A 144,179-nucleotide genomic window follows, 5' to 3' on the forward strand; every position below is an offset into this window, starting at 1 on the left:
GAACCAACTAGCTCACTGATTCTCTCAACAACCAAATCTGATTGGAGCTTATTGGTTTGACAAGATGACAATCATCTCCCACTAAAATGGAGCCCCAAATCAGCCCTTGGAGATCTCCATAGATCTTCTCTTGATACAAGGGATTTATTCCAATAAGATCTCATCCTATCCTTTTGTTATGAAACAACTTTTCATAGCCAATTCAAATTCGAATTCAAACATTTAAATTCAAACATTTAAATTCAAACGTTCAAACATTTAAATTCTAAATTCAAATTCAAATTTCAAATTCAAATTCAAATTTCAAATTCAAAATTCAAATTTCAAAATTCAAATTCAAAATTCAAATTTCAAATTTCAAAATTCAAATTCAAAATTCAAAATTCAAATTTCAAATTTCAAATTCAAAATTCGAATTTCAAAATTCAAATTCAAAATTCAAATTTCAAAATTCAAATTTCAAATTCAAAATTCAAAATTTAAATATTTGATAATTAATTTAACTAATTAAATTAATTAGTAATGTCTTGGACCATCCAAGCCCATTAACAATACCATGCGCCCTCTCCCTCTTAGGTGGACTTCCAAACTTCATCTTGGGCTAACAATCATTATTAGGCCCAATACCTTTAATGCTATATCATCATGACATTAAGGTGTTAGTGTGTGATCCATTAGGTCCAACATAGCCACTGACATAAATGGGCTCAGGCCCAACAAGCGCACAACCCATTTAATGACAACACAGAGCACTAGCAATGCTTTGTTGCCCCAAAGCTAGTTAGATTAATGACTTGATCATCCTATTACACATATTTGGTTGCCGTATATATTCCTTTTCTTCTCGGTTACCTTCCCATAAAACCTAGGGTAAGGAAGCGTATCAACCCTTGCGGTTTAGGGTAAGCTTTATTCGAAATAGGGAATCTTCAATTTACTGACTCTAAAGGCAGATCATCTCATGATCTCTTTTACTATGCATAGATTCTCGAGTCCCTGTAAATGTCATCCCGATTTCTCCGGTTTACAAATAACCTAATATCTCACAGATATTTGACGAATTCCTTCAACTTATCACCCTAGCCCTGTGCTCTTTTAGGACAAGCCCAACAGTATACCTATGAGTCTCCATGTTTCAGGCAGACGAGGTATACAGTCAAAACATGCCTTCTAGAACACAGTCTAGGTAATAACTTCTGGTCTAAGGAAAGACATACCCAAATATAAAGAGACTACTCTAATGATACTCTTTGTGAGATTTCCTCATAGAGTCTCTTTTGTGGGTCTGTTCAGTGCGAGCTATACCGTTATAGATCCACCCACGACTGTAGCTAAGACATCTCCATATCTGTAGCTCATGAGGTCTTTACCTTGCATCCGAATACAAGTAGATAAGTCGTGCTAGTCTTACCCGAGATCACTGATCCCCATTCTCAGTGTCTCTAGACTAGGAACATAAAATTAGGAATCGACGTTCAGTATCCTTGAATCCTTATTATCGTGATCTCATAACTGATACTCAAGAGATACCTATTTTTATTCCAAGGGGTTTATCTAGTTACTCATATAAAATATTAACAATAATATTGAGACAAAATATGAAACAGGATAAAGAGTGCTTTTATTTATTTCTGACAATATAAAAAGTCCACATATGTCCTAATCTAATCTAAAGATTGTCTCTAGGACATCCATATACTAACAAAAAAAGCCTTGACCAGCCTCAAGTGGCTTCGATTTGCCACTAGCGAACGAGAGGTAAACATCTCCATGGTGGTTGAGTTCTTGTATCATGCAAGGAGGCTCCCTCAAGAGGATACCACTGATAAGGTTATGGTGAGGGGGAAGAAGGTATCATTCTCCCCCACTGCTATCAAGGAAGTACTCTACCTTCCCACCGTTTCCAAATGTCCATACCAAGAATATATGGACAGTAAGGAAGTTTCCAAATTTCTAGGGGACGTGAAGGAGACAATAGCCACTAGGAACCCCATCTACTCCAAGGGATCCCTCTGCAAGGGAAGCATGAGGGATGAGGGCAGATTTTGGGAACTGTTTGCCAACTCCAACCTCACCCCCTCCACTCATGAGGCCACTGTCAAGTGGGCCCTCCAAGTCCAAATCTACTGCATCATGAGGAACATTCCTTTTGATGCAGTACCTCTTATTTATGACAGTTTGAAAAGGGAGATGAGGAAGACTACTGTCTGCCTTCCTTGCCTAATTACAAAGCTCTGCTTGAGAGTTGGTGTGGAAGCTTATGAGGATGATAAGACGAGGGTGGCATTTGTCATCGATGGCAAGACCTGTAAAGGTCTAAAGAGCACATATATTGAGACAACTGAGCCAGTTCCTGAAGCATTCAGACGCACAGCCACCAGTGATGATGATGAACAGACCCCTGAGGCCCCTCAGAAGAAAACCTCAAAGGCCACCCCTTCTAAATCCACCACTTCTGCCTACACTCACGCAAGAAGAACCGTTCCCCCTCCCACCAAGGTGAAAAAGGATGCCCTTGTTGCTACTGAAAGCAAACAGGGCAAAAAGAAATCACCTGCCAAAGCTCCCCCAAGAAAGGGGGAACGTTCAAGTCAAAGGTTCAAGAGAACCTTCAGCAGCACCAAGAGGCCAGAGGGAGCATCCTCTGAAAAACCCATCACCCTCTCAGATAAAGAGGAGGGTAGTGAAGACAATGAGCCTCTGTCAAAAAGACTGAAAGCTGGGAGAACGTCAAAGTCTACACCAGCTGCTAAGGAGACGTCCCTAAGCATCCCAGCCACTACTTTCTCTGACGTTTCGTCCCACCACCACTTGCTCAATCTTCACCAACACCTATCACACCACAACCCTCTCTCAGGCAACAACAAGGAGAGGAGAGGACAGAAATGAAAGCAGCATCTGCTGCAAAAGCACCAGTGGCTCAGCAAGAAGCTCAGCCACAAAAGAAAACTGGCAAAGGAAAGAGGATTCTTGTTGAATCCCCTAAAAAGAAGAAAAAGCCATCCGTTCCCAAGAAAATCAGCCTAGGAGGTCCCCTCTCTTACCCTGTTATTTGTCCCGATACTTCTGGGGACGAGGCTCTTGCTAGAGCCTTAGCAGAAAAGGAAGGTATGGTTGTTCCTCCACTGATAGAGGAACACACTGAAACAATCCCCTCATCGTCCAAAGCACCAGAGGTTGTCACCAGGCAAGCACTTGAAGAACCTCATGTGGTTGGCAGCAGCCAGTAAGGCAAACAGAAGTCCTCCTCCCCTATTCCAGCAATTCCCCTTCCTGCAAGAAATAAGTCACAAATTGGGATTGCTGAAATTTTTGAAATGATGGGGAAGAAAATAGAAAGGCTGCTGCCTGCAAAACAATCCGTCCCTCAAGTTGACATGACAAGCACTACTGATGAGCTGAAGGCTCTAAGGAACGGATTAGACCAGCTCTCTTCTTCCTTCAACAAACTCCAGTAACAACAGAAGGAAGAGAGAGAACAGCATCTCAGCACCATAAGAGCCACCATCCAAGAAGCCAATGCTGCATCTTATGCATCAACATTACAGGCTGTCAAGAATGAGATCAAAAGAGCATCTGACTCACTGATACTCTCCAACTCCTTGCATAACCATAGAGCTGAACTCCTGCTGAATAAACTCCTCCTCAAACATATTGAGGAACAAAAAGAAACCAAAGAAGCCCTCAGCTGGAAATGAGGTTGTTGGATGTTGAAGGATAGCTTGTCCACATTCGCACTGGTAGGACAATGATGAGATCCACCATCAATTACCTCGTAGCAATAATCAGTGATCTACTAAAGGATGCTGAGAAATGGCTCCCTGAGGCTGAAATAAGAAGACTAAGAGATCAGCTCAGGAGAAGACCACTTACGCAAGAGGAAGTTGATGAGGCTAAAGAAGCTGAGGGTGCTCATAAGGATACCACCTTGGGCAAAAGACGTCCCTTGTGAAAAGGAGAAAACCCTCCCAATTGTTTAAATTTTAGTTTATTTTCAGTACTGTGTATTTATTTTCCTTTCCGTTCCCTTGTAAATATTTTCTTTTTGAAATGAAAAATCTTTTTGTTCAAACTACTTGGTGCATACATTTCAGTTATAGTATTGTGGCTGTACAATTTTGAATAGCCAATGACATAAAACACAAAGTCAATGATTAATCATTCTTATTCTGTCTCTGAATGCTTGAAATAGGAAAAGCGAAGAGAATTTAATCTTCAGATTTTTGAGGGATGCTGATCTGTATGATCTAAAGCTGGTAAGGAACGGAAAAAGGCCAAACACTTACTTATGAGAGCGTTCCTGAGGTGTAACCACAATGAAACATCTAAACTTGCCTTGATGCTATAAGTACTGCTGAAGAACAGATGGACTTCACTAACAAAGATCAACCAACCATACACTCACTTCCATTCCATCTATAATCACCAACACATCACCAGGTCAACCAAAAAGGACAAGAAACAAACCCGAAAATGAACAAAAAGGACAGAAGAAGGCAAACAAAGAAAAAGGGAACAACCATTCAAAAGAATTCAGAAGAAGATACCAGAAAACTTTCCTTCAAAGGAAGAAAAGGAACAAAAAGACAAGGTGTTCCCTCAAACAGAAAAAGTCCAGTTCAAAAGCACAAATGTAAATGTTCCTTGGCCCCACGATTATGACCATCAATCTTCCACACCTCCATAAACCCTCCTCTTAAAAGATCCTTGGAAGCGAAGACATCTGCACTTCATAGGAAACCAGCAGAAAAGCAAGTTCTGAAGAATCACATCCAGGAATGGATAGAGAAAGACCAAGCCTTGAGTGATAGTGAGATAGAAGATACACAACCTTCACTTACCTTGGAATAAATTCTTTCTACTTGTCACCTATGCAAAGTAGTTCATTTTTTGAAAAGATTATGATTGCTCACTGGCTCAAGTTTTTGATGTTCAGCTGTTCTTTGAAATTGAGCAGCCTAAACCATTATTTCTGAGTTGTTTGAGGACAACCAACAGTTTAGTTTTGGGGTGTTTGATGGGACGTAAATTCGTTCCCATCTAAGCCTATTTTGATGGCAAAATACCATCCGTTCTCTCATCTGATGAGCAACTTTAGCATGAAAATCACTTGTTTTACACATTTGTGACAAAAACACAGTGGGGGAACGAATAATGACGTAATCCTTTGAAAACATATTAAAAGGGGAACAGATTGAGAGCATTTAATGCACCTGCCCCACTCATTTAATGCTTCTGTTCACTTTGCAGGAAACGTGGAAACAAAGTCTCCATAAAGCAGAGGCGGTGCATCAACTAAGCACAAAGAAATGTGCACAGCAGGGAATAAAGAGTTCTCATTGGCTAAAAAGAAAGCAAGACATAGGGGATTGCAAGAAAACGGCTAATCATCAACAATAATTGTGACAAAAGCAAGTTGCAAGCTTCCAAACACTGTTGCCACCGCCCCGTCCCTTCAGTCAAGAAACCAACTCCAAAGGATTTTACAAGACTGCCACTCACTCTTCTACTATAAATAGGACATCCCAAACACGAAGACACCATCGAATTCCTTAGGAATCAAATTCCTGAAGAAGAGATCTCCTATTATTATTTAGTAGTTTATATTTTTGTATAGTTGAGTGGCAACACTTCTCCCTTATTCTGTAACATTCACTTGAGACTCCTCACGAGCATCAACCATCTTCTCCATTTTATATTTTGTTGTAATCTTTCTTGTTTCATTTCAATATAAGTGTTTCTTCTTTCATTTCCACTCGTTATCTCTGAACTGAATCTCGGGTCTATGGGACTTCAGTTTAGAATAATTATGTTTAAAGCCATGGGCTGAAGTATCTGTGGAACGGATAAGCTGCAAAACTCTTAAAGAATTATTTTCAAAACTCTTGACTGAAGCTTCTTTTATTTCTCTGGCTAAGTAAGTTATATTCATTGTGTATAAATGGAAATTGAACACATACTGAGAAAGGAACTTCCTTAAGGAATGGATTTCAGACAGCTTAGCCAGTGGGGGAAGGTAGTGTTTTGGCACCGACACTATTGGTCACCTTAGGAATAAGGGGCCACTTCGTCCACTTTAAGGTTCTGTACCAAGTACCTGTTGGAGTCAAGGGAGCAATAGGAATATGGAAACTTGTGAGCCATCTAGTCCATGAGCTGAGGAATCAGAGTTGGCAGTTAAGAAACTGGGACAAAGCCAAAAAATGTTAAGTCTTGAGCAGAGAAAATAACTATTTAAGAATGGAGCAGTAAATCTGTTCCTTGTTGTAAACTGTTTTTAAAACCTTACACTTTGTTGTCTCTTGATTATAGTTATAACTATTTTATTTTTACTTTATTCAATCTTGTATCTGTCGATCTCCAGTGATTATTATCACACCTTCTCTTAAGCAGGAAAGATCACATATATAACGCAGCGAGTAATTGTTTGCCATTAGACTGAACTTACTGTTCCTGAGGAACGTTGTCAAGACAGTAGGGAACGTTTGACCAGACAGTTCAACCACTAACTTTTCTTCTCATTTTCATTCTTTATAAAATAGTTTAAGACATTATTTAGAGTTCTATCCTCGTGGGAACGATAATCTGGGCTTTAATACACTCATTATTACTTGATGCGTGCACTTGCGCACTTGGGTTGGAAGCAAGGGAACAAATCTGTTTTCTTTTGCTAATTTAGAACAGAGGAACGTCCCTCATCAGAATATATATTTTTCCACCATCAACAAACCACCCCAACAGACACTAAGGGGTGCTAGAAATGGGAACATACCACCCACTCCTCCTCCTCACACTGCAACGCCTACTCCACATACTCTCCATGAAGAGGGTGGAGCTGGTAACAATGATGGTGAGGCTAGTCACCACACTGATGGAGCTAGTCATCACACCGTGGTTCATACACCGCATGTAGAACATGATGGTGGGCCATATGCGGATGAAAGATGATTAACTTCTTTTCGGAAACACAAACGTCCATCCTTCATTGGAGGCTATGATCCGTTGGTTGCGGCGAAATGGCTCCAAGCGACGGAGAAGATTTTCAGGGTGATGAGATGCCCTAATGCACTAAAGTTGGTATACTCGGTGTACATGCTTGAAGGTGAAGCCGAGGATTGGTGGACTAACACTGTGCAACCGATGGAGGCTGAAGGCCAGGAAATCACTTGGCAGTTATTTGAGACCTTGTTCTTGAATAACTACTTTCCTGGGAAGGCTAGGGAGAGGAAGCAAAATGAATATAATGATTTGAAGCAAGGGTCGATGACCATTGACCAATATTTTGCCAAGTTCAATGAATTGGTGAAGCATGCTAACTACGGGAGAGCTCTACCTACTTCAGCCGAGATGACCTCCAAATTTCAATAGGGTTTAAATGAGAAGATGTCTAATTGCGATATCCGTGAGTTTAGTAAGTTTATGAACCAATGCCGGAAAGTAGAAGAAGATTATAATGTGACTAAGACCAAGAAGCCTTCTGAGGCACATGCATCAAATGCAAGTAGAGCAATTGGCTCAAATTTTTGAAAGAATAAGAAAATGAAGGGTAAGAAGCTGAGTGTGAATAATCCACTCGATATATTCAAAAATCTCGGAAACTAAAAGAGTTATGTTGATAGAGGACCTCCTCTAAAGTGTAGAGGATACAGAAAAGAGCATCGAGGTCTGTGTGCTACGGGTGAAATTATTTGCTATAAGTGTGGAAGATTCGACCATTACTCTAGGCAGTGCCCTCAAAATGAAGTGAGGACCATGACAGTTCAAGCTGTTGTTGTTCCTGTTTCGGTTGTTCCACCTATGATAGAGTCTCAGACTGTTGGTAGAGTGTACACCATGGACCGTTAGCAATCAGAAAAGGCTCCAAACCTCGTGAAAGCTACAATTTATATCAATAATATGGATATTGAAATCTTGTTTGACTCAGGAGCTACACACTCCTGTATGTCTGATTTTATGGCCTTTCGGCTAAATTTATATATGTACGAAATTTCTCCTCCAATGAAAGTGGTGATTGCTACTGGAGAGAAGTGTTATACATCAGTTTTATGCAAGGATGTTGAATTTAGATATGAAGGCCGAGACTATGTGCTGGATTTTATTTGTTTGCCTATGATTAGTCTTCAAGTTATCTTGGGAATGTATTGATTATCGAAGAATTGTGCTATAATAGACTGATGTGGAAAAAGAATTGTGCTTTTTACTGATGACTCTGCTAATAGTTCTTCCCCACATCTATTTGTGTTGCAGGTTATAAAGGCTTTGAGGGCCGGGGCATTGGGATATGTCTTTGTGGGGGGTTTAGTGAGTGGAAGTCATGAGGAGATCGACATTATTCCCATGGTGAAGGAATTTGTGGATGTGTTTTCGGATGAGATTTCGCAACTTCCACCTCCTAGAGAGATTGAGTTCACGATTAATTTATTTCCTGGTGTGGGCCTATTTCTTTAGCTCCATATCGGATGTCACCACCGGAATTAGCCGAGTTAAAGAAGCATATTGAGGAGCTTTCGGCTAAGCAGTTTATCAGGCCAAGTGTGTCCCCGTGAAGAGCACCAGTTATATTTGTCAAGAAGAAGAACGGTAGCATGAGATTATGCACTGATTACCGTCAGATGAATAAGGTTACTATTAAGAACAAGTATCATCTCCCTCGCATAGATGATTTGCTTGATCAGTTGAAGGGTGCTTGTGTCTTTTCAAAAATTGATTTGAGGTCCGGTTATCATCAGATCTGAATTAAGCAAGAAGATATTCTGAAGACTGCTTTCCAATCTAGATACGGACATTATGAGTACCAGGTAATTCCATTTGGAATCACTAATGCTCCAGCGGTGTTTATGGATTACCTGAATTGTATTTTTAAGCCATTTCTGGATCGATTTGTGATCGTGTTTATTGATGATATCTTGATATATTCCAAGAGTAAGGAAGAGCATGCGGATCACTTGAGAACTGTGTTGCAAATTCTCAAAGAGAAACAGTTGTATGCAAAGCCTTCAAAATGTGAATTTTGGCTTTCTCAAGTGCAATTCTTGGGTCACGTTATCTCTGCTGATGGAGTGGCAATTGATCCTAGCAAGATAGAGGCAATTATTGATTGGGAGAGACCCAAGACTGTAACTGAAGCAAGAAGTTTTCTGGGATTGGCCGGTTATTACCGAAGATTTATCAAAGAGTTTTCTGCAATGGTTTTTCCATTAACCCGTTTGACTCGGAAGGATGCTCCATTTATTTGGACGCATGAATGCAAGGAATGTTTCCAGAATCTTAAGAAAAAATTGACGACTGCTTCGGTGTTAGTATTTCCTGATCCGGAAGGTGAATTCGAGTTATACAGCAATGCTTCTAAAAAGGGCTTGGGATGTGTGCTGATGCAAGATAAGCGAGTAATGGCGTATGCATCGACGCAGCTGAAACCGCACAAAGAAAATTATCTGACTCACGACTTGGAGCTTGCTGCAATTGTTTTTGGGTTGAAACAAAGGAGGCATTTCTTGTATGGAATGAAATTTGCCGTGTTTAGTGATCAAAAGAGCTTGAAGTACTTGTTTGATAAAAAAGAATTGAATATGAGACAACGACGGTGGACCGAGTTCCTAAAGGACTACGACTTCGAATTGAAATATCATCCCGGCAAGGCTAATGTTGTAGCTGATGCATTGAGCCGAAAATCTGTGAGCATAGCGAGCATGATGATGAAAGATTATGATGTTATTGAGAGATTCAGATATATGAAGTTATTTGAAGTCTTTCCAGGTAGAATTTGTGATGTCAAAATTACAAGAGTCGAAAATGAAATGCTGACCAGAATTAAGGAAGCTTAACTGCAAAATGAAAGTGCTAAACGACTGAAAGGTCAGAGTGGTGTATCTTGCAATGAGCAGGGTATACTATTATATCAGGGTCGTATTGTTGTACCTAGGCAGTTGGCGGAGGAAGTGATGACAGAGGCCCATAAGGGTCAATTCACTATCCATCCGGGAGCTACAAAGATGTATCAAGACCTAAGGATTAATTTCTGATGGCCTGGTATGAAGAAAGATATTGCTGAATTCGTCTCTAAGTGTCTCGTACGTCAGAAGGTCAAGATTGAGCATCAAAAGCCTTCTGGTATGTTGCAACCTCTGGATGTTCCTGAATGGAAATAGGAGAGTATCTCCATGAATTTCGTAGTGGGTTTACTGCGAACACAGGCTAGTTATGATTCTATATAGGTAATTGTGGATAGATTGACAAAGTTCGCACACTTTTTGCCAGTACGGGTAGATTTCTCTGCTGAGAGATTGGCTAGGCTCTATGTGAAAGAGATTGTGAGGCTTCATGGGGTGCCTGAAAGCATTGTTAGTGATCAGGACCCGAAGTCACTTCTCGCTTCTGGGGAGCATTGTAGGAGGCTCTTGGCATTCAGTTGAGACTGAGCATTGCCTATCATCCACAGACGGATGGTTAGACTGAGAGGACCATTCAGACGTTGGAGGATATGCCGAAGGCTTACACCCTGGAGCAGGGTACTGCATGGGACAAATATCTCCCTCTGGTTGAGTTTTCATATAATAATAGTTTCCATGCTAGTCTGGGTATGACTCCCTACGAGGCCTTGTATGGTCGCATGTGTAGGACACCCACTTGCTGGTCAGAGGTTGGGGACACAGAGCGATTTGGATTAGATTTTGTTCAGGAGACCACTGAGCAGATTAAAATGATTAGGGATCGTCTGAAAAAGGCTCAAGATCGCCAAAAGAGTTATTATGATCTCAAGCATCGGCCTCTAGAGTTTAAGGAGGTAGATCATGTTTTTTTAAAGTTTTCGTCGGTTACAGGTGTTGGACGAGCCCTTGGAGTGAAGAATACTGAGTCCGAGATTTATTGGACCCTACTAGATTCTACGTAGGGTAGGACCGGTTGCCTACCAGCTTGCCTTACCTCCTCAATTATCGAATTTACACGATGTATTCCATGTTTCTCAGCTGAGGAAGTATGTGGCTGATCCTTCTCATGTGGTTCAACTTGATAATGTTGAGATTCGGGAAAATTTGAAAACTCTCGTTGGGCCACTGAAGATACTCGAAATAGATGAGAAGAGGCTGAGGAATAAATCTATTCCGATGGTGGAAGTCCAATGGGAAGGAAGGACGCCTGAAGAGTCCACTTGGGAGCGGGAAGATGAGCTTCTCTGACAATATCCTGAGTTTAAGGACAGGTATGTTCTTGATTTTGCGGACAAAATCGCTAAAAGGTGGTATGACTATAATATCCCTCACCATGAGATTTAATTAATTGCATGTAATTAGGCAATTAATTTTATATTAGTAGGTTGAATTAGGTAAAATATCAAATTAAATAAATTGGGGTCACTTTGAGGTAAAAAGTGCAGTCAGTGAAAATTATGGGGTAAAAATGGGTGTAGACAAAAGTATCCAAAATATAAAAGTAAAAGTAGAAATATTTTTAGAAAAATATTTCAGACCTTTGGGTAAAGTTTGAAAGAGAACGGAGTTAAATAGATAGATGAGCTTATACCCAGTTGAAATAACTAACTTAATTTAAGTGCGAACACAAAGCAAACCACTCATTTCTTCATCTTCTTCGTGGAGCAAGGGAGGGAGAGGAGGAAACCATTTTTGAAGAAGCTCAAAATCCTAACTTCAAATCAACTCATTCCAAAGCCAAAGTCACTTCAAATCTTCTCCTCTTTCTTAACCCTAACTTAGTTTTGAGTGGGGTCCATTGTGGAGTGAGTTATTCTTGGTGGGAAGGGAAAAAATCTTGAAGTTGGAGGATCTAGAGGTGAAGCATCGCCTCCTTGTTGCTTGGTTATCCTTCTTTGAACCCTGTGGTGGTATTGTGGTAAGCATTTTCACCTTTGTTGGTGTTTTGAGGATATGCATATTTAGGGTTCCATTTATGAAAATGTGGTTTAAGATTAGGTTGTTTGAGTTTGATTGAAGCTTATTTCCTTTACAAATATTGTTAGTGATGATAAATAAACGGTAGAAATGAGTTTAGATTGTTATTCAAGTTATGTTCAAAATCTTGGAAAAACACATGCTTGAAGTATTGATTTTCTAGTAGTTGTAACGCGCTACCAGAATGAAAAATGGGTTCTATGAGCGCGTCGTAACGCTCTTGAGAGCGTTAAAACGTGCTACCCGAAATCAGCACAAACATGTTTTAGTAAAAACTGAATAATTTGAGCTACGGTGCTCCAAATTGAGCGCGGTTTGAACCCATGTAAAGATAACGAAGAGATCTATAACATAGTAGGAGATGAAAACTATAAAATAAGTACATAATTTCTAGAGTAATAAAAGAAATGAAGACATTGAGTAATGAATTGAATAAAATGAGTTTTAAGCTTTGTTGGTCCAAAAGGACTACTTGGCACGCTGTAATAGCAAATTATGGTTTAATAAAATAAGAATATGATGTTAAGCTTAATTTTATTGTTAGTATATGGGTGTCCTAGAGATAATCTTTTTGATTAAATAAGGACATAAGATGTGGACCTTTTTGTCGCAAATAAATAATAAGCACTCTTTATCCTGTTTCATATTTTGTCTGGATATTATTGTTAATATATTATGAATAAATTGGATAAACCCCTTTGAATAGAACAAGTATTTCTTGAGTATCTGTGATGAGATCACGATTATGAGGATTCAAGGATACCGCACGTTTATTCCTAATTCTATGTTCCTAGTCTAGAGACACTGAGAATGAGGATCAGTGATCTCGGGTAAGACTAGCACGACTTATCTACTTGTATTTGGATACAAGGTAAAGACCTCATCTGCTACAGATATGGAGATGTCTTAGCTAAAGTCGTGGGTGGACCTATAAGGGTATAGCTCGCAGTAAACAGACCCACAAAGAGACTCTATGAGGAAATCTCACAGAGAGTATCATTAGAGTAGTCTCTTTATATTTAGGTATGTCTTTCCTTAGACCAGAAGTTATTACCTAGACTGTGTTCTAGAAGGCACGCTTTGACTGTATACCTCGTCTGCCTGAAACATGGAGACTCATAGGTACACTGTTGGGCTTGTCCTGAAAGAGTATAGGGCTAGGTGATAAGCTGAAGGAATTCGTCAAATCTCTGTGAGAGATTAGGTTATCTGTAAATCGAAAAAATCAGGATGACATTTACAAGGACTCGGGAATCTATGCATAGTAAAAGAGATCATGAGATGATCTGCCATTAGAGTCAGTAAATTGAAGATTCCCTATTTCGAATAAAGTTTACCCTAAACCGCAAGGGTTGATACGTTTTCTTACCCTAGGTTTAAGGGAAGGTAACCGAGACGAAAGAAAATACATACGGCAACCAAATATGTGTAATAGGATGATTATGTCATTAACCTAACTAGCTCTGGGGTAACAAAGCATTGCTAGTGCTCTGTATTGTCATTAGATGGGTTGTGGGCTTGTTGGGCCCAAGTCCATTTATGTCAGTGGCTATGTTGGGCCTAATGAGTCATACACTAACACCTTATTGTCATGATAATATAGCATTAAAGGTATTGGGCCTAATAATGGTTGTTCGCCCAAGAAGAAGTTTGGAAGCCCACCAAAAGAGAAAAGGGCGCATGGATCATGTAATGGGCTTGGATGGTTCAAGACATTACTAATTAATTTAATCAGTTAAATTAATTATCAAATATTTAAATTTTGAATTTTGAATTTGAAATTTGAATTTTGAAATTTGAATTTTGAATTCGAATTTTGAAATTCGAATTTTGAATTCGAATTTTGAAATTCGAATTTTGAATTTGAAATTTGAATTTTGTATTTGAATTTTGAAATTTGAATTTAGAATTTAGAATTTTAATTTAGAATTTTAATTTTGAATTTAAATGTTTGAACGTTTGAATTTAAATGTTTGAATTTGAATTTGAATTGGCTATGAAAAGTTGTTTCATAACAAAAGGATAAGATAAGATCTTGTTGGAATAAATCTCAAGTATCAACAGGAGATCTTTGGGCATCATCCAAGGCTGATTTGGGGCGCTGATTTTGGGGTCTTGTGATGGTCATAGGATCAACCAAATGAGCTCCAATCAGATTTGGTTTGTTGAGAGAATAAGTGAGTGAGTTGGTTCAAGTTTGAATGCAACTGCTCAACGTATCTGGACTGTTTTGAGGCTAAATGGGGTGCACCATATGGCTGGCCATATGATGGTTGTTAAGTCAGATTTTTGTTCAGATATGCATTTGATATCATGAGGATATGATAGGAGGTTGTTGGCAAGATTTGATTTGCAACAACTCCACTCATTCCTCTCCTAGTGTGCGCTACATAGGGCTGATTTTTGAGTGAAGAAATCAGATTTTTATTCACTCATTCTCTCATCTTATTTGGTCATCCTTTTGTGAGGTTTTTCTTAAGAGAGTTTTGAAAATTACCTAGCACTTTCTAAGTGAATTCCATGCGCCACTTTTGTGTTTTTTCTTGCTGAAAATTCACTCAACTAAACACCTTGAAACCTTGCCTCCTACCTCTCTATTAGGGACGCCTAGCTTGCCTCCCTTGGTGTTCGTTGGTGGCCTTGAAGAAGATTTCTTTCGTCTTGACAAAGGGTGGTGTGGATCAACATTAGAGGGCTTATATCTTCAAGCCTCACCTTGATGATCTTCAAGTTTTGGAAAGCAAACAAGGTAACATCAATGTCCTAAAGCATGTTTCTTGATATGGTATGTGTAATTCCGCTTTGAAAATTTTGTTTTCATCCTCACATGCCTACGGCCTTCAAGGCCATTTTCTTTCATTTATTTATTCAGCAACTTCATTCAGTTATAGTCACGAAATTGGTTATTATAAATTCAATTTTCCAAATGAAGGATAAACATATTTACAAAAGAAAAATTTATCCGAGTTTTTAATTGAACCAATGTGATTGTAATTGCGCTTAATATCATAAAGCAATGTTAATAGTTCTGGGTGTACAACAGGGTGTTACAAAGTGCACTCCTCAGGAGTTATACCTTAAGTTATCTCTAATCAATTACGTTCAATGGTGTTTTAAATTCACTCACGCCATCAAAAGTATATATCTGTGATGTGCTATGCCACAAAGCACACGCTCTCAGCATTTCCTCCATTATTGGAAGGATCCACATAGTTTGACCATCCATTAGAGGATGATATGCAATACTTATTTTCAATTGAGTGACGAAAGCTCTTTGCAATGCACTCTAACACAAGAGGTGAACTTCGGGTACCGATCATTGACAATGCTCTCATATACCCCATGAAGTTCTTATTATCACATCCATTTAACTTGAGCTAACAGCCCTCGAGAAAAGCTTGCCTTTCCCGGACAAAACTTGGGCAGACAAGTTGTCATGTCCACAATAACCAAACAGAGTCGACAGAAGTCTAACTCTTCGATAATCCGAGAATGAAATCTTAGGTCAACACATATGTAAAGATTACTCCCTTGAGGTAATTTCTCCAAATTGTCAAGACAATATGCTCTTTGCTCCGTGCAAGTTCATATACTCGCTAGCACATGCTTCAATACATGCTCAAGACAATACGCTCTTTGCTCCGTGCAAGTTCATATATATATATATATATATATATATATATATATATATATTGACACATTGCATGATTTTACACTGCTTATATTGTTTTACTGTGATTATACCTAAAGTGAACTTGTGGCAGAGTGATCCTTTGAGAACCCCAGTTTATTGAGATTTGTCAAAATCTCATCCAATTTGGGGAATATTTTTCAGGTACTGAGATTATTGATATTCATGCATCTCAAGGCAAAAGGCTAGCGTATAAATTCTAGCATGACATGAGACATGCATTGATGTATTTAATATTCACATAAGACAAGATCATTATTATCAATTTTTGTATTTTTATATTTGATGTGAGCATAAGGAGTGTCTATGCCATATTGTAATGCACTTTGTGTATTGTTGTTGGAGGATATGTTAATCATGTTGGTATTTATTTTGTGAAATGATTTGTATGTGAGATGACCTAATTAAAGGACTACTAGGTGTCACAATTTATGCACGTAGAAATCATTTAAATCCCTTTAGATATGATAACTTAGGTGCCAAGAAAAGTATGAAAAAGCTTAACTAAACCGTATACATGGTCAACACTTATTGTATGTATTAGGTGAGGACAACTAAGTACAAGATGGAGTCATGTGAGGCAAGGGGTTGAATTCTAAACCCTCAGCTCGAAGAGAGATATTCCATTTTGCCACTATCATGGAATATCTGAATATTGGTGATTTAATATCCGTATATCAGGTATCCGAATATGATATCCGGATATGTCCCCGACATATACCGAATATTCTAGGCGAACAGAAACAAAAACAAACATTTAAAAAGAAATTCTTGTAGACCTTATGGAATTAAAATATGGAAGGCTTAAATCCATCTCTACGGAATGTGGTGCCTTAATAAACGTTAAGAAAAATGAGTAGCTAAAATAAATAATTTAGTGGTGATTGAATGTCCTAGTGGGTGTAATTGTTGAGATGATATGTTGGAGAGCATTTCTCTCATAGTACGTAATTCAAGTAATGTGTAATTAAGAATGAATGTAATTAGTAAATGAGATAATTGGGGAACAAGTAATATAGAATGAAATTAACTTGACATGCAAGTAACTAGTATAAATTAATATAGAATGGAAAAAAAAATGTAGTCACATTCTTACACGAGATTAGTTATGAATTAAGATAATTAGCTTCCACATTCATTTGAATAATTAGCTGCGCTTAATACCATTCTGAAGATAATGCACCGGGTGCACACGGGGTGTTACACACATGTTCTCTAACAATGAAGGTTAAACTTCAAGTTCCCTTCCCTATGCTATGTTAGTTCATTGCATCATAAGATTTTAACAAATTGATTATGATAATGAAGTTGCACTAGCAGAATTGCATTCTTTCGTAGAACACTTGCTAGCACGTATACAAATTAAGAATATTGATAATGTGTGGGCTCAAACTCAAGTTCCCTTCCCTATGCTATGTTAGTTCATCGCATCATGAGATTTTAACAAGTTGATTATGATAATGAAGTTGCACAAGCATAACTGCATTCTTTCGGAGAACACTTGCTAGCACAGATACAAATTAAGAATATTGACAATGTGTGGCGATGTACGAATGAGCCTCCTCAAGCAGCAGAAGTTGCACCTCCAGATGACATTCAAGAGGATAATCATCCTCCCCATCATGATACTATTGTAGATCTTAATGTTGCCCATTCTTCCTCCACAGAGCATGATCTAGCTGCCATTATGGATTCACTCACTCAGTTGTGTGCTTCAGTGGAATCCGACTTCACCTTTGTTATTAAGCAGCAATAAAGGATGGAATCAAGGGTGCAACTCGGCATTCCTCATCCTCCTTCTAGCCCTAATGGCATGTAGCTTAGGATTTATCTTTTATGCTTTATGCTTTACATTTGGACTTTTATCTTGATAGATTTGCATTTTGGATATTTTTTCTCTTAACTTATATTTGCATTTTTGATATTTTTTCTCTTAACTTATATTTATGGTGACTTTAGGATTATTAACCTACTTTAGGATTATTAATCTAACTATGCTCTTTAGACTATATTACATATTTTGAATTCCTTGCTCATCTTTATCTACGTGTTGGATCATATTGAACTTATTGACTTGTTATCTTGTTCATCTCTCTATTAATGCTTTTTGATGTTGCCAAAAAGGGAGAAAGATGTGTGCAAATTGAGAAAATCCTACATGACTTACTCATTATGTTTAAAGAGGCACACAATATGGTGAAAATAAGGAGAATGAACTAGAAAGGTAAAAATGAGATAAATAGAACTCCACCTTTTGCATTCTTCATACTATTTATGGATTAAGGGGGAGTCTTAATGCTAATTTTGACAAGATACATGCTATGCTAACATTTTCTCAATTTAAGTTTGTCATCATAAAAAGGGAGGAGAATGTAAACCTAATCTCAAGATGAGGAATATAAAGATGCAAGAGTTTTGATTATAACAAACAATTATGGAAAGAAGACTTCAAAACATTACAACTTGCAAAAATAAAAAAGAAGTCCAAGAGAGAAACTAACCAAGTCAATATACATAATTGACAAAGCTCAAAACAGATCAAGATTCAAGCTATAATGGAAGAACCTAAGTCCAAGAACCCACAAGTAGTATATATTTAGGACTTAGGCTTAAATGTGAAGGTACTTGATAACTTGCATGAAAAAGCTCAAAAGATTTTCAAAACACATGCATTACATCACCGTATGGTATTGAATTCTCACAAAAACTATCAAAGAAAATACTTTGAACATCTCACATTCATGAAAACATGTTTCCAAGTGAATCAAACTTTTGTAAGTAATTGAAATCCATTTGAATCAAGAAACAATGTTTTTAGTCAAATTTCCATCTTATAACAGGGTTGGGAATAGATTCCCTCGAAATAGACTCTCTCATTTTGGAAAGGTTGAGAATCAATTCCCTAAGCCTGAGAATTGATTCACCCTGAACCAGAAAAAAAAAATGACGACTATATTTTCCACTTAACGTATTTATACTCATGAACTATGAAGCACCGACACTTCAAAATTCCTGACGTGTCGTGTTCGACACTTCTCGACACTCCAATACTCTTTGCAAAGACTCAAAATGTTACACCCTCCCTTGTATGCATCCAAGAGAGTTGTTTGCTAAGGGATTAGAGTGCTTTCGTCATATTTAAAATGCTGAAAAATAATCTTGATGTTGCTAATTAAAACTTATAATTGAAATCGGGTTAATTACAAAAAATCAGAGTATACTTTTAAAATTTCTTAACTTGCTGAAAATATTATTTTCCTGGCAGATGTTGCTGTCTTGAAAATTTCGTATAAAATCAAGTTCAAGGATCCACAAAAATATTCTTTGTAATATAGAAAGAGCACGTCTGGGGCTTCGCGTGCATATAAAATAATAACAAATCGGAGTTCTTTTGCCTCTCTTAACATAACTCGTAAAGTGCTCGCAAAACTGTTTATAAATCAGCACTTAGCAAAACATTCAGAAATTATTTTCGCAAAACGTTTTCAGAATTTTTTCCAAAGTACTAGATAATCATTAAAGTCTCACAACAGCAATGAAATCATAGTTCCAACAGTAGTCTAAGGTTCTCAACATAACAACAGTACAGTCATCCAACGTCATCCAATAGACAAAATAACAGCAAGTCCTAACAACAACAATTAACAGTAAATATCCAAATAATCCATGTCCTCATATGCTCTTTCGTCCTCCTGCAACTTTATAAAAATTGCATCCCCAAAGGGGTGAGAAAAATCTCAGTAGTGTGATAGCAAAACCAATAATGCAACAGTATTATATTAGTTACAAAATTATAAAACAATCGCATCAACATTTCATTTTCCTGATAAATCTTAACATTTCATAGTGCGTATGTAACGCCATCATAAAGTACGTCATAGCACCGTCGTGCACGTACAACATACATAGTGGATATTCCATAATGGCTCCCTCAAAGGTGAATTTCAACTGTGGCCTATGCGGACGGAAGCCAAGTGTCCCATACCCTGGTACCGAAGGGATGCCTATATGATGCATGCTCAAAAAAATGCATATTTATATAGATATTATTATTAGCCAATGCAACATGAAATTTATGCACGTATGCCATGCTATGCTTTCACACGCCGACAAAAAAACAGATGCGGTATGATGTAATTGTGCATGACTAAATCATCAGTATCATAACATATTCTTCAAGCTGCCATATAACAGTTTTACCTCATAACAAAATTGCCATCAAGAGATAGGCAGAATGCTTTCATCATAAATGGCAGGATAATCATTAGGCACATGTGAGCAATATTTCACAACTTCATACACTAGTCAATAGTCACATTAGGTAATACCACTTAACACTTACCTCGCTTGTCACACAATGGTTACCAAACAGCAGCGTATCAGCCCAAAGTCTTAAGAATGTTGCGCACCTAATATACAAGTGCAACAAATCAGAATACGTCCCAAGCTATTCCTATAAATTACCAACAAGTTTCCAAGCTTAATGGCTCATGTACCCATTCGGCCATCAAGGTTCTTTCCCCAAAAATATACTGACTTCGAATTAATCGTTACCAACGTTTAACAGCGAGGATTCCTTAAAGTTCCCAACCAAAACAGAATCGGTTTTAGCATAAAAAAAACTCATGACATTATTCAAAATTTTGACTCCACAAGACCAAGGGTGCGTCAAGGAAAACCTATGTTATGCTATACGTTTAATTTACAAAGGACTTAGCGCATAGCAAAGTTTACCAAGACAGAAAGGGATTTATCTAAACAAAACATTAAAAATGATTTAGTCCAAAACTCCACTAATCCAGGTATGGTGCGCTACATGAGGGTCAAGGCATGCTGCCCTAATTATATTGTTTCATAGAAATTTTAGAAGTACACCAAGTCATCACCAAACAGCCCCACCATTTATTTTAAGATAATTTCCAAATTCACTAGGTATGCTTTTAAGCTATGACCCAAAGGATGTAACATGACAGAATCTAAAAGAGTTAAAAATAAATAAAAGAGTTACTTCCTAGTAGGCATGCTTCACGGTTTGAACAGAGGAAAGAAGGAGGGGTTTCGTGCCTACCTCTTACAAGCACGCAAGGAAACCGAACTGCATAAAGAGTGGCACCTTGGCTTCCCACGCTCTAATACAACAGCAAAGTTCAGCCCTTCAAAACAATGACCGTGCGCACTCGAGGGAAGGAAAATAGTGCTAGTGTTCAGACCTACATACAAGAGGACACTTCCATCAATCTATCGAGGTAGGAGAAAGAAAGGAAGAGGAGACTATACTCTACCTCCTAGGATGTAGTTTCGGCTGAGAAAAGATAAAAGGGATGAAGGTTTGATGTTAGTGATGGTTCTTTAGGAGTCCACGGTTTTAAGGTGAAGGAGGAGGGTAGAATAAGGTTTGTGATTTTTTTCTTTGTATCCTCTTAATGTTGTGTACGCTCACGGTGAATTGGTGGAATGTAGATGCAATGTTTTTTTTTTTCTTTCTTCTTGGTGGTCCAACACTCACGGCTAAGGAAGGAAATAGGGGAGAAGAATTTGCTAATTTTTCAGCTTGTTGCCTCACTGATCAGCGCATCAAATAAGGAAGAAGGAAGGAATAAGGCACCTTGTATTTCTCTCTCTCTTAGGCGCACAAGAAGAAGCAATTGGTTGCAGAATTTCTGCCCAGTTAAGATACATGCAATCTGACTTCCCCAAACCCTATTGGTTGCATGCCTTAAAGCTGAATATGTTTTAAAATAAAGCTGAATAGGTTGAAAGGTGCTGCAAGCCATCAGCTCCCTTTTTACACTCTCCATGCGCATGTGATAAGGGAAACAAGAAGGAAGGCTGACACCCAATGGGTGCAGCTCAGTTGGTAATTTGGCGCTGAGTTAGTGGGGTTGGATATGTGTTCGATTCTCGCTGAATGCATTCTTGGGGAGGGGGCTGAACCTTTAGCCATCATTTCCCCGCACTCCGGATTAGTCCCATAGCCGACTCAAAGAGTCGAAGCTCGTGGGGATACCGGAGGAAACCAACTCGTCTCAAAGAGATAATTAGGGTTGGGTAACTCCAAAAAAAAAAGAAAAAGGAAAGCTGACTTATTTTATATTTTATGCAAGCACAGATCAAAATTATTGCCAAGCCCTATGCGCACAATGGAGGGGAAAATAAAGATAGATTTTGCCATGTGAAGATCACTAACTAATTAGAGGCTGACTTGTTGGATCACTTATGATGAGATTAGGGTAAGTTGCAAGGGAATTTGAGCTGACTCATGGATACTTCTCAAAGCCCTAAGGCTTCGGCCAACAAGAAGTTGGGGACCAAAAATGTACAAGCCCATAAGTGATACCAACTTAGACACTAACCCATAAAATTATAAATTCCCAAGTCTTATTAGTATTTTTAATTTTTCTATAAGTTGCTATTAATTAATTCCTACATCTTTTTCTAAGGCTTCACATGCCTAACATAAATTCTCACCTAACATTAGAATTCAAGAAAATTCCTAACTCAATATTAATTCCATACTAGTAACCATATAATTCGAAAACCAAACAAATATTACATGTATTCAATTTTCACACAGGCATTTCTTATGTCTTGTAGTATTTTATGTATTTTCCCTAATTACATGGGATGTTACACAAAAAAAGTTCAAAGATTACGTTGCGTTGCATTTTGAGTTCCAACTATAAGATTCGTTGTATTACGGTTACTATTTTATTGAGTTTAATATAAACATTTGGAATATCTTATGTTTCTTTGCAAATTTGATGGATATTATAAGTTTAGCTTTATTTTTTTGTTAAATTATTGAATATTAAATATAATATAAACTAAATAAATTAAAAATATTATATAATATCAAAACATGTCCTAACGTGTTGAATTTAATATTTTTAGAATTAACATGTCGGAGTGTCGTGTCGCGTCCCGTGTCGGTGCAACATAGCTCATGAATTATGAATTTCAACATATCCAATCATTGTTTCATTAATCAAAAATTCATTATTGATGATTCTCCTTGAATCAAACACATTTATTTCTCATTCCTACCCTCCTTGATTATTATGATACTGTCAACATCTCTAAGCCATCAATTTGTATTATATGTACTTTGAATGTACATAGCCATTGTTAAACACTATCTCATTGTTTTCTTGAGTTCAAAGAATTGTGAGACCCATCATATTTAAGAGATGACCAAATACCTAAATAAATTTGGAATGAAATGTAAAGTGCCCTAGTATCCGTAAACTTGTTTGATTATAGAGATTTGTCAAGCACCCGTGAAGCTTGACCGATAAAAAGACTTGATCAAGCGGCTTCAATTTGACATAAGTCAGAGTAGTGATAAACAAACCAGAATATGTCTAGTTTGCATTTTGTTTAACTCTGAAGTCCTTACTTTAGCTTTGAATGGCTATATCTCAATGTGTTTGTTTGTTCATTAGTTTATATATTGTTCACACTTTTGTATCTTCACATAAAATTAATTGTGCTAAATCAATAGATTGAAGAAACAATTTTTTAAAATATCAAAGGAGATATTTCGCGTATTTTTTTAATAAAACTCAATTCAAAACACACACACCCTCTCCTAAGTTTTGAAATCACTTAAAATAACACAGAGTACTGGCACAATTCAATGCTAAAAAATGGAGAAATATACATTAATATCAACATCACCTTTATTCCAAAGGATCGGCTAAAACATTATATAAGCCCTTGGATTAAATTTAAAATATTTAATAAATACAAAATCTAATTTCGACCTTTGAAAGTGTGACTCCAAAGTATATTAGAATTTCTCGTAAAATTGGCCTAAGAAATCATCACAGTTCCTTGGAGTCTTTGATTCCTACATAGTATTATTTATTAAGACCATGCAAATCCTTCCAAATCTCATTTCCCATCACTATAGAATGAGGTTAGTGAACTCCTCCTATACACATACACATGTTCACCGAAGAGTTGTAGTTTCAAAATCTGTCGAACTTCTAAACTCTATGTACAAAAATCAACCTGCAGGCAAGATAAGCAACAATTATTATTATGTGAATGACCAAAGCAATTTCATATTTTGTCCCTATGTGTGCGTAATGAGACCATAGCAGAGGCCTGAAGCAGCTCTTTTTTTATTTTTGTTATTTATTTATTCTTGTTATTTATTTATTCATTCTTGCCTTATAGCAGCTGGCTTTATTATTTATGTCAGTTTCAATAATAAATTGATTCCACAATCAGATGACAAAAGAAAAGAAGATAACTCAAAAGTCATTGATAACTATATATTGATCATCCGTATTCACTTTCTAAGTCATTATAAATCAAGCCTAATGACATGGTATACAACCTATTACTTTAGGAATTAATGTTTCTCACGTTGCAGGAGATAATTTTATCTCCTACACAAATAAAAATGTGTGAAGTCCGTATTTTTCTTTTTCTCTATTCTCTTCACATGACCCCACATAGGACCCACGCACTTTTATATGTGTAGGAGATCAAATTATCTCCTATAACATAAGAAACATTAATCCCATTATTTTATCGTCCACAATAATATTAGTGTAAGCAAAGCATCACCGGGGAATTATGGAAGGACTCTCTCTCTGTGTCTGCGAAGAGGATTTTTTTTTTTTTTTTTTGGGGGGGGGGGGGGGGGGGGGGTGTGTTGGTTTGTTACCTTGTTCTCCTCTTTCGAGAAAGTTTTCATCGGCAGTAGCCAGGTAGGGACACCTTGGATAGCTCTCCATTATATCTAACAAAAAAAAAAAACTATTACAAGAATATACTTCCATAATTTCATGCACAAAATTAGAAACTAGGCTTTAACAATCAACATGAAGCATAACTTGACCGGCATTTACTCATTGCCATCAGGAAAGAAACTCACTAATGAGAGCAGAAGCAAGCAAGCATACAGATGCAATGATGAGGAGAGAGGACATACCAGAACTAAGAGAAAAATCAGCAGTCAGATCTGAAAGGCTGAGATTTCCAGAAATCTGCCCCAAAACTCCAAATGAAGAAATGTCGGGGTCCAGGAGTGCCCCATTCATAGGATGAGAGTTTGAGTCTACACCATTGCACGATGCAACCGATGCATCACCAATAGTTGGGCATGCCTCCAGGACAGTGCCATCAGAGCCAAAAATGTAAGGAGAACTGCCTGGATATCCAGGTTCTGATTTGATCATTCCCCCATTAATTCCTTGTATCATCAAACCCATGCTTGAGCTTTGAGTTGAAAGCATTGGAGGGCTGTCAATCCTATTGCTATGAGCAGACATCTCAACCACAGCATTCATACTAGAGCGGAGTGATGACCAACCATTATTAAACACATTATGTAGATTGGAATCAACAGTATGTTGCATATTTTCTGGCTTCATAGCTGCTCTGGCAAGCTCAGCAGCATAGCACGATCGATTCTGGGCTACTGTTACATAAAGTGATGAGTGTAGCAAAATTACAAAAATAATTCAATTCAGTCAAACATATAATAACAGCCAGGGCTCTAATCAAAATCCACCTATTATGCTAGCTTATAAAGAGAAAAAGCGAAAAAGAAGTCCACACATTTACTTTCTAAACAATTGCAGCAAAGGGTACGTAAAGGGAAATGATAGAAACTCAATTACGAAGGCCCATAAACATGCTGATTGAAAGAAACCCAATTACGAAGGCCCATGCTGAGTCAGCAAAGAATATTCCATAGTTTGTTATGGGGATCCATAGTTTGTTACGGGGAAATCAGTTGTGGGAAGGGTGTGAATCATCGCAGGGGCCGAAGTAGTTAAATAGGGGAATTAAGGGGCAAGCTGGAATCTTGGATATTGCTTGGACTTGGGACTTGGGAGAGAGTAGAGACTCTCTAATTGCTCTACACTATCTTTCTTTTTACTGTAATTTTCCCTTTTCTGCATTAAAGTTTCACAAGTAATTGTAGGCTCTTTCATCACTGTAACTTTGTTTCTTTCAAGCCTGAACCATATCTTGTAATTTTATGTCATTGAAATACAAGATTCTAACATTTATTTCCCAATTTCTGTTTTATTGTGAGTTGATTTGTTTGGACTTAATTGAAAGAAATATTTGTGTATTATAAAACTGTGTTATCTGTACAAGAGTTCTCTGTTTAAAGAGAATAAAAAAATCTAATGGGCTAAGCCCAAATACTAACTATTACAAAATAATAAAATAATTCTATTATTTACAATACTCCCCCTCAAGCTGAGAAATGGATATTTATCATTCTCAGCTTGTTAGTAAGCTCTTGAAACCTATCATTAGGTAGTCAAGACATCAGCCAACTGACAACTAGACGGAATATATGGAGTAGTGATTAATCCGCTATCTAGTTTCTCCTTGATGAAGTGGCGATCAATCTCAATATGTTTGGTGCGGTCATGTTAGACTGGATTGCGAGCTATACAGATAGTTGACTTGTTATCACAAAGTAACTCCATAGACCCTTTACATCTCACATTTAGATCATCTAGAATGATTTTCAGCCATAATAACTCACAGATACCTTGAGCCATGGCTCGAAATTCTGCTTCTGCACTCGACCTAGCAACCAAATTTTGCTTTTTACTTCTCCATGTTATGAGATTTCCACAGAGAAACATACAATAGCCTGAGGTAGACCGTCGGTCAGTCACGGATCCAGCATAATCTGCGTCTGTATACACTTCTAAGGATAAGTTTCCTCCTCTCTGGAATAATAGTCCTCTGCCAGGTGTGCCTTTTAGATATTGAAGAATCCTATCCACAGCCTGCAAATGTTTTTCCCTCGGATCATGCATGATATGACTAACAATACTAACTGCATAAGCTAGATCAGGTCTAGTGTGAGCCAGGTATATCAATCTCCCCACTATACGTTGGTACTGTCCTTTGTCAACCGGAGGACTCTCATTCTCACTCCCTAGTTTGTGATTATGCTCAATTGGAGTACTGGAAGGTTTACACTCAAGTTTACCTGCTTCCTTAAGGAGATCAAGAACATACTTCCGTTGACAAATAAAGATCCCTTGCTGTGAATGAGCAACTTCTATCCCAAGAAAATATCTCAATTTTCCAAGGTCTTCAACTTCAAATTCAGCAGTCAATCTTTCTTGTAGAGCATGCTTCTCATCTATATCATCCCCTGTTATAATAATGTCATCAACATAAACAAGAAGGATAGTGAGCTTACCTTCTTGAGACTGTTTAAAGAAAAGTGTATGATCTCCTGGACTTTGTCTGTACCCCAATGAAAGCATAACCTTCGTAAATCTTCCAAACCAAGCACACGAGGATTGCTTCAAGCCATACAATGCCTTCTTTAACCTGCAAACTTTGTTTTCTCCATTTGTGGAGTTAAATCCTGGTGGAATCTCCATGTAAACCTCTTCTTCTAATTCGCCATTGAGGAAGGCATTTTTCACATCAAATTGTCTCAAATCCCAATTAGAATGAGCAGCAAGGGACAATAGAACTTTTACAGTGTTCATTTTGGCCATTGGAGCAAATGATTCTTCGTAATCAATGACATAGGTTTGTGTGTATCCCTTGGCAACCAGTCGAGCTTTATACCTTTCAAGAGTCCCATCAGAATTATATTTCAGAGTATACACCCATCTGCATCCTACTGCCTTTTTTCCATTTGGCATGTCAACGACTTCCCATGTATTATTCTTCTCCAATGCATTCATCTCATCATTCATGGCTTGAACCCAATTTTCATCCTTTAATGCTTCATGTACTGATTTCGGGATTGAAATGGAGTCAAGTGCTGTAATAAAGCTTCTATGTTGCATACAGAGATTCTTAGAGGAGACAAAATGAGAAATAGGGTGTTGGGTACAAGACCTTTTCCCTTTTCTTACAGCAATGGATAAGTCAACAGAATTAATATCAGGCTCAGGAACAAAAGAAGTAGTGTTTTCAGTACTTACCAGCGGTTCAGGCGACTGCAGTTGCTGGTGGGGCAGTGTGGGTTGTTTCTTCCTATGGTAAAATAGTTCAGGTGTCCCAGCTTTGCGTACTTTCTGTCGATCAATTGGAGGCATGTCACAAGAGGAATCAGATGAATTTTCAGCCGTATCAACTAAGTCTTCCTTCTCATTGTCATATGGTGTAACCATTGGGGTAAGAGATGATGGAGGTAATGGAAGGGGAGACTCAGACTCAAAGAAAATGGAAGGAGCTTCAATATTGTTCTCCCCCTGAAGCTGAGGAGGTAGAAAGTATGACTCAGATTCATGGAAGCTAACATCCATAGACACAAAGAATTTACGACTCGGAGGATGATAACACTTGTATCCTTTCTTGTTGGGAGCATAACCAAGGAAGACATACTTAAGGGCTCTAGGCTCTAATTTACTCCGATGCTGTTTATGAACATGGACAAAGACAATGCATCCAAAGACACGAGACTGGAGACTCTGCATAATTGGAACAGAAGGAAAAAAAGAGGTCATGAGATCAATCGGACTTACATGGCCAAGGATTCTGGAAGGTAAGCGGTTGATCAAATAGGTTGCAGTTAATACAGCTTCTCCCCAATAAGAGTTGGGCACAGATGCCTGAAACAATAATGCCTCTGGTGACTTCAAGCAAATGTCTATTTTTCCGTTCAGCAACCCCATTTTGTTGAGGGGTATCCACACATGTGAGTTCATGAACCATTCCTTTGTCTTTAATAAACTGAGAAAGATGTTGATTAACATATTCGGTACCATTATCTAATCCCAAGCGTTTGATACGTTTACCAAACTGAGTTTCAATCATATAATAAAACTGGATAAACAACTGTGTTACTTCTGCCTTATCTTTCATCAAGAAGATCCATGTAGTCCGAGTATAATCATCAATAAAAGAACAAACCACTTAGCACCAGAAACATTAGGTACCTTAGAAGGTCCCCAAACATCAGTATGAATAATGGTTGTTGAGATATATAGTCTCACATTGGTTGTATGTGCAACTAATGTGGAGTTTATAAGACCTTGGGCACTCCCACCCTTTGAGCTAGTTTTTGGGGTGGTGTATACCAAGGTTCTTTACATGGTATCAGAGCCTCGCTGCCCCCCACTTTCTCTTGTGGCGTTTCTTAGCATAGGTAGGCTGGGCCTGTTGCATTTTCCACTCTTCAAGCCCAATGGGCTCTCGTGTGAGGGGACGTGTTGAGATATATAGTCCCACATTGGTTGTATCTGCAACTAATGTGGAGTTTATAAGGCCTTGGGCACTCCCACCCTATGAGCTATCTTTTGGGGTGGTGTATCCCAAGGTTCTTTACAATGGTAAAAGGTTCAACACTTTTTATTTCAATAGAAGGAAACGATACATGATGATGTTTTGCAAATTGACAGACATCACAATTAAAAGATTCAACTGACTGCGACACAAACAAGGACGGAAACATAGACTTAAATAAACTAAAAGAAGGATGACCCAAGCGCTTGTGATGAAGCCAAATAAGAGAATCTGAAAGAGGCTGACGAGTCATGAAAGTCTGATCCCTGGTACCTTCTGCAGCAAAATCTGGAACCAGATAATACAACCCATCCTGCTCCTTAGCAACTCCAATCGTCTTCCCCGTGGCGAGATCCTAAAAATCACAATGAGTAGGAAAAAATGTTACAGTGCAATTCAAATCTGTAGTAAGCTTATGAATAGAAAGGAGATTAGTAGATAGGCGAGGAACATGGAGAGCATTCTTGAGACACAAGGAGGGTTGGATTTTAATATTGCCAGAACCTGCAACTGATGTGTGTGATCCATCAGCTACGGCTATAGTACGGGGACCAAAAGTAGGATTATAAGAAAAAGATCATTGCAGCAAGTCATATGATTAGTAGCACCAGAATCCACAATCCATGAAGATTTGAAATCAATACAAGAAGCAATAAAAGAATGAGTGCATGAGTTCTTACCAGTCATGGCCAAAGTGTGGAACCAATGCCTTTACGAAAAGAATATAAAGGTTCAACGATTTCGATGATAACAAACAAGCATGGAAAGAAAGCTTCAAGGTGCAACCATCAAAAAGAAGTTTAAACAAGATCAAGACTCAAGCTTCAAGAGAAGTCTCTAAGTCCAAACTCAGAGTAATATACTGTAGGACTTAGGATTATTTGTAAATTGATTCCTTACAAGAACGAAACTCAAATTATTTTTCAAATACATGCATAAAATCATCGTTTGACATTCAAATATATTCTTAACATGAAAACATAGTTTTCAATGTTCATAAAATGTTTAAACAATATTTGAAAATAATGTGAATCAAGAGAAAACCATTTTAGGGCGAAAACCAACCTTTCAACAGGTTGGTAATCGATTACCCAACAATGGTAATCGATTACCCTTCATGGTAATCGATTACCCACTCACTGGTAATCGATTACCTACTGTACAGAAGACAAAATAACGGCTATAAAACAGCTAGTTTGCGAAAATGAGTAGGAAAAAGGCCATGGGGCCCTCTATAAATAGAGACTATTGTTCCCATTGATGGGACACACTTCTTGATCATTATTACTCATTAATTCTCATCCTATTTGCATTATTCTTGTCTTCTTGATCATAAATTCCATTTGAGCTTTATTCTAGTAAGAGTGTCATATTCCATTGTTCTTCAACTTGTGTTATTTGTACTTTGAGAGTACTTAGCCATTATTAAACACCTTCCTTGATTACTTGAGTAGCTAGGGGAGTGAACCCTACACAGTTGAAAGGTCACTAAATTCCTCAGAAAATTTGGAGTGAAAAAGTGTAAGGCATCAAGAGCCCGAAGTCTTGAAAGGTTGTAGTGGTTTGTCAAGCACCCTCAAACTTGATAGTTAGTGAAAAGAATTGATCGAGCGGCTTCAGTCTGGACATAGGTCACGGTGGTGGTGACCGAACCAGGATACATCTAGTTTGCAATTTCTTTATCCTTAATCTCTTTATTTAAGTATCAAAATTGCATTTTAGATTGTCTTTATATATTCACTTGCTCACTTCGTTGATCACTACACTAAGATTTTTCCTTATTAAATCACTTCATTGAAGAAATAATCTTAAGGAGGTACTTTGCGAAAAGATTTTGTAAAACTCAATTCACCCCCCCCCCCTCTTGAGTATTGCAGCCACTTGTCCAACACAAAGTACCAGTACCAGAAGGTTTATTGAGAGAGTCATATACGGACCTGAGCCGTTCCAATTCCTCACGACGAACAGTAGTAAACTCACCAGGCATCTGTGTCTCATTCACAGGAGGAATGTCTGAAAGGGTCAAGAAGGATTGACCACGTCTCACATCCTCACGTGAGGATGGCTTACCAAGCTTCTCTAAAACCTGCTGCCTCCCATGAAGACGGTAGCAAACATCTTTTGTGTGTCTTGGTCTTTTACAATAATTGCACCAACGCCCCTCTTTGTTGGGCTTAAAGGAAGAAGACCCCTGAGGTGACTTAGCTGAGATCATAGCAGACTCGTCAGAAGTAGTTGAAGTAGTGACTTTAGATGAGATGATGACAGATCCTTTAGACAACTTAGTATCCATCATGACATTCCTACGACTTTCTTCACCTCTGACAGTATGAAAAACTTCAGAAAGAGAAGGTAATTTTTCCTTACTAAGGATTTGAACCCAAATAGGGTCATATTCTGAATTAAGGCCACAAAGAAAGTCAAAGATCCGATGTCGTTCAACAGAGGAAGCCAGAGTGGCTGCATCCTTGCTGCACTCCATCTTCAAACTCTGATACTGATCTAGCTCAGTCCATAAACCATTCAGATTTCCATAATTTTCAGTTACAGATAAAAAGCCCTGCTTGGCAGAAAAAATCTTATTCCTCAGATCATAGCGGGTGGCAGCATCTTGTTTCATTGAATAGGTCCGATGAAGAATATTCCAGATCTCAAGAGCAGTAGGTAAGAACATGTAATGTTGACTAACCTCAGGAGTCATAGAGTTCCATAGCCACGTCATAATAAGAGAGTCTTCATCATCCCAATCAGCAAATTTTGGATCTGTTTTGGCAGTAGCAGGTCCTTCAAGATGAGCAATCTTACGACGCCCTTTGAGAATTGTACGAACCAACTGAGACCACTGCAAATAATTTTTTCCATTGAGACGATAATTCTGATGGAGAGCAATTAGATCATTTGGACTAAGAGAAGCCATAGAGGGTTTAACAGGTGACTGATTGATCAGATTATCTTCAACGTCAGACATAAAATTTGTTTAAAAACTGACTGATCGGAACAATAAAGGTCCAATGTCGCTGGAATAGTAACCAGGAGGTCGGAACAGTAACATAGAAGGCAGAAACAGTAACGAAGAAGGCCTGAGCAGTAACAGAAAAGAAGAAACGTCGTGGGAAGGCTACAACGGAGTCAAAATCCCAAGATAATCACAGATCCACACTCAGAAGGAAGAGGCGAGTTGGTCTGTGCTGGCCGCGCGTGAAGAGGGTGTCCCACGCGCCATTGCAGCTCCGGGAACAACACGTCTATTCCACGCGCGTGAGAGCGCGTCTGATCAGATCTCCAGGTGGGACCTGGACAGAAGAGGTCGCCTCGTCGTGGCGGTCACAACTGTGGGTGGATCGCCGGAGATAGTGGTCAACGGCGGTCTACAGTGGTATTTCAACGATAACAGTGATCGGAGCGTCGACGATGATCCTCTCGGTCCAAAAGGTCCCCGAAAATATTTTCCGATGGCGGCTAATGGCAGCGAGAGGCAAAAAATAAGGATTCCTCCTTTAAAGGTGTAGATGCAGAAGCAGAGCTCTCAGAATCGAGAGCTCTGATACCAAATTGAAAGAAATATTTGTGTATTATAAAACTGTGTTATCTGTACAAGAGTTCTCTATTTAAAGAGAATAAAAAGACTTAATGGGCTAAGCCCAAATACTAACTATTACAAAATAATAAAATAATAAAATAATTCTATTATTTACAATAGACTTGGTAGGGTTCTATCAATTGATATCAAAGCTTTCCAATCCAGGGGGGCTTTGAACCATATCAATCAGAAAAGAAAAGAAAAAGAGAAAAAAAAAATTATAAAATAAAGATTCCTATATTTTTCAGGGAAGAAACTTGGGGATGGTTGATTCAAGTTGAGCAGTACTTTGAGGAAAAGGGAATTCCGGCTACTGAAAAACCATCGAAAGTTAGGAAGGCGTTCACGGGTCAACTCGGAGCTGGTACCGATATTGGATTTGGTATAATCCTCATGCTAGTCGGTGAACCATTTTAAAAGCATTCTTCAAGGAATTCCAACCGGAGGTTTGTTTGGAGGATGACAAGGCCGATTCAGAGCATGAAATTTTGAACTCTGTTGTAGATTCGGAGGTAGAAAGGACGCTACTGAAAGAGAAGGAAGGAAGGGAGAATGAAGCAGAAAAGAAAATTTGCAAAAGAGAAGAGAAAAAAATCGTGGAAGAAATTTTAGTAGGACAAGAAGAGGGGCACGCCATAAAATTGCAAAGAAAGATGGGATTGGGCTCGTGAACGTGAAGGAAGTTCCGGAAAAGGTTGTGGCGTCGCCACAACCGCTAGCGAAGGTGAACCAACCACCACAGTTACAGGAGCAATCAGATGCGAGCTATTATAACGAGGACGGCGGAATTTCGCGGAGCAGTTATGTGCGGATAAGGCAGCAAAAAGCGCAAACAAACTCCAATGAGAAGCACACTAGGTCAGGGAGAAGATTAGAAAAATTGAGCCATGTTGTTAGCAATACTCTCAAAATGCTCTAAACCCAAACCAATGGTAACTCTATTATGTCAGAATAATGGGCTTGCAAATCCATAATTAAGCCCAGACTAAAGGGCAAGTAAATTCTGGTCCCTATCCAGCAGACCACAACACCCCTCTTTCCATCAACGTGATAAGATTGCTCCTTTGCTGCACACAAACCCTGTTCGACCATACTCAAATCAGTGTCTTCTACTTATACAACGATGGAGAGCCTCAAAAAAATGATTTGTTACCTGAATAAGATAAGGAGTGGTTGTTGGAGTTGTTGAAGCAACTCAATGTTTTGGACTACGTGAAAAAAATAGTTGAAGTCGTGAAGGAGTAATGGCACCAATTAATATTCAGAAAAATAACAATCAGTATTTCAGTGAGTAATAGATCGACGAACTATTAAACAACAATTAATCTCTTATATTGGATAATAAGCAACTGAGGATATAATCCTCTTACAACTCCAGCAAGAAACAGTAACAGAATTCTCACTACGCTATTAGGACTCTGTCCTTTACAATAATGCAATACAGAAAAATAACTAACACTCCATGACTGACATACTCATGCTCATCCAAATACAGACTCAATTTCCCACACTGAACCACCAAGTTCAGGTGCTACCACTACTCACAAATTCCTCTCCCCTTTTTCCTTCTCACCGTACCCACTTATTCCCTACTCCCTTGCTCCTTCCCCCACATGGCCCTCTCCATTCACAGCCTGCCACGTATCTTGTTTAATAACCGATTCCTTTTGCTTGTTGTTTGTGTTTCCTGCCTCACAGCTTCTCTTCTCATTTGGGCTTGGCACTTCCACATTACTCTTCTCACCACTTGGTCTGTTGTTGCTATTATTTGGGCTGCTGTCATTTGGGCTGCTGTTACTGTCGTCAACTTCATTTAGCCTTTTGCCATCAGCTTGGATTGCTTTCATACCTCCCTCCACTTGAGTCCTTGTTGTCCTGCGTGTATAATATTTATTAAAACGCCTTAGGGGCCCATCAATACTCCCCCCCTGGAAGAATCACCTTGTCCTCAAGGTGGAATAAAGGAAACTGCTGTTTGAAATGTTCCAGCTCCTCCCAAGTGCAGTCACAGTCAGGAAGTGTTTCCCATTGCACCAACAACTCCACCTTCCCATTCAGCAAACGTCTGGAATTAAGGACAGCCACTGGTTGAACACTCAACTCCAAGGTATCACTCAACGACTTGGGTAATGGCAGGACGGTCACCTCTGATTGAACAGCCCTCTTAAGCTGAGAAACATGGAATACAAGATGAACCTTTGAATATGAAGGGAGCTCTAACCGATAAGCTACTGCTCCAACCCGTTCTAACACCGTAAAAGGTCCATAGAAACGGGGACTTAATTTTTGATTGATCCTTTTAGCCAAGGAACGCATCTTATAAGGTTGTAAATTGGAGCTCTCTGCGTTTCTGATCTGCTTGGAACTTCATGCGTTGCTGAGCACGATTCAAATTCTGCCTGAGATCATCCACCACAGCGTCCCTAGCCATCAGCCATTGATCCAGCGCATCGACCTGAGTTCCACCCTTTTCAAAACGGAATAAAGAAGGAGGATCCTGCCCATACACAGCCTTAAAAGGGGTCATGCCAATGGACCTGTTATAAGATGTGTTGAACCAGAATTCAGCCCACGATACCCACTTGGCCCAACCACGAGGATGCCCATTAATAAAACATCTCAGATATGTCTCAAGCGTCCTGTTTACCACCTCGGATTGCCCGTCAGTCTGAGGATGATAAGAGGAACTGAAACGTAATTTAGTACCTGACAATCTGAATAACTCCTTCCAAAAATGCTCATGAACACCCGATCTCTATCCGATACAATAGATCGTGGGAAACCATGTAAACGGACAATTTCTCTCACAAATAACTCTGCAATATCCTGAGCATGATAGGGGTGACTCAATGTTACAAAATGAGCATATTTTGTCATCCTATCCACCACTACCATAATGGTATCCACTCTCTGAGATTTGGGCAAACCCCCAATAAAGTCCATTGATACATCCTCCCATGCTTTTTCCGGCACTGGTAGTGGTTGCAATAAGCCCGCAGGCAACAGTCCTTCATATTTCTGCTGCTGGCAAGTGCCACACTGCCGTACAAAATCTGCCACTCTCTTACGTATGCCTTTCCAATAGAAGACAGCAGCAATGCGTTTGTAAGTGCGCAGTTCACCCGAGTGTCCCCCTAGAGGAGAAGAATGAAACTCAGATAATATTGCAGGAATTCGGGTTGAATTTTTGGGCAGCACCAGCCTATTCTTGAACCACAAACAACCTCTCAGCACATGGTAACCCATATGAGATTGAGGATTCTGCAAGACCTCGGTTATGATTTTTTTTGTGGCTAAATCATACAACACCTCATCTGCAATGTCATGCAGATCTGGGCTATTAACCAAGGTCAGTTCCTTGCAGGCCATTACCCTGGATAAGGCATCCGCAGCCTTATTTTCCAGTCCCGGCTTAAACTGTATTTCAAAGTCAAACCCCATCAACTTGGCAATCCATTTCTGCTAGCCCTCTGCTATCAATCACTGCTCAGTCAAGTACTTGAGACTACGTTGATCGGTCCTAATGATGAAATGACCTCCCAACAAATAATGCCGCCATTTGTGGACGGCAAACACTATAGCCTTCAACTCTCTCTCATACACAGACAGTTTCTTAGCTTGTTCAGAAAATGCCTGACTCAAAAATGCGATAGGACGCCCTTTTTGCATAAGGACAGCTCCCATGCCAATGCCCGACGCATCAGTTTCCACGACAAATGTCTCCTCAAAGTTGGGTAAAGCCAATGTAGGTAACTTCACCATTTCAGCCTTCCAACAACTCGAAAGCCTTTTGGGCCTCTTCCCCCCACAAAAAACAATCATTCCGCAACAATTGCGTGAGGGGCTTAGCTATATGACCATAGCTTTTCACAAATCTCCTGTAATACCCCGTAAGCCCCCAAAAACCCCTTAGCTCCTTTAAATTACGAGGCACATGCCACAATTGGACAACTTGTAATTTTTGCGGGTCTGTCTTGACTCCTTCCTTGGATACCACATGACCCAAATACTCCAACTCCTCTTGGCCGAAACTACACTTTTTGTAATTTGCAAACAATTTATGTTGCTTCAGTGTATCCAGCACTACCCGGAGATGACAAGCATGTTGCTGCTCATCCTGGCTATAGACCAATATATCATCAAAAAAGACCAAGATGAACTTACGCAAGTGAGGCTTAAAAATGGTATTCATCAACGATTGGAAGGTTGACGGGGCATTCTTTAACCCAAATGGCATTACGAGATACTCAGTTAAATCAAACTATTTTGACTTATCAGTTATCCTTATTAAATTATTTAAGTGGGAAGAGAACCATGGTAGACCCACGGAACCTTGCCAGTCTACCCTGTGACCCGGGAAACCCTTCCAGTCACAAACAAATCACATTGGCCATAATCAATTCACATCTTCCTAGTATGCACACCTCTTCCCAAAGTTGCTACTAATATCCCGGGAAACCCTGTCAGACACCACTTTGGGAAGAACGGATACAATCTTTTTCACATCGGACGCATAAAGCCCAAAAGTTATGTTCATCACCTTGGGAGGTACCGTCCCAAAGCTATCTTCTCACTATTAAATTATTACAATCACATACAACTAGGAAAAATTCAATATTGTCTAAATTACCATAATTGGAATATTTATTCTTTAAGTATTATCATTGTTGAGGGAGAGAATCATAATTTTTCAAATCTCTATAATTTTCCAACATCTATAAAAATTAAGGTCCAAACCATATCAATTATACATCATCATGATTTTCCAACATCTATCATATCGATTATCTCTCATCGTAGTTTTTCTAATTTATTTAAGAATATCATAACTCAAAATCCAACATCTATCACAGAAAGCCCAAATCCACTCATCATATCAATTATCATAATTTTCCAAGGTATCATAATTTTCACAATTATTCAATAGCATCTGTATCACACATAAGTGGCACATAATTAATCTTCCGAAAATACCATAATCATAATTTTCAAAAATTTGAATCATAATTCTTGGGGTTAAAACCCAATAAAATTTCTAATAAAATTCATATGTAATTACCCTACGATCAACTAAAGGTTAGGACTATATATAATAAATTTCATATACAACTAATATATTATTTCCTAAAGGTTAACAAAATATCTTATAAAATTAATTTATTAAACCTAAAGGATTAGGACAAACATACCAAATTTCACATAAAATATAATCTAAAAAAATACTTAGGGATTATGATTACATATAATAAATTTCAAACAAAATTATAACCTAAGAGCACCTAAAGATTAGGATTACATATACCAAAATTCATATCAATATAACCTATGACTCTCTAGGGATTAGGATTACCTGGTCTCCGTTTTCGCTAACTTCTAAAGGGAATAATTTGATGCAGAGAACCGGTTGCTAATCAGAAAAATATAAAAATTGAATATAATTAAAATAAACTTTTTGGAGTGAGAAGAGAGAAAGTAGTAGAGGAGAAATGTTGAAGAGTGAATTGGTTTAGTTAGGCTAGGCCACTATTTATAGTTGAAGTTTTGGGTTCGGATATGGGTTTCGTGCATTTATTTCTTTATTCTTCATTCATGTATCTGGCTCAGATTTTGGCTTTACACACTATTTTATTCTTAATTTCTTTATGACTCAGAATACAACTAACTTATTTGCTAACTCAAGGCTGACTCATGATTGACACATCATATCTAATCAAATTACCAATCAAACATTACTAATCAAACATTAATACATAAATCATCAATCAATTAATAAATCAATTAATCATAATTTATCATCTATATATATATATATATATATATATATATATATATATATATATATAGATAGATATATACAGATATATTAATTTTATTATTAATAACCTAGAGTATTACAAAGTATCAAAATTATTTTCCAATAGCACTCATATCGCACAAAACAATTTTATCAAAGGTAAAATTAACATTATACTTTGTTATCTATCACCATAAAATTTATATATATATATTATTACTACTAATTTATAGTTTATTATTATTATTATTATTATTATTTTATTAAAAAAATATGGGGTATTACAGATACCATGTAAAGAACCAATTCAACCCAAAAGCTTAAGCTGTTGGGTGAGGCTATATTAATGGTTTTATATATCTCAACAGACTACCCGTCTTGAAGAAGAAACCCAATTTGATGGGTACAAGGATCATCTGAAGCTTTGATACCATTTTGATGAAACTCAAACTACTCACAGCAAGAATAACAATTAATAGTAAAATAACACTTCTATTAACAACAATACAGGAGACATAAACCAAAAGAGGGCACAATGACACTACAATGACATTGTAATTGACCAACAGTCTACCTGTCTTGAAGAAGAAAATACTAGAAGATAACCTAGAACTCCAGCTACTAAGCAATGCTTGCAGCAAATTACCAGCAGCTGAGCACCATGCCTAAGAGCTACTATTCTCCCACTTAATCTGTTGAGATATATAGTCCCACATTGGTTGTATGTGCAACTAATGTGGAGTTTATAAGATCTTGGGCACTCCCACCCTTTGAGCTAGCTTTTGGGGTGGTATATCCCAAGGTTCTTTACATGGTATCAAAGCCTCGTCGCCCCCCACTTTCTCTTGTGGCGTTTCTTAGCACAGGTAGGCTGGGCCTGTTGCATTGTCCACGCTTCAAGCTCAAAGGGCTTTCGTGTGAGGGGGCGTGTTGAGATATATAGTCCCACATTGGTTGCATGTGCAACTAATGTGGAGTTTATAAGATCTTGGGCACTCCCACTCTTTGAGCTAGCTTTTGGGGTGATGTATCCCAAGGTTCTTTACATAATCAATACTCAATACCCCCTATCACACTACACACACTCCTTTTATTCTAACTTAGAATATTCTAGAGCTTTCCTTATTAACTAATTATTTCCATTACAGGCCCATGGACCCATCACTCTACACTATCCTTTTACTGTAATTTTCCCTTTCAGCATTACAGTTTCACAAGTAATTGTAGGCTCTTTAATCACTGTAATTCTGTTTTATTTCCCTTTCCTGAACCATACCTTGTAATTTTCTGTCATTGAAATACAAGATTCTAGCATTTATTTCGCAATTTCTGTGTTATTGTGAGTTGACATGTTTGGACTAGGAAGGGTTCTATCAGGAAACTTCACACAAAAATCAACGCAGTTAAAAAAAAAAATGCTCTTCAATGGGTCACTGCAAGAAGATAAGCAATGACGCCTAGTTAGCTACAATTTTTTGAGACACGATAAAATGCAGTCTGTAACCAAGAGACCAATCTTTGGAGTTGCAATATAATGGAATGGAAATACTCAATTTGAGACAAGATAAGCTAGAAAGCTTAAAACTATAAACACTGTAATTTGAGCTTCCACCTCCTCCACTTTTGGGACAGTTCATAAATGGTAAACCCAACCAACTTTCTCCAGTTCAACCAGGATATTATGCAATGTTGAAAGGGAGGGTTGGCTGAATATGAGAAAATGAATTAATGAGCCTGACATGCCCATCAAATGAAAGACTTCAAAAAAGCTGGAAAACAAACAAAAAATTTCACTCAAAAGGGATTGAAACAATGTCAATGGAAGTAATCTGGACTTACATGCAGGAATATGTGAACCATTAGTGTTAGGTAGCGATGCAACTGCAGTTGGGTTTAGCTGACTTAGCTCAGCATGTTCCTTCAGCAACCTGTTGAACTCTGTTATTTGCTCCTTCAACATCAACCTTAAATAATAAGCCTTGAAGAATTCTTGATTTTCTTCTTCAAGTTTCTGCCAAACTGAAACAGATAAAACTAAATCATGGCTGACAAAGTGACTATTAACTTTTGACTAAAATACCTAATTCGCAGCACTAAGGAGAAATTTAAACAGCAGCTAAAGATCAAAACCAAATCTAACGCCAATGACAAAAAACACTCTGCTAGGTGAACATTGGAAACCTAGTTATATGAAAGTTCAGTGCCCATGCATGAAATTTCTAATTTCAGAGCAGCTAACAATTATGACGTGTAGTTACAAATTGAAAAGCACCCAAATTTCTTCTTATTTTATAATAAGTTACTTATCCTTCATATAAGGGAACTGTACTTATTAAGCCATGGTATCTACAAACTAATAATGGCAAGCGCAAATAAGCTGAAAACTTAAAAGACAAGAACAAGAATGTGAGAACACGTAAATATGAATCAAAATTTACAGGGAGGAAGTTAAGGAAAGTTTCTATGCCAAGCATGCATTTTCAGAACTGTTTAATTTCAGAGAGAAAACTTGTCCGTATGTTTTGGTTACATGACAAGAGGGCAAGCCTGCAGGTAAAGCTGCTCCTTATAACTGAAAGGTCGCATGTTTGGATCTCATAAAAGCATATATACAAATACAAAATAGTAAGGTTGTGTACAAGGATTGTCCTCGCCTTACTCTCGCTAGTCAGTGTTTAATGGGAAGTGATTTTTGGTTTTGATTACATGATGGGGTTGTGATTATATTACAAGAGATACAATGAGCTATTGGAAAACCTAGATTTTGATTTTGACACTACCTTAGTACCTTTACACTTTCCTATTTACACAATATTTTACACTATTAGAACACAGTATTGCACTATTTTCAACACTTCCCCTAAAGCTTACTAAGCTTTAAAGCAAGCTAGTTACAAATATGACCCCTTTGAAAATGAAAATTAACCAAATATCATAATATGGGCTCCATGAAACATGGCTAGAAAGGAAAATCTAGAGACATCAGATAGATCAACATTACAAGAAAGGCAATTCAGCAAAATGTTGTGATGATCAATCAGCTCTTTTTGCCGGATTATTGCTGATGTAATCATACAAAGCTAATTTTTCAGGAATTTTAGACCAAGCTTCTGATAAACTTTGATTTTTGGTTAGCTCATCGCCAACTCTCTGATATTTTTCTTGCCAGAAATATCCCTGATCCCATTGATAACTAGTGGGACCAAATAATTCAATCGGGATAGTTGTTGAACCATACCACATTTCCAACAACAAAAGTTGCGAAAAAGACACCTAAAAAGCTGATTGAAATTATGCATCCCAAGTAAGAGAATTCGCGGGAATGACCATCCACAATATGTCCTAGCAAACAATTATACACAAGCTAAACTTCTCCAAGTTCATCAAAAACAACATTTATAAGCTCCAAACCACGAGAAAACTTAGTCAAAAACAACATTTATAAGCTGTAAACCACTAGAAAACTTAGGAGACCTATAAAGGAAAATTGAAATTGAGGTTGGTGTGCATCACGATCAGAATTGCTTGCTTGACTCATAAGTGCGATAGTAGAAATCACCATTGTTACGATTCATAATAGGAGGCTACGAAAAATCACAACAAATTCATTCATCACTCTACGAGGGCAAAGTAGATAGGGCCGACCGCATCTAGCGCAGAAGTTGAAGCCAAAATGTATATCTTGGACATAGATTGAGGCTAGACTGCATATCTAGGACAAAGACTAACAGGACCAGGAAGATGCCCCTCCATGTTATGTTAGAATTGGAAAGGAAACAAATGAATGTATAAATCCAAAAAGAAGACATTAACCCTATTATGTTTCCAAACAATTGCCTAATGTGAAACATTGAAAAAAGAACAAGAATTTCATCTATCCTTGCCTCTCTTCTCGTATGCATCTGATGCTAGCTTTCTACGAAGCTGCATCTTTCTTTGGGGATGGCTTGGAAATAAAGGCTTTCATCCCCAAAGACGTCCTCGACAACGTCCTTCCAGCCTTTGCAGGTATCCTTCGACTTCAGCATTGGTTTTGCAGCTTCCTTAAGCTTTTCAGCCAATGTTGTTACAATGTAGTGTCTACGTAGAAACGGTAGGGGTGAGCAGAAACGATTAACATAAACGAAACGTAAGAGTTTACTACATACCAAAAAAATATATATCCAACATATACAAAACCAAAACACACCAATACATTAAAGTCATCACAAATTTAAGTCCAAACACTAAAGGAAATAAAAATTAAGTTCAATCTTAGTAATCATAATACATATTAAAATCAAAACACCAAGGTAATAAAATTGTAAAAGAGATCAACATCTCTAATTTAAATCATTGGAGTCAAAGTCAATATCATCTTCTTCATCCCTTCCCCCACTAATAAATTCACCAATAAAATTGGGAATTTCCAAATCATTCAAGTTAGCCATCACAAAAACATTATTCATTGTCTCCAGCTTCAAATCATAGTAGTTAAATGCGGATTGCGGGCTGTTGCAGCAACTCCCGGAACACGCTATAGCGCTATAGCGGGTTGCGGTTGCGGAAATAGCGAAATAAGATAAGCTAGATATACCACACATATATGTTAAAAATAAAGATATTAAGAATAATTCATCAATACAAATAACATAACAAATTATCAAGAATTAAAGAAAAAAAACCATAATAAAAAATAAAATAAAAGGAAATTAGATATAAAAACCATAATAAAAAATAAAATAAAAGGAAATTAGATATCAAAGACAGAATAAAACAGAGTTACAAAAATCTTAATAAAAAAAAAACCATCAAAAAAATAATTTAAAGGTTATTTGTGGTTTTTTTTTTTTTAAAAAAAGAGAGTTTAAAACCAAAATAAATACTTACAAACCAAAAACGAGAAAGGAGAGAGTTAAAATACGTTTTGCACTCTCACCAAAAAAAAAAAAAATACGTTTTGCATGAGCAGAGTTTTGTGAAAAAAAAATACACAGGTCAGCTTACAAGAAAAAAGAGAGAGAGAGAAAAGAGTTTAAAAAAAGAAGAGTACAAAGTAGAAAAGAAAAAGAAGAAAACGGAAAGAACTCAAAATAGAGAAAGTCGTCGCCGGTCACCATTCACCGTTTGCCGGAAGTGGAACAGCTGGCCGCTATTGTTCGCTGCTGGTGCAGCTGGTCGCTATTGTTTGCTGCTGTTCGCTGCTGTCTAGTGTTTTTTTTTTTTCATTGTTTGATGTATAAGAGAGAGAGAGAGTGCAGAGTAAGTTAAAAATAAGGGCTAAAAGACAATTTAACCTTTATAAAAAAGACTGGAGGGTCATTATACAAAGGGCAAAAAAACGAAATTTGATTTTTTTTTTTGTAGCGACGCAATTGCACCGCAATTGACCGCAATTTTCCCTCAAAAGCAGACGCTACAGCCGCTTCCATAAACCATTGTGTCGCATGGTGGGTTGTAGCGGATGGTCTCCGCGATCCGCAACAGAAACGCGATTGCGCGCAATAGCACCGCTATTAACTAATGCGCTTCAAATGATTTCTTTTCATTGTGGGGACCTAAATAAATACAAGAAAATAATTTAATACTAGACTAATATCATATTTTTGAAATGAAATGCAATTCATATTACAATTAGATCATCTCAAAAGCACTCCAATTCCGCTTACATCCAAAGGAACTACATGTCAAGCTAAGCACACGAATAGCTAATTTTTGGGGCTCTGGAACTACATCTCAAAAGCACTCTTGGTTTCAACTCCATCCATAGCAAAGGTAGTCCTAAAAAGACCTCTACAATGCTTGAATTCCTCAAGTTGCTCATCAATCTTTTTTTCTACAGTTGTATCCGCCACCATCCTTTTTATACAATCATGTCGTCCAACCTTCATAATCAACTTCAAATGTAGGAGAATAATGTTGTTTTGGGTTAAGGTAATAGCCAGCAACATACAAAGGCCTATGGAGTTGCCTCTCCCATCATGCATCAATGACATCCCAAATAGGTTGATAACTAAAAAAATGAAAAGATAACAATTGAATTAATTTTGAGTTTAAAATGTCTAAAACTTTGAATTAAACAAATTAATTGATAACTTACAATGTAGGTTTTTTTTTTAAATCCTCTTCAATTTTCTTCTTGGCACGATCCATTGCCTTATAAATGGAGCCCATGGCTGCATCATCTAAATCAACCAACTGAAACATTGAAATAAAAGGAAGTGCTCCTATCAAACAAATCTCAACCCTTTTCCAAAAGTGTTTGTCCATCACTACATTTTCAATGAGCTGTCCATCCGTTGACTTTGTATATTTTCTATTCTTGACCAACCTCCTCTTCCACTTCATCAATCATCTTAAAAAATCTTGTCAGCTGTTTTGGTGGTGTGAGATGCATCAATGGACTTAAAAAAAACACAATTCCCGTAGAAGCTATGCACACAAAAATTGATTATTGTTCTTCTTTTATCAGTTTATCCATCAATCATTATTGTGCATCTAGTTTTCTTCCATAGAGCCTTATGTGTTTCAACAACCGCCATTTTCATATCATATTTTTGCTTCAAATATTTTACTCTACACTCATGATAAGATGGTGGCTTGAAACCCGGTCCATGCTTAGCAATTGATTACACATCTTTTTGAAATCATCGCTATTCAGAAATATTGAAAGGAATTCCATTGTTATACATAGCAGTACAAATGTTAAGACATGCCTCCTCCCTCAAGTTCTTCTTCAATATGGTGTTGAGGGATACAGGAGTAGATGTTCTACTTTTCTTGAAAATATTAGAGCCACCACTAACAGCTTTTTCTTCTACTTCTTGTGCATTGTGCTCCAAATTTTTTTTTCAATGGTTTTCCTTGTTGTGCTCTAGTAGGAAGATTCAACATCTCTATTTTTACTTCATCTAGTACCGATATACATGGTTCAACAACTTTAGATGTTCCTGCCAAATGGTGCTTCACACGAAAAACTCCAGCAAACATTACTTTGGGAGAGTACTTGCATTTAAGTTTTTTTATTCCCGGAACTTCAATTGAATGCTTCCATGCAGGATCTAACCTATTTCCAAGAGCATTTCTAGCCCATCTTTCCTCCCCAAGAGTAGTGTTACTTACTGTAGAAAATCAGAATTCAAATTCAAATATTTTTCCGTTTTTATTTATTAGGAATAATTAAGATTAATTAGAATTGATTGTTTTTATTTCCTATTAGTTAGGATTAATTGTAATTAATTAGAATTAATTGTGATTAGGTTTAGTGAGTCATAGCTGAGTCATTCTTAAGATTGTGATTAGGTTTGGCGAGTCATAGCTGAGTTATGCTTAACTATTTTTTCTTGTATAAATACTCCTCATTCCTCATGTAATTATTCAATATCTATATACTGAAAACCTTTTTCAATATGGTATCAGAGCAGGTTGGTGCTGAGAAAACTCAGCCACCACAACCACCTTCAAACCGGCGGCACAACGCCGGAAAACTCAACCTCTAACCATTATTAAGGTTATTTTCCCTTCCTACAAAGTCCCAAGAGCAAAGTAAGGCTACCAATCACTGTAGAAGGAAAAATCCCAGCTTTCCACCGCCGTAAGCCACCGTCAGCAGTCGTCGGAAAATTTTTCCGGCGACATTTCTGACCAAGATCTGCACCATTCGAAACAGAAGGAGCCGATCTACAAGTTTCAAGAAGGACCATCGGATTCTGCTGAGCCACGCGCCCCCACGCGCTAGAGAAAGGACGAAGCGTCAGCCCTACGCGTTACTACACGCAGCCATGTTGATTGAAAGTAAATTTCCATCCAGCAATGTTGCTCAACAAGGTATAGCGTTCCATGTTGATAATAGTAGTCGATGGATTCTTGATTCAGGGGCTTCAGATCATATGACAGGTAATGCAACCTTATTTTGTTCTTATATCCCTTACTATCAACAATCGCGAATAAGAACAGCAGATGGCAGCTTCTCTACAATTGCTGGAAAAGGATCCATTAAACTTTCTGAACACATTACTTTGAACTCAGTCCTTCATGTTCCCTCTCTTACTTGTAACCTTATCTCTATCAGCAAACTTACATCTGAGTTACATTGTGTTGCCAAGTTTTCTGTCAATACTTGTGTTTTCCAGGAACAGGACTCGGGGCTGATGATTGGCAGTGCTAGAGAGGAAGAAGGACTTTATTATTTAGAAAAAGATTCTTGTGAAGGAAAAAATTTTGTGAACCACTCGGTATGTTTGTCTGATGATTGTAATGATGCTTTGTTGTGGCATCGTCGGTTAGGACACCCAAATTTCATTTATCTTCAGAAGTTGTTCCCAAGCTTATTTATCAATAAAAATCCCAGTTCTTTTTCTTGTGATATTTGTCAGCTTGCAAAACATTCTCGTGTCTCTTATCCTCCTAGAGTCCATCATGATTCTTCTCCATTTACCTTGATTCATAGTGATATATGGGGTCCAGCCCGTGAAAAAAATATTTCTGGTGCTCGTTGGTTTATAACTTTCATAGATGATCACTCTAGGGTATGTTGGGTATACCTTCTAAAGGATAAGTCTGACGCTGCATCCATTTTTAAAAACTTTCATGCTATGGTTCAAACTCAGTTCCAGACCTATCCAAATTCTTCGAACTGACAATGGTACTGAATATTTTAATTCTGTTCTTGGAAACTATCCCAGCCAGCATGGTATTCTTCATCAAAGTTCTTGTCCTAACACCCCTCAACAAAATGGGGTGGCTGAAAGAAAAAATAGACATCTCCTTGAAGTTGCTCGAGCTCTTATGTTTACCATGCATGTCCCTAAATATTTGTGGGGGGAAGCTGTCTTGACTGCAGCATACCTCATCAATCGGATGCCTTCTCGTGTCCTAAATTTTCAATCTCCTTTATCTTGTCTTACCCATACCTTTCCTTCTTTCCGAGCTCATTCTTCCCTTCCTCCTAAGTTGTTTGGCTGTGTGGCTTTTGTACATGTTCCTCCCCATCAAAGGTCCAAGCTCGATCTTAAGTCCATTAAATGTGTCTTCATAGGATATCCTCGTAACCAAAAGGGCTACAAGTGTTACTCATCTTCACTTCGTAAGGTCTTTGTTTCTATGGATGTCACATTTGATGAAGATAAGTCTTGGAAACCAAATGATTTTGTTGTTTTGCCTTTGCCGTTGGAGACAGGGGGAGTCATTATGCAAAAGACAGGGGGAGTTAATGTGTCAGATAATGGAGATCCTCCCGGGAAATGGGGAAAGTTTTACAGCAGGAGAGAATCACCTCAGGAGCCTCTAGACTGCCAGGATTCTGACTCGAGTCTTAGTTCCAGCAACACTGATACAGCCAACCTAGATGTGCCTATTGCTCTCCGAAAAGGTACTAGATCTTGTACTGCTCATCCTATTTCTCATCATATCACATATGAAAAGTTGTCCCCAGGTTTTTGTGCTTTCAACACTATGTTAGACAGTACAAAAATACCAAAAAATATCCAAGAAGCACTTGATGATCCAAAATGGAGGAATGCAGTCTTTGAAGAAATGGATGCACTCAACAAAAATGGAACTTGGGAGTCTGTAGCATTACCCAGAGGAAAGAAAACAATAGGTTGCAAGTGGGTGTTCACAATAAAGTTTAATGCAGATAACAGCATCAACAAGTATAAGGCCAGACTGGTTGCTAAGGGATCACTCAAACTCATGGGATAGACTATCAAGAGACATTTGCCCCTGTTGCCAAGCTTAATACTATCCGAGTTCTTTTATCACTTGCTGCAAATCTTGGTTGGCCCTTGCAACAATTAGATGTAAAGAATGCTTTCTTGAATGGTGATCTACATGAAGAAGTTTATATGGATCCACCACCTGGTTTTGAAAATGGAGACGATTCAGTATGCAAGTTGAAAAAGTCTCTCTATGGTCTTAAACAATCTCCTAGAGAGTGGTTTGAGAAGTTTACTCAAGCTGTTAAGGGAAGAGGATTCCTCCAAGCTCAGACTGATCACACTTTATTTTTAAAACACTCTAATGGTGGTAAAATTGCTATTCTCATTGTTTATGTTGATGACATAATTGTCACAGGTAATGATTGCGAGGAGATAAGCTCTTTGAAGAAATGTTTAGCTAATCAGTTTGAACCGAAGGATCTTGGATCTCTCAAATATTTCCTAGGCATGGAAGTTGCTCGAAGTAAGGCAGGAATATCTTTAACTCAGAAGAAATATATTCTAGACTTGTTACAAGAATCAGGAATGCTTGGGTGCAAGCCAGCAGAGACTCCAGTTGAACCCAATATTAAATTGGGAATCGAAGATGGGAAAGAAGTTGACAAAGAGCAGTATCAGAGATTGGTGGGGAAGTTGATCTACTTATCTCACACTCGGCCTGATATTGCATTTACAGTTAGCATGGTTAGTCAATTCATGCATTCTCCTAAGGAAAAACACCTGAGTGCAGTGTATAGAATTCTGAAGTACCTCAAAAACACCCCTGGTCGAGGATTGTTCTTTAAAAGGGGACACAAGAGGATGATTGAAATATATACAGATGCAGATTAGGCTGGCTCTGCATTGGACCGAAGATCCACTTCAGGATATTGCACCTATATTTGGGGAAATCTTGTGACCTGGAGAAGTAAGAAACAAACAGTTGTTGCCCGAAGCAGTGCAGAAGCAGAATTTCGGGCTCTAGCCCATGGTATTTGTGAAGGAATTTGGTTAAGAAGACTCCTTGAGGAATTGAAGATCTCTTTTTCCCCACCTGTCAGAGTGTATTGTGATAATAAGTTCACCATGACAGAACAAAACATGTAGAGGTTGATCGCCACTTTATCAAAGAAAAAATAGATGATGGAAGTGTATGTATGGTGTATATTCCTACCAAAGAGCAGATTGCAGATATTCTCACTAAGGGCCTACACCGGCCAGAGACTTGATTGGCAAGTTAGGAATGATCAACATTTACCTCCCAACTTGAGGGGGAGTGTAGAAAATCAAAATTTAAATTCAAATATTTTTCCGTTTTTATTTATTAGGAATAATTAAGATTAATTAGGATTCATTGTTTTTATTTCCTATTAGTTAGGATTAATTGTAATTAATTAGAATTAATTGTGATTAGGTTTAGTGAGTCATAGCCGAGTCATTCTTATGATTGTGATTAGGTTTGGTGAGTCATAGCTGAGTCATGCTTAACTATTTTTTCTTGTATAAATACTCTTCATTCCTCATGTAATTATTCAATATCTATATACTGAAAACCTTTTTCAATACTTACACTTACAGAAGCCAAAGTGCTACTACTATCAACAGCACTTGATGAAGCCATATGATTTCAAACTATATTTAATCAAAGATTAGAGAAATGATAGCTTAAGGCTTTCAAGCTTCAGCCAAAAACACAAAAACACAATAATAAATAATAAAACAAGTTTCAGCCAAAAACCCAATAAATAATAAAACAACTTTCAGCCAAAATAGTATTGTAAATTATAGTTATCAAAGATTCAAAACCATTATGCATCGTGTCATTCTCAATACTTTCTTTTATGCTTGCTATTTTTTTTCTAACTGTCTACTGTCTACCCACCAGCCACTACTTCATATATTTTTTTTGAAGAAATTTTGTTTTTGTTTTACTTTAAATTTTTTCTCTTTTCTTTGATGAATATTTCTCTATTTTTAAACCAAGCTTGAGTAGACTATAATAAGCAAGTATAAAACTCCATTAATATCTAAATTTGTCTTTTGAGAAATTTGACAGTAAATACAATAGTTTATAAAAATACAGAAATACTTTCTTAATCTTTTAAGAACCACTATTATAAGTATGTTATTCTATTTTTTATTTTTTCATAGACTAATGTGCTCGCTATTAAATAACTAATAGAATCAACATTTTGTAATTTTTATATATTCTCAAAAACCAAAATACTTTAATCTCAAATTATAGTTCTAAAAAATTATCTATAACTTTTTTTCTATCCAGTAACCACATATCCAAAGCCCACATCCAACCATTATGTCACTAAAAAATGCTAAGAATATAGGAAGATAAACCACGCTAATAAGAGCGGTGAAAGCCAAAAGATGGAAAGGGACAGCAAAAGCACACAATTGATCATCAACACAACAACACGATTTGGTAGGTGAGGGTGATGTCTGCAGCGCTGCTTGATCTTGATAAGCAAGGAACGATGAAGAAGCAAAGGACGACACTCAAAATAGCAGAAAGATCAAAGGTAATCAGGACAATTCAAGAAGCCCTGTTTTCCTCCCAAAATTCCCAAGTTTTTGCCTCCTGGTTTACTCCCCTTTCTTTCTATTTAAGCACCCCCAACGTGTGATCCTTCACCCACTAAAAGGTGCTGAGTGACCTACTCTAACTGATTTGTTGCTAAGTCAGCAATTGCAGCATGTGTGGTGACTTCCTCTAACTGATTTGTTGTTGAATCAACAATTGCAGCGTGTGTGGGTTTGTTATTTTGGTCATTTTGAGTACCCATCTTGCTCTTGAACTTCTTTCGCAAATACCTTTTAAGGGGTGGAGGTGTATCACAGACCTTCTATTATGTCTCCCAGTTGCAATTGAGTGGCGTCACGGCTGACGCTAAGATTGTTCGCCCAGGACTAGTACAAAACTAGCACCAAAGCCACACACACATATATATATATATATATATGGCATATCAAATGAGAGTTTGCGAAGAGCTAATATTGACCATTCAGCCACACATGGATAGTCACGATTGATTTTACTTGAAACAAATTGACCTCACACTCTCAGCTTGTGTGTGTGTGTGTATAGCAGAATAAAAAAAAATTTAAAAAACTAAAATAAAATCATGCTACCGAACAAAAGAAACTACCAAGTTCAGTAAAACCAGGCTCAATTTTTGCTTGAGTTAGTAGCGTTTCCACAACTTCTTTTGGGTTCATATATAGTTGCAGACATCGTTCTATGAGATTTTGCACCTAGAATGTGTCAAATAAAAAAAACATTGTCAATGTAGCATAAACAGAGTTAAGGGAACGGTAAGTGAAAGATTAAAAGATAGAATCAACAGAACTACTCAATAGTAACTTAAATGACAAAATTACAAACAGTGATATCAAACTACATGGAAAGAATTCTTAAATACCAAAACTTAGCTAGTCTTAATAATTACCCAATTTGACAGTCAAGCAATCTGATACAACTCAACCAGTAATATGAGAAGTTTAACAAAATGAACACTGAAATATGGGTCTGAATACTCAGCTTTTCATTTAATCAGTAAAAGAAATTGAAGAAAAGTAGAAGTGTTTTGTCTGAATAACACTTTCTTGATTCATTGAGAGACCCAATGAGTCCTTTTTATATTGAGTACATCCAACTACCTCAACTACTTTAATAAATATACAACCACCAACTACATCAATAAATATACAACTATCAACTGCATCAATAAATACTATCTAGAATATTCTACATATTCTACACTCCCCCTCAAGTTGGGAGATATATATTGATCATTCCCAACTTGCTGATCAAATTCTCAAAGGTCGGCTTAAGTAATCCTTTGGTGAGGATATCCGCCGTCTGTTCCTTGGTAGGTATATATGTCAAGCATACACTACCGTCTTCTAATTTCTCTTTGATAAAGTGACGATCAACTTCCACATGTTTTGTTCTGTCATGATGAACAGGATTTTGAGCAATGCTGACAGCAGCCTTATTATCACAATATAATCTGATAGGTAGGGAATAAGAGATCTTCAACTCCTCCAGAAGCCTTCGTAACCAAATTCCTTCACAAATACCATGAGCTAGAGCCCGAAATTTCGCTTCTGCACTGCTTCTTGCAACAGCAATTTGTTTCTTACTTCTCCAGGTCACAAGGTTTCCCCAGACATAAGTACAATATCCTGAAGTAGATCTTCGGTCCATTGCAGAGCCAGCCCAGTCTGCATCTGTATAGATTTCAATCATCCTTTTGTGCCCCTTTTTAAAGAAAATTCCTCGACCAGGGGTATTTTTGAGGTATTTGAGAATTCTATAAACAGCACTAAGGTGTTTTTCCTTAGGAGAATGCATGAATTGGCTAACCATGAGCAAAAGCAATATCAGGACGAGTGTGAGACAAATAGATTAATTTCCCTACTAGTCTCTGGTACTGCTCCCTATCAACATCTTCCCCGTCCTCAACTCCCATCTTAATATTAGCTTTAATTGGAGTCTCTGCCGGCTTGCACCCAAGCATACCTGTTTCTTGCAACAGGTCTAGAATGTATTTTTTCTGAGTTAAAGAAATTCCTTCCTTACTCCGAGCAATTTCCATGCCAAGGAAATATTTGAGAGATCCAAGATCTTTTAGTTCAAACTGGTCAGCTAAACATTTTTTCAAAGAGGTTATCTCCTCGCTATCATTACCAGTGACAATTATGTCATCAACATAAACGATCAGAATAGCAATTCTTTCTTTGTCTGAGTGTTTAAAAAATAAAGTGTGATCAGTCTGAGCTTGGGTGAACCCTCTCCCTTAACAGCTTGAGTAAATTTCCCAAACCATTCTCTGGGAGATTGTTTAAGTCCATAGAGAGACTTCTGCAAATTGCACACAGAACCATCCCCTTTTTCAAAACCAGGAGGTGGATCCATGTAAACTTCCTCATGGAGATCACCATTCAAGAAGGCATTCTTAACATCTAACTGTTGCAATGGCCAATCAAGGTTGGCGGCAAGAGATAGCAGAACGCGGATAGTGTTAAGTTTGGCAACAGGAGCAAATGTCTCCTGATAATCTATCCCATGAGTCTGAGTAAATCCCTTAGCAACTAATCTGGCCTTATACCTATTGATGCTAGTGTCTGCATTGAATTTTAATGTGAACACCCACTTGCAACCAATAGTTTTCTTTCCTTTAGGTAATGTCACAAACTCCCATGTTCCATTTTTTGTAAGTGCATCCATTTCTTCTAATACTGCATTCCTCCATCTTGGGTCATCAAGTGCTTCTTGGATATTTTTGGGTATCTTGGTACTATCTAACATAGTGTTGAAAGCACGAAAACCTGGAGACAACTTTTCATATGAGATATAATGGGAAATAGGATGAGCAGTGCAAGATCTAGTACCTTTCCGAAGAGCAATAGGCATATCAACGTTGGCTGTACTAGTACATTCAAGTGGGTTGCTGGAACAAGGACTCGAGTCAGGGTCCTGGCAGTCTAGAGTATCTTCATGTGTTTTGCGCCTGCTGTAAAATTTTCCCCATTTACCAGGAGGATCACAAGAAGGATCATTAGATTCAGGAATAGTTGCTCCCCCTGTTTCCTTCGCAATAACTTCACCTGTTTCCAAAGGCCAAGGTAAGACAACAACATCATTTGGTTTCCCAGGCTTATCTTCATCCATACCAATACCAATAGACTCCCCCTGAAGAGAAGTCGGGGAAAAAAAGGATTGTGTCTCATAAAAGATAACATCCATGGAAACAAAAACCTTACGGAGAGAATGTGAGTAACACTTATAACCTTTTTGATTAGGGGAATATCCTATGAAGACACATCTGATGGATTTAGGGTCAAGTTTGGACCTTTGATGTGGAGGAATATGCACAAAAACCACACAGCCAAATATTTTGGGAGGAAGAGAAGAAAGAGCACTGAAAGAGGGAAAAGATTTAGTAAGACAGGATAAAGGAGAATGAAAATTTAGTACCCGAGAAGGCATCCGATTAATGAGATAACAGGCTGTCAAGACGGCATTCCCCCACAGATATTTAGGGACATGCATCGTGAATAAAAGAGCTCGAGCAACTTCAATTAGATGTCTATTTTTTCTTTCAGCCACCCCATTTTGTTGAGGGGTGTTAGGACAAGAACTTTGATGAATAATTCCATGCTGGTTTAGGTAATCTCCAAGAACTGAATTAAAATATTCAGTACCATTGTCTGTTCGTAGAATTTTGATAAAAGTCTGAAATTGAGTTTGAATCATAGCATGAAAGTTTTTAAAAGTGGATGCTGCCTCAGACTTATCCTTTAAGAGATATACCCAACATACCCTAGAATGATCATCAATGAAAGTAATAAACCAACGAGCACCCAAGACATTTTTTTCACGAGCAGGTCCCCAAATATCACTATGAATCAATGTAAAGGGAGAAGATTCATGATATTTCTTAGGAGAATAAGTGACACGAGAGTGCTTTGCAAGCTGACAAATATCACAAAGAAGGGAACTTGGCTTTTTATTGATAAATAAGTTCGGCAATAACTTCTGGAGATAAACAAAATTTGGGTGTCCCAACCTACGTTGCCATAACAAAACATCATTACAGTCATCTGATAAACATAGAGAGTGGTTCGAAAAAATCCTCTTTTCACAATGAACATCTGTAAAATAGTAGAGCCCTTCTTCCTCTCTAGCACTGCCAATCATCATCCCCGAGTCCTATTCTTAAAAGATACAAGAATTTGCAGAGAACTTAGCAACACAATGCAACTCAGCAGTAAGTTTGCTAATAGAGATGAGATTACAAGTAAGAGAGGGAACATGAAGTACTGAGTTCAAAATAATATGCTCAGAAAGTTTAATGGATCCCTTTCCCGCAATAGTGGAGAAATTCCCATCAACTGTTCTTATTCGTGACGGGTGATAGTAAGGAGTATAGGAGAAAAATAAGGTTGCATTACCTGTCATGTGATCAGAGGCCCCTGAATCAAGGATCCAACGATTACTACGTTCAACATGGAATACCATACCTTTTTGAGCAACATGACTAGTTGCCTTAGTAGGTTGAGACATCAATTTCTGAAAAGACGAATTTTCAAAATTTTCAGCGTCCATGGTTTTCTAACAACAGGTACCCAGAAAAAAGTTCCTCCAAATACGATTTTGACCCTCAAAACAGGAAGAGGGTTGCTCGCCAAAATCAATGAATGAGAGCAATCTTGGCTACAGTGAAACAGTAATTGCTACAGTAATGAACAGTACTGCTACAAGTCTTCTGTGGGCTGGCTCAGAATCCTGTTCTGAACCTAATGGTGGCCTTGGTTTCGTGGTTGGAGGTGTCTAGGTAAGGATTCTGACTTGGGCAGTGGCTAAAACGAAAAAAAAAGGAATAGGAAAATGACTTAAAAATAAATCAGAACGGGGAAGAGACTGGAATATAACCAGGCTCTGATACCAGGAAGAAAAGTAGAAGTGTTTTGTCTAAATAACACTTTCTTGATTCATTGAGAGACCCAATGGGTCCTTTTTATATTGAGTACATCCAACTACCTCAACTACTTTAATAAATATACAACCAACAACTACATCAATAAATATACAACTACCAACTAAATATACAACTACCAACTGGATCAATAAATACTATCTAGAATATTCTACATATTCTACAAAAATTACAGACAGAAACGAATCACAATGACAATTACAGTGAATTCAAAAGGAAATAACAAGATTTAACGTAAAGATAGGCGTGAGGCAGTTGGAGAGGCCACACTCTCTCCCAAGTTCCACTCCAATAGATTCCAGAATGGTGCACATAGCACCCTAGCTCTCCTTTTAACCCATTCCTCCGTAACCAACTTCGTGATTCATACACACATTCTGTTAGGGGATATTTTGGTCATCCCCTTCTCTTGGGTCCTCAGCACTTGGACCAATTATACCAACATTCTCCTTTGGGCCAACTTCAGCACTTGAAATCCTAGTCCTCCTATTTTTATCTCTCTTGTAAACCTTTATGAGTTGGGCTTTATCAATACTTCCCCCCATTTTAAGCACCTTGTCCTCAAGGTGGAAATGCGGGAATTGAACGTTGATGATCTCGAACTCTTCCCATGAATTCTCAAAATCTGGGAGTTGTTTCCATTTAATCAGAACTTGCAAACTACCCCATGCCGAATACCTCCACTGCAAAACTGTTTCAGGTTCCAACTGCAGCTCCCACCCTTCATTCAGAACCAATGGCAAAGGTTGTGCATTGGGTACAGTGGTGACAGCCTTTTTAAGGAGAGAGACATGAAAAACAGGGTGCACCTTGCAACCCTCAGGAAGCTAGATCCGATAAGCAGCAATACCAATGCAGTCCACAACCGGATATGGTCCATAGAATCGTGGACTTAATTTCTCATTCATCCTCCTAGCAATGGATTTTAGGCGATAAGGCTGCAATTTCAGATATACTAAGTCCCCCACTGCGAAATTTACCTCTCTGCGATGCTGATTAGTGTGCACTTTCATCCTATCTTGGGCTTGCAACAGGTTGGTTTTTAACTCTTGCAGAATACTATCGCGTTTAGCTAACGTTTGCGACACTGCATCCACAGAAGGCACAAAGCTACCAGTCTACCACAACGAAACAAAGTTAGAGGATCCCTCCCATATAATGCCTTAAATGGTGTCATTTCCAAAGAGTCTTTATAAGTTGTGTTATACCAAAACTCGGCCCAATGGACCCATTTTGGCCACTATTTGGGTTTGGTACTGCAGAAACATCGCAAATATGCCTTCAAACATCTGTTGACTACTTCAGTTTGCCCATTTGATTGGGGATGATAAGTTGTGCTATAGTTAAGTTTTGTCCCCAAACTCTTGAACAATTCAGCCCAAAACGAACTAAGAAAAACTTTGTCTCTATCGGAAACAATAGTCCCAGGGAACCCATGAAGTTTAACCACCTCCCTAATGAACAAATCTGCTATCTCCTTGGCTGTATAGGGATGTTGGATAGAGAAAAAATGGGCATACTTTGTGAGACGATCCACTACGATAAATATAGTATCCACTCCCATAGTCTTTGGAAGTCCACCGACAAAATCCATCGAATTGTCCTTCCACACACTATTGGGAATGGGCAGGGGCTGTAATAACCCAGCTGGACTTAGATTTTGTGGTTTGCATAGTTGGAACACCTCACAAGCAGCCACATAATCCATAATTTGACCCTTCATTCCCTCCCAATACACCAATCCAGCCAGCCGTTTGTAGGTGCGCAAGTAACCAGAGTGTCCTCCTAAACAAGAGTCATGAACATCCTTGAGGAGCAAGGGAATGAACCGAGATCCTTTTGGTAATACTAACCTGCCTCTGTAAAAAAGTCTCACTTCCTTTACTTCAAATCCATCATGTGCCTCCGGTTGCACAAGTAAATCATGAAGAATTTTCCTTAGTTTGTTGTCTAGTTGCACCTCCCTCTCCAGTTCTTCCAAATCCAACAGTTGAACGTGCGATATGGCATCAAAGTGCATCTGACGGGAAAGGGCATCAGCCACCTGGTTCTCCTTTCACGGTTGATAATTATTTCAAAATCAAAACCAATTAATTTTGACATCCACCACTGTTGATCCTCTCCTAGGACCTTTTGTTCCAATAAATGTTATAAACTCTTCTGATCATTATTCACTATAAAATGTCTCCCCATGAGGTAACGTTTCTGTTGAGATATATAGTCCCACATTGGTTGTATGAGCAACTAATGTGGAGTTTATAGGCCTTGGGCACTCCCACCCTTTGAACTAAGCTTTTGGGTTGAATTGGTTCTTTACATGGTATCAGAGCCTCGTGTCTCGGGTTCGATCCTCGCCGCCCCCCACTTTCTTTCAAGTGGAATTTCTTTGTTCGCATAGGTAGGTGGGCCTGTGTATTATCCACCATACAAGCCCAGTGGGCTCTCGTGTGAGGGGGGCGTGTTGAGATATATAATCCCACATTGGTTGTATGAGCAATTAATGTGGAGTTTATAAGGCCTAGAGCACTCTCACCCTTTGAGCTAGCTTTTTGGGTGGTGTATTCCAAGGTTCTTATCAAGTGGTATCAGAGCCTCATCTCCCGAGTTCAAACCTCGCCGCCCCCCACTTTCTCTTGTGGAATTTCTTAGCACAGGTAGGCTGGGCCTGTTGCATCATCCACTCTTCAAGCCCAATGGGCTCTTGTGTGAGGGGGCGTATTGAGATATATAATCCCACATTGGTTGTATGGGCAACTAATGTGGAGTTTATAAGGCCTTGGGCACTCCCACCTTTTAAGCTAGCTTTTGAGGTGGTGTATCCCAAGGTTCTTATCAAGCCATTTTTCAATCGCAAACACAATCGCCATTAACTCTTTTTCATACACAGACTTATTTTGAGCCTTAGGGGAAAACCCCTGACTGATATATGCCAAAGGCTTATTTTCCTGCATCAAAACTGCCCCAATGCCTTTTCCTGACGCATCTATCACTACCGTAAAAACTTTGTGGAAATCTGGCGGAGCTAACACTGGAACCATACTCATACATCTTTTTAATTGTTTGAACGCCTCTTCAGCCTCCCTATCCCATTTGAATCCATCTTTCTTCAACAAGTTGGTGAGTGGTTTCGCAATTTTGCCGTAGTCTCTAACGAACCGCCTGTAATAACCTGTCAACCCCAGAAACCACAGAAACCCTTGACGTTTTTAGGGACAGGCCAATCGTTCATAGCTTGCAATTTACTAGGGTCAGCATTATTCCATCTGCCGAAATAATGTGTCCAAGGTACTTGTAAAGAACCAATTCAACCCAAAAGCTTAAACTGTTGGGTGAGGTTACATTAATGGTTTTATATATCTCAACACGCCCCCTCACACGAGAGCCCACAAGGCTTGAAGAGTGGACAATGCACAGGTCCACCTACTTTTGCGAACAAAGAAATTCCACTTGAAAGAAAGTGGGGGAAGGCGAGGATCGAACCCGAGACACGAGGCTCTGATACCATGTAAAGAACCAATTCGACCCAAAAGCTTAAGCTGCTGGGTGAGGTTACATTAATGGTTTTATATATCTCAACATCCCACATTGGTTGTATGTGCAACTAATGTGGAGTTTATAAGGCCTTGGCCACTCCCACCCTTTGAGCTAGCTTTTGGGGTGGTGTATCCCAAGGTTCTTTATATGGTATTAGAGCCTCGTCGCCCCCCACTTTCTCTTGTGGCGTTTCTTAACACAGTAGGCTGGGCCTATTGCATTGTCCACTCTTCAAGCCCAATGGGCTCTTGTGTGAGGGGGCGTGTTGAGATATATAGTCTCACATTGGTTGTATGTGCAACTAATGTGGAGTTTATAAGGCCTTGGCCACTCCCACCCTTTGAGCTAACTTTTGGGGTGGTGTATCCCAAGGTTCTTTACAGTACTCAACCTGAGCACCTCCAAAACAACATTTTTTCGGGTTCACTACCAGCTGATGATGCCTTAGAGCCTCAAACACCTTTCTTAAATGTTCTTCGTGTTCTTCCCTGTTTCTACTATAAATTAAAATATCATCTAAGAACACCAGTGTGAATTTCCTCAAGAACGGCCTCAGAACCGCATTCATTAATGCTTGGAACGTAGAAGGTGCATTAGTCAACCTAAAAGGCATTACCAAATACTCGTAATGCCCTTCGTGTGTCCTAAGCCCGGTTTTTGGAATATCATCTTCTTTCATCCTGATCTGGTGGTACCCAGACTTCATATCCAACTTAGAAAAAAAATTTGATCCTCCTAGTTCATTAAACAGTTCCTCCACTACAAGAATGGGGAACTTGTCAAGCACTGTGAGCTTGATCAAAGCTCTGTAATCCACGCACACACGCCAACTACCATTTTTTTTTTTTAACTAATATCACCGGGCTAGAGTAAGGGCTAGTGCTGTGTCTAATCCACCCATTGTCCATTAACTCAGAAACTAATTTTTCTATCTCTGTTTTCTGGTAGTGAGGGTACCTGTACGGACGCAAATTGGGTACTTGACCTCCGGGCTGAAGGTTGATGGCGTGATCACAAGCCCTCTTGGGTGATAGTAAGGTTGCTGCTTGGAACAGATCCTAGTACTCTAACAGTAGAGCCTCCAACCCTTCCCAGCTGCTAGTTCCATTTTCCCTTGCGTTAAGTCTCTGGGCTAAGAAAATATCCTTGCCTTTAATCATGAAGGGCCTTCACGATGGACTTGAGTGAAACCTCGGATCGTGAGAGGGCAGGGTCTCCCCTAATCACTACTTTCTTGTCTCCTTGTCCGAAACAAAGGGTCATATCTCTGAAATTGGCCTTTATCTCTCCCAGTTGTGTAAGCCATTCTAGACCTAGTACCACATCTGCCCCACCAAGTTCGAACAAGTAAAGATCTTGTTTTATCTTAGCATTTTGAAGCTGGATTCCCACCTCTTTACAGACCCCTTGACACTTGACTTTGTGGCCATTCCCCACCTCTACTTGATACACTGAAGTCGATGTCACCTTCAATCCAAGACGTTCCACGATAGTTGTCCTCACAAAATTTTTAGATGCTCCACAATCTATCATCACCTCTACTTTCTGACCCAAAATTCCCCCCCAAGCTTTCAACGTTTGGTTTGAAGTGAGCCCTAGCAAACTATTCATGGAAAGTTGCAGCTCCTTTTCAGCGTCGTTCGATTCTGGATCTACTGTCAACCCATGTTCTTCGCCGTACACCTCACCATCCTCTTCGTCATCAACGTCTACCAGTAACAAGTGTAGCTGACAGACTTGGCACCTATGAGTGAGATTCCAACATTCGTTGCACTTAAAACTGAGTCCGCGATCTTGTTGGTCATGCAGCTCTGCTTGGGTCAGCCTTCTTCCTTGGTTCACATAGCTTTCTTGCGTGCGGACGCCTGTGGCAACTGTTGAGCCCCTGGTCACCATTCCCCCTTTCATGTCATTCGGCTGAGCGTTGTGTGCAATAAGGTTAAACGTGTGAGAATTGTTGGACTGGTTTGAGTTGGACCCCTGTGCTTGACCTACGTGCGCTGCTACCCCGCTTTTTACTTCATTTGGGCCAGCTCCTGATTTTGGGCCCACTGAGGGACGAAAGCCCCCCTGGGTCCAGGTTCGGCCAACAGGCCCCCCTCCTTCCTCTACCCATGCATCTCTGATACTGCTACTGCTATGAACCCCATTTAACCACGCACCCTTGAGCAAATCTTCATCAGCGAAACGCAACGCGCCCACCATCTTCTCGAATTCAGCTCGGAATTCAGCCACGCTTCCCCACTGTTTCAGTGTGTATACGGCCCGATATGGGTTATCCAGGACTTCTAGTTGAAACCTACTGAGTAGCTCTCGTCGGAAAAGTGCCCAGATTGCATTGGGGTTGTTAACTTCCCACCAATGAAGCCAGTGCAAAGCTTCACCTTCGAGGACCACTAACACCGCTCCTACCTTCTCAGCCTCTCTTACGCCATTAATGGCGAAATACCGTTCCATCTTGCTTAACCATCCAAACGCGTCCTCACCATAAAAAATAGGGATCTCCAGTCGTCTGATTCCTGCATTCACCGTGTGGAACCTTCTCGCATGTGGGCCTCCGTTGGCCTCTGAAACACTATCATCAGATTCATCTTCTCCATTCCGAGAACGGTTTCTCCTTCCTTCGGCCATCACATCCAACCTTCGGATGATTTCAGCCACTCCTATCTCAGTTGCTTCAATCTTTTGCATCACTTCATCTTGACGAACGTTATTCCTGCACAGCCCTTCTTCCAAAATTTCCAATCGATTATCCATTCTTCTGGTACTGACCATCCCACAGAGCTCCAAGATCAGAGCTCTGATACCAATTGATACAACTCAACCAGTAATATGAGAAGTTTAACAAAATGAACACTGAAATATGGGTCAGAATACTCAGCTTTCCATTTAATCAGTAAAAGAAATTACAAACAGAAACGAATCACAATGACAATTACAGTGAATTCAAAAGGAAATAACAAGCATTAACGTAAAGATAGGCTTGAGGCAGTCGGAAAGGCCACACTTTCTCCCAAGTTCCACTCCAATAAAGTCCAGAATGGTGCACATAGCACCCTAGCTCTCCTTTTAACCCATTCCTACATAACCAACTTGGTGGTTCATACACAAATTCTGTTAGGGGATATTTTGGTCATCCCCTTCTCTTGGTTCCTCAGCACTTGGACCAATTATACCAACATTCTCCTTTGGGCCAACTTCAGCACTTGAATTCTCCTTTGGGCCAACTTCAACACTTGAAATCCAACTCCTCCTATTTTAATCTCTCTTGTAAACCTTTATGGGTTGGGCTTTATCACAATACAAATTAAAAATAAAGTCTTCGATCAATAGAAATCCCAAATTATGTAAAACAATAACTGAATTTTACAGTCAAGCAATCCAAATTACAAAATAAAGTCTTCATTCAATAGAAATCCCAAATTTTGTAAAATAATAACTGACAATACAAATTAGTACTTAATTAAAAGTGTTAGAATAGGAAATATTAGATATATAGATTTGATATAGATTTGAATAGATTACCTTCTTATATGTAAATATTCTTTTCCTATTTAGTTTCCGCAAAAGACTTCATCCGACCAAGTGTGTCTCCATGGGGAGCACCGGTCATCTTTGTTAAGAAGAAAGATAGAACAATGCGATTGTGCACCGATTACAGACAGTTGAACAAGGTGACAATCAAGAACAAGTATCCCCTCCCTCGTATTGATAATCTATTGGATCAACTTAGTGGAGCTTGCGTGTATTCCAAGATTGAACTTCGGTCCGGATACCATGAGATCCAGGTTAAACCGGAGGATGTAACCAAGACCGCGTTTCGTTCGAGATACGGTCATTATGAGTATTTGGTGATCCCGTTTGAACTCACCAATGCACCAGCAGTGTTCATGAATTACATGAACTGCATCTTTCAGCCATACTTAGATCGTTTTGTGATCGTCTTCATTGACGATATTTTGATTTCCTCCAAGAATGAGGAGGAGTAGCATGTGCAGCACTTGAGGATTGTGTTACAGGTGCGTAAGGAGAAAAAGCTTTATGCAAAGCCTTCGAAGTGTGATTTTTGGCTCAATTCGGTGAAATTCCTTGGGCATGTGATTTCTGCAGAAGGAGTTACAGTAGATCCAAACAAGATTGAGGTAGTGTTGGATTGGGAGAGACCCAAAACCGTTACAGAAGTTAGCAGTTTCTTGAGTTTGGTCGGTTACTACAGGAGGTTCATTGAGGGATTCTCCAAGATGGTATTGCCATTGACTCGCCTTACCCGGAAGGAGACTCTGTTTGTGGGACTCACAAGTGTGAGGAATGCTTTCAGGAATTGAAGCAGAGATTGACCACTGCACCAATGTTGATCCTTCCTGATCCTGCGGAGTAGCTTGAGCTTTATTGTGAGGCTTCTACGAAGGGGTTAGGCTGTGTGTTGATGCAAACTGGAAGAGTTGTTGCTTATGCTTCGAGGCAACTGAAGCTTCATGAGGAGAATTACCCGACTCATGATTTGGAGTTGGCTGCTACTGTTTTTGCCTTTAAGATTTCGAGGCATTACTTGTATGGTATGAAGTTTGCGGTGTTCAGCGATCATAAGAGCTTGAAGTACCTATTTGACCAGAAGGAGCTGAATATGAGACAAAGAAGATGAATGGAATTTCTGAAAGACTACGACTTTGAGTTGAAGTACCATCCTGGCAAGGCCAATGTGGTAGCTGATGCTTTGAGTCGAAAATCCGTAAGTTTATCCAGTTTGATGATGGGTGACTTTGATGTAATTGATAAGTTCCAAGACTTGACGGTGACCTCGTTGTTTGAGGGTGCACTATTGGAAACTGTGAGAGTGGAAAATGAGCTAGTGGAGAACATCAAAGAGGCGCAAGTTCAAAGAGAGTCCCTTGATTATGTGAAAAACCAAGATGGTGTATCTTGGAATAAAGACAGATTGTTAATGTTCCAGAAGAGGATTGTAGTACCTAGAGGTCCATTGGCTGAGGAGGTGATGTCAGAGGCTCATAAGGGCCAATTCACTATCCACCCTAGGGCTCCAAAAATGTACGAGGACTTGAAGAAAAACTTTTGGTGGCCGGGCATGAAGAAGGATATAACTGTATATGTGTCCAAGTGTTTGATATGCCAGAAAGTGAAGATTGAAAACATAAACCGTCTGGTAAGCTTCAACCTCTTAAGATTCCGCAATGGAAATGGGAGAGCATTTCCATGGACTTCATGGTGGGATTGCCAAAGACTCGTGCTGGTTGTGACTCGATTTGGGTCATTGTGGACAGATTGACTAAGTCTGCCCATTTTCTTCGTGTGAAGGTGAGCTTCACTACAGAGCAATTGGCCAAACTTTATGTTCGCGAGATTGTGAGGCTTTACAGGGTGCCCGAGAGAATCATTAATGATAGGACCCGAAGCTCACATCTCAGTTCTGGGAGGCACTGCAGGGAGCTTTTGGTACTCAGTTGAGATTAAGTACAGCCTATCACCCTCAGACTGATGGACAGACTAATCGAACCATCCAGACGTTGGAGGACATGTTGAGAGCTTGCACCTTGGAGCAGGGCTCAGCATGGGATCAATACCTACCTTTGGTTGAGTTTTCGTACAACAGTTTTCATGCTAGCCTGGGCATGGCACCCTACGAGGCGTTGTATGGTAGGAGGTGTCGGAATCCTACCTGTTGATCTGAGGTTGGGGATCGAGAGTTGTTTGGATTGGACTTTGTCCAAGAGACTACCCAGCAGATCCAGATGATCAGAGAGAAGCTAAAGCAAGCACAGAATCGCCAGAAGAACTACTATGATAACAAGCATCGGCCACTGGAATTCAGTGAGGGTGAACATGTGTTCGTGAGACTTTCACCCGTCACCGGTGTTGGCCGGGCCCTCGGAGTGAGGAAGCTTAGCCCGAGATTCATTGGGTCATACCAGATACTTGGTAAGGTAGGGCATGTTGCCTACCGGCTTGCCTTACCTCCGAACTTGGCCAACATCCATAACGTGTTTCACGTGTCACAGCTTCAGAGAAACATAGCGGATCCTACGCACGTAGAGCAACCGGATGATGTGGAAATTCGGGAGAACTTAAAGACTCTCGTAAGATCACTCAAAATTCTTGATCTTGGTGAGAAAAAGCTAAGGAGCAAGATCATTCCTATGGTCAAAGTGCAATGGGAAGGAAAAACTCTTGAGGAGTGTACTTGGGAGCAGGAGGACGAGCATCAGTTTAGGGACAGGTATGTCTCTAATTTTGAGGACAAAATTGTTAAAAGATGGGGTGAATGTAAGAACTCGCACCGTTAAATTTGAAATTTAAATAACTTAATTATGAAATTAAGAAATAATTCCATAATTGACCTTGGATAAATATAGAAAGATTAGAATAATTATTGAGAAGGACAAATAATGCTTAAATCGTTGTTCTGATGAAAAGTACAGATATCGGTTCCGCTTCACGGTATAATTGTATACCGGTGAAGTATCCCGAAAAATTATAATAAGCATATGAATATTCCTAGAATAATATCTAGGTTAAAAATACCAAGTTTGGAGTCATAATAATGAGTTTTGATGTCAGAATTAATACTGACTGCGTATAAAACGCATACCGGCAAAGTGCTGCGAAAATTATAATAAAAATATGACAAATCCTAGAAAAATGGTTAGGTTCAGAATATGAAATTTGAGGTTAAAATGATTAGCGGAGCTATTAGAACTAATACCGACGGATTAGTTTAATACGCCTATAAATACTACAGGGCACAAAGCCCTAGGTCTAATTCCATATTCTCTACGTAGAGGCTCCCCTTGCTTCCTTGTTCTAAACCTTCTTCTCCTCTTGAAGTCTTGACCTTTATGCATGGAAATGAACCAAAAACACACCTTTTACATTGATTCTTCCTCTTCGATCTTATAAACACTGAGTAGTTAGCATTGTCAGGGAGATAGGTGTTTCATTTCTGAGTTTTAGCTTCTGTTTGGGTGAGTGTTGGGAGCTGACTTCTTGGTGAGTGTTGTGGGAGCCATTTACTTGGCATTTGGAGCTTCAAAAAGCTACCTTTGGAGAAAAAGGACCAAGCTTGTGGACCATTTTTGTGGCCTTGTAGTGGCAGAATCCTAGAGTGGTATAGAAATCACCAAGTCACTTCCTTTTCTGATTTCACAAGCGTTAAGGTATCATTTTGATCATTTCCCTTGAAATTTCATGATTTTAGCTTGTTTGAGTCATTAAAAAGGGAAGCTTTGATTATTCAAGTTGAGGGCTGATAATCCATACATAATAAGTGTTAATGAACTTCTGTTTGTGGAGTCATTGGACTCAAAATCTTGGGAGGACCTTTAAAATAAGTATTATGCAGAAACTGCACGAGTTTCTGCATTCTGCCTGATAAGTATTCGAATACTTTTCGTGGAGTATTCGAATACTCATCAGGAGGTAGTCGAATACTCATGAAGGAGTATTGGGATACTTTTTTGGAAAGGAAAGTATTCGAATACCTTAGTAAAAGTATTCGGATACTTGGTAGTATTCGAATACTTCTCAAGGAGTATTCGAATACCTTGTGGTATTAGGATACTGTAGTAAAAGTATTCGTATACTTTGTGGTATTCGAATACTTTAGTGAAAGTATTGAGATACTTTCTGGGGACATGGGGTATTCGAATACTCATCGAGAAGTATTCGAATACTTCTTGCAAATTGAGCCTAAAAACACTTAAAATAAGTTGAAAAGTCTTAAACACTATGTAGAACCTTAATGGAACTTTGGGCTATGAATATTAATGATATTTCTGGTATGAACAGACCGTGACCTTGCTGTTTGGTGACCCGGGGTTTTAGCTTGATATTGCTAGTTTGACAGGTAAGCTTTCGTGTCCTCTGTTTTGCCCATTGTTGGTTCCACCATACCTCATGGAGGGATGATTTTATGCATGATGTGTTTTATGAAAATATGTGATGATTAGTGATGTGCTATTGAGCTGTTTTATGAGTGCAAATGCCATATGATATGTATGTGATGTTCCACCTAGACGGTAACCCCTGAATATGTGGAGACATACAAGATGGTAACTCTGTGGGTGAGGTACAAGCGAGGAGTCTTGTACTGTAGGTTGTAGACGTATGTAAACCCTACCTTTTATTCTCTGACCAGTGGGATGCATACACACATTACATGGATATATGCTGCATTGCACGGATTATGAAATTATACTGTTATTCTATTTTAGAACTTATATTGCACATGTAAGTGAGCTTGGGGTAGAGAGATCCTTGAGGACCCCTTGTCTTACTGAGATTTCTTTTTAGAGATCTCACCCCATGTTGGGGCACATTTTCAAGTACAGGTACCTCGGGAGTTGAGATCTCTGGTGGCAGGAGGCCAGAGTTGAGCTGATATGCATGCTGCTTTTATTATATGCCTGGATATTACTTCATGTTTTACTTTCAGTGCATTGTTATTTGACTTGAGACATTGATTAGCTACGTGCCTTATTTGGTGAGCATGGGGGTTGTCCATGCCACATCGATATCAAACGTGTTTGATTTTACTTGAGTTGTATAATGTATCAGGATATTGTCCGGTCTACATGTTGTAGTTCCGTGACTGGATACACATATATTGAATGAGGTTATTCAGTGTAGCTATTTATTGCAATTTACATACAGGCGATATTTTGTAAAAGGATAAGTAATCAACTTGGTTAATTTAATGTGTACATAATTAGAAAGAAAAAGTTAGCTTTCGCATTTATTTAGCTGCGTTATTACCATATGTATGTTTAATACACCGGATGCACATGGGGTGTTACAGGGGAGTGTTAGAATAGGAAATATTAGTTATATAGATTTGATATAGATTTGAATAGATTACCTTTCTATATGTAAATATTATTTTCCTATTTAGTTTTGTATTAGGTTTGGGCTTCTCACTTAAGCCCATTAGGGTCTCTATATATTGTAACTCTTTGTATGAGCTTAATACACAACATTATTATTTTTTATTCAAGTAAAAGAAAATATCAAACCAAACAAATATGACATATTTCCAAATTCCTGGTATTCCTTTATGATATCCCATTTTTCCTTATTCCATACTGCAACAAAATGTTTAGATTTATAAATTAAACTAGTGTTCACTACTTAAATAAAAGAATAATTTCAGCAATCGGCGGACAGAGGTCAAAATTGCAAGTGCTTATCATTTTCTAGAAAGGAGTATATGAAACAAGTGCTTATCATTTTCTAGAAAGGAGTATATGAATGAGCTTCCTAAATTGTCCTAGCATGAATTCTCCTCTTTTTTGCTTGGTGCAAATGAGTTATTCCAATTAGCTTTCAGCAATTTATGTATGAGCGCAGAAGTGGACAGTGCAGTCTATCTTTCTAAAACTGTACTGTGACTTTTGGTATGGGAGAAGAGAAAGAGAGGAATGTGTATAACATATCTTTGAGCATAATGAAAAAGAAAGGATCATAATATTTCATTGAAATATTTGTAAAAGAGGAAAAGGTTCTACTGACTTAAAAATTAACCCTATCCCACTATATGTACACTCCAATAGTAATATCATCAAAAGAACCTCTACTCTACAAATGATGTACAAGGAAAACCAGTCAATATGCATGCTATGACATCTGTGCCTTTTTTCCCTCTGACGCAGCCTACATACTTATTACACACATGATGAATAGGCAACTTTTTGACATGGCATAGTCTAGGTTATGCTAAAGTTTAAAAAGAAATCCTTTCCTTTTGGTTTTCCCATCCAAAGGGACTATTCAAGGGTTTTAAAAACCTAATTTTCTCCATTTTACCTGCCATCATTGTATACCTGTTGTATGTCATTAAGGTTCTTACTCAAATTATTGTAAGAATTCAAGCAATGATTTCCTATTCTCCTTTTCCTCACTAAATTAAAGTTACACATAGAATTGGGCTTTATCATGTGTTACACATAGAAATTGAATAATTTAATGAATCTCCAAATGACATGTAACAACATAGTGCGTAAAGCTAACTACTGTTTGTGTGTCTGCAGTCAATAAGAAATAATATTCCAAAGCTGACAACGAAGAAATGTAAAAACAAAAAATCCATCACAAGCAGTATTTTTTAAGTTTATAATTGCAAGCTAGTTTGAACTAGTCAAGCTAAGCATCTTATGTTGAAGTTAAGATCGGCACTGGCACAGTTAAAAATCATCTCAGTCACACCAAGTCTAGCAAAGAAACTATTTTCTGCTAGTAAATTATATATCCAAACATTAATTCATCTATGGAACAAAATAAACTTGAAAATAAAAGCAGTAACGCAATACAGAAATGTGTTGAAGAAGTGAAGCTGAAGATCACAAGTTACCTGCTGGATATCTTCGCGAGAAACCCGTCTCACGGATCCACTTGACATGTCTGAAGTTCCCACGGGAACTGGACATAATAAATGTAAAAAATAATTATAAATTGTAGACTGGTTGAGTTTCACTACATAAAAACTGAAATCAACAAGAACCCAACAAGAGAGTAAACCTTGTTTCAGTCCTCTAAAGGTACAAGTGTCATCACTTTGGTCCTCTGATAAGAACTTTGGGATGCACATCCTAAAAGCTAGCTCAAAAGGTGAGAGTACTCAAGGCCTTATAAATTCCATATTAGTTGCTCATACAACCAATGTGGGACTTTAAGTCTCATACCTTGCAAATGGGATCCTAACATTCCACCACACTCCGCAGCCCCAACGCTCACGCAGGCTGGCTTTGTGCTAGTCTTTTACTAGCCTCAAGCGAACATTGCAATGCCGGCGTCACCACTCACGCCACTCGATTGCAACCGGAAGACACAGTGGAAGGCTCTGATACCATTTGATAAGAACCTTGGGATGCACTACCCCAAAAGCTAACTCAAAGGGTGGGAGTGTCCAAGGCCTTATAAACCCCACATTAGTTGCCCATACAACCAATGTAGGACTTCAAGTCTCATACCTTGCAAATGGGATCCTAACATCCTCCAAGAGCTTTGACATCAATTCACTCCTTCAATCATGAAAAATTAAATCAAAATCATCCTTTTGTGTACAGACCTCAAGACTGAGGGTCTAAAATTACATTCTCTATGATAAAAGGACCGAATTGATGTCAAATTTGTATATGTATGCCAATTGCGTAGGATCAGTAATTGACAAAAGATCAAGTTATTGTATGTTTTTTGGTGGGAATTTAGTTACGTGAAGGAATATGAAACAAAATGTGGTTATTTGGTTAAGTGGAGAAGCCGAGTACGAGAGTTTCGAGCTACGGCAAAGGGGTTTGTGTATTGTTATGGCTAAAGGTTATATTGGACAATCTTTAAACAAGATATAATGGAACTGTATTGTGACAATAAAACTACCAAAAGCATTACTCGTTATCTGGTTCAGCCTAATAGAAAAAGAACATTGAGATTGATTGTGACCTCATCAACGTGAAGTTAGATTGTCGTCTAATAATTAGTACTAATACTGTTAGAAATAATATAATATTAAATAGCATTGTGTTATTTATTATTCTGTTATTCTAGCAGGTTATTTGGGCTTGGCCGATTAGGTCATTTAACCTCTTTAAATAGAGGCCTTTTGTACAGTTCTAGACACAATTGAATACAATATATTCATACATTTTAATTTGGTACCAGAGCTCTTTGTTCTGGGAATTTTCGCTTCCTCTAACGCCGTGCGTCCCTCCGGCTTGGTTCTACACCACCTTCTACTGGATTAGTAACTCTTTCAAGTGTCGACTGAGGCACTTCTCAAGAAGGTTTCTTCTCAGGATCCTACTCAAGACACTGGTAATCATGTTGCTTGTTTTTATCAATCATCTCTTGGACCCTGGATAATAGACTCAGCTGCTACTCATCATCTTTGTGGTAATAAAGATCTCTTCACTTCACTTTCTTATTCTAATAACCTACCCTCTGTCACTCTTGTTGATGGCACTAAGGCTCCTGCTCGTGGAATTGGGGAAGCCAACCCAACTCCCCTTTTAACTTTGAGCCCTGTTTATTATATACCTGGCATTCCTTTTAATTTAATCTCTGGCCAGTTGATTCATTCTCTTTCATGTACTGTTACCTTCTCTAAACAATCCTTTTCTATGCAGGATTCAGGTACGGGGAAGACGATTGGAGCGAGCATTGAGTCACGAGGTCTCTACTATCTGATTGCACCACCTTCTCCAGTAGCCTGTTCTCTCACAAAGTCTCCTGAGCTAATTCACAGCTGTATGGGTCATCCAAGCCTCTCCAAGCTTCAGCATATGGTTCCTTTTTTATCCAGTCTTAAGTCTTTAAACTGTCATTCTTGTCAGCAAGGAAAGCACACTCGCTACTCCTTTGCTAATAGAGTTAATAAAAGAGCTGATGCTCCTTTTTCTGTTGTTCATTCTGATATTTGGAGTCCGAGTCGAACAATGTCTGTTTTGGATTTTCATTATTTTGTCACCTTTATTGATGATTTCTCTCGTTGCACTTGGGTTTATTTAATGAAAAATCGTTCTGAATTACTTTCAATTTATCAAAAAATTTGTGCTGAGATAAATACTCAATTTGGTGTTTCTATTCAAATTTTGCGCAGTGATAATGCAAAAGAATATGTGTCTCTTGAGTTTTCTAATTTTTTGGAGAAACGTGGGACGTCACACCAGACCACTTGTCCACACACTCCACAACAAAATGGAGTGGCCGAACGTAAGAATCGACATCTGGTTGAAACTGCTCGTACCCTACTAATTCTTATGAATGTTCCACTTCGTTTTTGGGCAGATGCTATAATCACCTCTTGCTTTCTCATCAATCGCATGCCCTCTTCCGTACTCAATAACGAAGTTCCACAGTGTTTTATTTCCAGAAGCACCTTCCTATCCTCTACCTCCACATGTATTTGGATGTACCTGCTTTGTTCATGATCTTAATCCAGGAAAAGATAAATTAACATCCAAAGCCTTCAAGTGTATTTTCCTTGGATATAGTCGTTTTAAAAAAGGGTATCGTTGCTACTCTCCTGATCTCAAGCGTTATATTGTCTCGGCTGTTGTCACTTTCCTTGATCAACAACCTTTTCATTCTATCCCATCTCAGATAACACAAGTTGATCAAGTTTTTATTATTCCTTGTCTTGATTTGTGTCTACCAGTTGCAGAAGACTCTATCCCGGAGGAGTGGCCCCTTGCCTCCATCCCTGAGGACCGTCCTTTTCTCACCTATCAACGTCGTCAGACTGCGCCTTCAGCGGATTTGACCCTTACAGACTCACCGCCTGCTGCTGTCGACTCTTCCCCTCCGGATCCTCCATCAGAAATTACTCCCATTGCCCTTCGCAAAGGTATTCGATCCACTCGTAACCCTCATCCACTTTATAGTTTATTGAGTTATGATAGACATTCTTCACCACATTTTACTTTTGTTTCTAGAATTTCGTCTGTTTCTATTCCTAAAACCACAGGTGAAGCACTCTCTCATCCGGGTTGGCGTCAAGCAATGATTGATGAAATGCAAGCACTTCACTTCAATGGCACATGGGATCTTGTTCATGCTACTCCTGGAAAGTCAGTTGTCGGTTGTCGATGGGTATTCACTGTCAAAGTTGGTCCTGCTAGCACTGTTGATCGCCTCAAAGCTCGTTTGGTGGCCAAGGGATACACTCAGATATTTGGTCTTGACTATGGGGATAATTTTTCTCCTGTTGCCAAAATGGCATCTATTCGCCTATTTCTTGCACTTGCTGCCATTCATCAATGACCTCTTCTACAGCTTGATATACTTGAATATAAAATAATATGTTGTGTATTGATCTAATTCAGAGAGTTACAATATATAGAGACTTAGCTTATATGAAAGGCCCAGACCTAATACAATCAGAATAATTACAGACTCTAATCATATCTAATCATATCTAATCAGACTAATCATATCTAATCATATCTAATATATTCTAACACTCCCCCTCAAGCTGGTGCATATATATTGTGAGCACCAAGCTTGTTACAAATGTATTGAACCCGAGGACCTCTAAGAGCTTTAGTGAAGACATCCGCTAGTTGATCAGAGGAGTTGAAGAAAGCAGTCTTGATTTCTCCTGATTGAATCTTTTCTCGAATGAAGTGACAATCAATCTCTATATGTTTGGTCCTCTCATGAAAGACAGAATTAGAGGATATATGTAGCGCAGCTTGATTATCACAGATGAGTGTCATGGGTTGTTTCTATTCACAAAGATGAAGCTCTTGAATTAACTGCTTTAACCAGATTAACTCACAGGTAGTATTTGCCATTGCACGATACTCAGCTTCTGCACTAGACCAAGCAACTATAGCTTGTTTCTTGCTCTTCCACGAAATTAAGTTTCCTCCAAAGAAAACACAATAGCCGGAAGTAGAGCACCTGTCCGAGGGTTATCCTGCTCAGCATCTGAATAACCACAAATTTCTGTATTTCCCAGATCTGAATACAACAAACATTTTCCTAGTGCTCCTTTGATGTATCGGAGGATCCTCACAGCAGCATCCCAATGTGAATCATAAGGGGAATCAAGAAACTGACTAGTCGTACTAACTGCGAAAGAAATATCTGGCCTAGTCACAGTAAGATAATTGAGCTTCCCAATTAGCCTCCGAAAACGTCCAGGATCAGATAACGGCTCCCCCTGTCCGGACAATAACTTCACATTAGAATCCATGGGTGTATCAACTGGTTTACTCCCCAACATACCAGTTTCTTCGAGGATATCCAGGGCATACTTCCTTTGACAAATAAAAATGCCATGTCTAGATTGCGTCACCTCAATTCCCAAAAAGTAACGCAGCTTCCCAAGGTCCTTTGTTTGAAATGCACTGAATAAATGGTTTTCTAACTGACAAATTCCGTCTTGATCACTTCCGGTGAGAATGATGTCGTCAACATACACTAACAAATAGATGCACTTGTCAGGAGATGTAATCCTATAAAATACAGAATGATTAACTTTACTGCGGATTAAGCCAAACGCCTGAACGGCAGAACTGAAGCGATTGAACCATACTCGAGGAGATTGCTTGAGACCATATAAGGATTTTCGAAGACGACACACTTTTTTAGACTCCACTTGAGCAACAAAACCAGGTGGTTGCTCCATGTAAACTTCCTCTTGCAAATCACCATGTAGAAAGGCATTTTTGATGTCAAGTTGAAGGAGTGGCCAGTGACGAACAGCAGCAAGGGCAAGAAATAGGCGGACTGACGCCATCTTAGCGACCGGAGAGAATTTATCGCTATAATCAAGGCCAAAAATTTGAGTAAAACCCTTGGCAACTAGGCGTGCCTTGAGTCGATCAACATGACCATCAGGTCCAACTTTTACAGTAAACACCCAGCGACAACCAACTATAGACTTCTCTGGAGGAGCAGAAACAAGGTCCCAAGTGCCATTGGAATGAAGTCCAGTCATCTCATCAAGCATCGCTTGGCGCCACCCTGGATGGGAAAGTGCTTCACCTGTGGTTTTAGGAATAGAAATAGAAGAAAGACTAGAAACAAAGGTGAAATGAGGTGAAAAAAGACGGTCATAGCCCAAAAAGGTATAAAGAGGATAAGGGTTTCGAGTAGTACGTGTACCTTTTCTTTGAGCAATAAGAAGAGCCTCTGGTGAAGAATCCAGAGGGGAAGAATCAACTGCAGGGGGCAATGAATCAGCAAGAGTCGAGTCGACAGGAGGCACAGTTTTACGACACTGATAAGTGAGAAGTGGACGGTCCGCAAGTATTGAAGCAATAGGTTGCTTATCTGGAATAGAAGTACCTGCAGCTGGCAAAGACAAGTCAAGAAAAAGGACAGTAAGAACATGATCAACCTGTGACAACTGAGATGGGATAGAATGAAAGGGTTGTTGATCAAGAAAAGTGACATCAGCGGAAACTAAGTAACGCTTAAGATCTGGAGAATAATAACGATAACCCTTTTGAAGACGAGAATAACCAAGAAAAATACATTTAAAAGCTTTGGATGTTAACTTGTCCTTACCAGGGGTGAGATCATGAACAAAACAGGTACAACCAAAGACAAGTGGGGATAGAGGTTAGAGAGGAATATCTGGAAGCAATAAGTGATAAGGAATGTCATTATCAAGCACAGAAGAAGGCATACGTTTGATGAGAAAAGAAGAGGCAAGGACTGCATCGGCCCAGAAGTGAAGAGGAACATGCATGTGAATAAGAAGAGTCCGTGCAGTCTCAATGAGGTGTCTATTCTTACGTTCAGCTACTCCATTTTGTTGTGGAGTGTGAGAACAAGTAGTTTGGTGTAAAATACCCTGTTTGGCTAAGAAATTAGAAAAGTCCACAGAAACATATTCCTTAACATTATCACTACGTAAAATACGAATAGAGGCACCAAATTGAGTATGAATTTCAGCAGAAAATTTTTGATAAATAAAAAACAACTTAGAACGGTTTTTCATTAAATAGATCCAAGTACAACGAGAAAAATCATTAATAAAGGTAACAAAATACCGAAAACCTAAAACAGACACACTACGACTAGGACCCCAAATATCTGAATGAATAATTGAAAAAGAAGCATCAGCTCGTTTCTTGACTCGATTAGCGAAGGAGGAGCGTATGTGCTTTCCTTGCTGACATGATTGACAATCTAAAGTATGAAGACCGGACAAAAGAGGAACCATCTTCTGTAACTTGGAAAGACTAGGATGCCTGAGGCGACTGTGGATGAGTTGTGGAGGATTTGTGAGAGAACAAGCAACGGAAGGACTCGGCACAACCAGGTAGAACAGACCCCGTGACTCATGGCCCACTCCAATCGTCTTCCCCGTACCCGGGTCCTGCACAGAAACAGAATGATTTAAGAAATTGACAATACAGTTAAGAGAGTTGATCAATTTACTAACAGATATTAAATTGTAAGGGATGTTATGAATGTAATAGACCGATGTTAAGGTCAATGAGGAGGTTGGACAGATTTGTCCAATTCCATGAACAGGAGCCTTAGTGCCATCAGCACGGGTAAAAGAGGGTAAGTTATCAGAACATGTAAGGGATGAAAATAGTTCCTTATTACCACAGAGGTGATCAGTAGCACCTGAGTCAAATATCCAAGGGCCAAGTGATGCAGAATGAGAAACACAAGCAACGGGATTACCAGTTTCCGAAGCAGAGGCCTGAGACTGAGGAGAGACCTTTCTGAGAAGAGTCTGGAATGCTGCATAGTCTTCAGAGGAGAGAGAGACTGTACCATTTGAAGCAGAATCTGATTGAGCTATATTAGCAGCATAAGAAGGTCGCAGGTGAGGGTACTTTGTGTAGCAACGTTCCTCATAATGACCAAGTTACTGACAGTAATTACAACGAGGTCGCTGACCACGTTCGACTGGGGCTCCTGGGCCACGTCCTCCTGGGGCTCCTGGACCACGTCCTCCTGAGGCTCCTGGACCACGTCCTCTCGGGCCTCTACCATGACCACGTCCACCTCCAATGTTCCCGCGAAAGTCAGTACGGGAAACTAGAGCAGTAGAATCAACAGCAAAAGATGATGCAGGAGCAGATTTCTTATTCAGATTCAGAAGACGTTGATACGTCATTGAAAGATCAGGCTCCCCACTAGTCAAGATAGTATCCCGGACATTATCATATTCTTCAGGGAGGCCAGACAGTGTGGCAACCATAAAGAGGCGTTCCACCTGTTTCCGATATGCAGTAGCATCAGTAGGGTAAGGCAACATATCCAAATATGCATGCATCAAAGATCGACTTTTGCCAACATATGTCTTCATCTGAATGTCGGATGATTTGCTCAGTTCCATAAACTGAGAGATGATGAAATAGAGCTGCTGAACATCATTAGTGTAGAGGTTTTTTGCTTCCTGCCACACTTCAGTACAAGTTTGAAACGAATAGAAGATGTCCAAGATAACTGGATCAATAGATTGCCAGAGGATGCTCAGAAACTAGTTGTCGATCTTTTCCCAATCAGACTTTTCCTCCTTAGGGACATCAGTAGACTTAATCGTGAGGTGGCTCCCATGTGCTTGTCCAAAGAACCAAACTCGAACAGAGGTGGCCCAGTTCTTGTAATTAACAGAACCCTTCAATTTTGAAGAGGTAATGGACCCAACATTGGTAGAGATGATATTGGAAGAATTTTTTATAGGAGGAGGTGGAGAATTGACCTCCGAATGAACAGAACCATCTGCTGCCATAATAAGAAATCAGAAAGATATAAACTGAGTAAATAGGAACGAACCTGATCACCGATCAAAAAGGGGTGCGCGCAAAAAGTCAGACCCACACCAAAACAACCACAGGTCCGGAAAGAGCAGGAGCTGGCAAGCTTCTCTGTCCAAGACCGGCCGGAAAAGGGCTTACACGCCGGCAGAAGGTGGCGCGCGAGGCCCACAAGCAGAGGAGCTTGGAGGCGCGTGAGAGCGCGTGGGAGGTGCGGTTCTGACCGGACCTCCACAGACCTGGTCGCCGAGAAGAGACGGTCCTGATCGCGTGAAGTTTGGTCAGAAAAGTCGCCGGAAAAAGTCTCCGGTGGCCTGAACAGTGATTCTGGTGGGCGGTGGTTCCGGTGGCCGTCGGAGGTGCTGATGCGTTTGGAAAAATTACTCAGAGGCTGTTTACAGCCCTAGATGTCTTTCCAGAAAGACGCACGAAAGAAAGAGGACTACTAAGCAATGGGCTTAGGTTTTAAAGCAAAAACAAGGTTTCTAAGCGGAAGCGAGGGTCCCCAGAACGAAAGAGCTCTAGTACCAACTTGAATATAAAATAATATGTTGTGTATTGATCTAATTCAGAGAGTTACAATATATAGAGACTCTAATGAGCTTATATGAAAGGCCCAGACCTAATACAATCAGAATAATTACAGACTCTAATCATATCTAATCAGACTAATCATATCTAATATATTCTAACAGATATCAAAAATGCATTCTTACATGGTGACTTGCAAGAGGAAGTATATATGGAGCAACCACCAGGTTTTGTTACTCAGGGGGAGAATTCTGGAATGATATGTAAGCTTCGTAAATATTTATATGGCCTGAAGCAGTCCCCTCAGGCTTGGTTTAGTCGCTTTAGTTCTGCTGTTCAATCCTTTGGCTTAACCAGAAGTAAAGTCGATCATTCTGTCTTCTATAGGCATAGCTCTTCTGGCCAGTGCATCTATCTCCTGGTCTATGTTGATGACATCATTATTACTAGCAGCAATCAAGTTGGGATTGATCAGTTAAAGAAGTACTTATTCAATCAGTTTCAGACCAAAGATCGTGGCAGACTTCGATATTTCTTAGGGATCGAAGTGGCACAGTCTAGGCAGTGCATCTCCATTTGTCAGAGGAAGTATGCACTGGATATCCTAGATGAGACTGGTATGTTGAGATGTATACCTATTGATACACCTATGGATCCTAATGTTAAGTTGTTACCCGGACAGAGGGAGCCATTGGCAGACCCTGGTCGTTATCGCCGATTAGTTGGAAAGTTGAATTATCTTACTGTGACAAGACCAAACATATCTTTTGCAGTTAGTATGGCAAGTCAATTCCTTGACTCTACTTGTGACTCCCATTAAGATGCAGTTATCAGGATTCTTCGATATATCAAAAGAGCACCAGGAAAGGTTTATTATACACAAATAAAGGGAATGCAAAGGTATCTAGCTATTCAGATGTTGACTGGGCAGGTTCTCCTTCAGACAGACGATCCACCTTGGGGTATTGTGTTCTCCTTGGAGGAAACTTGATCTCTTGGAAAAGAGAGAAGCAAATTGTGGTCGCAAGGTCAAGTGCAGAGGCAGAATATCGAGAATTGGGAAATGCAACATGTGAGCTCATCTGGCTAAAACAATTGCTTAAGGAACTACATCTCTGTGAACAGCAGCCCATGAAGCTCATTTGTGACAATCAAGCAACATTGCATATATCCTCTAACCCAGTCTTTCATAAGAGGACCAAACATATAGAAATTGACTGTCACTTTGTTAGAGAGAAGATTCAAACAGGAAAGATAGAAACAGCATTTGTCAATTCCAGTGATCAACTTGCAGATGTTTTCACCAAGGCTTTGAGAGGTCTCCGAATAGATCATATATGTAACAAGCTGGGAGCTTATGATATATACGCACCAGCTTGAGGGGGAGTGTTAGAAATAATATAATATTAAATAGCATTGTATTATTTATTATTCTGTTATTCTAGCAGGTTATTTGAGCTTGGCCCATTAGGTCATTTAACCTCTTTAAATAGAGGTCTTTTGTACAGTTCTAGACACAATTGAATATAATACATTCATACATTTTAATTAATACATTGAGGAAAATAAGGGATTCAAAGCCTTTCAAAGTCTATACTAGAAAGCTTAGGATAATTGAAAACTAAGGAGATAATAAGCGTTTCAGTACATTAGTGTATTAATTAGGCAGTTATGTGTTAATAAGACAGTTATTGTCCTGTATGACACTTACTGGCCGTTATTTCTACATGATGATAAGATGTTTCCTCTGTTTGGGGAAGTTGTAAGTTTTATGTTAGGAAGTTGAGGGTTGAGAATAATTCTCAGAGAAGGAGAATTCTCTTTGAAGAGGAAATACCTCTGTATTGTTGAATTCTTCAATTAATCAATCAGTGTTTCATAATCAGATTACTGTTGTTATTCCATTGTTACTGCAATCTTTGGACTGAGGAACCAAGGGTCGTATCAACTACTTTATATGTTCTTTCCGAACTTTAGTTGGAAGATGTGTTGACAAAGGGGTAGCTAACAGAGAGGTTTCAAGATATTACAAGCTGGGAATGATGGATATCCATTTGGAGGAGGGAGATATCTATTCATTGTGTATGTGGATTCTATGGTTATGACATAATTATTGTAGATGCTACTATTAGGATAGATCCTAAATTCTATTCCTTAAATTTAATTCTATTCTAGGAAAGCAATTATTTCCCTAAGCCTATATATAATTTATAGACATTTTGCACAGAACCATTATCAGAAATAATATTCAGCATAATTTTCTCATTCAAGTAAATCCAAGGGGATTAACTCAATACTTCATATCACTAAATATAATTTTCAATGTCCAACTTTTAAACTTACATCTTCTATATATAAATTAATCATAATATTTCTTTTAAATTGTACGTACGAATGGCTAGGTGAAGATTCTAATTGACCACCTCCACATCAAGACATGAAACTTACTTATGAAAGAGTAAAATGCTTCAGGAGGTGTTAGATAGAGCACCTTAGCTTCGACACACATCTCAAAAATATCTCATAACATCGTTATTGTATCTTAAAATAGTTTAAAGTATGTTAATTGATCTCTTAGGAATAGGGTCAATATTTCTTTATATTTCATGATTTATTTCCTTATTTAATTAGGATTTGAATTCTAAAGTTAGTATAAAAAGATATTAGTTCTTTGCAGTTTGTTCATATAATAACATATCAAATCAATACCAATTTCATATTATTCAATCTTTATTCACTCTTTTCTTCCTTCCATACCTAAATCCTTATAATTTCAACAAGGTACCCGAGCGGTACCATCCTCCGTGATCTATCCCATCAATATTCGACCATAGAATTTTCTAAAATCTAAAACTCTATTGTAATGATATTGTTATCTCCACTTGAGTTTCCAATAACACATCAAACCAATACAAATTTTGCACCTTTGTCCCATTCGCACTTCTTCCTACACCTCTACACTTAAGCAGGCCAGTGATTTTTCCAGAAGCTTGATCATAACAGGGAAGATGATATTCTCTACGCACAGGTTGGGATCACATAGAACTTTGTTATTTTCTTCATTCAATTCTAACAATAATTGGGGCTTAGGCAAGCAACACAGCTTGACAACCTCTAAGATCTGTCTCTTCAGCTCTGTTTTAGGCCAAAGTCACGTCCTCATATACATTTGAACTCACCTAAATTCTGTACTTGCAGTTTTTGCATTACATTCTAAGTTTCTAACCTAGAATCTTCCTCTCCTATGACAGTCATATCTAGATCAATTTACTGAATTGGCCAATGACTTCATCTACTGCCCTACTATCTCTTGAATTCTAGTGCCAGTACTGCTCTTGAACTTGTAAGTTCTTTGTCGGCCAAATCCTCTGGATTTTGCCCGTCAATACCAATGAATTTTTTCTTTTCTAATGCCAAGATCTCAATAGTTATACCTCGTTCATGCATCCATTGTAGCATAATTTAATCAATGATTTTGCAAGATTTTTTGATTCAATCACACACTAAGACAGATTCCTTTGCGTTTCCAATCTTGTATAACAATGTTATGGCTCCTTTCCATAATGTTTTGATACAAAATTAACTATGCCAATGCAATATCATTCCTCTCCTATTTATACACAATAAATACATCTATGTGGGTAAAATCCTCTAACTAACTAACTAAATAAAAGCAACCTCTAACTTATAACCTCCTCTACAAACTATCTTATTCCTACTGTAATTCATATCAGAAGCTTAGTTCTCATAAAAATTATATTGCATAAACATACAAGTTAAGCTATAATATGCATCAAAACTTAAACGCAAAAAGGCGTGGGGTATGTACACCGTGACAGTTAAAAGAGTATGGAATCCATAGCGTGTGCTTAAACCCTTTATTTATAGAGGTTTACCTAGATGTAGAGTTCTGATAGGAGTAAGATTGTTGGGGAATAGAATAAGTAGTCTTATAACTTATCTCTTAGTCATAGGATACGGGTCCTATTCTTATCTTTAATCTATCACTTGTTGTTATGTGGTTGACATGTGCCATGGAATGGATCCATAACAAATAACGGATACAAATCAATAAATTGAAGAGAAGTGCGAAATTGTTTTCACCAAGTAGCTGTTAAACACGAGACACCCACGATATTGTTTTACAGCCAAATCACACTTGGTAAGTTTTCTTCGCGAAACCATTTGGTGTTATTCAGAATTTCCATTAAATTCAAAGGCTCCCAATACCCTCACGAATGATCGAAACCCAAAAAAAGTAAAAATAAAAAGAATTTTTAAAAAAAATCAATAGGTAAACAGAAGCAAAACAAAGAAAGACACATCAAAACCAAGTTCTGACGTGCTTTTCACATTATCGAAACTGCTAAAAATAAAATAAAAAATAAAAAAACAGAGAAAAAATAATAGTAAAGCACAAAATCCAACCAATCCATGTTCAAGAAGAGTTCGAATCAAAATAAATTAAACAAAGAGATTAAAATTTTAAAACGGGAATGAACCTTTCTGAGGGAGAGAGTGAGATATCTGCAGGGCGAAAAAGGTGGCAGAACTTGAGTTCTTCTGCTTTTGGATTTATCAGATTTTGACAATTATATCATTCATTATTTTATTTTATTTTATTTTATTTTATGTTTGGTGGGGGCCACGGTTAGAATTGCCCAAGTGGTTTCTGGAACATGCAAAAAGAGACACGTGCCAAAAGAGAAATCCCCGTGGGAATCAGATGAGTGGGGATTTTTACATTATTGCCACTTGCCACTGTTGAGTTTCCATTGTTGCCAAGTGGTTTCCATTGTTGCCACTTGCCATCGCATTCATTCTCATTGACGTTGAGCTTACATTGCTGATTTGATAGGTGCAAATTAACTTTAAACGTGATCTCATCTTTGAACTTCATGGAATTAAAGTTCTGGTTAAATGTATAATTGATTAATAATTTCGTTTAAACCGAATTGAATTTTCTACTAAAAAATTATAAAAAATAGAAGGTGATGAAAATATGAATTTAATTTTTGGTAATTTTGAAAAGAAATAAATAGTTATTCTGTCCAGATGACAGAGATGTCTAGCTCAAGGCTAGTAGATCGATATTGGATCGAGTTCCCTCTCTAAGATATTTATGAAGTAAATACCTTGAGATGACAGATTACTATACACAACTGATAACATCGTTAGCCAAAGGAGTGATGTGTGTGCACAGGGACACTATATATGTGAGAGAGATTAGATCATATATGCAAACTTTATCTCCTATTTATATAGTTTTATCTGCGAGTATATGAGTTCTGGGCCACCTATTCACAAACTCAATTGTCCTCTTGCCCAGCTGTTATGTGATTGTCCTTTGTTGGACCTCTAAATATATAAACTTTATATAAGTCCATAATAGTTGCCCTCAACCCAATAGCTTGGTTGTCTGAGCTATTGAGGTGTATAATATCCTTGAGACCATATCTTTTACCCAGCTTATAATGGCTGAGATGTCTTGTTTGCGTAACTTGGATTAAATTCCAAAATATCACATTCCTATCTTCAATCTTTAGCTGAGTTATTTTTAAGTTTTGCTCCAAATTTGCTTTATCTTCATTTTATAATCATATGTCGTCACATTCTCATGTAACTGTAGCAGTCCCCCCCCCCCCCAAGTTGAATAGTATAACACCTCACATAATTGAAAATGCATTATTATGATTGAATTGTGAATTAGAGAGTTTAATTGGTGAAAATCCTGAAATTCGGATAAAAATACCCCCGAAAGGCAAAATAGTAATTTGACAATTACTGAACCCTAAAATTATGAAATAAAATAATTAGACATTATTTGGTAAAAATAATGATGGATTTGGATTTAGAATGAAATTTGGAAGTGGATAGGCATTTTTTTCGAAAATTGATGAATAGTAGTTTTTAGCGGATGACATACCGTAGTATAAATTTACTGAGAATCTCAAAAATGATATTAATACTCTAGAAATGAATATATGTTGAAAGAAGTGTTTAGAACCAAGAGAAATAATTATTTGAATTATTTGGGGAACTTTGATATTTTTGGAAAATACAATTAGTTTTAGAGGCAAAAAAGGAATTATGCAAAAATTGCCCAGATCTTTAAACAGTGTATTGTGACAATATTAAACTATAGTTGTGCATCTTGAATTTATGAAATTACCTAAGTCTTGAAATTAATTAAGATTTTAAGAAGATTAATTAAGTAAATTGAATTTAGATATTTTGAAAAAAAATTAAAAGGTCAAAAAAGGTGGTTATTTCTAATTGATCTTGAAATTAGCCTTAAGAGGACATTTGGTAGAGGGGATATTTTTTTACCGGGAAAAGAAGATTTTCGAGAATAAGGTGAGAAATTTTTTTTCCCAGGTAAGTTACGAAAAGGTGTTTGGTAGGCCAAATTTTTTTCAAAAAAGTTGAATTAATTTTACTGATGCTATGTTTAGTTGATTATAAAATATTGATGGAAATTTGAATCGAAATGACAAAATTACTCATTTTTACACATTTGCTGATATATTGTACAAAGGCATTTTTTGTCTCAAAATGTGAAAATGAGATTCCCAGTTGGTGGAGAAAATATATACCATGGGTTAGGGGTGTTCATCAACCAATTCAAACCGCGGTGACCGAACCGAAAAATCGATAACCGAATAAACCAAAAATTGAAAACCGAAAAAAATTGCAAATTTTAATTGGATTGGATCGGTTTTCGGATTGGTTGATGAAAACCAATCCAATCCAAACCGATCCAATATATTAATTTCCCTTTACCTACTTGGGTCTCTTTCCAATTGTAGCCCAAAAATTTCTAAACCCAAGACCCATTAACCCATCAACTAAACCCAAAAAAAATATAATCACATCTCATCAACAAAATTTCATCTATGTAGAGCTTCATATCTCATATTCCAAAAAAAAAACTATATTATAGTTTACTGATTCTTTTGTATTTCAAAATAAAATAAAATTACAAAGCCAATATATACAAAAGATGTTATTTTCACAATAATCATGAAATAAATTTTTGGATTTTCAAAAAATCAAAAACTGATCTCATCCAATGGATCGAATCGAATTTGAAAAAAATCCAAATCGAATGGATGATTACATGATCAAACCGAAGGGATTGAATCAGATGATTTTTGCTTCCAAAACCGATCCAATCCAGACCGCGAACACTCCTACCATGGGTGAGATCGATTATTTTTCCCCATGTGTAGTTAAAAACAGGATTGATGGGAAAAAATTATCCTGAGATAATTTTACTATTACTCATACCAAACATGGTAAACAAAAAAATTCTCACCCCACTTTCCCAGGATTTCTCCCAAAATACTCATACCAAACACCCCCTAAAAGCTCATCTTCTTACTTCCTTACATATGATGCCCGAACCTACCATTGTCAAGGGAGCCTGATTTGTAACTTTTTATTTTGACACCGAACAAGAAAGTTACAACATAAAAAATACCCGAAATCTCTTGGTGATCAAAAACCCTAAAAGAATTCCTTGAGAAAAGGAGTGTATGAAGTAGCCATTGTTGGTGGCTTTTGTTGCTTGGAAGCTTGTATATTATTCTCTGGAAGTCTAGGAACCCATTGGTGGTAAGATTTCTCAATTTACTTAGTATTTTTTATGGATCAAAATTTTGGACATAATATAATGTGTATGTTGGTGAGCATGGTTACAGAGGTTTTATGGCTATGTTCCTTTGGAATTTATTGTTCGTATGGACAAATAATCGATAGAAATGTAATAAAAATTTAAGTGAGTTTGGTGTCAACACTTAGACAAATTTTCAAGGATGAAAGAATGATGATTTGTGAAATCTTTGATGGATGATGTAATTGATTGGTGGTTGTGTGAATCATAAATTATGAAGTTTCAAAAGAGTTTTAAGTATATGGATTGGTTGAAAAATCATTTGAATCCCTTGATTATACATTCGACCATATTGGAATTTTTAAGGGAAAATGATGTAAATTGTGTTGTGGCTTGATGGAGAGTGTTTATGTTTAATGGTGATTTGGTTGATGTGGTTAAACTATGATTGGAGTGATTGAATTCATGAAAAATCTTCCCTAGAGTCTTTAAAGTAACTTTCGGCCTTATGGTTTTAAAAATGATTGAAATCGTTGTAAATTATAATGGAATGTAATTGTGGTGTATCATGGTGTGTAAGATGCTTGTGAATCAATGAGATTGGTTGGTTTGGATTAAAACACAAGTGGTTAGACTTTTGGACGTAATGGTCGTGAGCTAGGGTTTTTCTGAGAGTTGTTGTTTGTTTTTGCTTATGTATTCTCAAGAATGTGATTGATCATATTGTGGTATGATCATTGTAGGTTGACTCTCTTTGATCCAATCTTAGATGATTGAGCTTTGAAAGTGTGACACCCCAATTAACTTAACCGAAATGCTACACAGAACAATACAGATGCACACTTTATTTAATTAGAATAGCAGAAGACTTCTTATAAGTATCACAATAGTTCTCTTGAAACTATGTGATTAATTAAAAAAATTCATTTGTATCCTTTATGTTTACAACGATACAATAAACTATAAAGTCCCATAACTGCATAGAATTAAAACTGACATCAGATTGTAACAACTATCAATTTAGTAAAAACGGATAGCATAACCTTTGTTTATCGGACTATCTAAATTCTCATAACCAATACATGTATATTCATATTAACATCTTCATAATCTATCCATAGATTCTTACTTACTCTCAGCAAACTTGAAATATATAGATATACTTCATTGTACGTAACATATCCAATCATTTAACTACAAAATCTCATATCATTTATATATAGTTGTGCCAACGATATCTTTAACTTAAATACATAATTTATCTGAGGCATAGACATACATGCATAATCCCAAACATTAATCAATCACGCTGCTCCTGATGTGACTTGTAACACCCTGTCTGCAGCCGGTGTATTAACATACAAATGGTACTTAAAGTGCAGCTTGCAATGGTTAATCGCAGAAGCAACATATTCTTTTATTTAAATACTCAATGCTAATCCTTATGGTGGATTAACTTTTCCTATTAATAACAATCATTATGTAATTGCAACACTAAAATAAAACCTGAAATACCTCGTACTCATAAATAACAATTCAAAAGCATCCATAACACATGGTGCTACAATACATATACTCAAGTGAACAAATAACAAATTATTTAGTAGTGGCATAGACAACCCTTATGTTCACATCAAATAACAACATAATCCATCAAGTCTAGTCATAATAAAGTCTCATCATGGAAGAATGAATAATCATAATATGCATGACTCATAATAATAACGAAATCTTTATGCTGGCTTCTTGCCTCTATCAGTGTCCATCTCACGAACATCATCTCCTGAAAATGTGTCCCAAAAAGGGGTGAGATTTCTAACATAAATCTCAGTGAAACAAGGGGTCCTCCACCCTAAGATCACTTATAGGTATAATATAAGTTCTAAAATAATGCGGACAGTATATAAAGAAACAAACTAATAACAAGATAAGGGAAATGGCTATACCAGGCTATTTATAGCAGTAAACAATGCAATATATAAAATAAGCATGCCATGCAATATATCAAATGAATGTGCAATGTCGCATATGTTCATGTCATGTGTGTATGCATCCTACTGGCCAGAAAATAAAAAGTAGGGATTACGTACGTCTACAACCCATAATACAAGGAGTCCATCATGTACCTCACACACGGAGTTACCATCTTGCATGTGGCCCGACATGCTCAGGGATTACCGTCTCAAGTGGAATACCCCACATACATATACATATGGAAAATGCACTATATCATAATCCAGCTTAACAGCATATTCAATACTCAAAACATAAACAAATATAATTCTATAATCCAGCTCAACAAGATATCCAATGCTTTTAACATAAACAGATATAAATTCCAGAAAACATACTTTGCATATAAACCAATCCCCCATGGGGTTTGGCGGAAAAAGCAACGGATAAAACCGAGGACCAAAAGCTTACTTGTACCGTAAAGTCCTCTAATACCAACTCAGTATTAACATGTGTTAGTACATAGGTGTCCTAGAAACAATCTGAGAGTCAGATGGATCCATGTACTTCTTTATTAGTTATGAATAAATTTTATGAATAAAAGCATTATTTATCTTGTTTCATATTGCATGTCTCAAATATTAAATATGAGTAACTGGATAAAGCCCTTGGAATGGAACGGATGTCACATTGAGGATCTGTGATAGAGATCACGATCATGAGGGCTCAATGACACCACACGTCCATTGCCGGAAATATGTTCCTAGTCTAGAGATCCCGATAATGGACATTGGTTATCTCGGGTAAGACTAGCACGACTCAGCTACTTGCATGGAGATGCAAGGTAGAGAGTCCTCGTGAGCTACAGACATGGAGATGTCTTAGCTGACTCGTGGGTGGACCTATTGGAGAATAGCTCGCACTGAACTGACCCACAAAGAGACACTACAAGGAAATCTCACAGATAATATCAATAGGTAATGTCTCTTATTATTTGGGTCTATCTTTCCTTAGACCTGACGTTGTCGTATAGACCTGTGCTTTGGAAGGCTTGCTTTTGATTGTATATCTTGTTTGCCTGAAAAATGGAGACTCGTAGGTATACTCTTGGACATGCCCTAAGGACTCAGGCCTAGTGCGACAAGCTAAAGGAATTCGTCAATCTCTGTGAGAGATTAGGTTATCCATAGACCGGTGAAACCAGGATGACATTTACGGGACTCAGAAATCTATGCATAATAAAGGAGTCATGAGATGGCCCGCTCTTTAGAGTCCGTAAATGAAGATTTTCTGTTCGGCAAAAGCTAACCCTAGACCGCAAGGGTTGATACGTTTTCCTTGACCTAGGTCAATGGATGGATAACCGAGACGAAAAGACAATTCACATGGTAACCAAATAGGTATAACAGGTTAATCATTCGATGAACTCAACTAGCTCTGGGACAACAAAGCATTGCCAGTGCTCTGTGTTGTCATTAGATGGATTGGGCCTAATGGGCCCAATCTCATTTATGTCAGTGGCTATGTTGGGCCTGATGGGTCGTACACAAACACCTTAAGTTGTCTTAAATTCTAGCATATCTGTTTTGGGCCCAATAAGGCATAATGGGCCTAAGTTGGAAAAGCCCAAATATTGGGCCAAGAGAGAGTATGTGGTGTAAGAACCTGCACCGTTAATTAAGGAAATTAATCAGTTAATTATGAGTTTAATGAGATAATTCCATAATTGACCCTAATAATTATTATGAGGCTCTAATAATTATAGTAATTGACTAATAATATTGAAAGTCGCTTTTCTGACGAAAAGTGCAGATACCGGTTCTGCTAGTCGGTATAAATGCGTACCAAAAAAGTATCCCGAAAAATTATAATAAGTACATGATAATTACTAGAATAATATGTAGGACTTGTAAAATGAGTTTCAAGTTAAAATAATGAGAAATGGTACCAGAAACTGGTACTGGCTATGAAAAGTGCGTACCGGAAAGGTGTTGCGAAAAATATGAGAAAAATATGATAATTCTTGTAAAATTGAGTAGGTTAAGAATCCTGAGTTTGGGATTAAAGTGCTAAGCGTAGCAATTAAAGTTAATACTGTGCGTTTATTGTTTAAGTGACTATATATACTAAAGTATGGCCCAAAACCCTAGGCCATACATTTCTCCTACGTGAGTTTGCCGAAGGTGTGTCACCAGCCACCCTATCACCTCCTTCTCCTTCCATTTCTGAGTTTGAGGGCTTTGGTGAGTTGCCTAACCTTGATCATGAGTTTAAATGATTTAAAGGTGGTGTCTTTGCATGTAAATGGGTTAAGCAAGTAACTAACATGTGTATGAACCTGTATAGACCTAAAAAAGGAGTCTTGAACGCTTTTAATTGGTAAAATTTGGACCTTTGGTGGATATCTTCGCGAAATACAGAAACTGCATTCTGTCGCGAAATATCCGGATATTGGGTCGATAAATATCCGGATATTGATATCCGGATATGGTATCTGGATATTGATATCCAGATATGGGGTCTTTGATATCCGAATATGCATATCTGGATATGGTATCCGGATATTGATATCCGGATATGCCCCAACATATATCTGGATATTCTGGGATTTCGAGGAACAGTAAGGTACTGTTCATACAGAACTGAGCTATGGGTTTGTGGACCCTATTTTGATGGAGTTGAACTTCTGTAAATACTTAACTAAGTCAGAATCAAGTGATTAAGGGCTTATGGCTTTGTGGTAAACCTTAAGACGTAAAACGTAAAAGAAAAACGTAGTCTTTATGTTTATGTTATGGAGCTATGAATGTTGATATGCTTGCTGGTTCTAAATCAGATTGTGATCTGCTGTGTTTGGACATTGAGCTTGTGTGGACTTGACTTGGATTGATTGCTTAAGAGGTAAGCTTTCGTGTCCTCGGTTTAGCCATGTTGTGGTTCCACCATGTCCCATGGGGGTATGGTTATATGCATGCTGTGTTACATGCTTTGGATATTTGAAATGTTGTTGAGCTTTATGTGTAATGGCTTTTAATATACATGTGTTGTTCCATCTTGACGGTAAGCATGAATATGTGGCGTCATACAAGACAGTGATCCGGGGTGGATTCAAGTAGCATTTTGCACTATTTGTGAGTATTAGACGTATATAAATCCTGCATTTCTCTGGCCAGTAAAATAGAATTGACACACATGACATGATTATCTGCTGCATTGCACTATTTTAGAACTGTTGATGATAAACTGCTTTTGAACTTATATTGCACATGTAAGTGAGCTTGGGGTGGAAGATCCTTGAGGACCCATTGCCTTACTGAGATTTCTTGTTTAGAGATCTCACCCCACGTTTGGGGAATGCTTATTTCAGGTTCAGGTAGTATGGGGACTGATGCCTCTGGCAGTAGGAGGCCAGAGCTTAGTTGATGATTATTGTTGTTATATGTTATATGCTGGCATGACTGGATTGGATGCTGTTTATGTTTCCCGCCTTTATCATTATGTTGCTGTTGAGTTGAGGCTTATGTGGGCTTTGTTACCTTATTTGGGGTGAGCATGAGAGTTGTCCATGCCACCATGTTGTTAGTACTTTTGAGTTGAGTTGTATAAACTGCTAGTTGGTCCGGTCTACGCGTGGTAGTTCCGTGACTAGAGACATACTTATGTTATTTAATTAATGAGGTATTCCAGTTAGCTGTTTATTGCAATATACATACATGCGATGTTTTGAAAAAGATTAAGTAATCAAGTTGGTAATGATTAATGACATCATAATTGAAAAGAAAAAGATATTCCGCATTTTTAATTAAACGCAGCTTAATACGATAGTATGATAACATTACCGTATATATACGGGGTGTTACAGGTGGCATCATGAGTCAAGTTGGACTTGATCCATGATGTAACCTAATAAATTTAAATGTTAAATTAATAAAATTAATTTGAATTCTAATTTCGAATTTCGAATTTGAAATTTGAATTTAAATAAAATTAATTTAAATTCTAATTTTGAATTTTGAATTTGAAATTGAAATTTAAGTATAGTCATTAAATTAGATTTATTGAAGATGGAGAAAATAAAAGAAACCAATCAATTAGATTGATTGGAAACAAATCAATTGCATTGATTGACCAAAATTAAGGAAACCAATTAATTGAATTAATTGACTGAAATTGGGAAAACCAATCAATTGGATTGATTGGATAAAAATAAGAAAATTACCCAATAAGATTAGGATTTGATGAGGGCGCTGATTTGACCTAGTCTTAGGTTAATGAGTTGCCACATCTATATATAGCCCCTCTTCTTCCTTAGTTTTGTATCTCTTCTTCTTCTCTAATTTTCTCCACTGAAACCTTAGCCAACACACACATCAGTGTGGCGGCCATCTCTCTCTTAGAATAACCAAAGGCACTACCCAATCTCTATTCTTCTCTTGAGTCTAGCAACCTCCATTGAAGGAGATTGGGCATTCAAAGAAGTGTTCTTCTCTTACAAGACAACAAGGTGGTGTGGATTTCCATCGGAAGACTTGTGTTCTTCAAGTCTAAAGAATTGATCAAGAACGCATTTGATCAGGAATAATAATCCGAATAAAGGTATCTACTTTAAACCCTAACATGTCTATTGCATGATTCATGGGTTAAACATGATTGAGGGTGGGCAAAGGTTGCTTCTTCTGCATAAAAAATTTAAATTTTCCCTCTTTTATGTTCATGGCCTACAAAAGGCATCTTACAAGTGGCATCTTACTGTTGATAATGATCAACCCATCTTTTAATTTGATCTTGCGGTCTCAGACGGGGATTAAAGGAAACGGTCGTTCTCTTAACCCACTATGGAAATTCTTAAGAAGAATAGCCCTAGGTCAATAAGAAAAAAGGTCATTGACTTAGACAAAATAGTGGGAAGGGCCATTTATTTGAAGTCTTTAGTAATATGGTCTATTTATAACAATATTAATTATTTTATTTTTACATCCTATTTAGCTTAATATGTCGGGTCATTTGTCTCTACGTACTATTCTCGAAACGAACAAGTTGACCGGTCCTAATTTCGTGGACTGGTATCGAAACGTTAGAATTGTTCTGCGGGCCGAAAAAGTTGCTTATGTCCTTGACGCTACTTTACCTGTTGCGCCTAAAGAAGGGGAAGATGGGTTCGCGGAATTTGATTTCTAGGCCCACAAGCAACACATGGATGATAATGTGTTGGCTTGTTGCATCATGCTGGCATCCATGTTACCCGAGCTGCGTAAACAGCACGAGCATATGGATGCCCCCTTCATTATCCTTCATCTTAAGGAGTTGTATGATAAGAAGGATAAGCATGAGAGGTATGATACCTCTAGGGAATTGTTCCTATGCAAGATGACTGAAGGCATGTCTTTTAACCGCCTGTCCTGAAGATGATAGCGCTCATTGAAAAGCTAGAGAGTCTAGGCTTCGTAATGGATGCTGAATTAATTAATGACTTAGTTTTATCATCACTTCCTCCTTCTTTCAGTGGGTTCATTATGAAATATAACATGCATTTGATGAATGTTACACTGCCTGAGTTGTTAAGCATGTTAACTACTGTTGAGGTGTCTATCAAAAAGGATAAGACACAAGCTCTTCTTATTGGTGGGTCTTCCAAGACCAAGGATAAGGGTAAAAGGAAAGAGCTTGCGAAGCCCAATCCTCTCAAGCCCAAAGGAAAGTCCAATAAGAAGACGGGCAAGGCCATAGGTAAGGGCAAGGATAAAAATGACGCTGAGTGCTTCTATTGTGGCAAGAAAGGCCATTGGAAGAGGAACTGTTATGACTACATCAAAGGTGTAATGGAAAAGAAGCATGGTGATGCTTCTACCTCAGGTATTTACATGATTGAGGTTAATTTTTCTTGTGTTAACCCGGCTTAATGGGTATTGGATGGATACCTGTTGTGGTTCTCACATCTGCAATATGTTGCAGGTGCTAAGGAATCCGACGAAGCTTGACAAGAACGAGGTGGATCTTCGAGTTGGGAATGAAGCAAGAGTTGTTGCATTAGCTATTGGAGATGTTGACCTTGTTTCGTGTACGGGCCTTATGCTGCATTTGAAGAATTGTCTTTATGTTCCTAACATTTCTAGAAACATTATTTCTATTTCTTGTTTAGAACGAGATGATTTTATATTTACTATTAAGAGTAGTGAATTTTCTATCATTATGAATGATATTGGTTTTTGCTACTGCTTCTTTGGTAAATGGCTTATATGTTCTAGAAATGGAAAATAAAGTCCTCAATGTAAATGTGAAATGACCCAAGATAGATAATAAATCTTATCTTTGGCATTGTAGACTAGGACACATAAACGAAACAAGACTATCTAGGCTACATGCAAATGGACACCTAGATTCCATGGATTTAGAATCCTATGGGCCTTATGAGTCTTGTCTAGCTGGGAAAATGACTCAGACCAAGCTCAAAAGGCTCGAGAGTCATAGGGCTAGTGAGTTATTAGGACTTATTCGCTCTGATGTATGTGGTCCAATGTCTATCGAGGCTAGAGGTGGATATTCCTACTTTATTACCTTTACTGATGATAGATCAAGATTTGGGTATGTATACCTGATGAGACATAAATCTGAAGCCTTTGAAAAGTTCAAAGAGTATAGGAGTGAAGTAGAGAAACAACGATGCAAGATGATTAAGACATTACAATCAGATCGTGGTGGCGAATATCTGAGCAACGAGTTTCAAGATTATCTAAAGGAGAATGGAATTCTCTCACAGTTTACTGTGCCTTACATGCCACACCCAAATGGTGTATATGAAAGGAGGAACCGAGCCTTATTGGATATGGTTAGGTCCATGATGAGTGAGACAGAACTCCCAAAATCATTTTGGGGTATGCCTTAAGCACTGCAGCAAACCTTCTGAATATGGTACCTTCTAAATCTGTTCAGACCACTCCATATGAGATATGGACTGGTAGGAGACCAAACTTGAGCTACCTCAAGGTTTGGGGATCTCCAGCATATGTCAAAGCGCTAACATCAGAGGATCTTCTTTCTCAAGGAGCTAGTAGGAGTAAAATTGAACTTGAAGAAGTTCAAAGCCCACAAGAACATATTAAGAACCCGAGTCTGCTTTGCAGGCGTATGGACCTTGGTTCCACATCCAGAAGGAATGGTTCATATTGGATGTAAATGGGTCTTTAAGAAAAAGACTGATGCAGATGGCAACGTTCAAACCCATAAAGCTAGGGGTTGGTTGTGAAAGGATATCGTTAAAGACAAGGAGTTGACTATGACGAGACTTTCTCACCTATTTCCATGGTCAAATCTATTCGGATCATGCTAGCTATAGCAACATATAATGATTATGAAATTTGGCAAATGGATGTCAAGACTGCCTTCTTGAATGGGTTCTTGAAGGATGAGGAGTATATGACACAGCCTGAAGGTTTTTTGAATCCAAAAGGCCAGAAGTATATGGTATTCAAACTTCAAAGGTCAATATATATGGGCTAAAACAAGCATCACGGAGTTGGAACATTCATTTTGATGATGTTATTAGGAGTAACGGTTTCATCAAGATCGTGGATGAGTCTTGTGTTTACAAGAAGGTTAGTGAGAGCAATGTTATTTTCTTGGTGCTTTATGTGGATGACATAGTGCTGATAGGGAATGACATCCTTACACTTCAAACAATTAAGAAGTTGCTTTCTGAAAGCTTCACCATGAAAGATTTGGGAGAGGCAGCCTATATACTGGGTATAAAGATCTATAGAGATAGAACTAAGAGGCTACTGTGATTATCCCAATCTACGTACATTGACAAAATACTAAGGAGATTTAGTATGGAAAGGTCGAAAAAGGATTTTCTTCCTATCAATCACGGCGTGCATCATTCTAAGGCTATGTGCCCTAAGGCTCAACAAGAGAATGATTGCATGAGTGAGATACCATACGCTTCGGCTATCGGATCCATCATGTATGTCATGATCTGTACAAGACCAGATATCTCTTATGCGTTAAGCATAACGAGTAGGTGCCAGGCAAACCCTGGAGAGGGTCACTGGACAACAGTCAAAACAATCTACAAAAGTACTTGAGAAGAGCTAAGGATATGTTTCTGGTGTATGGTGGAGTTGACGAGCTAGCAATGAAAGGGTTCACTGATGCTAGCTTACAAAGTCACAAAGATGATTGAAAATCACAATCAGGGTTCGTATTCACCTTAAATGGTGGAGCAATGACTTGGAAAAGTTCCAAACAAGAGACTATAGCAGATTCAATGACAGAGGCTGAATATATAGCGGCTTCAGAAGCAGCTAAGGAGGCAGTGTGGATCAAGAAGTCCATCACTGAACATGGGGTGGTTCCCAGTGTTAGTGAGCCCATACAGTTGTATTGTAACAACATTGGTGCTATTGCGCAGGCAAAGGAACCCAGGTCTCATCAAAGATCAAAACACGTGCTCCGCAGATATCACCTGATTAGAGAAATCATTGATAGGATGGATGTAAAGATAGAATATGTTCCCACAGATGATAACCTAGTCGAGTCTCTGACAAAATGAGTTTCTCAGAGAAAACATGATAGTCATTATGAGGCTTTAGGATATAGATTTTGGTCAAATTGGCTCTAGGCCAAGTGGGAGATTGTTAGTACATAGGTGTCCTAGAGACAATCTGAGAGTCAGATGGATCCATGTACTTCTTTATTAGTTATGAATAAATTTTATGAATAAAAGCATTATTTATCTTGTTTCATATTGCATGTCTTAAATATTGAATATGAGTAACTAGATAAAGCCCTTGGAATGAAACGAGTGTCACATTGAGGACCTGTGATAGAGATCACGATCATGAGGGCTCAATGACAACGTCCATTGCCAGAAATATGTTCCTAGTCTAGAGATACCGATAATGGGCATTGGTTATCTCGGGTAAGACTAGCACGACTCAGCTACTTGCATGGAGATGCAAGGTAGAGTCCTCGTGAGCTACAGACATGGAGATGTCTTAGCTGACTCGTAGGTGGACCTATTGGAGAATAGCTCGCACTGAACTGACCCACAAAGAGACACTACAAGGAAATCTCACAGATAGTATCAATAGGTAATGTCTCTTATTATTTGGGTGTGTCTTTCCTTAGACCTGACATTGCCGTATAGACCTGTGCTCTGGAAGGCTTGCTTTGATTGTATATCTTGTCTGCCTGAAAAATGGAGACTCGTAGGTATACTCTTGGGCATGCCCTAAGGACTCAGGGTTGGTGTGATAAGCTAAAGGAATTCGTCAATCTCTGTGAGAGATTAGGTTATCCGTAGACCGGTGAAACCAGGATGCTCGAAAATCTATGCATAGTAAAGGAGTCATGAGATGGCCCGCTCTTTAGAGTCCCGTAAATGAAGATTTTCTGTTTCGACAAACGCTAACCCTAGACCGCAAGGGTTGATACGTTTTCCTTGACCTAGGTCAATGGGATGGATAACCGAGACGAAAGGACAATTCACACGGTAACCAAATAGGTATAACAGGTTGATCATTCAATGAACTTAACTAGCTCTGGGACAACAAAGTATTGCTAGTGCTCTGTGTTGTCATTAGATGGATTGGGCCTAATGACAAAGTAAAAACAACCATGTATTCATATGGATTCATGAACATAGCATTCGAAATAACATGTTCATAAAAACGAAAACTTTAACCGTTTAAAGTATTGTAAATTAAAATCTATACGTAAAAAATTGAATCTTTAACTTTTAAAGAAATTTTAAACGTGAAAAATATGATCACAAACAAGGTACCATCACCTGTCTATGGCAAATCAACCGGGCTCTGATACCACTTGAAAGTTGGAAATGGCCTTGAAGGCCGATGCATGCTGGAGAGAAAAACAAAACTTTTTCATTGCGGAACACACATGCATTCAAGATCATGCTTTAGGAAAGCATGATGTTACCTTGTTCGTGAAAACTCGTGATGATCAAGGTAGGTCTGAAGGGTTCAGACCCTCTAACGTTTATCCACACCACCCACTGCGTCTAGGTGCAAGAACTCCTTCTTGTGAAACCGCCAAGTGATCACTACAATGAGGCTTGCTAAGCGCACACTGTGTGAAGAGAAAGGCTAGGTAAAAGTGTTTGAAAGAGTGAAGCTTTCAATGTGAAATCTTCACAAAAGTGGCGCAGGAGAGGAGAAGAGAATGGCTTGGTTGGTTTTCTAAAAACCCTAGAAGGAACATATATATAGAGGCGCACAAGAGGAGCCTATCTGTTAAAAAACAAATCAGATTTTTAATCAATAAAAATCCCTTCCAAAAGGGCGCTCCATCAAAGAGAGAGAGAATAAGATTTGGTTCAAAACCTAATCAAATATCTGATCATAAATCATCATATAATCAGTTATATGGTGCGCCCCGTATAGCCTAAATAATGACCAGATACATTTGAGTAGTTGCATTCAAACTTGAATCAAATCACTCAAATATTCTCCCAACATATCGTATATTCTGGAGCTAATTCTGATGACTAACCAACAGCCAAATCAGCACCCCAAATCTTCTTAGATTATGTCCAAAAGATTTCCTCTTGATATGTTCCAACAAGATCTCATCTTATCCTTTTGTTATGAAACAACTTTTCATAGCTAATTCAAATTCGAATTTCAGACATTTGAATTCAAACTTTCAAACACTTAAATTTTAAATTCAAATTCAAATTCTAAATTGAAATTGAAATTCAAAATTCAAATTCAAATTTCAAAATTCAAAATTCAAATTTCAAATTTCAAAATTCAAAATTCAAATTTTAAATTTCAAATTCAAAATTCAAAATTCGAATTTCAAAATTCAAATTCAAAATTCAAAATTCAAAATTCAAAATTTAAAATTCAAAATTCGAATTCAAAATTCAAATTCAAATTTCAAATTTCAAATTTCAAATTCAAAATTCAAAATTTAAACATTTGATAATTAATTTAACTAATTAAATTAATTAGTAATGTCTTGGACTATCCAAGCCCATTACTTAGATCCATGCGCCCTCCACCCTATTTGTGGAGTTTCAAACTACTTCTTGGGCTAATAACAATTGTTAGGCCCAATACCATTAATGCTAGAGCATCTAGACAATTAGGTGTTAGTGTGTGACCCATTAGGTCCAACATAGCCACTGACATAAATGAGCCTGGGCCCAATAAGCCCACAACCCATCTAATGACAACACAAAGCACTAGCAATGCTTTGTTGCCCCAAAACTAGTTAGATTAATGATTTGATCATCCTATTAAACATATTTGGTTGCCGTATGTTTGTCCCTTCGTCTCGGTTACCTTCCCATAAAACCTAGGGTAAAGAAACGTATCATCCCTTGCGGTTTAGGGTTAGCTTTTTATGAAATAGGGAGTCTTCAATTTACTGACTCTAAAGGCAGATCATCTTATGATCTCTTTTACTATGCATAGATTCCCGAGTCACTGTAAATGTCATCCTGATTTCTCCGGTTTAAGGATAACCTTAATCTCTCACAGAGACTTGACGAATTCCTTCAGCTTATTACCCTAGCCCTGTGCCCTATCAGGACAAGCCCAAGAGCATACCTATGAGTCTCCATATTTCAGGCAGACGAGGTATACAATCAAGGCATGCCTTCTAGAACACAATCTAAGTGATAACTTCTGGTCTAAGGAAAGACATACCCAAATATATAGAGACTACTCTAATGATACTATCTGTGTGATTTCCTCATAGAGTCTCTTCGAGGGTCCGTTCCGTTCGAGCTATACCCTTATAGGTTCACCCACGACTTTAGCTAAGACATCTCCATATCTGTAGCACATGAGGTCTATACCTTGTATCCATATACAAGTAGATAAGTCGTGCTAGTCTTACCCGAGATTACTGACCCCATTCTCAGTATCTCTAAACTAGGAACATAAAATTAGGAGTAAACATCCGGTATTCTTGAATCCTCATGATTGTGATCTCATCACAGATACTCAAGAGATACATATTTTATTCCACGGGGTTTATCAAGTTATTCATAATATATTAACATTAATATCGAGACATAATTATGAAATAAGATAAAGAGTGCTTTTATTTATTTGCGACAATATTAAAAAGGTCTACATCTATGTCCTTATTTAATCATAAGATTGTCTCTAGGACACCCAAATACTAACACAAGGAGCCTGCGAAAGGCAACTCCCTTAAGCCCAAAGGAAAACCCAAGAAGAAGAAAGGAAAAAAGAAGGGTAAGAATAGGGTTGGCAAAACGGGCCAACCCGGCTCGACCCGGCCCAACCCGCATTCAGCCCGAAAAAAATGGGTCGGGTCGGGTTGGCTCGAAAAAAAAAACGAGCCAGAAAATCCAACCCGGCTCGACCCGAGCCGGGTTAGGGTTGGCTCGCGGGTTGGCTCGATAATCAGCTCGCGGGTTGGCTCGTAAAAAAGCTCACGGGTTGGCTCAAAAAAAGCTCGCGAGTTAGCTCGAAATGATGCTAGTGGGTTGGCTCGCGGGTTGGTTAGCTCAAAATATTGGCTAGCGGGTTGGCTCAAAAAATTTAATTTTTGTGGTTTGTTTTCCTGTATAAAATTATTGTATTTTGCAGTCCAACTACAAGTAGACTAGTTTACAAAATCCAAAAACATTAAACGAAACACAAACCACTCCACGAATCACAAGAGTCATTTATCATGATTTTTTGAATTACTCTAACTCACGATAACCATAAAACGTATGTAAAGCCAAAAAATAAAAAATAAAAGAAGTCCATCAGTGGAGAATCCATCAGTAAAGTCCATTGTATTAAAAAAAAAAAAAAAGAGTAACCCGCGAGCTGGCTCGTTCAACCCGCGAGCTGGCTCGTTTGAGCTCGGGTTGGCTCGGGTCGGGCTAAATCGAGCTGGCAACTCATTTTTGCCAACCCAACCCGGCTCGTTTTGTGCGGGTTACGAGCCAACCCGACGGGTTGGCTCATTTTTGGCATCCCTGGGTAAGAATGCATCCAAGGACAAAAGCGATGCTGAGTGCTTCCAATGTGGCAAGAAAGGCCATTGGAAGAGGAATTGTCCAGACTACCTGAAGCGTGTGAAGGACAAGAAGCATGGTGATGCTTCTACCTCAGGTATTTACATGATTGAGATAAATTATTCTTGTGCTAATCCGACTTCATGGGTATTGGATACCAGTTGTGGTTCTCATAATCTACAATGTGTTGCAGGTGCTTAGGAGCCCTAGAAGATTGTAGAAGAACGAGATGGACCTCCGCGTTGGTGATGGAGCAAGAGTTGCTGCTCATGCTGTTGGAGATACTGACCTCATTTTGCCTGCGGGCCTCTTATTGCATTTGAATAATTGTCTTTATGTTCCCAGCATTTCTAGAAACATTATTTCTATTTCTTGTTTAGAACGAGATGGTTTTGCTTTCGCTATTAAGGATGATACATTTTCTATCATTTTGAATGATATTGTTTTTGGTACTGCTTCTTTAATAAATGGCTTATATGTTTTGGAAATGGGAACTGAAGTGCTCAATGTAGATGTGAAACGACCTAAGACAGATAATCAATCTTATCTTTGGCACTGTAGACTAGGGCACATAAACAAAACAAGATTGTCTAGGATGCATGCAAATAGATACATAGATTCCATGGATTTGAAATCCTATGGACAATGTGAATCTTGTCTAGCTGGAAAAATGACTCGTCACAAGCCCCTGGCTTGAGAGTCATAGGGCTAGTGAGTTATTGGAACTCATTTACTCTGATGTTTGTGGCCTAATGTCTATAGAGGCTAGAGGAGGATACTCATATTTCATTACCTTTACTGATGATAAATCGAGATTTGGGTACGTGTACCTAATGAGATATAAATATGAAGCTTTTGAAAAATTCAAAGAGTTTAGGAATGAAGTAGAGAAACAGCGTGGCAAGATGATTAAGACATTGCGATCAGATCGTGGTGGTGAATTTCTTAGCCATGAGTTTCAAGATTATCTGAGAGAAAATGGAATTCTCTCGCAGTTTACTGCACCTTACACACCACACCAAAATGGTGTCTCCAAAAGGAGAAACAGGACCTTGTTAGACATGGTCAGGTCTATGATGAGTGAGACTCAACTTCCAAAATCGTTTTGGGGATATGCCTTAGACATAGCAGCATACCTTCTAAAAAGGGTACCGTCTAAATCTGTTCAGACCACACCATATGAGATATGGAATGGTAAGAGACCCAACCTGAGTTACCTCAGGGTATAGGGATCGCCAACATATGTCAAAGCGTTGGCATCAGACAAGCTTAGTGCTGAGAATACTAAATGTCTATTTGTGGGGTATCCCAAAGGTACTAAGGGATACTACTTTTACTCCATGGATGAACACAAGGTGTTTATGTCCAAGAATGTTGAGTTCCTTAAGAAGGATTTGATCTCTCAAGGAGCCAATGGGAGTAAGATTGATGTTGAAGAAGTTCGAGGACCACAAGAACAGATTGAGGAACCCGAGTCTGCTCCGCAGACGACGTTCTCCAATGGAGAAGTAAACACACAACTCCGTAGGTCTACTAGGGCCATCCATCCACCTGAGAGGTATGGGTTTGTGATTGAGAGTCAACAAACCGTCGAGGATGATGAACCTAGTAACTATGAGGAGGCGGTCAAGGATGTTGACTCCTCTAAATGGCTTGAAGCCGTGGAGTCTAAAATAGATTTGATGCATCAAAACAAGGTATGGACCTTGGTTCCTAAACCGCAAGGAATAGTTCCTATCGGTAATAAATGGGTCTTTAAAAGAAAGACTGATGCAAATGGCAACGTTCAAACCTACAAAGCTAGGTTGGCTGCGAAAGGATATCGTCAAAGACAAGGAGTTGACTATGATGAGACTTTCTCACCAGTTGCCATGATCAAATCTATTAGGATCGTGATATGCTGCTATTGCAAGCATCAAGGAGTTGGAATATTCGCTTTGATGAAGTCGTTAAGAGTAACAGTTTCATCAAGAACGAGGATGAACCTTGTGTTTACAAGAAGGTTAGTGGGAGTAATGTCATTTTCTTGGTACTTTATGTAGATGACATATTACTTATAGGAAATGACATCCCCACATTACAAACAACGAAAGACTGGCTTTCAAAAAGCTTCACCACGAAGAATTTGGGAAAAACGGCGTTTATACTTGGTATAAAGATCTATAGAGATAGATCCAAGAGGCTGTTGGGTTTATCTCAATCCACGTATGTTGAAAAGATGCTAAAGAGGTTTAGCATGGAAAGGTGAAAAATGGGTTTTCTTCCTGTCAGTCATGGGGTACATCTTTCCAAGGCTATGTGTCCTAAGTCACATCCTGAGAAGGATCGCATGAGTGAAATACCATACGCTTCGGCTATTGGATCCATCATGTATGCCATGATATGTACGAGACCAGATGTCTTATATGCTTTAAGCATTATGAGCAGATACCAGTATGACCCTGGAGAGGGTCACTGGACAGCAGTCAAGATCATCCTTAAGTACTTGAGAAGAACTAAGGATACGTTTCTGGTCTATGGTGGGGTTGATGAGCTTTCAGTGAAAGGATTCACTGATGCCAGACAGCTTTCAAAGTGACAAAGATGACTACAAGTCACAATCAGGGTTCGTATTCACCTTAAATGGTGGGGCAGTATCTTGGAAGAGTTCCAAGCAGGAGAGAACAGAAGATTCAACGACAGAAGTTGAATACATAGCTGCTTCAGAAGCGGCTAAGTAGGCCGTGTGGATGAAGAAGTTCATATCTGAACTAAGGGTGGTTCCAAGCGTTGATGAGCTCATACAGTTGTTTTGCGACAACACTGGAGCCATTGCGCAGTCAAAGGAACCTAGGTCTCATCAAAGATCTAAACACGTGCTCCGCAGATATCACCTGATTAGAGTAATCATTTTTAGGATAGATGTAAAGATGGATTATGTTCCCACAGATAATAACCTAGCCGATTCTCTGACAAAGGCTTTTTCTTAGAGAAAACATGATAGTCATTATGAGGCTTTAGGTATACGACTTAGGTCAGATTGGCTCTAGGCAAAGTGGGAGCTTGTTAGATGTCCTAGAGACAATCTTTTGATTAGATTAGGACATATGTGGACCTTTTATATTGTCGCAAATAAATAAAAAGAACTCTTTACCCTGTTTCATATTTTGTCTCAATATTATAGTTAATATTTTATATGAGTAACTGAATGAACCCCTTGGAATAAAATAAGTATCTCTTGAGTATCTGTGATGAGATCACGATCATGAGAATTCAAGGATACTGGATGTTTATTCCTAATTTTATGTTCCTAATCTAGAGACACTGAGAATGGGGATCGGTGATCTCGGGTAAGACTAGCACGACTTATCTACTTGTATTCGAATGCAAGGTAAAGACCTCATGAGCTACAGATATGGAGATGTCTTAGCTAAAGTCGTGGGTGGACCTATAAGGGTATAGCTCGCACTGAACAGACCCACAAAGAGACTCTATGAGGAAATCTTACAAAAGTATCATTAGAGCAATCTCTTAATATTTGGGTATGTCTTTCTTTAGACCATAAGTTGTCACCTAGACTGTGTTCTAGAAGGCATGATTTGATTGTATACCTCGTCTTCCTGAAACATGGAGACTCATAGGTATACTTTTGGGCATGTCCTGAAAGAACACAGGCCTAGGGTGATAAGCTGAAGGAATTCGTCAAATCTCTGTAAAGGATTAGGTTATCTGTAAACCGGAGAAATCGGGATGACATTTACAGGACTCGGGAATCTATGCATAGTAAAAAATATCATGAGATGGTATGCATTTAGAGTCAGTAAATTGAAGATTCCCTATTTCGAATAAAGCTTACCCTAAACCGCAAGGGTGGATACGTTTCCTTGCCCTCTAGGTTTAATGGGAAGGTAACCGAGACGAAAGGAAATACATATGGTAACCAAATATGTATAATAGGATGATTATGTCATTAACTTAACTAGCTCTGGGGCAACAAATTATTGCTAGTGCTCTGTGTTGTCATTAGATGGGTTGTGGGCTTTTTGGGTCCAAGCCCATTTATTTCAGTGGCTATGTTGGGCCTAATGGGTAACACACTAACACCTTATTGTCATAATGATATAGCATTAAAGGTATTGGGCCTAATAATGGTTGTTAGCGCAAAAAGAAGTTTGGAAGCCCACCTAAAAGGGAAAAGGGCGCATGGATCATGTAATGGGTTTGGATGGTTCAAGACATTACTAATTAATTTAATTAGTTAAATTAATTATCAAATATTTAAATTTTAAATTTTGAATTTGAATTTTGAATTTTGAATTTTGAATTTGAAATTTGAATTTTGAAATTGGAATTTTTAATTTGAAATTTGAATTTTGAATTTAGAATTTAAATTTAGAATTTGAGTTTAGAATTTAAATGTTTGAACGTTTGAATTTAAATATTTGAATTCGAATTTGAATTGGCTATGAAAAGTTATTTCATAACAAAATGATAAGATAAGATCTTGTTGGAACAAATCCCTAGTATCAAGAGGAGATCTTTGATCATATACAAGGCTGAATTTGGGGCGCAAATTTGGTTGTTGTGAGTGTCATCTTGTCAACCAAATAAGCTCCAAATCAGATTTGGTTTGTTGAGAGAATCAGTGAGCTATTTGGTTCAAATTTGAATGCAACTACACAACGTATCTAGACTGTTTTTGGGGCTGAATTGGGCGCACCATATGGCTTTTCGTATGATTTTTGTTAATTTAGATTTTTGTTAAGATATTTACTTGATATCATGAGGATATGATAGGAGGTTGTTGGCAAGATTTGATTTTGCAACAACTCCATTTTAACTCTCTATTGTGCGCTACTTATGGTTAGATTTTTAGAGAAAGATCTGATCCAATTTTGATAGTTCTCTGATCTCCTTTGGTCATCCTTTTGTTAGGTTTTTCTTAAGAGGTTTTGCAAAATAACCTAGCCATATATCATTAAATCCATGCGCCACTTTTGTGGAGTTTTAAGCTGAAAATTTCACTCTTCTAAACACCTTAACCTAGCCTCCTCCTTCACATATTGGACGCATAGCAAGCTTTTGTGGTGATCAATTAGTGGCTTTTCAAGAAGAGTTCTTGCATCTTGACGTGGGTGGTGTGGATCAACGTTAGAGGGTTTGAACCCTTCAAACCTTAGACTGATCTCCGTGGTGTTTGAATCACAAACAAAGGTAACATCATGCTGTCTTAAAGCATGAGTCTTGATTGCATGTGTGATTCCGCATGGAAAATTTTGTTTTTCCCTCTCACATGCTTCGGCCTTCAAGGTCAATTTAACTTTCACACCTTGTGTAGATGATCTTCGTGTGATCATTGTAGGTTGCCTCCTACAGATGTAAACTTGGTGCTTTGAGCTTGGTGGGTTGCCTTTGGTCCTTGACCAAAAGGATTGTGGTAAGTAATTATGTAAATATGCATGAATACTTTAATAAGCATGTATATGTTTTATTTGATTGTAATTGAGATGGGAATGACCTATATGTAGGCATTTCTTATTGGACCAAGCTCAGTGGCATATTGAATTGGAGCTACCAAGAGAGGAAGCTATCATCAGGTAATCCCTTGGTACTGGGGTTTAGTCCCCGTGTATGCTCCACCATGCCCCTTGGAGGTAGGGGTTGGAGGTGAATATTAATAATGTATTAACATGATCATGCATTTATGTATGTATAGTGGGTACATAGGATGCACCATTTCTCTAGCCAGTAGACTATTGTCTTCGGGTGTTACAGACTTCCACTGGATAGGTCTCCGTTAGGGGTGTTCGCGGTCTGGATTGGATCAGTTTTGGAAGCAAAAATCATCCAATCCAATCCCTTCGGTTTGATCATATAATCATCCATTTGGTTTGGATTTGTTTTCAAATCGGATCCGATCCAATCCAAATTTTTTCGGTTTGGATTGGATCGGTTTTTGGTTTTTTGAAAATCCTAAAATTTATTTCATAATTATTATGCAAATAACATCTTTTGTATATATTGGCTTTGTAAATTATTATTCTTTAAATACAAAAGCATAAGTAAACTATAATATAATTTTTTTTGGGCAATGAGATATGAAGCTCTACAAAGATAAAATTTTGTTTATGAGATATGACTAGATTTTTTCTTAGGTTTAGTTGATACCCAATGGGTTTTGAGTTTAGAAATTTTTGGGCTATGATTGGTAAAAAGACCCAAGTAGGTAGAGGGAAATTAATATATTGGATCGGTTTGGATCATCCCATCCAAAAACTGATCCAATCCAATTAAAATTTGCGGTTTTTTTTTCGGTTTTCGGTTTATTCGGTTATCGATTTTTCGGTTCTGTCACCGCGGTTTGAATTGGTTTGGATCGGTTGATGAACACTCCTAGTCTTCGTGAGGGAGTTCCAGTTGACCTGGGGTCATGGGGTGTCAACCGTTGGGGAGCACTCTAGGAAAATATCAGGTGTATATGGATGGAGGGTGCCTTGGTTGATGTTCTGGGAACACTTCCTTGGATGAGAGCCCGTAGGCTATATGCCAAGGCCAATAGGCGGATGTTGCGTGGTATTGGCGTCGACCATTCCAGCTTCATCGTATTTTTACTCCCTGCACATCCCTACTTCACTAAATCTCTTGCTTTATCCCGTTTTGGCTGTTGTAGTATATTATTGATGTACATCTGAGTGAGCCATTGGGCGGAGTAATTTCTAGAACCTCTGGGTTACTGAGATATATTCGTATATCTCACCCAGTTTTGGGGACTTTATTTCAGGTAGTAGCAGTGGGGCAGGAGCTTCGGACAAAAGACCCGTAGGATGAGCTTATTGTAACCCCCCCGTGTATACCTGATTTGTTAACATCAGAATGGTATTAAGCGCAGCTTAATATTAATTACTTGCAACGGAATTAACGTTAGATTTACTAGGAGAGAAATGCGGATAAATTTTTTCCTTTATCCTATGTGTTACAATTTGCATGATTAATCTTACACTTACCTATTATCATAATTGTTGTTAATTATTTACTTGTAATGTCCTTTGATATCAAAATTATCCACTAATTACTTTATTGTCATACTTAACCATGAACATAATTAATTATTCATTTCATGACAATCTTACAACATTCTTCTATTATCTAGTCAACCATGACATAGTAATAAAGACACACCCTGACATTCGTTCACATCTAAATAATTTATTATAGCTACTTGCCTTTTCATTCACGATTATTAAGGCACACACTCCTTAGAAGTGGATTTAAGCAATACATATTTAAGTTCCATAAAGTCACAAGCCTTTCTTTTTAAACATTCATTTTTACTTCTGTTCGCCCAGAATATCCGGATATTTGTCGGGGACATATCCGGATATCATATGCAGATATCAATATTCGGATATTAGATCACCAATATTTGGATATTCCATGACAGTGGCGAAATGGAATATCTTTCTCTACAGGCTGGGGTTTAGCATTCAACCCCTTTTGCCCCATATTACTTCATTTTATGCTTAGTTGTCCTTACCTAAGACATACCATCACGTAATCAGTTTAGTTAAGCTATTTCATATCTTTCTAGGCATCTAAGTTGTCATATTTCATGGTGTTTAAACAACTATTACATGCATGAACGGTGACACCTAACAATCCTTTACTTAGGCCATCTTACATGCAAATCATATTACAAAAATAAGGACCAACATGATTAATACATAATCCCCAACAACAATATATCAAGCATACTACAATATGGCATAGACAATCCTTATTCTCACATCAAATGCACATAATAAATACTATCAATATTAAGCATGCCTCAGCTACAAAATATTTCATAAACATAATGCATGCATATCATGCCAACAACTCGACTCCGTCCTTTTGCCTCGAGATGCACCAACATCAACAATCTCACTACCTGAAAAATGTGCCCCAAAAGGGGTGAGATTTCTAACAAGAAATCTTAGTAAGACAAGGGGTCCTCAAGGACTCTTCTGCCCCAAGCTCACTTACAAGTATATAATAAGTTCAAAATACTAAATACAATGCATGTTCATGTCAAAGCAATATAATCGAGACAATATATCTAAATTCTCAGAAAATCATGTACCACAGCTCATATCTCATGTGATGTATGCAAGGGCGGTTCAACTGGCCAGGGAACAGGATAGGGTTTACACACGTCTGCGACCTATCTAAACATAAGGGTCGCAGTCTTATGCCTTACACACCAGGGTCGCAGCCTGATCATGTAAGTAATCAACATCACATCCATACATTACATAAACAGGTATATCCACATATCTCAGGCATATATCAATGCATATATCATTTTCATAAAAGCATAACATGCATATAAACCACCCTCCCATGGAGGTCGGTGGAACAAGCAACAGATCAATCCGAGGACCATAAGCTTACCTTATCTGCAATATGCTATAATGAAATCTCAGTATCCAAAGGACCACAATCATAGGCCCTCACAAAATCATAATCTATTTCAAGATACAAAGGCAATTAATAACTATACTCGTTTATGACATTCTTTTATATATTATCTTTACGTAGTCATTCTTTACGTAGTGACACCAACTCAAGGTGGGAGGAACTAAGTCCACTCCCTAAGTTCCCTTAACCTTAGAACATCACTTACAAGTACAATAGAGTCTACAATTCATTTCCTTGCAGAACATTCCAAAGAAATCAACTCTATTTAAGAATACGACAACAAACTTCACTTACCATTTTTAAAACTGCAGTTTCAACTATTTCCCAAAATTTGTGAGATTTTAATATTTTAAATAGACATCCTAAGATTTCCAATGACATATTATATGCCTCATTTGAAGTTGTATAACTCCGGTTATATTTTTCGCAAAGTGACTGTTACAAACTGAATTTCCCGCAACCAAGATGCGACTTAAAACTAACACTAAGATCAAACCACTTATCTAATGGCTACGAATTTTACAGGATTGTAGCTCTGTGTGTTAGCTATACATAGGTCCAAACGGTACTAGATTTGGAGCTCTGTAGCTCCAGATATAGAATTTTTACTAAAACAGGTTTGCTGTCATAATACATATCCAGATATCATATCCGGATATTCCATATCTGGAATTCATATCCGGATATTTCTATTAAAATACAGCAGCCTAGCACAAAATTATCCATTAAAATACCATATTTCACCTAGATACATCTATCCCATCGACTTAGCATGCATTTTAACATTTAGGTTCATCAACCAACGTTCAAATTATCAAAACTCATAATTTTACATCTTCAAATCATGTTATTTTCATGAAAACACAAAGGGAAGTGTTGAGGCATATACCCATGAGCTTCAAGACAGCAAAAGAAAGGGACTTCATGGTCTACAACCCACTCTCCACTGCTGCCAAAATCAATGCACGAAAATGGCTTGTCAAAAGATGGTTCTTTCTTCTTAAAGGTGACTCCTTGGTGCTCCAATGGTGGTATAAAAGCCGCCAACTCACTCAACAAAGAAGAATAGTTCTTTAACCTTATAACACCTCGCAATTCTAAGTTAAGTATTAAAATATTAAATGAGTAATTAAGTGAAGGATTAGTGAAAATTCTGAAGATTAGGCCAAAATACAAAGAAAGGGCAAAACGGTAATTAGCCAACACGCAACCCTAGGAAGATAAAAATTGAGTAGAAGGTCTCAAATGATAAAAATAACCCTAGAAATGGATTCAGAATGGAAAATTTAGTGTTTAGTCAAGTTTCAGAAAATCAGTGAATAGTGTTTTACCGGGTCGAAATACTGCGGTACGATTGCACCGTAAAACGTGTCGAGTGAGTTTTGAGCTCTAGGTTTCAAATATGAGTTATAAATGGTCCATAGAACTAGGAAATATGATTTCTGATAAAATTTAATGGAATTAAGTTAGTTTGGGGAAGCGTGCCAACGGAGCGCACAACAGCTTAAAACAGCGTTCTCTCCGAACGACCGGAAAACTCAGGATTCATCTGATCAAGTATAATTAAAGGAGAATGGTTAATGTTAAAAATTAGAGTTTCTAAATGGGTTTTAAATTTATGGACGTTTAGTGGAATCGGAAGGAAATTCAAATAAGTTTGAAACGCGTGAGGTGGCGGTGGGCCCCACCCTACTCAAATCCACTTAAGCCACATCATCTCCCCTTACTATTCATCATCTTCTCTTCACTTATCTCTCATGAAACCCGCGCCCTTCTCCCTCTCCCCTCCAAGTTTTTCTTCAAACTTTCTCCTTCCATTAATCACTCATCCAAGCACCAAATCAAGTAAAATTTGTGTTCAAACTTGTTGGAAATTTCCTTCTAAAGCCATTGGTGGTATTTCCAAGCCTTGAAAACCAATAGATTTTGAGATATTCCTCCCTTTTGGTCGCGGCTCAAGCTTGGAGATTTGTGTTCATGGAGATTCTAGGTGCTCCAATGGTGGAGTATGGTTAGGAGGAGCCTTGTGCCTTGCATTTGGGTGAGTTTCCTTGTATTTTAAACGGTTGAATCATGTGATTGATTTCTTGAACCCTAAAGGGGGATTTTGTGATTGATGTGTTTAGAGAGCTCAATTGGAAAAAGTTTGTACATAAATGTGTCTTAGAATAATGTGTATTAGCTATAAATGCAATGAAAATTTTTGGTGAAAAATATGATTGTGTAACTTAGAAAATTTTGAGGTGTCATGACGTTGAAATTTGAAAATGCATTGGGATTGTATTGGTGAGTTGTGGTATGATTATATGATGATATAATAGGATTGTGTGAGGTGTGGAGTAATTGGAATTGAGGGAAATCCCTTGGAGGTCACCATGTTGAATTTTTGGCCATTGGGCAAAAGATGAGAATTGGTGTTGTTGACATTGTTTGAATGATGTATCATGTATTAAATGGTATTTAGATGGGTTGTGTGGTGGTTGGAAAGTGGAAGAATCAATGAAAAATAATGGAGGGTGTTAAATGCCATGAAGGATCTTAGAGTAAAATATTAGGCAAAACGTTGTTTAAAAGACGTAAAATGGAAAAACGGCACTTGGTGTAGCCTTTTGGCAACCTAAGGAAGTATAATAAAATGAGAAAGAAAATTTAGAAAAATAAATTGTGGAATAAGCCTAAGAAGGCCGAACCTACAAGGGTGTAGGGGGGTTTTCACGTTTTTCGCGTTTTGAAAGAATTGCCGTGTACTGACGGTTCGTACATGGTTATTGTAGGTTGCCGTACGTCGATTTGAACCCCGAACCGTGAGTCGGTGGATTGCCCTTGGTCCTGGACCAAGTGGGAATGAGGTAAGTGGTTGAATCATGCTTATATAATTGTTAACTGGCATGTGTTCGTATTAGTTTTGAGTAATTGAGAATGTCCTCTGTGTAGAAATTATGTTGAGTAACAAGCTTGGAATATAAATTGTTTGGAGCTAAGTGGAGAAACACATTGAGGTAACCTCTTGGTACTGGGGCTTGTTCCCCTTGTGTGTTCCACCATACCCGTTGAGGGTGATGGTAGGAAATGTATATGAGTAGTGTAGAATAACATGATCATGCATGTAGATGTATGTTGGTACATAGGTACCGAGTCTCTGGCCAGTAGACAGTTTTTGCCTTCGAGCGTTTCGGACTTTCACTGGATAGGTCTCTGAGAGGGAGTTCCAGTTGACCCAGGGTCGTGGTGTGTGATCCGGATAGGAGCACACTAGGAAGTCTCGAGTGTATGCGGATGGGAGGGGTACCTTGGTTGATGTTCTAGGAACACGCCTTGGATGAGACCCATAGGCTTATATGCCGAGGACGTTGCGTGGTATTGGTAGCTACCATTTCCGCTTCGTCGTATTTTGTATTCCTATATTCCCCAGTTTCTCTAAATCCCTTGCTTTATCCCGTTTTGAGAAGTGGTTGTTTTATATTATTTATAAGCATCGAAGTGAGCCATTGGGCGGAGTTTTTTTTCCAGAACCTCTGGGTTAGTGAGATATATTTGTATATCTCACCCTGTCTTGGGGGCTTTATTTCAGGAGGTAGCAGTGGTACGGGAGCGGCGGACAAGAAACCCGTAGGATGAGTCATTTGGAGGACTTGCACTTTTTGCATTTTGATGGCCATTTGGCCTAGGCTAGACTTAGGGCATGAACATTCCATATGTATGTAGGATGAGTTTCATAGTCATATTTGTTCATGTCATTTTGCCTAAGTCTAGTTAGTTGTATATGTCATTTGAAGTTCATGTTTCAAGTTGTAAATTAAAGTTCATGTTTCAAGTTGTAATTAAAGTTATGAAGTTGTAAGTTGTAATATGTAAGTGAAATGTTGTAATTGTACAATGGATACATGATGTAATATGATGGAAGGGCTTCAAGCCTATTTTAGGATTATAACTATTTGTATGTTGAGAAATTGCATGTAAATGGACATTGGTGATTGAAACAAGTTAAGGATTTATAAAGTGAGCCATATGGCATAAATTGTGTAATAACTATAAACTGAGTTGGGTTGTAAGTGCCCCAAGAAATTGTTGGTCCTTGTGTGTGCCACCCATTGGTTATTAGGTACATCTGAGGTATTAGAAAGCAATTACAAATTTGGGGATTTTAGGAAAAACAAAGGAAACTCTTGCGAATTTTCTGTAGAATTGGCAGAATTTAGACAAACTTCGGGAGAGCATATCTCCCTCCATAGAGGTCCGATATGGACGTTCCATACGCCATTTTAAATCTTGAGATGTCCCCTACATTGTGTTAAAATATGAGAAATTTCTAGGTTGCACGCAGCCCTGTAGAAACCTGCAAACACGGACTGTCTAGAACACACCTGTGCAGGGGCTGTTTCTGGCAGTTTTTGGGAATTTTATTCCAGCTTCGTTTCTCGGTCAAATTAAGTGTATGATATATCAAATTGAAGCTTGAGGTGTCTAGTTCATGGTATAAGAATTTGAGAGCAATTGAGTGAGTGGTGTTTCTGCAGTAATTCGTGGAGTGAAGGATGTTTGGAGCTATTTTGGGGTTGGTTGGCAGTTTTGCTTGTCCAATTTCAAACGGCGATATCCGGAGCAAACGAGACCGAAATGACTCGTGTGATGGTTCATTCGAAAGGTATTTAAGTAAGAAAAAAAGATAGCTAAAGAGGAAGGACTGGTTTTGTGCGGTGTGTCCACAGAAAAATAATAACCGAACCATGTTCGGATGAGTGGAAAACGTAAAATCGAGAAATTAGCTAAGTGGGTTTATGGGAACCCCTTAGTGTCTTGTATTGAGTAAAATAAGATATAAAAATAGTTTAAACAAGTATTTAACAAGAGTTTACAGTTATGGTCACAACTATTAATTATTACGCTTTTTATTGTTTTAAATACTCGTGTAATAACGGAAAAAGTTTATTCGCATTTTTATAAATGAATTGCTGTGATTGTAACTGCGCTTAATATCATAATTAATGTTAACAATACTGGTGTACAACGAGCTGTTACAAACCTCACAAGGCAGTAGCTTGAACCTTTCAAGAATGGGTTTTTATCCTACAAGTTGCTTGCTTCCAAGTGTTTGGGATGATCAAAGTGAGAGGAGATGAACAAAGGTGAAATCTTGCTTGGTTTCCATGGAGGAACTCGAGCTCATTTGGAGAGGAAGAGAAGAGAGAATACTTCTAGGGTTTTTGAAATGTTTCCTACGTAGAAAATCTGAATATTGAAGAAAATAAATGAGTCTAGGTCACTTAAAGCACTAACCACTAATATGCCGGTATTAGTTCTAAGTGCTCTACTAATTGTTTTTTTTCAAACTTTATATTCTTAACCTAGATATTTTTCTAGGAATTAACATATTTTTACATTAATTTTTCGAGATACTTTGTCGATACGCACTTTCTATTGCGAAATAGTCAGTATTAGTTCTGACATCACTGATTATTATTTTCATCTCAATTTTGATATCGTTAACCTAAATATTTTTCTAGGAATATTCATATTTTTATTTCTATTTTTTGATTTACATTGTCGGTCTCCATTTATACTGTGAAATACCTGGCGTTTGCACTTTCCTTCTGCAAGGTGACTTAGTATTAATTATATGCTCTTTCAATATTTATCCAAAGTCAATTATGGAATTATTTCCTAAACTCATAATTAATTTATTTAAAATTCCTAATTTATGGACATATAGCTATTTTGCATTTTGAGGCCACCTGGCCTAGGCTAGACTTAGAGCATAAACATTGTATGTTGATTTAGGATTATGCATATTGTCATATTTGTTCATGCCATATTTTGTCTAAGTTTAGTTGATGATTTACCATGTTTATTTTGAGGATTCATTATGTTGTAATTGGAGATTTATTTGTATTATGTTTCATTGGAGGCTTGTAATTGTAATATTGGACCTTGTGTATTATTGAAGATGATGTATGATGAAAGGGCATTCGACCTATTTTAGTTGATGAATTATGTGTATGTTTAAATAATGCATGCAAATGGATCAAAGTGATTGAAATGTTTTAAGTTTTGTAATTTGAGAAATGAAATGTAAAGTGAGAAAATGGAGATAAATTGTGATGGGTTGTAAGAGCATCAAGGCATTTCTGGTACTTGAGTGCCACCCATGTCTATTAGGAACCCTTGATGATAGATAACACACTTTTGATAAAGTGGGATATGTTGGAAAAACAAAGGAGATGCTGTCAAAATTTCTATAAAATGGCAGATTTTGGGTGAACTTCGGAAGATCATATCTCCCTCCACAGAGGTCCAATAGGGACGTGCCATATACCATTTTGAATATTGAGATGTCCAATACATTGTATCAAAATTTGAGAACCATAGGAGTAGTACGATGACCTGTAGAGGCCATGAAACCCAGACTGTCCAGAAATCCCTTGCACTTGAGGCTGTCGAGTCCTGTTTTTGGGAAATTTATTCCTACCTCAATTCTTGGTCAAATTAGGCCCATGATATGTCAAATTAAGCTTGAGGTGTCTAGTTTATTGTGTAAAAATTTGAGAGAAATTGGTGGAGTGGTTTGTCCGGAATCATGGAAAGAGTGAGGGATGTTTGGTGTCCTGTTTGAGGTTGGCTGGCAGATTTGCTCATCCAACTTCAAACGGTGATAACCGGAGCAAACGAGAACTTTTTGGAGCATTTGATAGCTTGTTGGAAATATAATTAAGTCTAAAATAACATACTAAAAGATGAGAGGTTTATGACGTGCGGATTTTATGCAGTATCCAAAATACTGAGCCATATTCGGATAGGAAAAAACCATAAAAGCGAGATTTATGCTAAGTGGGTTTATGGGAACCCCTTAGTGACTTGAGAGAAGTATTATATGATAGTTAGGAAATTAATGTTATTATTCGGCATTTAGTTTTTAGTTATGGTCACAGCTTTTATTCATTACGCTTTATTATTGTTTTAAATGCTCGCGTAATGAAAAGAAAAAAGTTTACTCGCATTTTTATAAATGAACTGTTGTGATTGTAACTGTGCTTAATATCATATCAATATTAACAATACCGGTACATAACGGGCTGTTAAGTTAAGAAAAATGCATGCAAACTGTTGATGTTCAAGTTGTAAATTTGACTATACATACTAAGTGTATGGTAATGATGTTGATATATGATTGATGATGGAATTAAGGTTGTGTGATGATTTGTTAATGAATTGTGTGATGAAAATACAAAGAAAATCCTAAGTTTTATCTATGTATGCATTTTGGCCAAGGGTAGGTAAATTAGGGTTTATGTGCAAAATGATTAATTGGATGTTTATAACATGAATTCAATGTGTATATGATTGTGTGGTGTCATTGGATTAAAGTTTGAATGCATAAAAGTCATGAAAATCTAATATGCATGTTTCAGCCATTTCAAGTTAAATGGGTATCCATAATGTTTAATTTATTTTGACTGATGTTATATGTATTTGGTGGATAATAAAATGTATGTGAATGGTTGGTTTAAGTGGTTGAACTTGTGAAAGTAATTTGACACTTAAAGTGTACAAAATCAATGATTTGAAAGCTTAAATTCAAGTATATGTTTTGGTGCATGATTAAGTGTTAAAGTGATGTAAAGAACGATGAATGAGAATCATGAAAATATGTATGAATGTGCGTGGATGTGTTGTGTAAGATTCGACCATGTTGGTTTTATATGGTTGTAATTGAAGTTAATTGGTAATTAAACTATAAAAGCTTAAATAAAGAGTGTGTAAGTAAGTTTAAAGGTTCAAGTCTCTAAATGTTAATATGTGGATGTGGGTTTAACTTAATATCAAGTTTAAAGATAGGTTGACTTGTGGCATGGACATAAATTGTTAAGAGTGAATTTGTACATTTCTATAAAAAATTGTTGACGAAATTTTTTTTTATCAAAATTCTTAACAGAATTTAAATTCCACCGAAAATTTTCGACGGAAATATTTTCGTTAAACTTTTTGGCAAAAAAAATTTCTGTCGTAATTTATAACGAAACACATTTCCAACAGAAAATATTTTTGTCAAGTTTTTTGATAAAAAATATTTTCATCAAAATTTTCAACGGAACGCATTTCTGTCAAACATTTTCGACAGAAAATATTTCCGTAAAAATTTTTGATAGGAAATATTTCGACAAAAAAATTTGACGAAAAAAAATTCTGTCAAAATTCTTTACAGAATCTAAATTTCATCGAAAGTTTCTAATGAAACATTCCCCTCAAAATTTCTAACAAAACAATTTCTGTCGAAATTTTCGTCAAAACATATTTCCATCAAAATTTTGAATGGAAAACGTTTTGTCAAAATTTTTGACAGAATTCTTTTTTCGTTTAAAACATTTGATGGAGGAAATTATTTTTGTCAAAACTTTTGATGGAAACTAAATTTCGTCGAAAATTTCGATAGAAAATTTATTTTTGTAAAAATTTTCATCGTTTGAAAAATTCTGTCGCTTTTCGACGAAAAGTATTATGACGAAAAAAAAAATTGTGACAAAATTTGCATCGTTTGCAACGTAAAAATTTCATAAAAAATATGAGCTTTTTTGGTGTTGTGAAAAGTACATAAATAATGTTGTTAGAAATTTTATATAATAATTATATTTATTGTAAAAAAGGGTAAAATGGTAAAAATATCTCATTAACCCTCAATTTTCCTCCTTTACTATTTTTTTAACTCCCAAACAAAGGAAAAGAATACCCTTCAATTTCCTTCCCTTCCTTCCCCTCCCTCCCCCTTGGATCCCCTTCCTTCCCTTTCCCTCCGAACTCCCAAACAAAGCCTAATGAAAGAGGTTTACATGCACTTGCCTTCTGGTTATCATAGACAGGGGGAGTCTATTCCCAATGTTGTGTGTAAATTACACAAGTCTTTATATGGGCTTAAACAAGCCTCTAGACAATGGTTTTCAAAATTTTCTTCAGCTATAACTTCTCTTGGTTTTACACAGTCCAAGGCTGATCATTCTTTATTCATTAAGCAATTTGATTCATTTTTTATAGCTCATCTCATATATGTGGATGATATACTTGTTGCCTCTAACAATTTATCTGAAGTACAGCTTCTCACTGCTCTTCTAGACAGCAAATTCAAGCTTAAGAACCTTGGTCCTGTCAAATATTTTTTGGGACTTGAAGTGGCCAGATCCTCCAAAGGAATTTCTCTCTGCCAGCACCAATATGCACTTAATATTTTGCAGGATGCTGGCCTTTCTGGTTGTAAACCAAAACCAACCCCTATGGAGGTCAACTTAAAGCTTTCATCACATGATGGTGACCCATTACCTGATCCCACTCCATTCAGAAGACTTATTGGCCGACTTCTTTACTTGACCATCACAAGGCCTGATCTCTCCTTTGCAGTTAATCATCTTAGCCAATACATGGCTGCTCCTCGGGTTCCTCACCTTCAAGCAGCTCATAGAATCCTTGCATATGTTAAATCTACAATTGGTCAAGGTCTATTCTTCCCCTCAAACTCTTCTTCACAGTTGTAAGTTTTTTGTGATTCAGATCGGGCCTCTTGCTTGGATAGCCATCGTTCTGTTTCTGGCTTTTGTGTTTTTCTTGGAGCTTTTCTCATCTCATGGAAATCAAAAAAGCAACACACCATTTCTAGAAGCTCGGCAGAGGCTGAATACCGTTCAATGGCTAATGCAGCCTATGAAATTCTTTGGCTCTTGCAATTACTCAAGGATCTTGGTCTTCCTCATTCTAATGCTGGTCATCTGTTTTATGACAACAAATCTGCTCTCCATATTGCAGATAATCCAGTTTTCCATGAGCGTACGAAGCACAATGAAATCGACTGTCACCTTGTTCGCGATTGCCTTGCTCTTTGTCAGTTAAAAACCTTCCACATTGCTTCTTCTCATCAGATTGCTGATATGCTAACCAAGGCTCTTCATCCAAGTCAATTTTCAGCTCTTCTCTCCAAGATGGGAGTTTTCAACATACACTCTCCATCTTGAGGGGGAGTATTAGAATATCACATTTTTTATTTTCTTTATTTTTTAGAGCCATGTCACCCAAGTGGTTGTAACAGAATTCTGTTACTCTTTTCCTTTATATTCGATGCACTGTACAGATACTTTGACACACGAGAATGAATATGCAATTTTTGTTTTCTGTTCTTCTCTTTGCTGCAAGTGCAGTTTTGCACTACTAACACAGTTTTAAGCTCTTATGCACACGCTTCCCCAAAAACCTTAATTTCAAACAATTTTCATTAGAAATTACAAATCATAGTCCTATATACCATTCATAACTTATTTTCAAACCTAGAGCTCAAAATTTATTCGGTACGCTCTACGGTGCAACTGTATCGCGATATTTTTACCCGGTAAAAATACTATTCATCATTTTTTCAGAAAATTGTCTATCCACTCAATTTTTCGTTCTGAATCCATTTTCGGGGTTATTTTTCCAATTGAGACCTTCTACTCAAATTTCCTTTCCCAGGGTTATGCGTTTGTCAATTTATCGTTTTACCCTTTTAACGTATTTTGGTTCTAAACTCAGGATTTTCACTAATCCTACCCTTTTAATCTATATTTTAAATTTAATAATATGATTTAGAATTATGAGGTATTATATTCACCCCTCCTTTTTGAAATTTTGTCCGCAAAATTAGCATCGTACCGGTCCACTAACTCGGGATATAGCCGGAGAGCCTCGTCCTTCAGCTCCCAAGTAGCCTCCTCAGGTGTGCGTCTTTACCATTTTACTTACGTCACATGCATAATCTTATTTTTGCGGTATCCATCGTTCCCCAATCCTTCACAAACACTTGCCAATTCCGGTAATATGACTTTTTAATTCACTATATTTTAAATTTTTCATAGGCCACAGTTGCACTTTCACTAATTTATAGGTAATAATATATCTATATTACAAATTTTTCTGCCTAACCTCACTTCATTTTCATCTTCATATATTTTTCTGACCCAAGGTCTTGCACTTTCTTTAGTTCTTCAATCCTTTCGTTGCCAATACTATTTCAATAATACCCCAATATACCAGTCTTTTCCACTAATAGTACTAATCTTACAATTTCGTTGATGACGTAGCTTTCCCATAAGCATATACCTTCTAGTTTTAACGGTACTCTACAATACCCAATAATCCCAACTCACAGTGTATTCCATATTTATATACTTTACTTAACTTTATCACATGTCTCCAATCTTCTTAGATAATCACAACTATATTTTCTCTTAGTGACACAGGGGCTAACAACCCTCATCATAGTTTATACTTCATGTCAGTCACTTCAAGGTCTTCATCCACAAATCCATTCATGAAACTTTCCATCTATAACTTCATATCTATAATTCATACCCATTGTTCATCTATTTATCAACTTAGCCATCTTAACTCTATCAACTTAGCCATCTCAAAGCCTAAACACAAAATCCATCAATGACCTCTGCATCAAAGGCCTCATGCCTAATATTTTCACCAACTCACCATTTTTACTTATCATTCAATGCCACTGTTGTAATTTAAACATATGTTTCACTTATTTATACCTTAATTTCGCAATCATCGACATTTGATTATGGATGTCCATCTCAATATACTCTACTATATTTCTTGCATATAAGTCCCATCACACTGGAATTTTCTAAACATAACCGTTTAATCACTTGGAACTAATTTCATCCTTAAACCAATTTCTCAAATTCTATCCGTCTTTTGTATCTCCAAAGGATATATTTCTCCCACAAGCACGTATAAATAAACATATAATACTCTAAGTCACTCTACCGAGCTATCAACTTTTTCTTCAACTGAACGTAATTTAAGTTAACAATCATTGTTACTTGACTTCCTCACAACTAACTTATCATTGAAGGCCATCAGGCCATCGTCTCAACTTAACATCTCATCATCACAAGCCTTCCTAGGAGAATATTTACTCAATCCATCAAAACTAAACAAGTTGTTATTCCTTTCACATAGGGTGAGAATCCCAACAAACTTCAAAACATCACGTGAAACCAAAATCCATATCCTCACACTTGGTGAACACACACTACAGAGTGCTCCGTAATCACGCCTCAGAAATCCTTCTCATGACGCCTCACATATTATACCCAATTTGATATATTACTATTCACCTAAAGTGCCTGACATCAAATCTTGTGTTCTTCACACGACATAATCTCTGTTGTGTAATACATAAGGCATCTAACCTATTCTAGCCGTCCTTTAATGAGTCTCCAAATTACTATATATTAAGGGTCTATATGAGCATGAAATTGATTAAAAGTTATGAGAATTATAATTAAATTGTTATTTTATTTTCAATAATATTCTCATAAGATTTCTTATATTTTGCAGTAAATTTCAGCTCAATAAGAGATAAATTAGAGAGTTCAAGTAGAGTTGCTTTGGATTTCTGAATCATTCAAGATCTTATAAAATCTTCGTTTGAATATTTTTAAGGAAAGCTTTCCATTAAATAAAAAAGGGAAGATTTGAAGTATTGGATCAAAGATATGATTAGAGATTCTAGTGAAGATTCCATTGAAGATATTATGAAAAATTAAAAGATATGGTTTCATCCCTATAAAAAGGCATCTCTTGGAAACACAAAGGCACAATTTTGACAGAGGCAAGCACATTCAGAGGAAGGAGGAGAACACCGGAGTCCAGAGTTGGAGATTTCAGAGAGAGAGGAGCTTGAAGGAGACTGAGCAATATTGATTCTTCTTCTTCTTCTTCTTTATGATTTCTTTTTCTTCCTGTTTTGTTTAAGCCAACTATGTCTGGCTATTTTTCTTAGTAGTTAGGAATATGGATCCGACATGAATCCTTGTTTTGGTTTAATTCTTTTCATTAATAAACTGTTTCAAATTATTTGTGTTTACCTTGATTTGCATGCTTAATTTCTTGTATGATCTGGCCAATTATATAGGGATAAAGATGGTTAGGGTTCACGATAGACATATTGGGATCTTGATCTAGACAGGGGTAGAACACCAATTCTTGCATGATCTAGACATAGATTTGTAGGAATTGCAAACTTTTATAATTCATCGCGCTTAAGGCTTAATCTAAAAGGGATTTCTAAGACATTAGGATTCTGATTGGGTTAAAGGGTTAAAGAACTAAGACATTTAGCCAATTAATTTCTAGACAATGAATTGTTTGAAATAATTGAGATAGAATATTACTGAATTATAATTAAACCAATTAAGGGGGATCGAAGGTGAAGTAAACCTAACTGCATTTTTATTCTTGATTTTAAAACTCAATTTTTATTTCAAATTAGCTTTTTAACTAATTTCTTTTATTGTCATCTTTATTAATATTTTAATTAAATATTGGTTACTTGCAAAAATTACTTTTGAATTGTCTAACTTAGATAAAAACGGTGAAACTATTGCTTGAATCTAGTCCTCGTGGGAACGATACTTTTACTTAATCACTTTATTACGTGTACGACTGGTATACTTGCCGTGTTCGCAACAAGTTTTTGGCGCCGTTGCCGGGGATTAAAAATCAACAATAGTAGTATCTGTGGAGTTTAAGATTAGACCTTTATTTTTATTTTTATTTTTATTTTTACCCTTACTGATTTTATTTTTTTAAAATTATGGTTTATGTGAGGTACAATTGATCCAAACGACTTGCTCTATGAACCAGAAATTGAAAAGATAGCAAGGGAGAATAGAAGGCTCACTAAGGAGCGAAAAGAAAAAGAAAGAGTGAACCGATCACTCTTCCAAGGAGAAACATCAACTATGGCTGAAGAAATACCATATGAGGATAACATGGAGAAATTCCTCAACCCATCATTTGCACCTGTCTCTTCTGCAATCATCATTCCACCAATCCAGGCCAACAACTTTGAAGTTCATCTGGCCTTCTTGTAGCTGTTCCAGAACAATCAATTTTCAGGGGAGGACGACTATGATCCCAATCTTCATGTGTCGGGATTTTTGGAGCTATGTCAGCTTCACAAGCATAATGGAGTTAGCACTGATGTTATTCGTCTGATTCTTTTTCCTTTTACATTGAAAGGAAGAGCAAAAGAATGGCTAAGGAATGAACCGGAAAGGAGCATCACTTCATGGGATGACTTTGTGGTTAAATTTAGAAAGAAGTTCTTTACTCTTTCTAAATTCATGCAGAAGAAGCGAGAGATTGATCATTTCTCTCAACATGATAGTGAATCGTTTTACACAGCTTGGAGGAGATTCAAAGGCTTATTGACCGCTTGCCCACAATATTCTGTTCAAGCAGGAGATAAAGTGAGGCTCTTCTACCATAGTATATGCCCTAATGATAGAAAATTTCTGAATGCGGCTGCTAATGGATCATTAGTTTACAAAGCTCCAGTTGCATCTCTACAACTCATTGAAGAATTAGCTGCTGAAGAGAATGAGGATATACCCAGCTCCAAAAGAGGCATTCTGCAAGTAGATAGACTTGACATCTTGATGACTGGTTAACAGAGTTTGCAGAAGCAGATGAAATCTCTCACAAAAATAGTTGCTAAGAATCAAATCTCTGCGATCAATGCTGAGGAACCAGTAGTATGTGACATATGTGCTGAAGGACATTTGACTGTGAATTTCCTGTTAGCTCAACCTTCAGAAGTCAACTATATGGGAAACTCGCAAAGGAACAACTACCAAGGTAATAATAACACGGGTTGGAGAAATAACTCAGGTCTCTCTTACAATACACAACCACAACATCCTGTTCCATCTAGCTCATATTCAGCTTTGGAGAAATTGGTGGAAACCATGGCTTCAACCACCAATGCTTTCATTCAAGAGACAAGATTGACCTTCAAGACTCAAGAGCCATCGATCAAGAATCAAGAGGCTTTAATCCAAAATCTTGAAACTCAAATTGGACAGTTGGCCAAGCAATTAAATGAAAGAACTCCGGGGATAATGCCTAGTGATACTGTGGTTAATCCAAGAGAGTACTGTAATGCAATCACCACTCAGAGTGGGAAGGTGATTGAACCTTAAGATAAGCCAGCCAAGATAGACAAAAAAGGGCCAAAGGATGAGGAAACAAAAGAGGAGGATACTAAGAAAGAAGAGACTCCTAATTATGATGATGTAACCTACTTTGGAGGAGCAATCAATCGTAATAAGAAAACTACAAATAAACCTCCATCAGGATTCAGTCAACCAGATCCTTATGCAAAAGCCCCATACCCTCTTCGGCTGAAGCAAGACAAAGAAAAGCAGCAGTACTCGAAGTTTATGGAGATGTTCAAGAAGTTGCAAATCAATATTCCTTTCTCTGAAGCCTTGGAGAACATGCCTCTTTATGCAAAACTCATGAAGGGTCTCTTGTCAAACAGGCATAAGCTCAGAGAGATGGAAACAATAGCTTTAACTAAAGAGAGTAGTGATGTGATCAAAAAGGGGTTGCCGTCTAAAGTCAAAGACCCAGGGAGATTTAGTATCCCTTGTACGATCGAGAATGTTAAAGTAGGAAGAGCTCTATATGATCTGGGAGCCAGTGTCAACTTGATGCCTCTTTCTTTTGCACGATCTTTGGGGATAACGGAGATGAAATCTACCTTGATGTCTCTTCAATTTGCTGATAGATCCATCAAAAGGCCAGAAGGAGTGCTAGAAGATGTCTTTGTAAAGGTAAATGATTATATATTTCCAGCGGATTTTGTTGTGCTTAATATGGAGGAAGATGACAATATGCCTCTCATCTTGGGGAGACCATTCTTAGCAACTTCTAGGACATTGATTGATGTGGAAAAATGATAGATGATCTTTAGAGTTAATGGTGGTGAATTCAAGATGAATGTTTTTAAGGCCATGAAGCATCCTGAAGATAAAAAAGACTGCTTTCAGATCGATGTAATTGAAGAAGCAGTCTCATAGAAGATCCTTGAAGAAGCAAATCCTCCCACTATTGAAGATCAGTTTGCATACATTTTGCACTCCTCGGAGTTACTGAATGATGATCAACTAACTGAGGTAGTTAAAGCCATCGATTCAACTGAAGTTTCAAATGCACGGAAAGAAGAGCTAGTTGAATTGATCAGGAAACCTGAAGGTCAAGTTTACTATATTGTTGAAAAAGAATGTTGAGGAAAGAAACAAGAAGAAAATTCATCAGAAATATGAGGAATGTTGCGACATCGTAAAGTAATAAAATGTACTGAGTACGAGATCGTTCCCACGAGGATCAGAATTTTCAAGCACTAGTTCGCTAATTGCGTCTTAGTTGAACAATCAAAAGTTAGGTTTGAGAGAATAGTGATTTGAAGAACTTAAAATTAAAAACAAGTAATAACATGCAATTAAGAAATTTCAGAATTAAAAAGAATGAATAAAAGATGATGTTGATGAAGAATTTAAAATAAGCGTAGTTAAGGTTTCGACTTCCCTCAATATCCTCAATATGTTATGAATTAAACATTCAAGAATTTGTTTCTTAATATATTGTCAATCAATTCTTTCTAAGTTAATTAGGGCTCAATTCCTTGTTACCCTAAATTTATGTGATCTTGAAAGAACTCTAGTTCCCTGATTATTCCCTAAGAAAACATGCATTAAGATCAAGAATTTCAAGATTGCATAATTACCCTATGTCTATCCCTAGATCACAAGGATTATGATAAATTTACCAAGTAAGGGTTCATGCACCAACATCCCTATTGTTATACAATTCCCCGAAATCATTCTATAAGGAGCAAACTCATAGAAAGCAATAAAGACAATTAATTTATTCAATTATAAAAAGAACAGGATTCAGAGACAATTTAATTCATAAACATAAAGATTCAATTGGTTTCCATCTACCCTTAACTACATAAAAAAAACTACTCTAGCATACTGAATTCAAAAGAAATAATAAAGAAAAGAGAACCCCAAGCCTCCATTGACTTGGTTCTTCAATGTTCCAGCGCTCCGCAACAGGATTCCTCCTTCAATCTTGGTGTCTGGATGAGTATGTGAATTGGTGTATTGGTCTTGACCCCAAGCTCCTTATTTATAGCCATTGGAGTTGTATCCGTCATTAAATCTCCCAACGAATCCATATCAGATTTGTAATTGATTTCACAATTGTTTCTTCTTTTGCAATTAAATCTTGTAGATTGGTTGATAGATTTGAGCTTTGAATCTTGTTATATCCTACTTCAATCTTCCACGAATATCTTTTGATATGTTTCCGTTTTGGTTCCAGATATCGCAATCTGGAAAATCTTCATTAAATCTCAGCAAATCTTAGTGAATCTTTGCTGTCAGGAACGTGCTTGGGCGCTCAAGCGTTCTGTTGGCCGCTTGAGCGTGCCAATTCGCTTCAAATTGCTACTTCTGCCTGCCTTAGCGCGCTTGAGCGTGCTACTGGGCGCTCGAGCGTGCTCTTCGAGTCTGAATTTTTGTATTCTTGGGCACTTGAGCGTGCATCTGTGCGCTTGAGCGTCTTGACTTGCCCAGTTTGGCTATTTTTCCTGCTTTCAAGCGCTCGAGCGTCATCTTGTGTGCTTGAGCGTGCTCTTCTGGCTCTTAACTTGTAGGATTATGACTTCCCTTGATCCTTATTGAGCCACTACTTCTTTGTCATGATTTTTTTAGCACTTCTTAGCACCAATCTTTGTGGTTTTACCTTCAAAAATGCAAAAAACTTCAAAACGTAGCTCAATTTCCTATCTTATGACTTATATGTTGTAAAACCTTGAATTCCATGCATTCTACTACATAACTCTTGTATAATTTAGCCTAAAAACATGGTAAACCAAAGGTTTATCAAAGAACGCAAGCCAAAAGTTAAGATGGAAAAACTCAGGAGCAAGGGAAAGCATGTGAAGTCTAAATTTAGAGCTCCTGAGGCAACTTCTTCTCATTTATCTGTGCAGGAGTATTATGGAAGGACACAATATTGGATCAAGAAGACTGGTTCATTAATGATAGCATGCTTCCAACCACCATAATCATGAGGGGTACGTCAAGCTCGTGACGTTAAACAAGCGCTAATTGGGAGGCAACCCAATAATTTTTTCTATTTCGTATCTTTTATTTTATTTTTTATTTTTATTTATTGTATTTTATTTTATTTTTATTTGATTAAAAGATGGTGTATTTTAAAGTGGTTGCGAAAATTTTGTGAGTGAAAAATTTGTAAGAAAAGTAGAAGAGTCCGCACCCTATACGCCTATTTGGCGTATCATACGCCACTTGAAGTGGTAGAGAACATCTCGTTGCGGTTCGTACGCCAAATTGGCGTATCAAAATGCCAAAAAGCTAGTGCCTCCTGTACAGACCCAAGACGTTCGCGCCTCGCACGCCAATTTGGCGTATCGAACGCCAATTCTAAATGGTTTCTGTGACCATGGCGTAGCAAGCACCCAATATTCTATTAGTTGGCGTCTGGAGCGCGAAGTGAAGTAAAGTAAGAGAATGATAAATTGAATTAATAAAAGATTTTATTTTATTTTTTATTTTTTTTAAGAACCCTTCTCATCTTGGACCACCACTTCTATAGCCGGACAACCACCACAGACCCATAGCAATCTCCATAGAAATCGGTGAGCCTCATCCTTCAACTCCTTCTTCCAACCACCGATTCAACATCATCACCGCCAGCCACCACGTGTTCACTAGCCACCATAAACCACCTTGGGCCACCAAGTCCAAAACAACCGTACCACCCAACCAACCAACCCAAAGCACCACCGCCTCACATCATTCGAAGACCAACCACAATCCTCCCTTCTTCCATTCAACTTAATCGGTCTCCATAACACCATTAACCAAGCCCCACCATTAGCAAAACCGACCACCATCACAGCCCTTTCATAGCCACCATCACCTTTCTTTCTTCCAAACCACAACCGTCACCCACAACCTCCACCGTGGACCACCTCCTCTTCACAACTGGTCAAGCTGATTGTCCCTCAATCACAACACCCACAACTTCCACCATCCTCTTCCTTCCATAGCCACGACCCAATACCAGCCCACCTTCCAAAAAGTTATACCACCGACCCATTCATTCTCCCTAACCATCATATCAAATCGCACAGCCCACCACAACCCCATCTTCTTCGGCCAACACCATCCACAATCTCCTTTGCACAGCACCTTCTTCCTTTTCTTATTATTAATTTTTATTTATTTATTCCACAAACCCAGCCCACATCCTCCTTCCTCACCGATCCAAATCTCCAAACAACCTCCACATCCACTGTCCCATCTTCTTCCTCGGTCAAACCTCACCATCGAGCCACCCACACCGCCGATCTGAACCACCTTCTTCCACCAACCTTCTCCAAAACCCCAACTGAACCACACTCCAATATCCACCCACGTAACCATCCTCATCTTACATACCCACATTTCACCGTGGAAACCATTTTTTATTTATTTATTTTTTGAAACCCCAATACCACAGCCACAAGCTTTATACATTCGGTCCATTTTGCATGTTAATATGGCATTACATTGGCTGAGCCAAATGGAATTGTGGGGATTATTTTATTGTTTGATTGTAAGCATAAATAAGTAAGTATGGAATTTGGATTTTTATGCATGATTATCCGGAAATTCTGAAATCCTTATCACTGGGGAACACTTGCTAGATTATTGTGAGAGAAGTTCAAAAGCAATCTGGTACTTGTTAGTGCAAGAAAAGCAATCTGGTCCTTGTTTTTTTTTTGAAAAGCAAACAGGAAACATAAAAACAAAAAAAGAAACTAGGAACACCTCCTAGATCAAACTACTCCTACATAGTCCCTTTCAAGTTTGTCACGACAACCAGAAGGAGGCGAGTCAAACTCTTGTAAAGACCAATCAAAGGAGTAGGCAAAAGAGGCCATCCAATCGGCAACCCCATTCCCTTCCCTATGAATATGGGAAATTCTAACCCTCCAATTCCAATCCAGCATATTCCTTATGCGCAAGACCAAGTTAGAGGCTGGATGATGAGAGCTACACCCTTCTTTTATGAAAAACTGGGCTACTAAGGAATCACCTTCAAGCCAGACAAAACGGAAACCTTTCCTCCATGCAATCTCAAGCCCAAGGAGACAACCCCAAAGTTCTGCTAGCAAAACATTACCACAGCCAAGATTTTTACAAAAGCCAACAAGCCACCTTCCACTAGCATTCCTAAATACACCCTCACAAGCAGAAACTTCTCCATTATTCATACTTGACCCATCCACATTAAGCTTAACCCAAGGGTCCGAAGGAAAAACCCAAAAAACTAATCTAGTCCTTGTTAGTGCAAGGAAGTTTTTGCTTTTTTTTCTTTTTTTGAAAATTAATGAAATTACTAAAAAAACAAAGTTACTACTCAGTACACATTTTTGCTTTTCTTTGATTATTAGTTAAGGGATCTGATTTAATGCTTCATATAAAAATTTCAAATATTTTAATATAAAAAATAATAAATCACATATTATTATCTAATAAAAGATCAAACAAAAATATAATGATCGTGATACAGGACTTTAGATTAAGTAAACGACATCTCTAATTATAAATCAAATCAAATTTTTTTGCATAGTGCATAATTAAGATAATATTAGTGTTGTATGTACATAACTTATGTAAGTCAATAAGCAAAAAAATATTCAAATATGTTCATTATAATTTTTGTTTAGGACCGGGCCGGGTCACCGGTTAACCGACCGGGTCACCGGTTTTTATGAAAACCGACCGGGTCGGACCGGGACGCACCGATTCTGATACATAACTGATCCGTTGCTTCAACCAAACCGGTTATATGACCGGTTTACCAGTTTCCGAGTCGACCCGGCCGGGTCAGTCCGTTTTCCTAACACTGATTTGAATTTGTTGATAAAAATCACTTTTAAATGTGTTGTAATTATTAAAAAGAGTATATAAATATTGTTTAAAATAATGATGTAATATTAAATTATCAGGATATTTTTGTTGATACATATTTAGTTGAGTTTTTCTTCATTGCAAAAGCAACAAAATGTGTTTCCCAAAAAAAAAAAAAAAAAATAGCAACAAAATGTTACTTCTATAGTTCCGAGTTTTCTGACAACAGAACCACGATTTTAATGTAAAACTATTTTGCCCAAAAAAATTGTAAACATATTAGTATAAATTTGAAGCTATGTTTTTAGTTTCAAAAGTGATTTTATAAAGATAATTTTGTTGCAAAAAGAAACTTTTTTGCAGTGAGTTCCATTTTATTGTGTCTGAAAAAACAAACCCTTCTATGAATTATAAACATTCTATATCCTAATAGTTGGCTAAAATGGTCTCGAGAGTTTTCCTTCCTACAGGTCAGTTGGTCTTCGTCCGGATGTCTGGCACAGTTTGGTTTCGACGAAATATTCTAGACTCTAGAGGAGTGTGGAAAGAGGGAAGGATTATTTCTTTCTTACTTGCTGGCACTTACGGGCTTGGAGGAAGAAAAAAAAAAATGCATAACCCAGGGTTTTTAAACTAAACTGAGGTATTTTGACAGAGTAGGAACCTGCTCCTCTCATCAAGCTGAGTTGTCGGGTATTTTGACAGAGCTACAAAACTGTTGGTCTGTAGGGGCCAAACAACTAATGATAGAAGGGGACAATCTCAATATCATGAATCAGTTGCAAGTTCAGGTTCCTAGTTTCCCATAGAATCATCTTATAGTCAATAGTCATGGTGAGATTCTGGCTGCATAAGAGTGGACTGTTGTTCTTAAGTACAATCCAGGAAATTAACGAAGGGTGGGCACTCAATAAGTTTAAGTATATATAGATCTGGATCTGATCTTGAATGCGACTTACGAGCAGCTGCCAGCTGGCTAGGTTTGATTTAGATCTAAATCTGGACGGATTGCGATTCAACTGGATCGATAATGGAGGAAGAAGCAAATGTTCCAACTTCCAATAACGCAGATTGAGGTTTGAGAGGAGATGAATCAGTATGTAGATGCAAACGATGGGTCTGGAATAGAGCTCTCTGCTGTTAGGTTTGAATAATAAAGGTGGAGGAGAAAAAAAAATTCAAAGGAAAATAAAATAGAATGGGGGAAATTAAAGGGGTAGAATATCGTAATAATCAACAGGATTACTATCAATGTTACTACCAATCAATTTTACCATTAAATCAATTATGTTGATCCAACGGTTATATTTAATCTTTGTATGGTTATGATCCCCATATTTAATGTAAAAGCATTAAATATAGAAAATTATAACTATACAAAGGTAAAAATAAATATAAAGTATTAAATATGGAGAATCATAACCATACAAAGACGAAAATAAATATAATCGGTGGATCAACATAATCGATCTAACGGTGAAATTGATTAGTAGTAACATTAGTAGTAACCCTAATTGGTTCTTACAATATCCTACCCCAATATTAATTTGGAAAGTTTAAATTTTAAGAGAAAAATATTTTTATTTTTTACATCATATTTTAAGGGTGGACACTTGCCCCCCTTCTCATACACTTAGATCTGCCTCTGCTCAAGCATATTTATATATGAATGCAAATAAGTGTGCTTAGTAGCAGGCTCATGAGGGCTTCAAACTGGAATGAAGGTTATACTAGCGCCGCTCCAGGTTGCTGAAATATATAAAACTATTAATATAGTCTCACCCAACAGTTTAAGTTTTTTGGTTGAATTGGTTCTTCACATAATATCATCGGAGCTTTGGTGTATAGGGTTCGATCCTCACCTTCTTCGCACAAGTAAGTGAGTCTGTGTATCGTCCACCCTTCAAGCCCAGTGATAAACTCTCGTGACTCAAGAGCTTAAGCTTTTTGAATTGATTCTTTACAAGGTTGGACTAGTTTATAGAGGCTGATCATAAAACTAGTTGTGCTAGTAGGGTAGTTTTGAATTTGATGTAATATTTCTTTTTTCTATTTTCTTTTTTCTTTGCGGGGCTTAAAAAAAAGCAAAAAATAAAATAAAATTATACCCATCTTTCCGTGTTACTGCCTAGATTCCTCTGTTTTTCTTATCTGCTTTTTCTTTTGCCTATTGCTCTGGGCCTCTGCCCAATATTTTCCAAGTTAGTAAGAGTTGAAATTCTAATACAAATAAGGTCCCAGACATACTATTCGTCTTTCTACAAGATATTATATAAAAAAAATAGGAAAGTGTAAAGAAAAAATAAAAACACTGCTCCTTATGGGTGTTGCTAAAGGAACTAAGGCTCTGTTTTTAAAAATAATTTTTGGTTTTCAGAACAAAAAAATTAATTTGGTAAGGTCTGTTTTATAAAAAAAAAAAAAAAAAAAAAAAAATTAAAAACTGTAACTATTTTTTTATTTTTAGAATCAAATTTAAAGAACATGTATGGGTTGTTTTTGTTTTCTGTTTTCTATTTTGGTTTTTAACTTTCAAAACAAAAAAATACAGAAAATAATTTTTTCCATAACTATTCTACAAAACAGTTTTAAAAAGAAAAAAAAAAACCAGAACACAATCAAACAGGCCCTAAGTTTTTTTTTTTTTCTTATCTTTCCTTTTAAAAGGATATCAATACCTTTAGGGCTTGTTTGAGAGTTAGTTTTAGGAGGGAAAGGAAAGGAAGAAAATGGTTTTATTAATGTCTTCCCTTATTTGTAAGTTTAAAAAAGTGAGGAGAAGGAATTGGAAAATTTCATAAAACTCTCCAAAATCATTCTTATTCTTAAAATTAAAATTCTCCCATTTTATGGGGTTTTAACTCCGAAACTTGGGAAGAAAATACCCTCCATTTTTCTTCCCTTCCTTCCTTTGGATCCCTTCCCTTCCAAACTCAGGAATAAAGCCTTAATGAGTAGTCAAATATTTATCACTTTATAAAAACATGTTGAGGGCCTGATTGGCCTGCTCTAAAGCCTTATGCAAGGGCGTAACAGCGTAAGGCCCGAAAGATTAAAGAGCTGTGCAAGTTGAAGTTGAGAGAGGCTACGTGGCAGGCAATGAATGGAGACAAGGGATGCATTGGTAACGCTGAGGATTCCGGAATATAGGGTGGCTCTGAGGTGTGTAAAAAAGAAACGCATATTCTGACTGTAAATTGAAGTGGACAGCTCTGAGCAGGGTGTGCCTTAAGCTGAGGTTTGTGTTAGTATTGCGCATAAATCCTTCCAATTCCTTCCAATGGGGTAGTTAATTGGGAGTGATTTTCTTGGTGTAATTAGTTGAGCCTGTTCAAGATATCACCATTGTCGACGAGTCCTTGCCATTGGAAGTCTGTTATTGACTTATTTCCTGATTACTGTTTGTGAATTTCACTAGTTTGTATCAGAATTATTTTCTGTTCCCAATTGATTTACTGGTACCATTAGGCCCATTCAGTATAATCAAGAACCAATATATGTTTGATCAAAGCTGAAAAAAAGGATGGGTGCCACTGCCAGATTAATCCCGCTTCTCTATTACTGCAATTTTCTAGCGAACACTGCTGCCGCTTTTTTATTTTTTATTTTTTATTTTATTTTCCTTTCTGTTGATCAGAACTAGTCCTAATATCGAGACGTTGACTTTCCTTTCCTTTGAAGGGTTTAGCAACAAATTTTTTCAGGACAAAAAGAATATTTCAAGAATACGATCCATTAATCCAATAAATATTAAAACCTCAAAATGTAAACTCTAGCATAACAAGCCCTTAGGAAAAAGCAGGTAGGAAGTGCGGAGTGCCCTGCCAAATTGAATGCATAAAATACCAAACATGATGATGGACACAGTTCATACCTAAAGGGAGAGCAATTCATACAAATATGTCAGCAACAGATTTTCTCCTTCAATTTTTCCCCTTCTTTATGCTTCCGCTTTCCGGTGGGATGAGTAACAACAGAATGGAAAGATCAATCGAGCTCCTTTAATACGTTTACATCACAATCCTTAAAGCTTCTTTGAGTTCAAGACATCCTCCCATGCAGGCAAGAAACAAAAAGAATGTATTTATGTATAATAATCCTGATTGTGCACCAGATATTTTGCATCCCGAAGTTCCAAATGTGTGGCAGCTGCACTAAAGAACTTAGGGTTGAAGATATGCTCAACATAAAAAGAAAAAAGACAAGTTCAGACAAATAACCACCAACCCTGAATTTTATATGGCATCTAATTGTGGGAACAGCTTTTCCAGCATGTTATTTGAAAGGATCCTATTGGGATCCAGTTCCTTTCTTGCCTTGTTGTATGCATCCATAGGAAACCGCTTTCTTATCCTTGCTTGGAGTTCTACAAGCTCCTCCTTGTCCTTTGGAACCTAGATATCAGATAATATGCACAGAAATTAAATGTTCTTCAGATACATTCCTTTCATTTTGCAATTGAAATCTTTGGTGATATCAGCCTTTTAACACCTGGGATGGTACTTAGTTTTCAAGGATAAGTGTTAGGGTTGGACCCTAAGGATTTGTTTGGGAGTTAGTTTCAGGAGGGAAAAGAAAGGAAGAGAAGGATTTTATTAATCCCTTCCCTTATTTGTGAGTTTAAAAAAGTGAGAGAAAGGAATTGAGGATTTTCACGAAACCCTCCAAAACCCTTCTTTTTCTTAAAATTAAAGTTATCCCAATTTGGGGAGTTTTAAGAGGTAAAAGATTTTAAATTTCTTATTTACCCTTATAATTAAAGTCAAAACCTCACTCTCTCTTTCTGATTTCCTCCTTTTCTAACGATTCTGAATGTGCACATTGTTGACATTAAACTTAGAAACTTTTCTTTCTCTTTTCCTATTCTTTTCTCACTAACCAAACAGGTTTTTCTTGCCAACATTATCATCACAAGCTACAAGGCAATTAAGAATGAACTAAAGTGGAGTCCATGAACCCTCTGTTGAGCAGGTGCTGGTGAAGAATCAGTCCAAAGTCATCAGGGAGCATAGCTTTTAGAATTAACATTGAATTAGTGAAGCGTATGAAAAGTTTGAGTGTTCTGTCTGTTCACTTTAGCTGTAGTTAGAGCCCTCAATAAAATTAATAGTCCACAACTACTAATTGATTAACTGCCAGGTGTCTAAGGTATAACATGAGTCGTAACATTTCCTATGTAGGAACAGATCCAAGATATTATGTAGGACAAATCATATTGGTAATTATATATGAGGAAATTTGGCTAAACATCATATGATTTAGATTATGAGAATAATTAGTATATCATATCCAAATACCCTGTTGGATTATTTATTATTCATGATGCCTACATAATTACCTCAATCTTAGCCCAATGTTCATAAGCAGAGTAAGGATCCCATAATTTTGCCCAAGTCAGATGCCTGTAATGAAAGAATTCTTCCGTTATATCCTTCCTCTGGCGAGCATCCATGGTAGGGAGGTACATGATTATACCGACCTAAAACACCATCAAAAGTATAATTATCTACCAAAATCTTCCGAACAGCATTATAATGTTAAAATTCATAGAAGGCAAGGGTTATATTTTTATTGATTCCAAACATGAAATTAAAGGCCAAGAAAGACAATACTATAAGCAGTTGACTAAAAGTAAAGCCAAGTAAGGGGTTTAATGCCTATTGGGTATTTTTTTTTTTTTCCAGCAATTAAGTTATATTTCTCCACACACAAAAAAATACTATAAGCAGTAAACTAAAAGTAAAGCCTAGTAAGGGGTTTAATGCCTATTGGGTATATTTTTTTTTTCCAGCAAATAAGTTATATTTCTCCACACACACACAACAACAAAAATGCATGTCTGGAGAAGCTGAAGTTTTAGCTTTTAACAAAAAGGCATTTCATCTTTTTCCAAAAGCTGCTGATATTTTTAAATCCCACCTGCACCCCCAAAAGTTTCTTTATACAAAACGCAAAAAAATAAAAAATAAAAAGGAAGAAGAAGCTCATTGAAACATGCACTTAGACTCAACCATTCGAACACCCCATGTCTAAGAAATTAAATAAATTTTTTGAACAATTATAAGAGAAATGACAAGCTCATGCATTTCAATTTTTGTCAACTAAAACAGTGAAAACATAAAGATTATTAATATGTAAACTTTAACATGCAATGACTAAAATTAATGTGTGATATGACATCAAATGCAGTAATAGAGAACAAATAAGACAGTGCTAAGCTCATGCGACCACGTAATACCAGTTCATCCCGATATAGATTAAGAATTTATTATTAGATCTATTATGTTCAATTATCCAAGACAGGATTATATTACCCAAGTAAAAATATCATCCTCGGATGGGCTTGAAGCAGGACTTAAGGGACTCCTACTGCTAGAGGTCCATCGCTGCTCAATTGGAGCAGGTGCAGGTATCTCTTCTTTCTCTATAAGTTGCTTCAGCTCTTCAATATATTCAAGGTCTTTCATGCTTGGCTTAGCCAGTTTTCCAGCAGGGAAGCATGTCTCCGATACCCACTGTTGACCTCCACAATCAAAGCCCAATATTTCATCACTCCATCCAACCCTATACCCTTCTGACTTCTGCCAGAACTCAGCCTCAGCTTGATTGACTTTGATGATGTGCTTTGTATTCAGAGGATCTAGGGCAATTAGCTTATCTCTTAATTCTGTGAAAGAAAGCTCATCTATATGTTGTTCACCATCATCTGATGATTTACCCCTGGATCCTTCTGCTCTGTAAAGAAGAATAGAAACTCATGTACTTAAACAGAAAAGTTCACAACAAGGTAACTGCAAAATAATAACAAAATTAACTAATGACATAAAAGAGAATGAAAGTCGTTGAGAACAAGCTGCTAACAGAGAAAACAACGTAAACTGTGGTAAAAGCAGAAGAAAATCAACATGAGATTAAAGCATTTTCAGATTATAAATGAATTTTTGTATCAACAACTCTCAGATCAACAAGAAAAGTACATTAACAATTACCAGTCCATGCCTACCACTTTACATTTAACTACTATAATTTTTGCAGCCCCACAAAAGGTTAAATGACAGCAGCTATAGACTTTTTGATAACTCATTCAGTCTGTCTAATTCTACCTCTGAATGTAAGTTTAAATCATATGAAATAAGAAATGTCACAAAAAGAAGACAAACAACTAAGTGTTTACAATTGCAGAAAAAGGGAGAGCAAGTCGCAGCTTATACTAGCACTTATTTGGTTGCAAAATAGTCATAGCAATACTTTTCTCTTATATCAAGGACCACAGTACCTCCAAGTCAAAATAAATTGATAAATAATACAATCAATAGACTAGGAGCAACCGTACCCATATTTCTGTAGGGACTCCCTATAAAGGTCACGCACATGCTGTATGGCTTCATCTTTAGTATATTTTGGTTTGAACTTGGGAGGACCTTTCCACTTTGAAACAGGATTGCATCTCACAACCACAACAGAGTCGGTATAAGGTATATGAAGGTACTTGACATGCTTATTCTCAGATAGTAATTTCCTGCATAAGATAGAAAAAGGTTAATCTAAATCCCAGTAGGCAGATCCTTAATCAGTTAGACCAAAGGCAACAAAAATAGAAGATATGGGTATACACTTACACACGATTACAAAGATTATATTAGAGTAAACACATACTTTGGTCCTTCAAAGATATATGTAACATCATATTGGTCCACCATTTATCAGTGACATCAAATTGGTCATTCAATGAATAACTAATGCTATCACTATCTTCATTCAAAGACAAAATCAATGCCACTTTGAGGACCAATTTGATGTTACATACATGTTTCGAGGACTGATTTGTATATTTATAAATAGAGTACCAATTTGATGTTGCATATATATGGAGGACCTAAATGGATATTTATTTGATTATATTGATATATTTGATAATTGCTCTGAATTTAAAATTACCATAACCACACCATTCTGAATCTATTGGTGTATAATATCAGGTGTAACTTGGAGGTCATAGGTTCCAATTACAGAAATAACATCTCCACTTATGGGGTTAAGGCTGCATACATCAGACCCACCCAAAACCCACAATGGTGAAAGCCTTGTGCACTGAGTCACTCTTTTATTATTATTAAAATAAAGTCAATAAACCCTTAAATTGGTCTTCCCAAAATTAGTAGGTCATCACAATAGTTCTTCAAAGATTTTTGACACCAAATTAGCTCCTCAAAGATAGAAAATCGTTATCAAATTTGTTCTTTAGTATCACCAAGTTAGTCCTCCATATTCGAGTTCTTGAGAGAAGCCATAGATGCAAGAGAGAGAGAGAGAGAAAAAAAAGATATTTTGGATCTGAATCTGTATTATGAAAACTGAATCTTACACAAAGTTACACTCTATCATTATATAGAGTGTGAGGATGCTGATTCAACAGATGAGTCAGATCTAAGAAACAAACAGAAAGCTAACTAAGCTATAACAGAAAGGAAGAAAAGATCTGATACATGCATGTGTACAATAAATCAGTAGACTGCTAATTGCTACTACATCACAGAAAGTAAGCTACTACTTATCTAATACACCCTCGCAAACTCGGGTCTTGAGGCAGTGAATCAAGAACCCTGAGTTTGGTTCTTAACTCAGCAAAACATCCAAGGGAAAGAGCCTTAGTTAGAGTATCTGCTAATTGATCTGAAGCTGGAATGTGCGAGACAATAAGCTCATGAGCAAGCACTCGTTCTCGAACAAAGAAGATATCTAGTTCCATATGCTTAGCACGAGCATGCAATATAGGATTATGAGAGAGGGCCACAATGCTAAAGTTATCACAAAATACTCGTGGAATAACAAAGGGAACTTGTAACTCGCGAAGAAGGGATTGAACCCACAAAATTTCAGCACAAGTGAGGGATAAACTTCGACACTCAGCCTCAGTTGTTGATCTTGCTACCAAGGTCTGTTTCTTGGACCACCAAGAAATGAGATTAGGACCCAAGAAGAGAGTTGCTCCTGATGTAGAACACCTATCATCAGGATCACTGGCCCAATCTGCATCACAGAATGCAGTAATAGAGAGAGGATGCTAAGGGACTGCCCTTTGAAGCACAAGCCCATATGTAACAGTCCCTTTTAAGTATCTTAGAATTCTTTAACTATTTTCTAGTGATCATCTAGAGGCTTCCCCATGAATTGGCAGACCTTGTTTACTGCATAACTGATCTCTGGACGAGTTATGGTTGCATATTGAAGAGCACCCACAATTGACCTGTAGAGATGAGGGTTTGACAAATAATTGGAGCCAAACCTTGAAAGTTTACAGCTAGAAGGCATGGGAGAGGAGATGCCTTTTGCATCAAACATGTCAGCACGAGTAAGCAAATCGCGAATATATTTGCATTGTGACATAATTAAACCACCAGAGAAATGAGGCTTTACCTCAATCCCAAGAAAGTAATCTAGGTTGCCAAGGTCTTTGACAGCAAACTGAGAATGAAGTTGATTAATCAGAGATTGGATGTAGGTATCATCAGTCCCAGTGACTATTATGTCATCTACATACACAAGGATATAGGTGCAGCGAGAAGAAGTCTTTGAGATGAATAAGGAAGGGTCCTAGCAGCTGGACTTGAAGCCAAACATCGTCAAAGCACCCTTCAATTTATCAAACCATGCTCTAGGGGCCTGTTTTTTAAGTCCATATAAAGCTTTGTTGTGCTTGCACACTAGTTTCTTATCAAAACTCTCAAAACCAGGGGGCTGATTCATGTAAACATCCTCTTGCAAATCACCATTTAGGAAAGCATTGTTGATGTCAAGTTGTCTAAGTGACCAAGAATGAGTAAGAGTAAGCATGATTCGAATAGTAACGGGTCTGACCACTGGTGAGAAGGTTTCATCGTAATCAAAATTTTCTTGTTGATGAAATCCCTTAGCCACTAGCCATGCCTTATATTTGTTCACTGTTCCATCAGGATTTTCTTTAACTTTAAAAACCCATTTGCAGCCAATTGACTTCCTGTTAGAGGGCAAAAAGACGAGTCCATGAATTATTAGTCATAAGTGCATTGTATTTAGCTTTCATTGCTTCAACCCAAGGTGGGCTGGCTAAGGCTTGCTTCACTATAGAAGGTTCTATATAAGCCAGTGGATCTAGCCAGAGACTTGGATCTGGTCATAATAGAACGAGTAGGTGAGGATTCCCTTAGGGAATTAGGGGGGACATACTCAGAACCCGAGGTGGATGAAGAAGAAGAAGCATTGGAAGACTACAATGGAGTTGCAGGGACACTGCTGTGTGGCACTGGTGATGCAGGAACAGTGCAAGGAGAAGAAGGAATGGGGGAACCAGACTTAGATTGTGACTAGAGAGGCTGTTGAAGAGGAGAAACAGGTGAAGAACGTGACTCAGAAACTAAGGGAGACACTAAGGGGGCGTTTGGTAGAGGATAATTTTTTTTTTATCCGAGAAACTCGATTTTCAGAAATATGATTTTTACATTCAGTTTACGATAATATCCGAAAATTAAAAATTTAGAAAAATTCAGTTTTCCGGGAATCCTGGAGAATGCCGCGTACCAAACGTCCCCTAAAGGTATCTGGGCAGAAACTAGAATGACAGGTGCAGGATCAGCATTAGTGTTAGTCCAGAGAGCATAAGGGAAACTATTTTCATTGAAGAGGACATCCTTTGAGATGTAGATTCTGCCATCTTTATTTAAACAAACATACCCTTTATGACTTGTGGAATAACCCATGAATACACATTCTTGCGAACGAAACTCAAGTTTGTGATGATTATAAGGCCTAAGAAAAGGAAAACACGCACATCCAAACACCTTAAGGAAATGATAATCTGGAGTTTGATTATACAACTTGGTATAACGGACACCAAAACTTAATGAGGCTGTTGGAAGCCTATTAATAAGAAACACAGCTGAAAGAAAGGCATAATCCCAGAAAGTTAATGGTAAGGAGGCATGAGACAACAAGGTTAATCCCATCTCAACAATATGACGATGTTTGCGCTCTACAACCCCATTTTGACGGTGGGTGTGTGGGCATGCAAGTTTGTAAATGATGCCATGATGTTTGAGATAATCAGTGAATGGTCTAAATTTTCCACCCCAATCAGTTTGTAAAGCTTTAATGGGAAGTTGGAATTGAGTTGTTATCAAAGAGTGAAACTATTCGAAGGTTGAAAGAGCATCAAATTTTTGTTTTAACAGATATATCCAAGTGTATCTTGTGTTAGCATCTACAAATGAGATATAGTAAGTGTATCCCAAGGTAGATTTAAAAGGAGCTGGTCCCCATAAGTCACTATAGATGAGAGCAAATGGTGTATTATACTCAATTTGTGATGTAGATGAAGGGAGTTTGTGTGCTTTTCCAATACAGCATGAAGAACAAAAATCAATAGCATTTTTATTACAGATAGGAATATTACATTAGTTAAGCACCTTTGTCAAGTTTACAGTGAGGAGAGCTATCAGTATGAGCAAGTGGAGGACTGGAACTAGTGGAAGCCTGGAGAGAATGAGCTGGATTCGGAGCAAGGGAGATATCTGAAAAACGATAAAGACCATCATTGCCAAGTATTCCTCAAAGAAGAATATCATGAGAGTCCTGCGATTTTACAAAAGCAAATACTTGGATGAAACTCAAAATAGACAGAGTTATCTTTAGCAAATTGACTAACACTCATAAGATTTTTCATGATAGAAGGAACAAGCAACAGATTTTTAAGATGCAAGCATCTGTTAGAATCATAAGGTGACATAAATTTTGTGGAACCAATAGCTTGAATAGCCAAACCTTGCCCGTCACCAATGATGATCTGATCAGAACCACTCAGTTGCTGGCTATGTAGTAGATGCATAGGACTAGAAGTTACATGATGTGAGGCACCTGAATCTGGGAACCACTCAATAGTTGGAACAGAGAGTTGGAAGTAAACCAGGTTGTGCAGCAATCATAGCCTAAGGAGATGCTTGAACAGGCCTAACATACTAATAAGATCGTTGTTGAGTCTGTGTAGGCTGTCTCTGAACAAAGTATGGACAATTTGATTGTGTTTCTAGAGGAGGAAGAGTGGGCACAAAGTCTTCATCGAAGCGATGCCCGCAACTCTTCACATCGTGGCCATACTTGTGACACAACTGACAATACATGTTTTGTCTGCTTCCACGCCCTCGACCTCTGCTAGCTCTGCCATTATAGCGTCCCCGTCCTCTATTTGAAACATTAGAAAGAAAAGAATCATCAACTCCTGTCTGTCCAAAGGTCTGACCAGTGCTCTGTTCTTGAGTTGCGAAAACAGGGGCAAACAGAGGAGCAGATCCAGAAGTGTTACTCTGTTTTTGAGCTACATTCACAGTGGCTGATTCGAGAAGAGACTCACTCTCTTTTAACAATATATGTTCATGCGTCATTAACTCAATCGCCAGATCTTCAATCGAATAGGGATTTTCTCTTCCATGAACAGTAGTCACAAACGCGTTGTATTCAACTGGAAGTCCTTCCAGTATGTAATCAGTCCTATCTTCGTTCGTAACTGGATTTCCTATGGCTTTTATAGAATCCAATAGGATTTTGATGCGAGACAAGTAATCTTTCGCAGATCTGGTTCCTTTCTTTATAGATATGAGTTCTGAGCGTAAATGACGAGATCTGGACTTCATGCCTCCATGAAATAGCTTGTGGATCTTATCCCAATCTTCGTGAGTATACTTTACTCCAAATATCTCGTTCACTAATTATTCAAAGATAGTAGACAAGAGCCAAGACAAAAGCATCGAGTCTGGTGTAAGCCATTGAACATACGCTGGATTTTGAATATCATTCAATCGATCTTCTTCAGATTCATATTGGACAGGAATCTTTGGATTCACAAGGTGGCGATGAAGTTGATGTGACGTTATAATCGGCTCAATTATCTGATTCCAGAACAAATAATTGTTTTCTGTAAGCTTCAATGTAACTTGATGATGAAAAGAAGAGGAGCACAATTCTCCATTAGCTTTGCTTCTTTGTTCGACTTCAAAGATGATGGAGCATTGTTATCAGCCGTAGCACTGTTCTCAGAGTTAGAGGCGGAAGACATAGTGAAGGACGAAGATGGATCAGGCCCTCAGAATAAGAGCTCTGATACCATATTCGAGTTCTTGAGAGAAGCCATAGATGCAAGAAGAGAGAGAGAGAAGATATTTTGGACCTGAATCTGTATTATGAAAACTGAATCTTACACAAAGCTACACTCTATCATTATATAGAGTGTGAGGCTGCTGACTCAGCAGATGAGTCAGATCTAACAAACAAACAGAAAGCTAACTAAGCTATAACAGAAAGGAAGAAAAGATCTGATACATGCATGTGTACAATAAATCAGTAGATTGCTAATTGCCACTACATCACAGAAAGTAAGCTACTACTTATCTAATACTCCACAAGGATGAATGTGGATGAAGTTTAAGATCTTTGAGAGATTAATGTGGTGACAAAAATCTTGAGGACAATAGCATTACACTGTATGTTTTGGAGGACCAATTTAGGGATTTACTCTCATTATTATTATTATTATTATTATTATTATTATAGCAGCTGGTATTAAACTTAGCAAGTTCTTAATCTTAGTTCCACATTACAAACAACAACAGAGTAAAATTAATGTGGTAATGATGATCAATATATTTGCTAATTTATTAATGTACCCAGAAGAAGAAGAAGAAGGATTTTTGAAGCAGTTACTTGTGATTTTTCTTTATCTCATTCATGGTTGAGACAGCTGTGTGCTCCACGAGCTCATGTCGATCAACACATTGAAGAGTGACTTCAGCCACAACTCCAAGTCCCCCAAGACCACAACGAGCAAGATAAAACAGCTCAGGATCTTTCTCTTTCGAGATCTCTATTGTCCCCTTGGCAGGGGTGACCAGTTTCAAGGCAATCACTTGTTCATCAATAGGAGGCAATCTTGCACCAGTGCCATGTGCACCAACCTAAAGCACACGAATGGAAAGAATTATATAGTTCACAAAAATGGTGAGAGGGATAGAATATAGCTCACTAAACAACATTAATCTCGGCAAAACCTATTTTAGATGAATCAAATGCATGCCCTCGATTTCAGGTGGGTAAAGCAAAAACAATTGTGTTAAAAAGAAGAAAACATAATAATAATAATAATATTAATAATTGAAAACCTGAATGATGCCACCAATTTGCTGCTCCCTAATGGATGCAAAATTCTGCAGTGTAAGGCCATGGTCCTTAATCCCATCGACAAGCTGCTGAACCCTAATCCCAGCTTCCACCCTCACAGTCTTCTTCTGGTTATCAACTTCCAAGATCCTATCCATCAACCCCAAATTCACCATACCAGCCCTTGATAACCCGATGCCGTTGGGGGACAGCCCCGACCCGACCGGGCGGATCCGGGTCTTCTTCTCGTTCGCCTCACTCGCCACGCGCTCCAGCTGCTCCAGGTTCTCGGGCTGGTGGAAGTGTCGGGTCATGACCTCGTGGGTCCCACTCCAGTTAGACACCGTGTGGAGGTCATCCGGCAAGGGCGCATAGCGGAATAGCTGAGCCTTCTTGTCCCTAGCGTTTTCCGGCAATGGGAATGAGTAGTATGTGGCGGCGCCGCAGAATAAGAGGAGGGCCCCGTAGCCCAG

At 37.8% G+C, this 144,179-nt stretch overlaps 4 protein-coding genes and 1 long non-coding RNA gene across 10 annotated transcripts in view; 3 read left to right on the forward strand and 2 right to left on the reverse strand.

Moving 5' to 3' along the window:
• Positions 1 to 23,250: 23,250 nt before the first annotated feature.
• LOC133298491 (uncharacterized) lies at positions 23,251 to 82,291 on the reverse strand. 5 transcript variants are annotated; one of them, XM_061497786.1, is made up of 7 exons: positions 82,208 to 82,291; positions 69,296 to 69,363; positions 51,049 to 51,154; positions 40,050 to 40,229; positions 24,542 to 25,030; positions 24,275 to 24,349; positions 23,251 to 23,610 (listed from the first exon to the last, which is right to left on the reverse strand). In XM_061497786.1, the coding sequence occupies exons 2-7, from the start codon at positions 69,341 to 69,343 to the stop codon at positions 23,606 to 23,608; spliced, it is 903 nt and encodes a 300-aa protein (XP_061353770.1). In that variant the 5' UTR covers positions 69,344 to 69,363; positions 82,208 to 82,291; the 3' UTR covers positions 23,251 to 23,605. The 5 variants fall into 5 exon arrangements, with proteins under 5 accessions (XP_061353770.1, XP_061353771.1, XP_061353769.1 ...); XM_061497787.1 differs by lacking the exon at positions 82,208 to 82,291 and adding an exon at positions 70,585 to 70,782; XM_061497785.1 differs by lacking the exon at positions 82,208 to 82,291 and adding an exon at positions 69,463 to 69,847.
• Positions 50,375 to 67,392, forward strand: LOC133298492 (uncharacterized). Its single transcript, XR_009749811.1, has 3 exons — positions 50,375 to 50,421; positions 66,739 to 66,796; positions 67,281 to 67,392. It is a non-coding gene; the product is annotated as an uncharacterized LOC133298492 (long non-coding RNA).
• Positions 82,292 to 95,494: 13,203 nt separating the features above from the next.
• LOC133298494 (uncharacterized mitochondrial protein AtMg00810-like) lies at positions 95,495 to 118,707 on the forward strand. The gene is made up of 4 exons (XM_061497790.1): positions 95,495 to 95,694; positions 100,473 to 100,524; positions 117,688 to 118,195; positions 118,250 to 118,707. The coding sequence occupies exons 1-4, from the start codon at positions 95,495 to 95,497 to the stop codon at positions 118,705 to 118,707; spliced, it is 1,218 nt and encodes a 405-aa protein (XP_061353774.1).
• Positions 118,708 to 123,216: 4,509 nt separating this feature from the next.
• LOC133298495 (uncharacterized) lies at positions 123,217 to 124,491 on the forward strand. Its single transcript, XM_061497791.1, has 2 exons — positions 123,217 to 123,714; positions 123,766 to 124,491. The coding sequence occupies exons 1-2, from the start codon at positions 123,217 to 123,219 to the stop codon at positions 124,489 to 124,491; spliced, it is 1,224 nt and encodes a 407-aa protein (XP_061353775.1).
• Positions 124,492 to 133,260: 8,769 nt separating this feature from the next.
• Positions 133,261 to 144,179, reverse strand: part of LOC133298490 (L-galactono-1,4-lactone dehydrogenase, mitochondrial) — an 11,173-nt gene continuing 254 nt past the window's right edge. Inside the window, exons 1-7 of one of the 2 annotated variants that reach the window (XM_061497783.1) lie at positions 143,709 to 144,179; positions 143,254 to 143,504; positions 136,859 to 137,044; positions 135,840 to 136,260; positions 134,864 to 135,004; positions 133,753 to 133,919; positions 133,261 to 133,674 (exon numbers count right to left, since the gene is read on the reverse strand). The exon at positions 143,709 to 144,179 is cut by the window's right edge and continues 254 nt beyond it. In XM_061497783.1, the coding sequence (XP_061353767.1) occupies positions 133,761 to 133,919; positions 134,864 to 135,004; positions 135,840 to 136,260; positions 136,859 to 137,044; positions 143,254 to 143,504; positions 143,709 to 144,179 (1,629 nt within the window). In that variant the 3' untranslated portion in view covers positions 133,261 to 133,674; positions 133,753 to 133,760. Of the gene's footprint in view, positions 133,680 to 133,752; positions 133,920 to 134,863; positions 135,005 to 135,839; positions 136,261 to 136,858; positions 137,045 to 143,253; positions 143,505 to 143,708 lie in introns of both variants that reach the window. The other variant, XM_061497784.1, reaches the window with a different exon arrangement.

The sequence above is a fragment of the Gastrolobium bilobum genome, unplaced genomic scaffold (assembly GCF_033153095.1).
Source record: "Gastrolobium bilobum isolate Gb01-03AN ecotype WA unplaced genomic scaffold, APGP_CSIRO_Gbil_v1 utg18211, whole genome shotgun sequence".
In the NCBI taxonomy this organism is placed as follows: Eukaryota; Viridiplantae; Streptophyta; class Magnoliopsida; order Fabales; family Fabaceae; genus Gastrolobium; species Gastrolobium bilobum.

What these genes read in the sequence shown, in the direction of transcription:
- LOC133298491 (XM_061497785.1), bottom strand. Translation starts at nt 69,532, where the DNA reads ATGTGCATCCCAAAGTTCTTATCAGAGGACCAAAGTGATGACACTTGT. An exon ending in GCCTGGTTTTACTGAACTTG is followed by an intron (nt 40,230 to 51,048) that starts GTAGTTTCTTTT and finishes TATCTGTTTCAG; the next exon opens with TTTGGCAGAAACTTGAAGAA. An exon ending in TGATTTTTCTCTTAGTTCTG is followed by an intron (nt 24,350 to 24,541) that starts GTATGTCCTCTC and finishes TTTTTTTGTTAG; the next exon opens with ATATAATGGAGAGCTATCCA.
- LOC133298494 (XM_061497790.1), top strand. Translation starts at nt 95,495, where the DNA reads ATGACTTGGAAAAGTTCCAAACAAGAGACTATAGCAGATTCAATGACA. An exon ending in GCGCAGGCAAAGGAACCCAG is followed by an intron (nt 95,695 to 100,472) that starts GTCTCATCAAAG and finishes AATGTGTTGCAG; the next exon opens with GTGCTTAGGAGCCCTAGAAG. An exon ending in CGAGATGGACCTCCGCGTTG is followed by an intron (nt 100,525 to 117,687) that starts GTGATGGAGCAA and finishes GGTTTTACACAG; the next exon opens with TCCAAGGCTGATCATTCTTT.
- LOC133298495 (XM_061497791.1), top strand. Translation starts at nt 123,217, where the DNA reads ATGAAATCTCTCACAAAAATAGTTGCTAAGAATCAAATCTCTGCGATC. An exon ending in TCACCACTCAGAGTGGGAAG is followed by an intron (nt 123,715 to 123,765) that starts GTGATTGAACCT and finishes AAAGGGCCAAAG; the next exon opens with GATGAGGAAACAAAAGAGGA.